Source organism: Trachurus trachurus, assembly GCF_905171665.1.
Source record: "Trachurus trachurus genome assembly, chromosome: 2".
NCBI lineage: Eukaryota > Metazoa > Chordata > Actinopteri > Carangiformes > Carangidae > Trachurus > Trachurus trachurus.
The window spans coordinates 7,859,029-7,969,494 of NC_139914.1; the positions used below are offsets into that span (position 1 = coordinate 7,859,029).

At 44.1% G+C, this 110,466-nt stretch overlaps 7 protein-coding genes across 7 annotated transcripts; 4 read left to right on the plus strand and 3 right to left on the minus strand.

Annotated features, from left to right (window-relative positions):
• The first annotated feature begins 1,970 nt into the window (after positions 1-1,970).
• Positions 1,971-8,905, plus strand: arpc2 (actin related protein 2/3 complex, subunit 2). The gene is made up of 10 exons (XM_083991249.1): positions 1,971-2,175; positions 3,334-3,368; positions 4,030-4,142; positions 5,545-5,590; positions 5,838-6,024; positions 6,728-6,821; positions 6,923-7,049; positions 7,156-7,256; positions 7,778-7,878; positions 8,338-8,905. The coding sequence occupies exons 1-10, from the start codon at positions 2,102-2,104 to the stop codon at positions 8,357-8,359; spliced, it is 900 nt and encodes a 299-aa protein (XP_083847375.1). The 5' UTR covers positions 1,971-2,101; the 3' UTR covers positions 8,360-8,905.
• Positions 8,906-10,169: 1,264 nt separating this feature from the next.
• On the minus strand, positions 10,170-13,781 carry LOC310997982 (keratin, type I cytoskeletal 18-like; the record flags this gene model as incomplete). Its single annotated transcript, XM_083987863.1, has 8 exons — positions 10,170-10,528; positions 11,274-11,308; positions 11,540-11,769; positions 12,325-12,450; positions 12,534-12,695; positions 12,785-12,941; positions 13,096-13,178; positions 13,404-13,781. The coding sequence occupies 8 exons, from the start codon at positions 13,779-13,781 to the stop codon at positions 10,170-10,172; spliced, it is 1,530 nt and encodes a 509-aa protein (XP_083843989.1).
• A 372-nt stretch (positions 13,782-14,153) lies between these two features.
• LOC310997991 (keratin, type II cytoskeletal 8-like) lies at positions 14,154-18,310 on the plus strand (the record flags this gene model as incomplete). Its single annotated transcript, XM_083987875.1, has 9 exons — positions 14,154-14,315; positions 15,324-15,532; positions 15,621-15,681; positions 16,289-16,384; positions 16,486-16,650; positions 16,740-16,865; positions 17,598-17,818; positions 17,908-17,933; positions 18,108-18,310. 9 exons carry the CDS (start codon positions 14,154-14,156, stop codon positions 18,308-18,310), a joined length of 1,269 nt encoding a protein of 422 aa, XP_083844001.1.
• Positions 18,311-20,437: 2,127 nt separating this feature from the next.
• gpbar1 (G protein-coupled bile acid receptor 1) lies at positions 20,438-21,466 on the minus strand (the record flags this gene model as incomplete). The annotated part of the gene is made up of 1 exon (XM_083984770.1): positions 20,438-21,466. One exon carries the CDS (start codon positions 21,464-21,466, stop codon positions 20,438-20,440), a length of 1,029 nt encoding a protein of 342 aa, XP_083840896.1.
• Positions 21,467-28,418: 6,952 nt separating this feature from the next.
• aamp (angio-associated, migratory cell protein) lies at positions 28,419-32,691 on the minus strand. Its single transcript, XM_083989552.1, has 11 exons — positions 32,371-32,691; positions 31,857-31,997; positions 31,633-31,752; positions 31,359-31,498; positions 30,936-31,080; positions 30,764-30,847; positions 30,546-30,661; positions 30,347-30,441; positions 29,760-29,850; positions 29,226-29,380; positions 28,419-29,095 (listed from the first exon to the last, which is right to left on the minus strand). The coding sequence occupies exons 1-11, from the start codon at positions 32,459-32,461 to the stop codon at positions 29,020-29,022; spliced, it is 1,254 nt and encodes a 417-aa protein (XP_083845678.1). The 5' UTR covers positions 32,462-32,691; the 3' UTR covers positions 28,419-29,019.
• Positions 32,692-42,132: 9,441 nt separating this feature from the next.
• On the plus strand, positions 42,133-88,850 carry LOC310996529 (histone deacetylase 4-like). Its single transcript, XM_083985951.1, has 26 exons — positions 42,133-42,257; positions 54,419-54,487; positions 62,609-62,958; positions 67,015-67,165; positions 68,826-68,949; positions 70,238-70,356; positions 75,975-76,103; positions 76,219-76,328; positions 77,110-77,244; positions 77,338-77,530; positions 79,380-79,603; positions 82,044-82,268; positions 83,405-83,600; positions 83,708-83,841; positions 83,948-84,050; positions 84,161-84,207; positions 84,323-84,430; positions 84,775-84,830; positions 85,128-85,215; positions 85,324-85,443; positions 85,546-85,643; positions 86,107-86,225; positions 86,369-86,502; positions 87,041-87,125; positions 87,618-87,762; positions 88,267-88,850. Exons 1-26 carry the CDS (start codon positions 42,236-42,238, stop codon positions 88,304-88,306), a joined length of 3,324 nt encoding a protein of 1,107 aa, XP_083842077.1. The 5' UTR covers positions 42,133-42,235; the 3' UTR covers positions 88,307-88,850.
• A 4,237-nt stretch (positions 88,851-93,087) lies between these two features.
• LOC310999196 (ribose-phosphate pyrophosphokinase 2) lies at positions 93,088-99,834 on the plus strand. The gene is made up of 7 exons (XM_083989520.1): positions 93,088-93,378; positions 96,065-96,248; positions 97,421-97,519; positions 97,850-97,974; positions 98,079-98,252; positions 98,341-98,500; positions 98,860-99,834. Exons 1-7 carry the CDS (start codon positions 93,257-93,259, stop codon positions 98,950-98,952), a joined length of 957 nt encoding a protein of 318 aa, XP_083845646.1. The 5' UTR covers positions 93,088-93,256; the 3' UTR covers positions 98,953-99,834.
• The last annotated feature ends 10,632 nt before the right edge of the window (positions 99,835-110,466 follow it).

Genomic DNA, 110,466 nt, shown 5'->3' on the forward strand with positions numbered 1-110,466 from the left:
CTTTTTACAAGTTTCACTGTTTCACAAGATATTGACATTGTGACATTGTTTGCCGTCACCGCCTGGAACCTCCTCCCAGCTGTGTTTTCTGTAGGATAAAATCCCTAATCTGTAAAATGTGAGTGCTTTTTCCACTACAGCTCAGGATGATGTTAATATACGATGCAGGTGTATTGGCTGCGGTCAGTTTTACCTTGGGCTCTGAAATGAAAACAAAATTCCGATCATCTCAAGTGGTGACAGCTAATCTCACATAGATTTATATCTTACGTTCATTGTACGGTGCTTGAAATGTATTGAGTGTATTTCTTTTTGTCTGTCGACTGAAATTTGTTTGAAGTGCCCTTGCTGTAAATGCACTGGCTTTGAAGGCACTTTATCACTCTGTAATGGTGCAGAGATGCAGCCATGTGATCTGAGGCCAGCTATTATTGTGAAAGAAAACACAAGGTAAAGGTATGCTGTGAAAACATGAGATCTGGTCTTCCCCAGGGCAGTTATTTTTCTTACGTACTCTGTTAATTTAGATTCACAGGAATGTAGTCCAGCATGGTGAATGATCCCTTATCAAAATAAACCTCACTGCACAAGAAAGAGCACCTGTTCAGGTTTAGTTTTACCTGAGCGTGTCTGTATAGCACAAGTTTGTTTTGCTTCTTCAAAATGCAATATTGTTCTATGTCACATAAAAAGACTTTAATAAAACAAATAACGTTTCGGTCCACAGTACCTTTTTCAAGCAGAGATGTTTTCAGACATCTCTGCTTGAAAAAGGTCCTGTGGACCGAAACGTTGTTTGTTTTATTAAAGTCTTTTGCAAGTGACTTGACAGTTCGCGGGAGACCCTTTTTTCCTTTGTTCATGGTTAATGAGCTGAGACGTGTCATTGAAGGCATCCTGTGGTGTGTGAGTGCTGACAGCATCTACCGCTCACAGATCTTATTCTGACAGACCATGTAATTACACTGACGCCTGCGTGTTGCTTTGACACACTGATACCCAACATGTGAAAGGACAATGTATGCCTTTGTCACTGCATGTCAGGTATCAGCATCTTGACATGTATAGGCCTACTTTATATGGTTTGTTTGGTTTATTAAGTACACCTTGAGATGATCAAAAGTAGCATATTTTACAGAAAAGTGTATAAAAAGCCAGGATGGACAAAATAATACAAAGGCATGTTACACAGCATTGGAGTACTACATAATCATCCTTTAATATGCATAGAAGCATGTAAATAAAGATTTGCCATGAGTTGTAGCTATGATAAATAAAATGTATAAGAACCTACTGTAAAATACCATTTTAAAATCCAAGATAATTTTTCAAATGTCTTTTTGATCAACCAATATTAGCAAATCTATATATATATATAATTTACCATTTGAGGTGCCAAAAAAATTACAATACTGACAAAAAAAAAGACACAATATATTTTATGTATAATATAATGGTAATTAATATATTCAGTGCTTATCCTACCAAGCACCTGTCATGTTGTTCTTTTCACAAATAGCTATGGAAATTATGGTAAAAATAATAATAATAATAATAATAATAATAATAATAATAATAATAATAATAATAATAATAATAATAATAATTAAAAAGCACTGTTTTATGTAAAACAGCTATAATTTGGAAAGGATTCCTTTTCATGGGGCCCAAAATCTCCAGCAGCACCTCTGAGGAGGCTAAGAAAACCAGAAATATTTATAATTTGGGAGCTGCTCTTTGTGAATTTGGGTTTTTATATATATCTATATATATATATATAAAAAACTTTTATTTGTCTATTATTGGATATTTGTTGAATTAGAATGGTAGTACATGTGTAAATAAAAATTAAAACTCAAAAAAGTACTCACAATACACATGATTGATTGTGTTTGCGACTTTATCACAGGCATCACCGCGGACGCCCTCGTCTGATCTGGGGGTCCTGAGTCTAAAATACGCGGAAGCGACAGGCGGAAGGAGCCTCGGCGGAAACGGTCCAGTCTGTCAAGGGAGGAAAAATTTGCAGAAATTTGACACAAAGAGGTTAATCCCACCTCATAGCTCCATCCGATCATTCCCCCCTCTCTTCCTCGCTGCCATGATCCTGTTAGAAATCAATAACCGCATCATAGAGGAGACGCTGACGTTGAAGTTCGACGGCGCATCCAACGGGTGAGAAATCATTGTTACACCTGGATTAGCATTGCTAACGCCAGCTAGCTTCCCCTTTAGCATTTCAACGAAGCAGCTGAGAAACAGCTACAGGTTTGCACACGTCAGATAGGCGATCGTTTATTTTGGGTTTAAAGAGGAAAAAATGTGTTAAAAATGAATTAATAAATACATAAAATACAGGCTGTGTTAGCTTACCGAGCCGCTGTGGCTAGTTTGCCTGAAGCTGGGGTGTGTCTGTCTGCACGGCCGGTGTTATGCCAAAAATGTCATCCTCAAAAGACAGTTATCTCCCCCCTGGTAGAAGCAAAATGACAAAAAATATTTCAGGCTATCTAGCAAAGAGTGACTTCACCGGTACATAATATAACACATTTAAATAACTTTACGAGATTGCAGATCGTAAATAACCCACCCGATTTAGGGCAGTGAAGCTAATGTTTGTTGCTAATTTATTAAATATGAGATGAATCCATAACAAAGCACAGACAACGTTGTATTAATAGGCTTTTTTATTATTATTATCTGCATCTGAATTCAGATTAATGCATTTTTTTTACTCATGGCGGACACATTTATGAGACTTATTGATACAACGATTTAACAGTAATTCCTCGTGTTTATCATTAATCACACTCTAATAACATTAGGATGCTCATATCACATTAAACTCGGTGTTTTCCCCTCAATAAATCCCATTTATTTTACTTGCACAGAAGCACTCAGCGGCTACTTGAGGGCTAACTATTGCCCCCTCTCTCTATCTCTCGCCAGCTTCCGCATTCCGGTATTCAAGCTGAGTCAAGTCTGTGCTGCACAGCTGAGCTGCAGCTGCTTGGAGCAGGCTCTCTGTGCAGCCTGGACAAGTTGCTGCAGCATCTTTAAAAGTCCTCAATTACGACCGTGCATCCCTCAAATAGTTTTATGTTGGCCAAGAGAAAGTAGAAAATACAAGTGTTTAAGGATTAATAATATTAACAAATAATACATACTAGTAAATGTAGCATCTGCTGTAGAGCTGCAGTTGTTTCTAAGTTGATTTGCAGGTTACTAAAAATGTAAAGTTAATGTTTTAAAATGATTTGAAAATTGATGGGAAAGCGAGTTATGACTCTGAAGCTGATGCCTCATGAATTTCCTAATTTTGTCTTCTTGCAGAACCAAACCAGAGGCCGTCGATGTGACATTTGCAGGTGAGGTTATGAGGCATCTTATGTAACAGACAGACCGCTATACACTATGTGGAGCTGCTTTGGACGTCATTGTTTAGATTTGACCACACAGTGTGGCTGAAATTGTTAGGGTTGTATCATTATTAGTAGTTTACATAATTTCCTTAAAGTCAACAGTTAACATGTCCTAACAGCTGAATAGATGTGCAGTAACAGGCGTAACATGCATTACAACTGTCCTGTGGTGGTTTTCTGTCATTTTGTGCAGCGTATTTGTTTTGCGTAACGTCCCACTAGTGCTTTGTGTAATATTTGTGGATAGGGCTGGACCAAGTCTTGTGGTCAGTAGTTTTTGATGGGCTGAAAACTGACAGTGACATGTGCTTTAATCTCTCCTGTTTTTAAGCCACTGTGTGCGTGTGATGCTATTTCAAGCAGTTAATGGGTAGTGATGCTGCTGCTTTCATCCTAACTATTATCTTCCTATGTTGCAATTAATCTATTACATATCCTCAGCCCTGCTGGGAATCGCTGCAGATGACACAAAGTGTTAGTTACGTGTGTAATTGACTGAAATAACGAATGTATTAATGGAGATGACACAAGAGGCTGCAGGTACAGATCCAGGATCAGGAGGTTTTGTCTCTTATTATCAGTGACCAGATGTTCCTCTGTGCTGCAGATTTCGATGGCGTCTTGTACCACATCTCCAACCCAAACGGGGACAAGACCAAAGTGATGGTCAGCATCTCCCTGAAGTTCTACAAGGAGCTGCAGGAGCATGGAGCTGACGAGGTAACACACGCACACACACATGAAGAGAAAGAGAAAAGGGGAGGAACATAAACTCTCTGTGCCTGTCGGGACAGAAATGAGGCCTCAGCAGCCGTCAGTTCTGTCACGTCCTTAAGCAGATGTGCACATACAGTACCCAAAATCCACAGCTAAAACAACCCAGAGTGTCTGCAAGTCCTGGAAAAACATTCACATGTCTGAAATAATGCTGAGAGCTGAGATGTTGAGTGTAGAACAGTTTTAAATTCAGATGTGGCTTTCTGACGCACTGTTCCTCCAGTGCAAAAATAAACCAGCGATCTTCCGTGGGGTCAGCAGTTTCTCTCATGCCTTAGTTCTGATCTCAGCAATGATATTCTGTAGAACCACAGGTGACCCGAAAAAAACTAAAGAAAACATTCACAGGTCAAGAATACACATATGTCTGCAGCTTTCTGGTCTTTTGGTTTTTTTAATCTGATTTAACAAAGCAGAATGGGGTCATGATTTATATTTGCATACACAATCATACATAAAACACACCTCGACCATAAGAGCTCTGTTGCCATGTAAGGAAGAAAGCAGCTGCCGAGGCCTCTGGTAGAAACAGGAAGTGAGTTTGTGTGACTCACCCCGGGTTGAGGAAGTGCTGACTGCGAGCAGCAACCACTGTGTGTGTGTGTGAGTGTGAATGTATCTTGGCTGCAGTCCAGCGACTTCCCTCATTGTTCCCTAAAACTAAGAGCAGAGAGATGAGAGAGCGGCTCAACACTGTCGCATTCAGCTGCTCAGCCAATGAAAACTCTAGTTGGAAAGCAGTAGGCTGTTAAAATGTGTGAGATGTTTGTTTATTGTCGTATCTTCCTGCTAAGAGGAACCAAGCGGCGCACTACGCTTCTCTTTGTGGACTTTTGCTTGAACATTATCGTCATTCCTGAGCTGTATTTGCATAATCCTGCTAAGTCGACCTCAGTTCATTCCACAATGACAGGTATCCATTATAGAGGGGGCCCAGCACTGCGACTGTAGCCCCTTTAAGACCTCCAGACCACACTCCTCCTCCTGGCTGAATCTCTCATCTCTCTCTCTCTCTCCTTATCTCCCCGCTTTTGTTTGTCTTGACGTTTGTGTGCCTTTCTTCTCTGCTCTTAAAACATCCGCTGAGATTCCCACAGGCAGAAAATGACACCAGTCTTCTCAGAATCAAAGGATGGCTTTGATCGTACCTGTTCTTGTTTTTTATTTTGTCTTTTTTTTAAATCAAATCAAAGCATGCAAATAATCTCCTTCACCCTTTCCGTTCCAGCTGCCAAGTAGCTGCATTAAACCTATTTATAAGCTGATTTAACCTTTTATTTGCTTCCTCTATTAACTGTTTCATTTTGTTGTGAGATGTGAATAGAGTTCTTCTTTTTAATTCCAGCTGCTCAAGAGGGTCTATGAGAATTTCCTGGTCTCAACAGAGGCGGGTAAGTTCTCAGAAAGTTACCCATCTGCTTTAAGAAATCAGTGACAGCCTCATCATTATGTTTTGAGATAATTAGACGCCTCCGCTTGGGTTTTCAGATTTTAACACTTCAACGCAGTTTGCATAGCCTTCGACAAAAGGGTGTTTGTTTGTTCCTCATTTCTAGACAACGTATCTTTTAGTTATTTTTAGCTTGTGGTAGCTCACATGGTTCAAGTGTGATATTAAGTGCGGCATCTTCCTCCCAGGCTACAACGTGTCCCTCCTCTACGACCTGGACGCACTACCAGCCAACAAAGATGAGGTTGTCCACCAGGCCGGGATGCTGAAGAGGAACTGCTTCGCCTCGGTGTTTGAAAAGTACTTCAAGTTCCAGGAAGAGGGCAAAGAGGGCGAGAAGAGGGCCGTGGTCCACTACAGAGATGACGAGTCCATGTAGGTGTCTTTAAAGGGATAGTTTAACATTTTTGCAAATTGGCCCATTGCCATAATCCCTATAGTTTCAGCAGTAGGTTCATTACCTTTAATTGTCGGTGCAAGCTGTTTTTAGAACGGTGGAGCAGAGCCATGAGCTGCTCAGAGCTACGCTACGGAGGCTCATGGGTTGGTTGGTTGGTTTCCCTCATCAAACTCATCAAATACACAATCCAACAACTTCAAACGCTCTGGTGGACAAGTTGTGACCTGCACATTCACCACGCTATGAGATAATAACAGAACTTTACCAGACAGAGTTGTTTTAGAGGCAAATTCATTCAAAACCGCTGATGCTTGAGTCTGAGTAACAGCACAACGCATCCAGTTTCCTGTCTGTAGCGACCTGATCCGTTGTTTTAGAGGTAAACACAGAGACTGCTTGCCAAAAAACTGTCCCGGATGGGAACACGATCAGCGGTTTTCTCATGAATTTACCACGAAAACAACTCTCTCTGGTATTGTTCTGTTATAATCTCATAGCGTGGTGAATGTGCAGGTCACAACTTGTTCACCAGAGTGTTTTGGAGATGTTGGATTGTGTATTTGATGAGGGAAACCAGGAAATGACATGAGCATAAAACATACTTCGGGTCATGTTACCATGATTTCTCCCACAGTGATGGATATCTGCTGACACATTTGTCATGTTCTGTCTGCTCAGGTATTTGGAGGCCAAGAAGGACAGGGTGACGGTCGTGTTCAGCACAGTGTTCAAGGACGACGACGACGTCATCATCGGCAAAGTCTTCATGCAGGTCCGTGAGGCCAGATACGTAGATGAACGCAAACGTAGCAACATTATAATAATAAAATGAATGGATTGAATGCATTGAGCTGAAACTGTTTCTGTGTGTAGGAGTTCAAAGAGGGCCGGCGAGCCAGCCACACGGCCCCACAGGTGCTGTTCAGCCACAGGGAGCCGCCGCTGGAGCTGAAGGACACGGACGCCGCCGTCGGGGACAACATCGGATACATCACCTTCGGTCAGCGTCCAGTCCACTAAGACAAAACAAAACACGTCCTTATGTCCCATCTCCTCCTCCTGTTCCTGTTGTGACTTTGTATTTTATTGTGTTTTTCATCTTCTAGTCCTGTTCCCACGTCACACCAACGCCAATGCCAGAGACAACACCATCAACCTCATCCACACCTTCAGGGACTACCTGCACTACCACATAAAGTGCTCCAAGGTCAGTCAACAGGGGATATGTATATGTACAGCTTTGTGTATTGTGTTTTCGACAGCAGTTGTTACACAATTCCAGTGAAAGACCAACAGAAAGTCCAGACAGGTGAGATCAAAGCCACTTTTTTTCCCACTTTTCTTGCTCTACCACCCTCAGTGATCATACAGGTTTCTGGAGCTGTGCGTGGGCGTTAATGGACGCATGACAGACCAAATGTTTGGATGATTGGCATGCTGTTGTTGTTTTGTAATTACTGGTGCTCCGACGACTACTGAAAGTGGTAGCGGATGCTTTCGCCTCAGACTAGAAGGAGTCAGGGGTTGGCCCATCTATGGGCAGGTGGGCGGTTGAGTTGAAACTCAGGAATGGCGGGAATTCGGTAAATGGATGTGTCTGCCCTAACACTGCATACCGCGTTTAAGACTCTGCATCTTGATTTCTGTGGAAACAAAGGTCTTGTTGGGCCGCTAACGCACACAGATGCGGATATTTTCCTGATGAGAATCTCGTTGTGTGTTTCGCAGGCCTACATTCACACACGCATGAGGGCCAAGACGTCGGACTTCCTCAAGGTGCTGAACCGCGCTCGGCCCGACGCCGAGAAGAAGGAGATGAAGACCATGTCGTGAGTAGAGTTTTATATTTATTTGTTTTACAGCTCATGGGTGGGTTCTGCTTATTTTAGATAGAAGTGTTTTTATGAGTCTCTGTGTGTTTTTGAGGTGTGCGTGACAGTGAGTCAGGCTCAAACACAACTAAAACCTCCCAGCAGCTACGGATACGCTGTCAGCCTTTTAGCCCCTTTTTGAGATAATTGGGAGATTTATACAATGTTGGCACAAAAGGTCCCTGTTCTCTGGTTAATGTGTCATGGGAAGAACCAGATAAACGCCATGTTTGTGAGTTTTGGAGACGAGGCAAACGTGTCCAGAGCCACAGGTTTGGCAAAAAGGAAATGGTATCACATTGGCAGAGAAAAACATAACACAGATTCCTCGCGCTTATCAGAATCAGCTTTATTTTTCCAGACACACTGGCATGTTGTTGCCTTTTTGTTCACCTCTGCTTTCTTGTCCTCCTCCAGTGGAAAGACCTTCTCCCGCTGAGGCCGACACCCACCCAACCAACCCACCCACCCACCCACCAACCCCATCAGAGAAATCAAAAACCCCCACGGTGGACACGCCCAGCCGCGCCACACTGAGACTCAATGCCACATCAGGCAGGACTCCAGGATGCCTCGAAATGCCCCCCCCCCCCCCGCCCTGCCCCACCCAGCCCCCCCCCCCCCCAAAAAAAAAGTGTCCAGTCTGTTTTATTTTTTTTTTCATCATTTGTTTGTGTTTAATGAATAATAATGTTGGCTCTACCTAGGGACAGCCAAGGCTCAAGATAAATGGAAAAAAGGGCATTCCTTGCTTTGCATAGTTAAAGAGAATTATTAGTCCTATATAAATATATATATGAAAAATTTTTGATACGATATCTTTTACTCCATTTGGTACTCTTGCTTGCCCCCCCCCCCCGACCCCCTCCTGAATCCTCACCATGCAATATACATGTACTGGATGATTTCAATCCCCTCCTCTCCCCCTCTCTGTGCTTCATGTCGTCTGTACCATTTGTCATTTGAAAAAAGAAAAATAAATCACTCTTCCAAAAAAAAAAAAAAGTTTTTGATTCTGTTCATACGACTGCACTTGGATTAACAGAGGATGATTGTGTCAAGAATGGACAGGCCAATGGTAATGGGAAGAAACAGTGCGGAGGTTCTGTTATTTTTGTCAGTGGTAAGTTAATGTTGCTGTGGTTCAAAGTGAAGATTGTCCTTTCTACATAACTTGAAAATAGGTGACTATAGTTAGACAAAAGTTTTTACCTGCCTGAATTTGTGTGCTTTCTTTCCTTGCCAGGTGGGTAAATGCTTTCCAACAGATGTTTTGCAGGATGCATGATGATTAATTGCAGTATTACTAGTGGGAAAGTCATGTCAAATGAGCCCTATTTAAATAAGCCAACTCTTGATTTAAAATATTATGCATATTATTTACAACAGATTTGTCACAATTTTTTAAGTTACTGCTCTACAAAATGCTTATCTACACAACTTCCCTCCTCTCTAAGTGAATGCATGAACGACACTATAACACAGCAATCTCATGATGTTAAGTACCCCTAACCTGAGACAAACTGTCTGATAGATTTTTTTAATAGCTGTTTTAGTACATAAAGATTATTGAACATTAACCAAAGTTTCATATGGATTGGAAATACATGTAGCTAGTATATTAATTATTAGTATTATTAGCAGCCCACTGTGTGAACCACAGCTCTACACAACACATACTATGATACCGACAATGCCATAACATAACATGGTGATACAAAAACTGCTCTTTAGTATTAAGCAGTTTGTCATTAAATCTGTTTGTTTGTATTCTTTCTTCTTTTGTCCTCTAGCTACTCGTTATTAGATCTTCCATTATTCTTTTCCATTTTCCCTTATTGTGTTCATATATAGGTGCAACGCTTGAGAGGTGGCCTGGGACCCAGCCCTCCAGCATTGGCAGCATAAGATAATAGTCAGTTGAACAAAAATTATAATTTGAAGTCATTTTTAAGCAAGAATACCAAACACAAGATGGTTTGTTGTTGCTTTTCTTGTGTTATATGAAATGATTTTTACAGTTTTTCTGTATTTTAAGGGCTGTCTATAGGAAATAAGTGTAAAAAAGCAAAGGACAAACGCTGTATTATGGTTTTCTGTTGAAAGCAAATGTATTTATTTAAGTCACATCTCGTAAAATACACTTGTACAACCTCATAGTAGCAGCAACAGCAGGACAGAGTTTGATATGCTAGATATGCTAGATAAGATGAAAGGACAGAGCAGGAAAAACAAAAAGCTTTTTAAGATCAAGCTTTGGCAACTTCATCCTCATTCTTTGGCTTTTCAGCTTCTTTCTCAGAATCAGAGGAGGAAGACGAAGAAGAAGAAGAGGAGGAGGAGGAAGAAGAAGAGGATGAGGATGAACCCTCAGTTTTAGTTTTAGCTTTGGATTTCTTTTTCTTCTCAGTGGGGGCGTTTTTTGGAGCTGCTGCTGCGTCGGCCCTGGCGACGTCTCCCACCGCCGCTTCGATGGGTTTCTCTGCTCCAGCGCCGATGTCCTCGGGGGGGACAGATTTATCAGAGGGGGCGCTTTCTTGCTTCACGGGGGCTTCTTCCTCCACTTCCTGCTGCTGCTCCGGCGCCTTCTCCTCAGGCTTTAACAGCTCTGAAACAAGAAGTGGAATCAGATTCAGCGTGTTTCCTCCTCCTGCAGCTTTCCTTTAATCTCCACGAGCTCCTTCTGGACAGTCAGATTTGTTTTGAGGATTCTTATTTTGTGTAGTGTTTAAATCAGACGTGATGTGATAGCATGCATTTACAGGGTGCAGAGTGACAAACAACACTTGAGTGCACTTTAGTGATTGAATTTACTGTGAAGGAATAGTATAATATGCCTATAGCTTTCTTGCCAAGAGCTAAATGAGGTGTCTCTAGAGCAGATAACCTCATTTGATTCCTGGCAAAAAAAAAAAAAAAAGGAAGTAAGAATAGGCATATTCAGCTTAACTATTCCTTTGATCATAAGTGACGTGAGGGTTAAAGTTGAAGTTGAACTCTGCATGTGACTATGAGGTCTGCTGTTGATTCTGAAAGGAAGAAAGGTGCAATCCAGGTGGTTACTGCATTTAATGCTCAGCTGTTATTTGGCAACAAAGGCCGTCGGTCACTGGCTTGTACCTTTCTTTCTCTTTCCAATCTACAGATGACCGAATGGGAAGAGAAGGGTCAAATACTGACAATTTGCTTTTTTTCCCTTTTCTTTCCTATTGGAGAAGTGTCCAAATACACTACAAGAGCAAACTTAAGCATCTCAGTCAGTGTTGATCCCAGTCTTCTCAAACATGCTAGAGTCATAAGTTTAAAGCGTTTTCTTTTTTTCCCCCTTTTCTTTAAATTCCAGCTAGACTTACCGTTCTGAAGTGCATCCTCTAAAGAAAACCCCGCGCTGTCAGGGAAGAAAAGGATAAGTATGCTAACGTACCACATGCAAAACAGGTTCACTGTGCTTTCCTTCCTTTTGAATCCTTTAAAGAACGACATTTTCCAAAACGTCAAACTATAAAGTGACATTTAGTATGATTTATGGACATTCTTTCTAAATAAGAGAAATGCTAGAGGGATAATAAGACACATTCTCCAGGAACAAGAAAGGAAATATGACAAAATCATTCCTCACCTTTCAGGATCAGACGTCATTCCGTTGATCAGTTGCTGGTAGCCATTGATTTCCGACTCCAGCTTCATCTTCACACACAGCAGGTTCTTGTTGGTCTCCACCTGGTTCTCCACCTGCGCCCTCACCTTCTCCAGCTCGGACGACAGGTCCCTTATTATCTGGTTGAGAGGGGCCAGTTGTTGGCCGTATTCAATTTCGGTGTTCTTCAGGGTCTCCTCCAGATTTCGGACCTGATTAAAAAAAAAGAAGACGAGGGCGAAGAAGACTTTAGAAGAACTCGTACTGTAACAAATCACCAAAGCTTCTTAGGGGCCTTCTCCATAATATACAGTACATTGTCTTGTTATGCAAGAGCAAGTCCAGTAGTAGCAGGTCTCCAGTGTAATAACAGGGTATGGTCATGGAATGCTTGTGAAAAGATAAATAAGAGGTCGTCGACCCTCCCTGTGGGAGCTTTGAGCATTCCTGACGTGAAGAAAGAAGTACATTTTGGCTGAAAATATGATCCTGTAAGCCTCAAGTGCAACCTCAGGGGTTCGAGGACCTTGCTGCAGGTCTGAACGGGGTCTGAATGGGGTCTGCTGTAAGTCAGGTGTCACTGAATTATGCGAACTTGAAGGGTTCATGTGTCAAAACAAGGTATTTATTTCAAACCTCGTCTTGAGATGAGATCTCTATTGAAATCCATTATAATAACCCTCTATGTGTTTGTGTGGTTTGCAGCTGCAGATGAGTTCACTTTGTTGCATTGCGTCATCATGTGCTGTGTGGGTGAGAGTGGTTACCATGCTCTGCATACTCTGGATCTTGATTTCCAGCATTTGTTTCTGTTTGAGCAGATCCTTATACTCCGTCTTTCCAGTCTGCAAGACCTCCACGTTCTGGGCCTCCACCACCTTGATGTTCTCGAACTGGAAAACAAGAAGAGCCGATGTGTTGAGATGAACAGAGGAGAGGAAGGAGATGAGGAAAGAGAGAAAGAGACAAAATGTACCTTGTTTTGATACCACTCGTCGGTCTCCTTCATGTTCTTCTTGGCCAGTTGGTCGTACTGGCGGCGGATCTTGTCAAGCATCTCGTCCAGGTTGGAGTTCTTGGAGTCGATCTCCACGATCACCTCGGACTCCCTGATCTTCTCACGCAGGACGTCCACCTCCTGCAAGAGCCACAGTTACAACGTTGCCTCCTCCAAACCTCACACAACAAACACAACAACCTGTCACATTTAAGCATTTGAGGCCTCACGTCTTTGTGTTCCTTCTTGAGGCGGGCCAGCTCGTCCTTCACCAGGTCGGTCTCTTTCTTGGTCTGCTCGCAGTTCTGCTTGGTGTCCTCGATGGTCTTCTTCAGGTCGTCCACGTCTTTTTCCAGTTCCTTGCGGGCTTTGGTCTCGTCATCCAGCCTGCAAACAGGAAGGAGGAACCCATCAATCATCCACACAACCTCCACTTAAACTGTCATCCTAATTACTCTGAAGACCATATGCTTTTATTGTGAAATTCTTATGTATTTTTTCCTGAGCCCAATTCCCCCCTTTTGTTTTTTTTTAAACCCACTTGGTTTTGAAGTCCTCATTGGCCAGTTTAGTGTTGTCAATCTGGAGCAGCAGCTTGGCATTGTCCACTGTGATGTCTTTGATCTAAAGGAGAAAAAAAACACATGATGTATATCAGTCATAGACTGCATATGTATATTATTAGGAATATTCTAAGGTTAATTAAAGGACAAAATTTATATTAAGCTTTATTTTCTAAATGCATTTCTTATATTTCTTGGGCAAATGCATGAATTATCAAAGTCTCAAAGTTTTTATCATCAATATTTACATTACTAGACATATAAAGAGAGGAATCTGGGGTCTCACCTTGTTCTTCAGGTCGTCCAGGGGTTTCTGAGTCTCATCCCAGTCCCGTCCCTCGGGCGCTTTCCTCTTCGCCAGAATCGCATCGATCTGCTTCTCCATATCGTCGTTCTCCTGCTTCAGCTGCTTCACCCTGTCCAGGTAGCCGGACAGCCGGTCGTTCAGACCCCGCAGGGTGTGCTTGTCATCAGCCGGGAGCGGAGCAGGAGCCGGTGTGGCCGGAGCCGGGGCAGCGGCCGGGGTCGCAGGAGCAGCGGGAGAGGAGTCTTTGTCCGGCTCGTTGCGCAGCACGTTACGCAGCCCCTCCAGGCTGGCCACGGACGCCCTGGAGCCCCTTCCCCCGGCTCCACCGAACATACTGGCAGCGGTGTTTGAAGGCATGGTAGCAGCTGGATGAGAGAGAGAGCTGAGTTTGGACACTGGAGTCACCTGATGGATGGATCAAGCCCAGGTGGGTTTTATACCAGGTTTTTACGCACGAATCCACCCCCCAGATGCCATTGGCTCCCGGTGCCAGGCACCACTCCTGGAAAAACTAGTCTAAAGTCGAAATTCAGGTATTTCATGTTGACTCTTTTGTTTTTCTCCCTGTAATTTTGCACTTGCCCTGTCTTGATTGGTCGCCTGCAGAGCAGCAGAGAGGTGATGGGTGGTACTTGCCTACCTTAAAAGCGCTGATCCGGAGCGCTCAGGGTGTCATCCAGCTCAACTGTCCAGCTTCTACACCTTTGTCGCTGTTTGGGAAGCTTCACCATGTCCAAACCAAGAGACTACAGCAGCCAGTCATACTCTCCCAGCACCAATGGACCCACCAAGAGCCAGCCGACCAACACCAAGATCGACTCTTCGGGCAAATCCAGGGAGAAGGACGACATGGTGGGACTCAACGACAAGTTCGTCAGGTTGATTGACAAGGTTTGTAAATGACTTCACTCTTTCCTTTACTTCTACTATAAGCTACTACTAGTAATAATAATGACAATAGCAACTCTTTTTTTTTTTTTTTTTTTAGAACAAAAAACAGCAAATTATTCAGTTAAAATAATTCCAAAATAAAAACTAAAACTCTAATCTCAATGTAAGATAAACAAACAACCATATAAGATTATGAAAAGTGAGTTTAAAGATTAAGCGTTTTCTTAAATAGGTTTAGGATTTAATTAAATCCTATTAATTCGACTGTTATTTATATAAAACGTTTTAAAAGCTGTAAAGACATAGCCTAATAAATAATAGTTTTACTTCTATAGCTCCATGAATCTAGATGGGCTATAATAATAAGAAGTTATTATTTGATAAAAACTAATTCAATATGTCTGTGGATTTTATTTTATTTTTTAAGTTGTAGTGCTGGGTCATTGTTTATTAATTTCTTTCTTCACTTAATGAACCACTGCAAAACCCATGGCCAGTCATATAAGCTATATTTATATAGGCTATTATAAAGATTATTTATTTTATTTGTCAATATTCAAGTTAAAAGAAAAAAAAAAAAAAAAAAGTAAGGTGTGTCAAACCCATTCCTGTTTGTTGTGAATAATTCTGTAACCTGAGGCTATGAAGTTTTTCAGTCAACTTCACTTTGAAGATGCTGGAGAGCAGGTGGGGCGCCCTCTAGTGGGAAATAAGAGAAGTGAGGGGTCATTGCTCACCTCGAGGACATGACTGCTTTTTCACATAACAAACATAACTGTACACTATATATTTAATGTACAGACTGGAAACATGAGCAAACATGTAGAGCGAGTGTACAAAAACATCCTCACCTGTCATTATCTAGATGAATCACGTAATAACACACTGTGTAACTTGGCATCAGTGGCATTCCTAACATCTACTGCTGTTTTATTTTCCTTTCCCCCCCTCCTATACATTCTTCTTCATGTCTGCTCTCTCCTCCGCCTCCGTCTGTCTCCGTCTCAGGTGAAACACCTGGAGGACGAGAACAAAAAGCTGGACACCAAGCTGAAGATCCTGAAGGAGCAGGAGGACTACGAGGGCAACATCGACAACATCGTGAAGCAGCTGAAGAACGAGCTGGAGGAGCAGATCGAGAACCTGCTCCGCGACCAGGACAAGCTGCAGGCCGAGCTGGACAAGAACCTGGTGGAGGTGGACGACACCAAGAAGAAGTCAGCAGCAGCTTCACTCTGAAGACACTACACATTGACTTGAATTGGCAAAATTAATCTTTGACACTTTATCTTCAACTGGTCTCAGGTACGAGGACGAGTTCCAGAAGAAATCCGACCTGGAGAATGACTTTGTTGTCACCAAGAAGGTACAGAGAGCTTCTATTTCTGCTTATCCATCCAACCTATTCAGGACATTAAAGGGATAGTAGCATTTTTTTTAAAGTGGGGTTGTATGATCTACAAATAGCCCCTAAGTACTTTAATTGCAGTAGAAGACTCTCTGCACTCCTCCCGTTAGCAACGCCAGCCCATAGCCCTGCCCAGAGATTTACAACATACAGTGTTGTGAATGGACCCAAAGAAACAGCCTATTTTCGCGGCCTATAGGTTTTACCTGAAAAAAAATACACAGTTGGTTAGGTCCAAATAAAAACTGCGTTTTTCCTGCACTTTGAAGGGCTGGAAAAAATTATATTATAGTGAACAATGGAACTGTGTATTTTTTTTCCAGGTAAAACCTCTTTTAGGCCGCGAAAATAGGCCGTTTCTTTGGGTCTGTTCACAACACTGTATGTTGTAAATCTCTGGGCAGAGCTATGGGCTGGCGTTGCTAATGGGAGGAGTGCAGAGAGTCTTCTAATGCAATTAAAGTACTTAGGGGGTTTTTGTAGATCATACAAACCCCACTTTAAAAAAATGCTACTATCCCTTTAAAGGTTCCTTATGTTTATCTGATGTATTTGTGCTTAACAGGATGTGGATGAAGGTCACTTGGAGGCCGTGAACTTGGCTCTTGAGCTGGAGGACGAGATGGGAAAGCTTGACTTCCTCAGGGTTGGCTTTGATGAGGTAACGGCGCTTCCTCTTTACCTTCTTCTCATCATTGCTTCCGCTTTTGTTTGAAACCAAACACATCGGCTTCTTCTTCTGCTCGTGTCTGCCCCCTGCAGGAGATCAAGGAGCTGGAGTCCCAGGTCCAGAACAAGACGGTGATCATACCTGACCACGGCAAACGCACCCTGGACATGGACGGGATCATCCAGGGTGTGAAGAACCAGTACGCCAACATGGCCGCCCGCAGCAGGGAGGAGGCTGAGCAGTGGAACCAGAAGAAGGTGAGAAGGATTACACCACATCTTCACAAAGCGGAATAGATCTTTTCTTTTTTGTTTTTAACCCTTTTAACACGTCTTCTCCCACTTAGATGGACGCCATGGTCTTAAACGCAGGACAGCGTGAGCAGGAAGTGCGCGACTTGAAGAGGGACATGTCAGACCTGCTGCGCCTCATCCAGAGGCTGACCGGAGACCTGGATGCTCTCCACAGGAAGGTGGGGATCACACAAGCACATTCTGCAAACCTGGAAAGCCAAGGTTGCTTAAAGGGATAGTAGCATTTTTTTAAAGTGGGGTTGTATTATCTACAAATAGCCCCTAAGTACTTTAATTGCAGTAGAAGACTCTCTGCACTCCTCCCGTTAGCAACACCAGCCCATAGCTCTGCCCAGAGATTTACAACATACAGTGTTGTGAAAAGACCCAAAGAAACGGCCTATTTCTGCGGCCTAAAAGAGGTTTTACCTGGGAAAAAAATACACAGTTCCATTGTTCGCTATAATATACTTTTTTCCAGCCCTTTAAAGTGCAGGAAAAACACAGTTTTTATTTGGACCTAACCAACTCACGTATCCCTCCGCCCAGGGTTAGCGCCCGCCGATCAGCAGTTGGTTAGCTCCAAATAAAAACGGCGTTTTTCCTGCCCCCTGAGGGGCTGGAAGAAATTATATTATAGCGAACAATGGAACTGTGTATTTTTTTTCAGGTAAAACCTCTTTAGGCTGTGAAAATAGGCCGTTTGTTTGGGTCCATTCACAACACTGTATGTTGTAAATCTCTGGGCAGGGCTATCGGCTGGCGTTGCTAATGGGAGGAGTGCAGAAAGTCTTCTACTGCAATTAAAGTACTTAGGGGCTATTTGTAAATCATACAACCCCACTTAAAGAAAATGCTACTATCCCTTTAACTCCTCCTTTTTTTCTTCTTCTTCCTCTTCTCTTGTGCAGGAAGAGTCCCTGAAGAAGGAGATCAGCGACGTCAGGACGGACGGCGACGAGAAGCTGGTGAAGGCCCGGGAGAACATCGGCAAGCTGGAGGAGGCCTTGAAGCGGGCCAAGCAGGACTTGGCCGGGCAGATCCGCGAGCACCAAGAGCTGATGAACCTGAAGCTGGCCCTGGACATCGAGATCGCCACCTACCGCAAGCTGCTGGAGGGCGAGGAGGAGAGGTACCTGAACACATCACCATCCATAAGCGTGTATTTGTAGGCATTGATTGCATGCACTAACATCTGTCTCTGCTCCCGTCTCTGTGAAGGATGTACGACCTCATGCGCCAAGGAGGTGAGAACGACCTCTGTTATTATTCTTCTGAAATCAGCAGACATGAACTCAATCAGAACCTGCATCCACTTCATTCTCATGACTGATTCGTGTTTTCTTTCCCACTAAACTCTTTTCTGCTCAGATTTCTAAAAAAAAACAAACCAACCAATCCAAGTCCTTACTTGCACGCAGACGTTCACCTGCAGCCTAAGCAGCAGCAGCAGCAGCAGCAGCGGCTGGAGAAGTCACCGGACCCGGAAACCAGAGTCATCACAGCACCCAGCATTGACCCAGAAGACAGCGTTACCCAGCAGGCCTCCAAGAAACGCCTGCTGATCCGGGTGGAAGTGGAGGCGGGCAAAGTGGTGTCCGAAAACTCCTTTTACACTGACTGAGCTGCTTCACCGCTCTGTCTGCAGCAAAGACACAACATCCACAAAATGTGAATTCAAACACTTTTCAAATAAGACGCATTAAATGCAGCAATGAATTTTTTTTTTTTTATGTGCTTCCTGGCAGTGCGTGCTGGAACAGTAGCTTCTTGGCAGGTTGAACGCTTTTCGGAGAATTTGTGCTTGGAAGTTGGAGAGGATTTGTTTATGCGGAGCAGTGTTTTCAAAGGGGGGGTTTCTTATCTTGTGGTGTTCTCGGTTGTTTCCCAGCTTTCTTTGCAGCTGCTTCTCTCCGATCTTTGAGAAAATGTTTCTTAATGAATGATCTGTTGTTCCACATCTTGTTCCTATCAGGAAGGAAATACATAAAAGATAATGTTTCGATGGGATGCATGGGTTTGAGTTGAAGACACACATCAATAAAAACCATCTCTGTGGGTTCATATGGACCTGAAATGTGTAAAAGAAGGTGTTACAAAGCAGCTCACTTGTGTTTGCAATGGAAAACAGTCAATAAATAACAGAATGTGACACGGTGTGGTTCTTTTTCTTTCAAACAACACATACACAGATGATTAATTTTGGCATTTTAGAGAAAATGCAAAAGCGATTGATGCCAATTATGTCTGAAAGGTTAATAAATGGAAACAGTTTGTTACATGATACAGGAACTGGGGCCTGACAGTCTCACTCCCATGATACTCTGATGTGGAAAACACTGTTATACAGCTTAACATGGCCACACACACAAAAGACGTATAGATAACGTTCCCTGACCCCGTGGTGATATCCCATATCTCCTAATGTCCCGCAACAGTTCAGACCTTGTTTGCCTTCCAATTTGATTAAAGTCTGCTTTTCCTCCTCAGCTCAATTACTGCCTGTCTCCCGCCCACCCACGTACTGTATGCACACATTTAAAACCACATTTTGTTTAACGAGACAAATAGCATGAGATATATTCCATGTTTATTCTAGTCTCTAATAAAAATCTAATTTTCCAGTAACTAGGTCTTTACAGCGAAAAACACACCAGTTCCTATTGTCGTCGTAGTTTTAAACACTGTTGTGACATTTTATCTCTAATATACAATAAAAACTGGAAACTCAGAACTCAACTTTCGATTCTTGCTGAAAGCCTAATCTCCTCATGTAGGGGCTGTGGATGCATCCCTCTCCCCTCCTCAGCGTGCATACCAGTATATAGATAAACACTGGCAAGGGAAGTAGGAGTAAACACTGCAGGCAGGAGGGTGACAGATGGGTGAAAAACATTCTGCTGATGTGCAGTGCCGTGTAGCACAGGACAAAGAGAAATTAGCTATATTAAGCGGACGTGCAGCACTCATGCGAGACGGGCTATATTTAACCTTCTGTCTTGAGGTTGTTTGCACTTCAGCTTGTTGTGTTGCTCTACCTCTTTCAGACTAGACTTCTGTGTCACAAGTCTTTTAGATGGAAGCATGTCGGTGTATTTGGAAACCAATATGGCGACAGAAACAGTCATTTCACTTTACATTTATTTTGTCCTTGAGAAAACAAAGAGACAAAAAAAAAAAAATCAAAACCCAGTGTAGTGGTGGTCAGTTTTTAAAGGGATAGTTCAACATTTTGGTAAATCGGCCCATTGCCATAGTCCCTAAAGTTTTAGGAGTAAGTTCAATGTCGGTGCAAGATATTTTTAGAACGGCGGAACAGAATGTGCAGGTCACAACTTGTCCGCCAGAGCGTTTTGGAGTTGTTGGATTGTGTATTTGATGAGTTTGATGAGGGAAACCAAGAAATCCCATGAGCCTCCGTAGCTCTGAGTAGCTCACAGCTCTGCTCCACCGTTCTAAAAATAGCTTGCACCGACAATTAAAGGTACAGAACCTACTTCTAAAACTACTGTATATGAATTATGGCAATGGGCCAATTTGCCAAAATGTTGAACTATCCCTTTAAAGGTCATGGCTATATAAATTATTACAGAATCATTGCAAATGCATTTAACTGTTCTAAAGCAGTATGTCCACCCTTGCATCATCAATGCTCGTGGATCCACCCTCATGACCTGAAGGTCTGCGGCCCGTCCCTCCATCAAAGTTCTCCTCGCTGGAGATAAATATTCAGATTCATCAGCGTCCTCTCTCAGACCGCAACCTCCTCTGATTCCCGAGTCCTCCGCCTCCACCTGTCTCGGAGTTTCTGCAGAAGTTTGTACGCCGGCTCCGTGTACTGCTTGTTGGCCAGGCCCAGCACCAGCGGCACCACGGCCATGCTGCCGATGCCCGTGCAGGAGAGCACGATGTGCGTGGTGGAGTTCCACTTGGTGTCGCTGATCAGGAACGCGATGCAGACGTGCATGTAGATGAGGTAGGGAACCCAGCAGGCCAGAAAGGTCAGCGACACGGCCACCACGCAGCGGGTGTACCTCAGGTTCAGCCTCTGCTCCCGGTCCGAGGCCTGGCTGCCGCGCTCCACCGACCGATGGAGGCGACAGATGTCCTTCAGCTGGCCTCGGGTGATCCACAGGACGCGGCCGGTCATGCCAGCGATGGTAAGGATGGCAGGTAGGACGAGCCCGTAGACCTCCAGGTAGATAAAAGCATTGGGGAACACTCTCCTGTAGGAGCAGCAGGCGGTCCCATTGGTCGAACAGTTTGAAAGTAAACCTACATTTTGTCCATTTGCGTAACAACAGTCGTTCCAATCTGGTCCTGTCCAGTTATTCCACCCGAACGCTGGCAGGCATGCGTACAGAAGCGGCGGCACCCACACCGTGAGCAGCGCCAGAGGAAAACTGCGATGCATCCACAGGTTGTTGTAATGCAAGGGGTCCACGATGCAGATGAAGCGCTCGTAGTGGACCATCACCAGGTTGAAAAGGAACGCCAGGAAGAGGAAATTCGGGAAGATGTGAGCCACCAAACAGGAGCCGAAACTCAACTCGCGGTTCAGGCCCATCAGCGGTATGAACGGCAGCGCCACGCCCGTGCACAGGTCGGCCACCAGCAGGCTGAGGAAGAAGTAGTTGGGCGTGTTGTGGAGCGCGCGGTTGCAGGCGATGCCCAGGATGATGAAGAGGTTGGCCAGGATGATGGAGGTGGACAGCGGGATGGTGATGGCGTAGATGAGCTGCTGCCCGGAGAGGAAAGCGCGGGAGTCGTTGTAGCCCATCGTGGGTGAGATCTGGACACTTGCTCCCATTTGCAGACCGGATCCACGACGCCCATCAATGTACAGCTACCCTGCGGAGGAGGAGACACGTTAGGGTTTCTTGAAGGATGTTGCAAAGGAAATCCAATATGCAATGCCAAATACCTTTGAGTTAAAGTAACTATACTAAAGCTATGCGATGATTTCAGAGCTCAAGCTTCTATTACAGCAGCTGAAGAGCGCTGGTAATAAATGAAGTGAGACCCTGATCGCTGCAAGAAAAGGAGTGCGTTCCCAACAAGGGAGTCCTGCTCAGTCTTAGCAGGAGTGGGTTTTGACTAGTGTGTGGAAAGATTGAGATTTTAGATGATTTATTTTCACTTCATGTAAAGCCTTGAGGAGGAAGTCAGTGTCAAGGACCAGGAATTATTACCCAACAATGACCCAAGTTCATCCAGGAGGTTATACAGAAGAGGGGGATGAAAATAACCACACTGAACTTTACTTAGAAGTAGGAGAAGACGTTGGTAGAGTGGAAGAAACTGAAGAAAACAACATAAATTTCAGTTAGAGTTTGAGTTTCAGGTGTGTGTTCGTGCACGTTTTCACTGTCAATATGAGAGAGAAACTGCCACCGCATCAACAGCCACAGTTTGCTGTGCAACGCGCCTTTCCGTTCTCTCCTTGACCACAGAGACAAATATAACCTCTTTGTTGGCTAACGGCAGTGAGCACACGTTACTAATGGACGTGAGGCTGCTGTCATTTAATAATTCATCAGCTGGGACTCTGGAGTTACACCTCCCTTTGTGTCTGCTGCCTTTTAGAAAGTTTCCCATAATTTAACACTGTTTATAGCCGTTTACAGTCCAGGGCAACTGTTCAGATTCTCACAGTTAGTAAGACCACACCTGTGTATTACACATGGATTTATGTCTATATGTTTGAGTTTTATCATGTCTGCGGAGGTTCTACATAACAAATGTCCAGCAGTGCAACAGTCAGTTAAAACCAAAGATGCACATATTAACATTAAGAATAAATATTGCCACATGTCCACGTAACCTACATCGCACAAAGAACGCTCCAATTTGTGAGCAAACAAACTCAATGGAGGGGATTTTATGGTATCAAAGTCCTGTTACAGTTTCAGTAAAAGGTGAATACACAGCAACGTTTGTGCTTTTTGTCTCGTTGTAATGGATTCATCTTCAAAAAGCCATGAAAACGGATGTCTCCAGATATAGAAATACATAATATGGTGAATATGCTCTGGTTATATTGATATCTACAGCAATACATGATCATCTTTTGTTTTATTGTGAAAAAAGATGTGATAGTTTTACCTTTTGGGGATGAACGGTCTACACATGTGTCCTCGGCTGAAAGGAGTTTAAGTAAAGTAGAGTTTCTCCTCACTCCGCTGCTGCTGCTGATCTCACCGCTGCTCCTCTGCATGTCACAACCACAGCCAGAAGCACGAACAAGGTGCTGCCTCCGAGATTAGACACGGGAGCGTCTTTTATCCTTTCAGATCCTTTCAGCCCAGCAGCTGCTTCACAACCTCACCGCAAACTATGAGAGAGAGAGACGCCAAAGTGAGCTGCTGATGTTTTAAAGGGGAAGTGCATAGTGAAGGAGGAGGAGGAGGAGGAAGAGGAGGGAGGTCAGAACAGTTGGACTGTCTGACCGTCTTTTCCTGAAGCAGCTTTGTGGTCATGCTGAGGCTGTGACCCTTGACCTACTCTTTTTTTTTTTTTTTTGCACTCTTTCATCCACTGGCTCCCCTTTTTTTCTCTCTCTCACCACTGAAGTTCACGTCCATGAATGGAAGAGGATGGAGAGCCGTTATCGCCGCAGCCTGAGAATGATAAGAGCATTCCAGGTTAACATTAGCAGGCATGTGGTTTGTCTTCACACCCTCCATCATGGCCCCCAGAAGCTCCAAGAAACTCCCCACAACAGGCACCATGGATATTTATGATCTTCAACTTAAAGTTCAGGCAGATAATCAAGGAATGGTGGAGAAAAAATGATTTCAAACATGCAGATGTTCTCTCTTTTTTTTTTTACTTTCTCAGGTGAAATATGTTTAATTTCTAAGAATATACAGCTGAGGACAGGAAATAGAGTTTTGAGAAAACTTTAAGAAGTCTTTAAGAAATACAGTGACTGTAAATTCATCCCTTTTGAATTTACATGTTTATACATAATATTGAGTCCCAAGTTTGAGCTATTCACTTTTCGAATTATACCATAACAGGGTCTCTGCAGGTTTCACCAGCTCAAATTTAAGACTTTTTAAGACCTTTTTAAGACCATTAAGGATGAAATTTAAGACCTATCATGACAAATAATAAAAAACGTACAAAAGAAATGCGGAGTCATAAAATTAGAAATTGATTGCAATATATAAGTTGTGTGTTAGGCTTGTTTGTAGTTGAAAATACATTCAATAAACGTCTAAAATTATTTAAGACTTGAACACAATACTTTTATTCGACAAATTTAAGACATTTAAGGCCTAAAATTTAGATTTTCTTTTTTTCTTTTTTAGACTTTTTAAGACCCCCAAGGATAGGATGCATAAACATAGGCCTACTAATTAGTATTATTTAACTATAATAATTGAAAGACTTTGAGAAAACACCTTTCATGTAGTGTGTTTTAATCATGATGTTGTCAACACACCTGACACTCTCTGTAAAGTCTAGTCTCATCCAGACTGTGCCATGCGTAGGTTAATATAAATGCTCACATATATTTGCTCCTTGTCTCTGGCCCCGGGCCGCCCTAAACATATACAAACAACATGTGCGTACGTCTGAACTCATAACAGCTGTCACGGACGTCTCATATTTAAACACAGCGTTGGATGGAGGGCCGGCGGTGACCTGTTTTGTTAGCCAAACACGGAAGACTCCTTCGCTGATAGTTTGGAGCAGACCTGGTGCTGGCAGAGATGGACGAGCGCCGGTCAGATAATGGTTTTAAACAGAGACGTTCCTGAGCTCGAGAGCGTCTGGGAAAGACACTGCACAGGGAGGACAAGCTGGACGTGAAACCACAACATCTTCACATTGCAAAGGAGGAGACGGAGCAGCTGAGCCTCCCTGGAACACCCGGTCTTGCACAACAGTAAATCAGTGATCTAATCTGGTGTATTTTTAAACACAATGGAAAAATTAAATGTGATATGATTGATCAGGTGAGGTGTCTGGAGTCATCTACAGCTAATGTAATATAGTTTCCATACATGAAAATGAGTACATATGAATAAAAACGTATGTCAAAGGTCCAAATGGAACCATTTTAAATATTTAACTCATATAAATGTGTTTTTTATATTCTAATTATATATTTATATTTGTATATTGTAATCTTATATCATCCACTGAACAGATATCCATCCCAAAGCCTAAAACAATAAGCACCCAAAAGTCTGGGACCACTTTTTCCAGTAATGTGAAGATGGATGTGTCAAATATGCATAATTAATAAGAAAAACATTTTATTTTATTTGATCTTTCATTCATTTTATGATTTTTTATGTTATTTACAGGATGGCCTGCCCTTCTTAATGATCATTCTGAACTCTGCAAATGCTGCGCAAGATGTTTTTCCCCACTTCCACATCTTATGAAACAGATGCTTTGTTAATGTGTTTGTCACTTTCCTCCTCTTCCTCCACTCGTTTACCTTGGCAGCTGCACCTGCCTCTCTCTCTCTGCTCCACAAATTTAATAGATGGGGCTTTAGCACCGTCAAGGTCTAAAGGTGACCGGCCCCTCCTAGCCTTTGTCTCCACACGGGCTGACCTTTGAGGCCAAACACACAGTTGTGATGGATGAGAAAAATATCCTGCTGTCTGCTGCACGCCTGACAGGTGTTACTTTCCCCTGATTGCTAGTTGAGTTGAGCTCCCATCCAGCTTGGATGATAAACCAGATTTTACTGTGTGTCAGTTTTATACTGCATATTTGCTCTCAAGCTGGTTATTTCAGTAAAATAAGGGCTGGGAACAAGAGACAGTGAGGAAGAAAAGCAGAATAAGCCAACAGTAGAGTCAGCTTGTTAACATAGCACAGTGTTCAGGAGGTTGATCCTCCATGAAATGGCTCACGGCCTCTGATCCCATACTATAAGAAAACAAAAACACAAAGTCTTTAAGAAAAAATGCACAGCCGTGCTTGTGCGTGCAAGTGTTTTACTGCCTGCATGTGCACTTTTCACACATGTACAATGACTGCATGGGCTGAGAATCCAGGTACAAGGAAGAAGCACTTGTACACAGGATAGCAATCCATCGACAGTTGTTTTTCCTCAGTGTGGAGAGGAACCAGAAGGCAGGAAAAAAATAACGCAACAACAATGGAGTTTAAGGAATAGAAGAGGCCCCGACCTAGAAACGTGTAAAAATCTGTAAGCACTGGAAGCCATACGTTAGACAAGTTTCCTTTTTGTAAAGTTAGTTAGGCCGAGTCTGCTTTTTATCAGGGGCTGAGTAACCAATCAAAGCTGCGCCTGCTCGCCTCTGAATCTCATATCCGTTAATATGACTAATTATACACTGGACTGTCAGGTATGTATTACACCGAGGTGTTTCTTTTCTTTTTTCTGCCCAACTTTCCACCAGAGGCAAACGAATTAAGCACAATAACGTTGTGACCTTTACATTTAGCAGCTTCTCATTGTCGCACACACACACACACATACACAACGCATGCACATGTATATGTAGCAAATAATACACTAATATGAACATATGAGGTCACATTCTGCTTTTGGCAGCTTGGCCTGAGGAGGCAACAAGCAACAAGGTGGCTCAAGTGTTTCCAGATGGATCCCACGCAGAAGTGATGAGGGGAAAATCCATGAACGCATCACTGGCCGCTTTTCAAAAATAAAGGTCAGTGTAGAGTTTTGATGAATTGATTCACGTGAGCAGGTTAGAGGTGAACTTTTAAAGTGCTTTATCAATTTATTTATTTTTTACTCCACTGTATCCGTTTTGGGCTCCATACATGTCTCACTCCTTTTTTTGCATGTTTTCTTTGACTGTGAAACTCAACTAGAAAGAGTGTTTCCTAACGGAAAATGCGTGTGAATGCTGAAAGCCATTGCTGAACCATGTCTAAGGCAGGAATTGAACCCACAACTTCATGACTGGTAACCTGACACACTAACCTTTTGGCCACAGAGCACCTGAGTCACAATGAGCTTTATACTATCAGGAATCAAAGACTGTCCAATGACCGCTTGGAAGTAAAAGTCAAGCAATGATGTGACATGACTGAGGCAGGAATTGAACCCATGACCTCATAATCAGTAAACCTTTACTCTGCCACTCAGAGGCTGTTGTCATCCATTGTAATGTGATGATAAGCTTCAAATTGTGGTACGAGGAATCAATGAGTCTCTTAACGAAAGGCAAGCAAAGATGTGAAATGACTGAGGCAGGAATCGAACCCATGACCTTATGATCTGTAAACCTTTTCTCTGCCACTAGGCCACAGAGAGAATAGCTTTATGCATTCTATACTGCCATAAATCAAGCTGTTTGAATGCTAGCTGAAAGTCTTGTGAAAATTTTACAAGTTGAATGGAGTGCGTAGCTTAAAATAAGCTAAAGTAGGAAAATTTGAAAGTTTTAAAGACTATTATCATTCATTGCAATGTGATAATGTGCTGCAAACTGTGGTAGGAGCGCTCAATTAGTCTCCTAATGAGTTGTGACCTCAAGCTGTGGCTAATTGAAGGTGGGGGAGGGGAGGTGAATTCTGCCTGTCACATCCATTAGGGGCAGCGCAGGACAAGAAATGACACAATGTCTGAATGCAAATCATTCAAGAGCTGTGCTTTGTCTCTGCCCCTGTCTTGAAGTTTAAAGTTTCAGTGCATTTCAATCTGAGAGCAGCAATATAAACAAAGAAACATGTTAACACAAACCAAGAGAGAAAGACAAAGTGGTAAAGAGACAGATCAGGTGGAAAATGCACCAAAAAAGGTTGATGAGACAAGATACGAACCCACAACCTTGGTGTCTTCCCAAGCAGACACCTAACGCACTGAGCTACAGTGAGACTAATCTAACAGAGGTTTTGCACTGTGATCAATCTGATGTTATTCAATGATGGCTGAAAGCCAAGCAAAATGCTGGAAATTAAGACAGAAAATAAGACATCCCACGCTCAGGTGGAATTTGAACCAATGACCTTGTGGTTGGCAAGCAGCCACATTACCACTGGACTATAGCAATTCTTGAGGAAATTTAGAGACTGAGACTGAGACTTTGATGAATGTGAGATTATTCAATGATAGCTGAAAGTTTAGCAGAATAGTAGAAAAAAGCAAGAAGACTTCTGTGCAAGGAGCGACTATTGCTTTCAGCATTCACACTAATTATAGCATGAGAAAAGAATAGTCGTAGCTCTAAATATTGCCATGGAATAAACAGACAGGTCTTTGTCACTGTAGAAAGCACAGACAAATATACATAAAGGCCTAATAAGGAAGGATACCAAGTATTTGAGAATGTGTAAGTGACTAATACTGTATTCAACACTCCCACGATCACAATTTTCTACCTTTAATCATATCTCCGCTGCGGTTTGGGAACATCTCCTCCCTTAAGGGTCCTGTCGTCTCCAAACTGACTCATCTCCTCTCTTTACTCATTTCTGATGAAACAGATAAAAACAGATCTGAGTTCAAACTGAATCAAATCATAGTCTAAACAAAGCAAGACAGCACTTGAATTCAGAAAGCTTTTCCTAGCAGATGCATCTTTTTCCCACAGGTCACCGTTACACACAAAACGATCGGTTCTGTCTCTTAAGTACTCACACACACACAGGCAAAAATAGCTTGTATGGATTATTTCCTCCGATGCAATATTAGATCAGTGACATCAGTGACAAAGAACACAGGCCTTGGTTGAAAATGAATTTTAATTGTCAGGCAGAAGGAGGTATATTATTTATCATTTTGTATTTACACTAACGTTTACATGAATATTTTTTTTAATCATTTGACTGAGTAATTTGGAAGACCACACACAGCCTCAGGAGGGAAATAAACTCAGGCTGTGCAAGATATCGTTGTGACATTTAGCAAAGTAAAAAAAAATCCAATTATGGAAAAAAAAAAACATAATCATCAAAACCAAAGGAGATTTTTTTTTTAATCTCTAAAACATTTTGGAGAGAGGGCAGATCATTAACCAGGATATCAAAGGCAGGACACTGTAACGGATCACTTACTGGATTCCAGGCTACTTAAAAAGAAAACGAGAACCATTCGTTTCAAAGAATCACACTTGAAACTGTGTTGACAAGAAGTTCTGGTCTCTGTCTTTCAAACCAGACCGTAGACCTCTGTTTTTCCTCAGTTACATTAGGCACACTTGAATTAGCCGAGTCATCTGCCAATTACGGCTCCACTGAAAACAATCCTACTGATGCGGTTCAGATAAGATGTGGGGACAACGTGTTCCCCAGTGACAGAGAAGAAAACAGTCTGATCAGTCCGAGTCTCTTGTGTATGTTGTAAAATATCTCCTCCTCCTGTTGCGTTTACCGGTCGGGCCTTTGGAGGCAGAACACTTTCACCTGGTTGTCCCCTGAGGCAGTGATGGCGAAGGTTGCTTCCCTGTGACAGAAGAGAGGAATCAATCAATCAATCAATCAATCAATCAATCAATCAATCAATCACACCTCATTAATGAAAAGCATGGGTTCGATTTCGCTGAAACGTGGCAGGTAATCACGATCTGTCGTACTTGTTTATCTTGAAGTCGAGGATCTCCGCCGTGTGGCCGTGGTACTCGGACACCATGTTGCCGGAACGAGCGTCCCAGAGGCGCAGCGCTCCGTCCAAACAGCAGGTGGACACCACAGAGGAAGACTCCTCCCACTGCAGGTGCACGATGCCAGCCTGGAGGAACAATGGACGCCATTATCTCGGGTTGAGGATGTATGAATGGGTGAGAGGTGCACTTTCTGAGTTGTAGTGTGAGGTGAAACGATAAAAAAAGCTGAAGATTGACAAAAACTGTGTCCACTAATGTGCGACTACACTCCTTAATTGGATGTTCTCTCTCAGACTTCTCAGTTTGTATATATATGTTAGAAGCAACTCAGCTCGACCTCCCTGGCTGCACCAGAAGCAGTTGCTAGGAGATTTGTGACATAACTGCAAAGCCTCCGTAAAGTATATATAGTTAGGACAAGTGAGATGCATGGCAGCATGTACAGGGGAGTAAACTAAACATTTAACTGCCACACACACACACACACTCTCTCTTTCTGGTTACCTCATGTTGGCACCTGTGCCTCAGCCCCTGTGTGGAGATGTCGTATATAGCCAAGGTCCCGTCCAGGTACGCCACTGCCACGAGAGGAAGGCTGGAAAAGAAAAGAGGCACAGCTGAAAAACAGATTTCTACAGCAGCATCTATTTAATAATTAGATGACTAGTCTAACAGGTCAATTTTCTACTACTTTCTCCTCTTGCTCTGATTTACAGCTAATGACACTTGAGCTACACATCCACATGCAGCTTTTGTTTGCACTAAACTGCCTTTTTTATACCCTTTAAATTGTGATGAAAAGGCATTACACAAGCTCAACTTCAATACAGACTTCTTTATCACACACCCACGCTTCAGCAGCTTAGGGAATAAAAGAGGTGAAAGAAGAGTTTCTAATTCAGGTTCTTGATGTAGATCGGTGATAATATAACCATCGGTTGTAATAACTCGGAGCAGCAGCTACGAGCCTGGACAGAAGCTTGTGCTTATTTTATCTGACCCCAAAATTGAAAGGTGTTCAATACGTAATCATACGAGGCAGAAAAGATTTAATATGAGCTGGGGAATTACACAAAAGCTCGACAACTCACATGTTACAGAATCCCACAGTTTCCACAGAGTTAGTGTCTTCCTCAGGCTTCGACCCTTTGGCTTTGCCCCCCTCCACGGAGAACGATCCAACCACCTTCACACACACGCACACCAGACATTTGTATTTATCCAATATCTATCAGTGTGAATGCAAGTGGAACTGCAATAATAAATAAATAAAATCTTATTTTCTCTCACCTTGCCTGTGGCAGTATTGATGAGCTTTGCAAAGCCGTCCACTGAGCCCGTCAGCACCAGAGACCCGTCCTTGTTGCAGGCCAGGCAGGTCAGCGCTCCCTTGTGTCCGTCCTGACCTGTCAAAGATCAAACAATTCAATTTTTTAAAAAATATACCATAGCTTAAAGACAAGTGTTGCACGTGAAGGTTAACAGCAGGACGAAGCTGCCAGACTCACCTTTAACGACATGGATGGCGTTGCCCTGCTTCAAATCCCACACACGAACTGTCCCGTCCTCATAACCCACCACGGCCCGCTTACCTGGAAAAAATAAATACACATTTGATGGTGCTAAGTGGCTTTAAATTACACTTGTTATAAAAAGTCGCAGCGCCTCTGTGTCTCTCACCGTCGGGTAGGACTTTGCCGCTGGTGGCCTGGCACGCAGAACTCTGGAAGGTTTTACATTCTCCTCCAGGGATCTTCCACATCCACACGTTGCCGTCGTCTGTTCCCGCCAGCAGCACCGGCGCGCAGGGATGCCACTCCAACCACTGAAGAGGAAGCAGAGCAGACGACCGCAAATTAAAAGCTACTTCATCCGATCGCTTGTACGTATCCCCTTAAATTCCACCGCAGTTTTCAACCAGTGGCAAATGAGCAGATCTTGTGATTATGATGGGTGGTGTGCCTTGCTAAGGAGCAATTCAGCACTCGTCCTCTCATTTCCTCATAAATTCCTGCACTCCAAATAAAATACTCTACACAAGTGCTTACAGATGCATCAACATGCATCCGTAAACACACATTCTCTGCACCGACGCCCCCTTACCTCCAGATCTCCAACTTCGAAGGACCAGATCTCCTCTTTGGTTTCCACTTTCCAAACTTTAATCAGGCCACTCATGTCACCGGAAGCCACCAGCGAGGAATCATGGCTGAACACGGCACACGTCACCGAGTCTTTGTGACCTGTGGAAAACAAATTTGCTGTTTATTTTGCAAGGTTATGTCTCTTAAAGGAATTCACTTTTTATTGCATAAATGCCTGCTAAAACTAGTTCACACAAAACTGCAATCCCTTCTTCAATGCCATTGACACTCACCTGTGCACTCCAGCAGAACCTCTCCATCGCTCACTCTCCAAACATAGGCCTTATCGTCCTCTCCTCCCGTCACAGCCAAGGTGTTTGTTGCGGGATCCAAACTCACACAGAACACCGAATCTGGTGAGAGGAAGGGACGATCAGTTCACATCTTTGCCGTGCTTAAGTCGTCTGACTGTAACTGACTGAACCTGAATCTGACACAAGGTTTTTTTTTTTTTTACCAGTGTGTTTGGAGAATGTGAGCTCGCTGTCATCCTGCTCTGCCTCAGCCTCCATCTCGTCCTCCGTCTCCCAGCCTTCATCATCCTCTGCGTTTCCAGCATCCTCAAATTCAACATCCTCCAAGTTATCTGCCAAGTCATCTAAGGGAAACAAGAAAGAAATCAGGAGTGAACGGAAACGGCTGCTTTTAGGATTGAAAACAAACTAAACAAACAAACACATTATTATTTATTTAAAAAACAAATACTGAACTTTTCCAAGAAGATAAATTTAATTTATTCATCAGTTTACTTCATCTCAGTCTAATCCAATTTACCAAAATAAATATGTAAGATAAGACAAGAAAATAAAAGACTTCACTTCAGCTTAATAATAATGAAAAAAGACATAACAATTTAAAGTACTTGAAAAATGAACAAGGATATTCAATCTGGCAACACTGGCACCGGTTATAACTGATTATATAAGCAGCTATAACTGATTGGAAGACGTGTAGACAGTTTTTCTACCCACCTGGACCAGGCTCTGCCTCGTCTAAATCGATAGTTTCAATAATTTCCTCATCTCCGTGGAGCTGAAGCATATTTTCCTCCGTGTTATCCATGCTGTTAGCGAGCTACTAACTACAAGCTGGTAATAAAACAACCCAACAGTCCAGCTAGCTAACCCGCGTTTAGTCGAAGACACGTTCAGCTACTTACAGAGTCGAAAATGTGGGAACGAAAGTTACACAAACGTATATAGGGTATTGTGAATTAACAATAGCAGTGGTTAAATGTCAGAATAACTGCTTCTCCATGTTTTCTTCACATGTTGCGGCAGATGGAGAGACAGGCGCTTCATGATGACGTCAGAAACTTCGTCGTTGTTTATATCTGTGTCCGCAAGATGGCGACGTTATACAGATTGAACACAGCAAGAGCTGCTTAAAAATACAATAAGACCATTTTAAAGTGTGTTTTAACCATTTAATTTGATGTATACAGATGCCTAAACCCGTAAATGTTTTTATTTTTGCATTGGTACTAAGCTAATGTAATTTGGGGTTTAGTAAACCTTTTATTTCTGACCAAAAACTGCTGCTATTGCTTCACTGGTGGAAGAAAAACATACAAAACCGACACCACAAGTAAGTCCTACATTCAGAACATTACTTTAGGAAAGTATAAAACTATTAACATCACTTAAAAAAATGATAATCAAAACATATGCCTTTGTATTTACATTTAAAGGGAAAGAAGAATCATTTACCACTTCCTTTATTTTGTTTTCTCTACATGTGCTGGGTAAATGAGCTCTTCAAGGAGTCCTTGTGGAGTAAAGAAAAGTCACAAGCATCAATGGCGTCCAGGTAATGTTTTGGTTTGTTTCATTAATTCTTATAGTGCAACAATGTGTTGGTCAGCTTCACTCTCCCTAGAATATAATGATGAAAAGCTGTTTGTTGTGTTATCGTAGCATGCAGGCTTCTGTCATTGTGATCATCCGTTCTGCTCTGTCTTGTTACAACAGATGTGGGATTCATTCCCTCTCACTCATTCATCCACCACATGATCAACACTCATGCTCATTCATTTCTCTGCAGTGAGCAGCTGACTGATTCAGTTCAGACACTCATGAATCATCATTATTCTGCTTCACCACTGATCGGTTTCGTGTCACAAAACTGTAATTTTATACGTGTGGTGTGAGCAAAGATGGAGCAATTCAGTATGGTGTTTCAAACTAGTGTAGATGCAATTGACACTTTGCATTTTACATTTTGGGATTATTGAGGTCACTGTAGTGCATCAATCACAGTCTTGATTGACTTAACTTCTAGTGACTATGCTGAGTTTGAGTTTTACATACATCTACATAAATCAAAGAAATAATATGACAATGAAATAAGCTGTCAACCTTTAATAACAACGGTAGCGTTTTGTGCTTCTCCAGGGTTGCCAAGTTTGACCTTTGATCTCTGTATGCAGAGGAATGAAAGGAAAAGGCTAGTCTAAGCACTACACCATTTTAAAAGCAGCTCTCCCTTCTTTCTTTGCCCCTCCATCAAACGATCCCTGGTCAGAGATATTTTATGAACACTTAACACAGTTTGTCTACATCAGGTTCTTTGGTTGGGGTTTTATGTCTCTCGCTATATGCTGCTGGCATGGCTCATGGACTGCATGCCCAAATAAGTTTTACTGCCTGCCCGGGGCCCTCCATTTCATACCTTCTCTGGAAAAATACAACCGTCTCATGATGTGGTGAGATGTGGAAACATCAGGGTGTACGTTATTTAGGCGTTTTAAATCTGCTGTGAGTGAGAGATTTATAAACTCTCCGTTTGGTTATGAGAAAGGCTGGAAGAGGCTGTCGAACTTTCACTCTGGAAAGTTAGATGACATTAGTTACGATTCTGGTTGCAGCCGCTTTTATTTCATCAGTCTATTTCTGCAGTTCGTTTTTTCTGGCTAGCAAAAGACTTCATTCAGCTCCTATACACGTAAGTCAAGCTTGAGCATGTGAATCATATTTTGAGACACTTTTACTAGAGTGGATAGCAGCTGATTTTGAAGGATGATACAAATACCAACCCAAGGGCTGATATTTTCTCTCATAATTCAATTAATTCATTTCTGTACCAAAACATGGAAAGCCCAGAGAAAGCCTTTCATACAGAAGTTCGACCATCATCAGACACTCAAAGTCATTAAAACCCAGACTTTGGAAATTCTTTTAGGCTTAGCAGCTCCTTCAGGCGATGTGGTCCCCGAATAATTTTAATCAAATGTCTCCAAAAATAAAAATAATAATCGACCTGTCACATCAAAGAACAACAATTTGACGGATAACGAGAGAGAAGACAAGGCGGTTTGATCCTGATCATAGAGCATGGACTTTAAATATGGTCTCTGGTCAGGAGAAACAGGAAAAAACATACGTAACAGTGACCGTGAGCTGGTCTGACCTTGTGATTCAGACCACCGAGCAACCACCAAATGTAACGAAACATCAATTATGAAAGAAAGTAAATTGTTTCGTTTGTCTTCTCTTTCTTCTCTCTGGAAATCTTTAAACTCATTTTCCATTAAAATTTTATTCACAGCAGATTTTTGGTTGTGAACCTTCCAGACTTGAACGTTAACTGTGGTGCACTTCAATTCAATTTTGAAGCACTTAGATTTTGTTGTTCATCAAAATCATCATTTTTTACTCCCCCACAATCAAGGTAATTATGAAATACAACACATTGTCAAAGTTTAAACAAGTGCTATACAATCTTTTTAGCTTCCTTGTAGATGCTGCTTCTTCAAACCTTCATTTTAACCCACTTTTTTTGCGAGGCGTCTGGGTGTAGCAGCTCAGCACTCGAGGAGGTTTTCTTTCTCAGAATGCTTTCCTGTCTGGTTTTGTCTCAGTCTTCTGAATCTGCCTATTTTTACCCAGGCGGCGCTCTGGAAAAGCACATTGGGTGGGCTTCTCTCTGCCGTCATCAGGACAGCGGAGACCAGGGGCTACCCGTCATAACAACATTTCTGGGTTTATCACTCCTGCAAGCTGGTTTATGTCTGAAAAGCGGCGCGCTCCGGGGTGCTGTTACTTTATAGGGACACGCAGACGCATACAAACACATGGAAACACACAACTGCGCCGGACCAGGACATGGAGGCATATTCATCTGCTTTGTGTGTATGTGTGTGCAGCGCAGGCACCTTTACACGCTCTCTCTCTCACTCACACACACACACACACAAACAGTATCAGTAATAAGGCCTGGGAGCTGTTGCTGTGTGAGAGGTAATTACTCCATGCAGCTCAGCGAGGCTTTGATGGAAAGTTTTAGACTAACTGGCTCGACTGTAAGAAGCCTCCACTCTGCTGCTTTTTAACAAGAACTCTTTATGGCTCCTTTTTGCTCTCTTCTCTCTTAAACACTACACTTTCATGGCACCCTGGAAAGATTTTACATCTCATTTTTAAATAAGAGCAAACTAACATTGTAGAGAAGGCCCTAATTCACATTATCCAGTTAATTCACATTGGAGCACTTTCATTGCTCGGGCTGTCAAATGCACCGTGAGATGTTTAGAGATGTTTTCTTTCTTGCTGGCAAAGCAGAGGCTCTTTATGACGCTGAGGTCTGCCTCCTTTGTCTGCATGCTGCATCTGACTCATGTGGGAGCGCGCTGGGTGAGACGACGGCTTCCCTTCTCAAACCACTAACAGCCAGTTCTGTGTGTGTACTGCAAGTGGTCTGGTCCACAGCCTGTGTGTGATGTGTCTGCTGTGGTAGCAGAACGGTAGTTTGCGCGGGCCCGACGGTACGCGCTCCTCGCCTGTTGACTTTCCAGCCTGATTGCTGCTCCTCTTCCAGCCGCCGGCCAAAAACATTGGTGTATTTTTGGAACATCATTACTCAGGATCTGCGTTTTTTTAGCCCGAGCCATGTAAGGTACTTGGCACAGATGCTTTTAAAGGCCTCATGCGCCAAAATAAGAGAACATATAGAAACCCACAATGGATATAAACCTGAAGTGGAAGGAGGTGGCCGGTGCGCCGCTGGATGCAGAATAGTTAAACTAACATAATCAGCGATTTGGCAAACCCCGGTGTGATGGTCACTGAATTGCAAATGTGCTGCTCTGGGCAATATAAGCCAATCTAATCCCTGCTTTGACATCACTGCTCTGGACACACTCACTCACACATATACACACATTTGAGTGTTTTATGCATGTCTGCGTCAGCAAAAGCCCATAGACAAACAATATGCAGATGTCCAAGAGCAATCTGTGCTCCCTGACAGCACACACGCATTTGTGCAGAGTCTCTGAGACAACGATGGGGATGATAAACGTGATCTTTTTCACTTTAACGTGAGTCTTCACATTCATACGTCTTTCTTTTGGGAACATTTGGCTCAATTTACAAACAAAGTGTTTGGTTTTTATTCATCAGCATGCTACTAGTGCTGTATTTTCACGACTGATTGACGTTTAATTTAGTGCAGGCTCTAATTATTCCCACTAGATTCACTCACCTTTGCTCCTGCACAAAAATGAGAAAGATATTAGTCTAAAATGATCAGTTACAATAAAAAAAATAAAAAACTAACACTCTCATTAGCTGTGACTCCCATGTTGCTTTGTTATATTAGCCTTTGGCCTTTTTTTTGGACAAATATTTAGTCATAGTTTTGGTATTCTGGGCAAATTTGAGAAATTATATGTAGGGTCAATCCAAAATGAACACTGTAAACATCATAATGAATTCTGTTCTGTTTTGCAGTGGTATTCCCTCATTGAATTATTTAAAATTAAAGGCCAGCATGTAAACAAAAGGAGTTTAAAGGCCCCGTGCTGTCTCAGATATTTATTTTATGTTTTTATTTAAACGGAGCATCTACAGATGAAGAAGGTCTGCAGCCGCACAGCGCTGAGGTTTTAGCCCTAAAGAGCTTACTCAAGCACAACATCAGAGATGCCTTCAAGACAGACCGCCCTTACGTAACCGACGCTCCGTAGCTCATCCACAGAAATTATAATCCTCTGTTGCTATGGATACGGCTGTCCCAACCGGCTTCCCCCTGCGCTCTAAATGAGGAACAACCTCGATTAATAAATGCAAATTGTCACAGAGCAGCACAAAGATGAGGCCGAGTTAAAAATAATTTTAAAAAGAGAGGTGCTGAGGAGCCCATGAGCAAGACGAGGAACTCCTGCTGTCATCCCGGCCTCTGATGGCATTTGCAGGATCTGACAGCAATGAATAAAACAAGTTGAGTTGCTGAACGTTGAGTATAAACATTAGAGTGAGAGGTGGAGAAAGGGGAAAGTAACATTTTCCCTTCAGCTTCAACAAAAATATCCCGAGTGATGTCGGAGAGGAACTTGCGTTCGCCGTCTGAGGAAAATTAGATGCAACACTTGGTGTGATTGTCAGAGCTTTCTTTCCGTCGCTGTTGAACGGCACCCTGGCATAAATCTGGGCAGTGATGAGGCTCAGTCATGTTTCAACAACTTCTCCTCTTTGGTTTGTTGGTTCATTCGGGGCCAGAATCTAATCCGTTTTCCAAATTTCCCTGTGAACTTCACTGAGCCGTCAAAGCGGCCTGGAGGTACGAGACAGAGGAACAACAGAGAGCAGCTTTAACTCAGAGCAGAGCTGCGTCGTCTACCTCACACTTGGTGAAAAACAACTGTGTCTTCCTGCAGACGTAGACTATATAGAAACTGGTTAGCATATTCCAGTAATCAAGTCGGCTAAACCAGGCAGTGTAGTTGCACTTTTGCCTGTGGGTGGCTGCTGAGATGCAAAATCAAATATAACGTAATGGAAATAAAAGCATATTGGATTAGAGAAGGCAGTGGGGAAGGCGTTTCATGTTGCAATGAGCGAGAATTGGATAAAAACGTTTGTTTCATTTTGCCATTACTGGTTATGGAAACTGTTGAATAGTGGAAGAAAGATTAGTGGAGTAGTAGATCTCAGGCAGCAAACTAGTGACATAATAACTCTGTTGCTAGGCTGATCACTGACTTTAATAAATACACATTGATAGAGTTATTGCTTTTCTGTTCTTCAAAGACAATTACAGCAACCAACCACTGCCAGTCATTGATTTTGCACTGAAATCACATAGTATTTGTTATTATATCATAGTTTATCATATCATGTGGGTGTGTTCTTGGGGAAACTGAAACTGAAATTAATATTTAGTCGCCCACACCAGCTATATAATCTATGTAGGAACATTCTGGCAATGTAACGACACGCAGCAGATAAACCTATCATAAATAGGATAAGGTTATTAGAGACACACAACTGACATACAGAGGCCAACTGTAAATGACAGGCTATTAATAGATTACAGTGCTATGGTCTTAGTAATGTTGACGCATTAATTACATTTGCTTTCATATATCTTATGATGATAAAAACAGTAAAGAATGTAATGCAGTTATAATGCACTCACTAATACATCATAATATCAATAATGTGGGGGATAAAAATCCATATGTAGTGGCAAATAAACCCTATAATGATCCAGTGGATAATAAAAAAACTAGGAAAAAAAACAAAGAAAAACTCATTACATGCTGTTCTATGGATATTAAGTTTAATAATTATTATCATTAAGTAGGATAAAGTTATTAAATGAATAAAGTATTGACAACATTAGACGCACGTGAACAGCACGCTGGAATATTAAAGTAATAGATATATTTTTCTTTTACACCACAGGCCACGCCCAGAGACTTTTTCCTTATTAATGACAGCCACAATCACAACCTCATACAGTATATACTGCAGCATGCTAGTAGATCATCACATTTTCATCAGGATAACCCCGCCTCTGGTAGATGCAGGGGCGCTCCATGTGACGCTGCTGGGGCTGTAACAAAAATCCAGTATGGCGGAATCTGTCAGGAGATGAATTTTTTTTTTTTTTTTTTTTTTGCTCCCCCCTCAACCCCCTCCCCACCCCACTACCACCACCACCTCCTCCTCCTCCTCCTGGCGCTGAGAAAAACCCCAGAGTCTAACATGGGAGAGGAATAAAAGCCCTGTGGTGGGACACATAATGCTGGGACGGCTGGCCTCCTCCTGTCCTGGCGCGTGTTGTAGGTGAGCTGTTTGGTGCGTTTAAGTGCCGTCGGGATGAATGTGTGTAGCCGAGCTCTCGCATCGCTTTGATGTTGATAATATTCAGGGGCGAAAGGGGATGCGATGCACAGACAGGATTCATCAAAACAATGTCCGGCTGAAGTTTCCACTCTGCTCCGCTTCGGCTTCGGCTTCCCTGTTCGTTTTCAGCGGCTGCACACACGCCTGAACCGTGTTCAAACCCGGTAGGAGCGATTTTACATCCTAAAACCATTCAGCTAAAATAAAATTCCGGACGGTTTTTTTGCACTGTAGCGGGCGGGAAGTGTGTAAAAAGCGAGGAGGAGGGGGGGAATGGACGGGCGATGTTTATTATGCCGATTGTTGCTGTGCTATTTTTAGTGCACGGCCGAGCCTTGGGCTTTAATTCAACAAACCCTGTGTCAACACGTCTCTGTCGCCTTATAGACGTGTTATAGGCGAGGTAAATGCCTAAAAACGAAGGCACGGGCCTGGTAAAAGTGTGTGTTTGAGTGTGTGTGTGAATGGTTCGGGATGGGCGGTGGTAATTCTCTGCATGCGTCAATCCCTTTTTTTTTGTGAATGGGGGCGTACGGGCTGCTGGAGCTGTTCAAGCTACATCAAAACAGCATATTAGAGCTGCTTTAAAGTGCAGCTAAACTGGCTAACAGCAGCATAATGTATACTTTGGTGCATTAAGGGAGTTTTTTTGGGCTGGAAGTGCAGGATTAGGCTAACTGAGTGTATACCAAGCAGTTATTATTAAACAGAAGCAAATGTTACAGTTAATGCAGGTTTTTTTTTTTTTTAAAGGTGCAGAAATGCAGCTACATCTTGTGCTACTCTGCAACTCAGTCTGTGTTTTTATTATTTCTTCACTTTGGGCTCCAGGGCTTGTCTCCCCAGATCTGTCACCCTGCATCAAGCAAGCCTCTTTTTAGGGACAATGGCCTAGGACCCCCCCTCACACACACACACATACACGATTACCCCTCCTGAGACAGATGAGATGCCCTGGGAGAATGGTGTTGCATGAAGCCCCCCTGGAGTGTGGAGCTACACACGCGTTCATAAACCCCCCGCCTCCCCATCCCTCCGCCCCACCCGCCCCTCCTTGTCTCGCTTTTCCATCACAAAGCGCAGGAGTGCGTGCACTGTGCAGTGACCGACTTTTTTGGGGGGCAGTCTATCCTGCGGCTGTACTGTCTGTCTCTCTTGTCTTGAGACCCACCTCCCCACCCCCCAAATGCGCACACACACACACACACATACACATATGCATGCATGCATCCTGCTTTTGAGGACCTCTGAGACCTCTGCCAACACACACACACACACACACACACACAAGGGCATGAATATGCACAGCACCCCCCCCATGCCTACGCCGCGCCCCCTCCCCACCCTTCGACCTACCTAGCCCTCGGCGGTTTTACCCCTTTCTATTTGTGGCGGTGAAGTCGACTTGATGCTCTGGGCCCAAGCTGTGATTACATCTGACACTCCTGCTCCAGGCTTCGAGGAATTCAAGCCACCGTCCCAAAACAAAGAAAAGAACAATCGTTTATTTTCCGACACAACAAAATGACCAGTCAGTCACCTCCAGAAACAAAGAAAAGAGCATTTATTCCTAAAGCAAACTCAACATCTACTGTGACAAATTCACTTGTCTGCAGAGAAAGTGACACACTCTACTTTTTCCGTATTATTTCTAAATCTCCGAGCCACCTAGTCGAAAAGGAACCGTGTCTGGAACAAGCAATTTATTGCCTGATTGGTTTATGGCTTCATGCAGTTTGAGCACAAGGTCGAACCCGAGGTTGTGTTGAGTTTTTGAATGTGGCCTTGAATCTGCCTGGTGACTGTATTTTGCTGTTTTCAAGAGGCGACATCACATAATTTGCCCGTTGAACTGATGAAAGTACACACTGGCTTTTATGTGACACTTTTTATTTTACTCTCACCAGAGTTTAAACTCTATTGAGAAAGTAGAAAAGGCTAATAGTCCAGGTGCATTGTTCCAAACCAAAATGTAATTGCTCTGATGGACTTAAAACTGTCACATTTCTTCCAGGAGCTGAAGATGGCCAAGGCATGTTGGCTTTATACCGTTAGGTTTAATCCAAGACTTCAGTCAACAGTTGGCGTCTCCAAATTAATGTCACTGAAAAATCAATACTATAAATAACTTGAATCGTATCGTGCTGTGTGTTAGAGACATTAATATCGAGCTTTTTCTCTCCGGATACAGACTCACTTCCCTTCGCTCATACGGTGAAATCTTCCTCACAGATCCTCATTTCCTGAAATGGAACCAGTATAAATAAAAGCCTCCAAATTTCAGATGAAAACTGAAACTGGTGTTACTATGTAAGAAACTAGATATTATTTTTTGAAGAAAAGTAGTAATATGGTGCTTTTTTCTGTCCTTCTGTTAGGTTGGTACCGGTGTGAGACATCGAGCTGCTGCTGTGATTGGAGTAACCACATTAAAAGCCTCATGGGGATTGGCTGCTGCTGGACGTCTGCTTCCTGCTTCCAGCCTTGAGGGATCCTTGAGGGATCCTTGAGGGACTCTCCTGAGTGTTGGATCAGCCAGCACGCTCACACACACACACACACACACACACACTCCACATCCACAGTTTTGGCGGGACAGCGGCCTCCCTGTGAATCAGTCGCACACATCTCTTCTGTACTACACATCCCGAGCCCGGTGCTCGCTTCGCCGTGTCGCGTGGACGTCCACCTTACCAACCTGTCGGCCATGACGTCACACAGCCACCAAGGTAAGAACACTCTCACTCTTGTTGCTTTTTTCAAGTTGCTGAACATTTTTCCGACAAGAATGAAGGGGCAAACCCACAGTATGACTGAAAATCCATAATTCACCAATCTTGTGTACATGGATAAAGTTATTATTATAAATAGCAAAGGTTAGATCAGTGCATCCAGCTGCTGTTCCTGCAGCTGTTCTCTAATATTTTTGGAAGTTGATTCTGCATTTAAAAGTCTAAAGTGTCGGTCACATTGGTGGTGAAAGCTGTTCACCATGGGCTTAAAATTAAAGTTATTTGTCAGTGAAGGATAAAACATAAAATCAATTTTCTTGCAAGGAGGGTTTTAAAAAGCGGCAGGGAGGCAGAGAGTAGATGTAGTTTTGTGGCATCTTCTCAGCAAAAAAAAAAAAAAAAAACGGCGATCCATCACTGCTGCATGCTGGGAATCTCCGATAGAGAGCGGCTGTAACTGCGTGGAGTAATGAGAACGTGGCTCCTCGCTACAGTCGCGTGAAGAGGAATCTCTGGGCTGCTACATCTGCCGTGCTGATATATGTGCACATTTTGATTAGGAACACAGACAGATTGCCGCTCGCTAAAACGCAATAAAACATTTTAATCTGGTCTTATGGCTGTTAATTTGCCTCATTCAATATGAATGTGCTCAAGAGGGCGAGGAGGGAAAAAAAAAGGGGTCCCTCTTTAAGAGAGCCTGCTTTCCTTTTTAACACCTAATCAAGCTCAGTTTAGACGCTTTACCCAGCTGATAAAATAATCTGGCGTTCAGCTGGCGGATAAAAAGGTGCGCTTCCTGCCCGGCTCGGTGTGGTACTGTACCTGACAGTGTCGCCCATGTTTGCTGTGTACACCTGGGAGTGTGTGCACTATAAATACCGCAGCTGAGGTAACCGCCGGGCCCCATGGGATGTGAACAGGCTGCAGCCCTCAGCCCTCCCAACATCTCCATCACTGACACTCCATGACTTACGCCGCTGCGTGCGCTGAGATGACATACTGCTGTGGTGTGGTGTCGGCTCACTCTCCCTGTCTCCAAGCAGGGCCAAGCGCTTTATATTGTTAGATCCACCTTGGATTAGCACGGCTCAGCACTGGTCATTAGATAGCTTTTTCTAATTCCTCCACACGTCCACTCATCTCCATCGCAGCCAACACTGGCAAAAATTAATGCCCTGCTAATCCCAAGAAATGATTTCTGACAGTGATATCTGTGCAGCGACACGTTGAACACTGTCAGGCTTCTAAATAAGTGTGAATGAACAGCGAACTATGAGCGTTAATGCTCTTAATTTTCCTCGGTCTTGAGCCTGGAAGTCTGGAAGTTTTTATATAAAAGAAAATTGAATCAGTCGTGCCCACGCGCTTTGTTCACGTTTTTGCATATTTTGTGAGAAATATTTTGCTTGAATACAATTAAATATCCACAAGGCTTGAAGAAAAAGATAAAAAAAACTCTTATGACATCTAAATTTAAGGCTGCTAATTTGCCTGCAGGCGCTTTTTTGATTCCAGAAGTGATTATAATATTAAACCAGACACCCAGATTCACAGTCCTCTCCTAGTTTGTTTTTCAACTCATTTTATGATAAAGATTTTATTTATATACAGTTCTGTTGGGGTTTTGAAAAGGCTTTAAAATATATTATTATTATGATATTTAAATTAAGTGCTGCAGATTTGAGTCCGTGCGGTTTTTTTTTTCGAGTTAGAAGTTGTCGGTCTTTGGAAATCTTGTAGAAATGAAATCAAACGGGTTGTGCAGACTCTCACACTCTTCCCCTAATTCCTGTCTGAGCTCATTAGGAGGAAGTTTTATGATTTAAGAGGGTCTCCAAAGCTTCGAGGATAGAGTTTATGATAAGTAAAATTACAGCTGTGAATGGATTGCAAGGCAGATAGTTGGAGTAGTTTACATCATTAAGTTTTAATTTGTTAGCTTCCATCGAGGGCGCTTTGAAGAACAAGAAAAAGGAGATTTAAGCTGCAGAAATTGAGATATCTTTTCCCAGAATGCAGCTCATTTTGGATCCTTATTTTCGGCATCAGTGCCTCCAAGAATGAACTGAACTTCATGTGTAAAAAACGACAAAAGGTCATCACGCAGTAACTTTTGTTTTGAATAATTTCAGGAAATAATACAGAGTTCCTCTATCATTATCTGATCACAATACGATTCTGCTGGAAGAAGACAAACAGTGATATTGACTCGATGCCCAGAGCTGGACGCAGCCAAGGCAGGAAACTTCAGCCTCCTCTGCCCGTCGGTTGCGTCGGCCAACCAGCTCCTGTCAAAATATAACAAGATTTAGCAGTTTTTAAACTCCCACCCTGCCCTCTCTCATCCCCACAGCTGGCTTCCCAGCGGAGGGGGCTGCCCGCCCGCCCGGGATCTCCCTGGCGTTAACTCACCTCGCACCAAAACAAGACGAGCCGCGATCTTTTCGTGTCTGTGTGAGTCCAGGAGAGACGAGTCATACCCGCAGCCGCTCTCTCTCCCTCTCTCCCTCTCTCCCTCACTGTCTTGTTTGCCTCTGAAAAGCCCTCAGAGGAGACAGACTCGGCCCTCAGAGCGCTGCCAAGTGTGGGCGTCAATTTGAGGTGTTGCTTCTCTCATTTGAATGACAGCTCTGAGACAGTCCTGTTGGATCTCGGCGCACAGAGAGAGAGGGAGGGAGTGAGGGAGGCAGAAACAGGCAGCCAAGATGCTTTAAAAGACATGTAATGTGAAGAATGTGCAGCACTCTGGCCTTGTACTGCTTGTCAGGCTCGTCCTGTGGTTTCTTTTTTTCCCTGACATGTTTATGGCGGCGAGCTGAGGGTGGGATCTGTTCTGTCGGGTTGATTTCTCTGTTATAATAATAATCTGTCGTTTTGCGAGAGGGATGCAAGGACATCGATCCTGTGGCTTCATGTTGCATAAGGGTCGTCTGCTTCTGCCCCTGTTAAATTGAATGTGTTTTACATTGAGCGCAATTAGACACTGAACATTGTCTTTGTACCCGGGGGGGAACAATGAGACTTTCACATGCACGGCTTTGTTGCACACTATTTGCTGCGTAATTCAAAGCTGCCAACTTTTTTCTTTTTTCTGAGCTTGCTTTGCACTTATTTCCAATCATCTACCAGACCTAAATATACTGTATGTGTGTGAGTGTGTTGAACCTCATGCAGCTCCGGCGGGTGTTTTAGAGCGTGCCCGGCTGCTTATGTGCCATTTTTTGTAATCTGTAAATGAGCTTACCAGCACGCGTGTTTTTGATCCAGGACTTACTCATTTTCTTTATTACAGCAGCAGTGGGATTTTTAGATTAAATATCATTTACCATAAATCTCTTCCTAGAAAAGAGAAATGTAAAACGCTTTGTTGGGTTTATATTTCTCAGAACAAAAGGGGGTCAGGCTGATAAGGCCTTCACATCGGCCCTTTTGCAGGCAGCTGTGTCACAGTGTTTGCACAGGAGTGATTACTCTGTGTACCCATCGCTTTAGCATGTTAGCCCAACACATTTGTTTTACACTTGTGTTTAGCAATGAGCTAACACCTTGAACGTGTTGGTTTCCATCACACATTGCACTTGTTGGTAGCAATAAAGCTAAATATGGAATAAATACAGACAGTATATTCAACCACAGCCATGACAGTAAGCTAACACTACCTGCTTACATGTCAGTATCTTTATTATCTGCTTCAAGGTTTATTTTGCTGTATCCTTGACTCAGACATGCCTCCACTCAGGGTTCATCCGGAGATATTAGCTTCTGCTTTTCAGCGCCACCTCTGTGGTTGTGGTCGTTTTATCAGTTCTTGGTGATAATCTTGGTTTCTCCTCGTGCAGATATGGAGGGAGGCTGCAGAAAACCACATCCCTGTGGGTTTAGACCACATCCTCGAGGAGACCAAAAAGCTATCTCCATGTAGAACATAGCTGAGGAAGTACATAAAGAAACAGAAGGGGGGCCACAAGTCACTTATGGTTTAATAAAGGTGGAAATCCTTTGCAGGAATGGCGTCCACCTCCTTGTAGAGTCCAGAGACTTGAGCTGTTAGGCTATAGCATTATTGAGTCGCTGAATGGCCGAAAGATTTATCTTTTGTTGCTCTCTGTAAGCTCAGGATACACATTAAGCAGCATCAGTGATTGTTAACTCAACCAACAATCTCTGCAGATCGATCGTATTGATGACTTTCCCTGATTGTTTCTCCTTTCCACACACACACGCTGCAATTGACACCCGGTGACATGGCAAATCTTCTCTTCCACTTTTCTGTTCTACTTTTCTCTCATTGTAAAAAAAAAAAAAAAAAAAAAAGTCATGCAAAACTGGGAGGAAATGAACTTAATGTGGACTTCAAAGTTTCTTGTCCAATTACACGAAATCAGGATAAGAAATTATGTAATTAATTTGCTAGATTAGATTGTCTGTTTCCTGCCTCACATTATGCACTGGCCAGTTTAAATGAATACAGAAGAAAGTAAGAATTATTTGCTCACATTCATTGGGAAAGAAAATGATGAAATCCAGAAGGCAGCGTGTAAATCATTTTATTTTAAAGGGATAGTTCAAGGAGTTGTTTTCGAGGTAAATTCATGCAAAACCGCTGATGCGTCACTGCCTTTGCCTCGAAAACAACTCTGTCTCGTAACGTTCCGCTTATATTTATTATTATCTCATAGCGTGGTGAATGTACAGGTCACAACTTGTCCACCAGAGCGTTTTGGAGTTGTTGGATTGTGTATTTGATGAGTTTGATGAGGGAAACCAAGAAATCCCATTAGCCTCCGTAGCGTAGCTCTGAGCAGCTCGCGGCTCTGCTCCGCCGTTCTAAAAATAGCTTGCACCGGCAATTAAAGGTAACAAACCTACTGCTATGACTATAGGGATTATAGCAATGGGCCAATTTGCCAAAATGTTGAACTATCCCTTTAATTATTTCCACGTACCGGTATTGCTCTTAAAAATGAGCCATATCCATCACTCGTGTCCATTCTTTACTGTGTGGACCACGCAGAGACCTGCAGATTGATGCGGACAGGAAGAGCAGTGGGTGAAAATGAAGCGATGAGTTTTCTAAAAAAGAGAGCACACAGTGGTACAGCGTCTTATTAAAGCGGGAAGGTGATGCCGCTCGCTGGCAATGATTTGTTTTCATCTGTCTTAGTCAGAAGCGAACCGGCTTTCCAGGAAAGTCTGCAGTGTTTACCGCTGGAGCAAGAACAAGGTCTGCACATGACTCACACACACAAACACACACAGACTCTGCCCAGTAAGCAGTTGGTAAGAAAGTTCCAGGTATAGTAAGTGACTATTTATGAATGAGCAGTTATGTTATATGCAGAAAAAGTTAAAAAGTGAGCATATTCCATGAACACTATCAAGAAGCAAGTCCACGGCTGTAAATACACTGCATTCAGATGAGACTTTTACTGCTTTATTTTGCAGCATCTGTGTGGGTGTGAGCACCTTTTTATGGCTTTGAACTGGTGAACTTGACACAGTGCTCCTTTCCTCGAAGGCTCAGTGGTATCTAGGTTACAAGCACAACAGCTTCCATACGGCTTTGAAGCACAACAAAAACAGTGAAGGGAAATAAAGTCATCAGATAAGATAAGACGATATATTCCTTTTATTTGCCCCACAATGGGGAAGTTTACGGTGCGCAGCGTTGCAGCAGCGGGCAAAAGTGAAAGAATTTAGAGCACAAGATGATAAATATGAAGAAATAGCAAGAGATAAGTTGTTAGAAAATATGTAAGAAAAAAATCTAGCAGTTTGTATGATAATATATACAAGAAATTAGATATAATATGGCCAAACAGTTAACAGATGATCAACCAGGATCTACAGTATGAGCTTGTGTGGCCAGATGTTTTTTCCACAACTTTATTTCCTCTTCAGCGAGCCAGTCAGTCAGGTGATCGGCGGTAGGCAGGACATGCTGCGACACAAGGCACTGATATGAGAATGTAAACGTGCAGCAAGTAACGAGTGCACCTCTCTTCAGAAGGCAGAGAGCAGTAACTGCAGGAACAGTGGAGTGATGATGAAATCTTTTCAGGATCGGTGGCCATCTGTGCAATGCAGAGCTGTAAATGATGCATGCTTTAAGTGTGTATAACAATGACTATGTGTGTCACTATAGGGAAGTGGCCAAATATATATTTGATTTATTGGCCCCCAAATAAATGTGTCATGGACTTTGCATAAGTCTGAAGTGCACATGGCCTCTGCTCAGTGTTCAGCTGCAGGGAAACAAACTGTATGTTTCCCACTTTAGTAATTCGAGAGGCTTTTTCAAGGACCCACCAGAATTTAAATAATATGATAACCAAATGAGAAGCAGTAGGCCACAAAAATTCCACTCCAGTGTGTGTGTGTGGTAAATATAAAGCTGCTGATTATTGTCTTTGTGTGTGTGTCTGTGAGTGAGTGAACTTTTATTATCTGATCATAGGGAGATCTGGCAGGGATAGCAAGTGACAGCCGCTGACGTAAACAGTATTCCAGACAAGGTAGTAGTGACACACACACATGCATGTACTCAGTCTGGTGTGAGGTTGCTTCCCCTCGCTGCTGTGGGGAAACCAACCCAGGGGACACAGAGCGGCGCGCTGCACGATGACTGGAGCCGGAGCTGTCAAACACTCGTGGCCTTTCGTCGGTTTTATTGTGTCTACTTTTGTTTGTCGTCTATCTGAGGTGTTGATTTAACAAAAAAAAAAACCCTCAGGCAGTGTCTAGCTCATATTTCATAGGTGATTGTTGTCATGATGAAAATCCAGTCGTGTGGGTTTCTTAGTGCAAGTTCTGTTAAAACTTTACTTTTATAATGAGTGGTACAGACTGAGGAATATTTCCTCTCTGGGATTCATTTTTGTCAGGGATTTCGCTTCATTAAATTACCATTCATGCCTTTTTCCTCTTGATTTTGAATTGTCATTTTTTGCCGATCCCTCCAGAATAATTAGAATTTGCCCTTTTCGACTCATCCAGACCATCGTACCATCTCAACCCCCCGTCTTTGATAAACACTGCGGCCGGCGCAGATCTCTGGATGGCTATAAGTCTATATTATGGATCTGCTTTTTATTACACCTGCCAGATACTATTAACGGGGCGGTGGTGGTGGTGTGGAGATTTAAGGAACGGGGCGGGAGGATCACTTGCCCTGCATCAGGCTGGTGAAGGAGAAGCAGGTTCTCTCCCCCCTCCCCTAGTAAGTAAAAGTGAGGAAACTGAGGTGCCCTTGAGCAAGATGCATAACTCATAACTGGCCCAGCAGAGCTGCCACAGTATGGCTATGGTTTCCCTGGCACAGGCCAGACATGAGGAGAGCTGCGAAAAAGCTCCATAATGAGTCATCTTCTGAAAAGTTAAGAATCAAGTGGAATAAAAGAGAAAATATGAGCAAGACCAAAATATTTAAATGGTTCTTGCATTAAATGTGCATTCGCTGGCCCCTTTTCATCCCCTCCTCCAAACGCATGCGATCACACATCAGACTGCTTAAATCCAGGGGTGAAGGGGTTAAAAGCTTTCACTGCAATAAAGAGGGCCCGGCTTATCCCTGAGTCTATTTTTAGCAGCACACACACCAGATATGTGCACGGGCATTCATGGCGAACAAACAATCATTATTTTTGGTCTCCCGTGTTGATTCCCCCTCTTTACGGCCGAGCAGCTCGTTGCGGTGTGTGTCGTGCGTGCAGCTGAACACGGAGCACGCATGACACTAATAGCGCCTTTTCTGCGGGGTGGTCATCATTAAGCATGATGAGCCCTCATCAAGGGTAATTTTCAAGGCGTCCACTTGTGCTGACATGTTGTTTTCTAATGCTACACAGCCACATTTTGGAGCAGATTGCAAAATGCACCTCGGCGGCGTGATGCACCCTCCCTCTCCTTTGCCGAACCCCCGTGAGCAGAGAGACGAGGTTCCTGGCCACCCATGTGCCGCCGACTTGGCTGAACACGGCCGCCATCGCTGAGCTAAATCTTGTGCAACGACTGACCCCCCCAACATGTGCGAGCTCTGCTTTGTCCTTTGTGCAGCACCCACCACCACCTCGTCTCGCTGCACCCACCCTCCTCCAAAAACAAACACCTAATCACGGCCATTATCCTGCGCCGATGTCCTGGTACATTAGAAAAATTGTTTTTAATTGATAGTAGGACAGAGACTGCAGAGGGGGAGCATGAGCTAATGAAAGGAACGGGACGCAATCCTTTGTCCCCGTGTCTTTTGTCTCGCCCCAGCCGAGAAACTGGATATACTGTGTCCTGCCAACGAGCTGTCAGCGGCAATTACGGTTTACACCGCCGCCTCGGAGCCCGATCCATGTGCCTTTTGACGAGGCGCTCCGCAGGGCTTGACGCGAAGCACGGTAGTCTGGCCTGGGCCCGCCGGAGACCCTGTGGCTTTATGCAGCTGGATCAAAATGTGATCTTTGCCGAGACACTTGAAAAAGTCAAGAAAACATAAAAGTATTAAACGGTGCACCTGTTACTCTGTATGCATAGTAGCTGCAGAGCAACTGTCATCTCATATACTGTGGGTGTTTGTTGTGGTAAGGCTACCAAGTCTTTACAGTTGCATCACAAATCTCCTAGCAACCAAGTGCAGCACGATCATGGACGCCCCTTAAGGATCGACTGTGGCGAAATGATCAGTAATTTATGACAACCTGCAGCATGCAGCTCAGGGCTGTAAATCACAACATCTTCTAGTCTAAATGTAGTTTTACTCCTAATACGTTGGATTGATGTGTCAGGTTTTATCTTCTCAACAAAGCTGCAGCGCACGGCCATAACTTTGCTGCTTTTTAAAACTTCTAAACTCCTTAAATTTTGAATGAGCCAACAAATCACACAGAGCTGTTCTCCAACACTCACAGTCATATTAAATTCATAAATCTGAGCTGCAGCTTTAACACAGTCATTTACCATCAATGCTGACACTGAAAAACCAACAGTTTGGTTCTGAAGCTCACTCAACATGCATCTTTGTGACTTTTCCAGCTTCAACCTCCAGCCTCTTGGCCTCTTGCTCATCTGCTGAACTCGTGACTTAAACGAGTTTTGGACGCGCAACAGACACCAGCGGCCTAATTACCAATTTCCAACTAATTTGTGATTTTAAATCAAATGACGGCATTCACCGAGAAGCACAAAGAAGCGCTAAATGACATTACCGCTGTGTTTTCTACGGCTCTGCCGGTATGAAATGAGGGTCAGATGGTTGTTTCCTGGCTGTTTTTGCGGGATGCAAACCGGTGGCGGCCCGCACAGGGGTCACCCATTCTCTTTTATCAGTCGCCATGACGTCAGCGCGGTGCCCTCGGGAAGCAAATTTGCGACCCAGAGGAAAAGGCTCTTCAAGGAGAGGCGTGTTTGATTAATCGTATTGTTCCTGTCTGGATCACCTTGCTAACTGGAGTCACCCTGGACGAAGCAGCCAGAACGGAAGTGCACTGAATGTAATGAGGCCGGAGCATCCTTCCTCTCTTTCTCTAGCCCCGCCGTCTGTCTTTGTCAACGCCGCGGCAGCACGGACAGACATCTCATTCTCGAGCTCCTGCATAACAAAGGCCTCTGTCAACATACAGCGTGCACTCCAGGGTCAAGCCCGCTTGTCTCTGCGTGTTTTTCACAAAACTACATTTAGCGAACGCAGCTGAGAGAAAGATAGAGAGCTCTGTCTCTTGCCTCATCTCTGCTGCTGCGTCCTACAGCGGCCGATCATAACATGCATGTTTTTTTTGACGAGCGGTAGCTGCATTAGCGTTGAGTTGACTGACTCTCTGCCTGAGGCGAGCTGCGGCTATTTATAGCTCGCCGTCTCTTGATGCGTGCCCAGTGGGACCAGAGAAGAGAGGAGGATGGAGAGGAAGAGAGAGAGAAAGAAAGGGAGGGAGGAAAGAGGGAGCCGGAGGGAGGAGGAGGGGGGGCTTCTGGGTAACTAGGCTACATTCAAGATTGATGGACCCTGTTGCCAAGGTATGGGGGGGAGGGGAGGGGAGGGGGGGGGCACTTCTCTGCAAGTGTGTGGTGGTTTGCTGCTTCATTACGACGCTGTCTGTCTCAGTCACACACACCTGCGCTCCCTCCACGGGCGTCTCAGGTGTCAGCCGTGCGGTCTGGACTGAGCCGTGTACACTTTGTCTAATTCACCACAGACAAAGATGCCCCTCCCTCCCCCCTACCCCCCACCACCACCACCACTCCCTCCAATGCTAATAACCCACACTTTAAAGTTGGAGATGTAAAGCTGCCACCAGCAATTTGTGCAAAAAACAGGCGTAGGATTACTCCCCAAGCCACAGGTGTCATCACACACACACAGATGCAGCTCATTTCCATTGCAAAAACCCCCCACGGCAGCGTGTGTGCCATTTGAATAGGCTCATCAAGAGATATCAACTATCATTGATGGGAATCTGTTTGTTTTTGGAGAGGCAGGGACGTGACCTCCCGCCTGCTCCTGCAGCGTTTTCCCCGACGCCACCGCGGATCCAAAAACCAGCGCGCTCTCTCTCTCGCAAAAAAGTTTGAATCACAATTTGAATGTGCACCTGTTCTGAGGTTGTTTAAGAAAAAAAAAAAAAAAAAAAAAAAAATCATAAAAGCACCAGACAGGCTGCGATACATCTGGATTTAGGCAAATAAAACCCGTGTTTGCGTGCATGTGCATGTGTGTGTGTTGAGATTCGTTTGAACAGGACCGAACGTGATGAGTCCACACCCAAGGTCCTCGCGGAGACTGGCGCATCGGGGGCGTAGCCATTCATGCAATGTAGTGCGAGACGAATACACACACATAATCAGTGTGTGATGCATCCTCCAGCTTCATGGCTAATTAAGTGTGTGTGTGTGTGTGTGTTTGTGTGTGTGTGTGTGTGTGTGTCTTTGCCAGTCTGGTCCAGGGAGAATTCCAGAAATAGATCACGCACAGTGAGACGCTCTACTGTTTTCGTCTCTTTTATTCCTCCAAAGGGATTTTACATGGGTTTTCATCTCCCATCCAAAGGAATAATTGCATGTTTGTGCAGCCTCAGATGTCTTTAAGCCGTGCGCTCAGAATATATATGGCTCAGGTGCTTATGGGTACTAAAAATACATCTTTATATAGAGAACATGTGTGTTGGTTGTAGCCGTAGATTTGTGTGCAGACGCGATGCATGTCAATTCCATCCGCTTCCCTCTCCTCCCTCTTTTCACCGTTTCGTTGTTTTTCCTCCGTCTTTCCACAGCCTCCTCTTTCCCCTCCTTACCTCTGTCTTCCCCCCCTCCCCTCCCCCCGATACGTCCTCCTCCTCCTCCTCCTCCTCCTCCTCTTCCTCCTCCTCCTCCTCCTCCACCAACCCTCTCTGTCGCTCTGCTTTTTATAGCCATGTCTTCCCAGGGCTCGGCAGCTACAAAAGCCTTTTCATGTTGCCACTATAATTACAGCCTACACACTTGCACAAGCACACCCACGGACACGCATGCACACACACACACACACACACATACATGCACGCACGCACACGGACACGGGAGAGGAGTGCAGCAGCACCACGGTGTCTTTGTGTCTGCATGCGTGCGCGTTGTGTGTGTGTGTCTGTGCGTGCTCCGCATGTGCAGCTATACACAAAAGGGTGAGCTATTTTTACCTCTCTCCCTCCCTCTCCTCCTCCTCCCCCTCCTCTCCGCTGCCCCCCCCCCCCCCCCCACCCCCTACCTCCCCACCCCACCATCCCTCTCTGCCGCTGCTGCCAGCCACATTTGCTATGCTGAGCACAGGCAGTATCAGTCGAGCCCCAACATCCCTCCGCTCGCACAGCGAACTCACACACAAGCAGCACACAGCGAGCCGATGGAAGGCTGCTGCTCCCTCGGCGTTCCCTTTTCCGACTCCGAGCGCATGTGAACGCACCACCGCAGCCAAGCATCTCTGCAAAAAAAAAAAAAAAAAAAAACCCACAGTCATGGACCAGGCGGTTTCTCAGGTGGCGGTAGAGGCGCCGCGGCATGCGCTGGCCGCCGTGCAGATGACCTGAAGCCCCTTCTCCTCTCTCTCGGACTGTGGTCTTCTTAACCGCCCCGGTTTTGCAGGAAGCCCGTCTCAATGTTGCGGACCATATTTGAAGCGGAGTGTTCTCTCTCTCCCACAGAGGGGATCCTGGGAAAGGAGCAGCCGCTGGAGGTTCTGAAGACATCGGCGCTCAACCACATCCCAACAGGTTGGTCTCTCTCTCTGTGTGTGTGTGTGTGTGTCTGTGCATTAGCCCCTATAAACCAAAGCCTGTTTGTGCACCTACGTGATTTCACTATTAACCACCACATCCTGTGTGACTTTGCATGCTCAGATGTGTCCGGTTGGTGTGTGATTAAATTGTGTTTTTTTTTTCACTGTGAAGACCAGTCTTGTGTTCTTCTGCAGCAGCAGCAGCATTGTGATAGTTGCACCTCTGACACGGTTTATGCAACTGATAGTTAATAAGTCTTTTGCAGAGTCCACGCTTGCTCCCTGTGCACTTATCTCACAGTGCCATTTTGTTGAATGGGAACCCAGCGCCCCTGAATGCAGACGCTCTGTTTGTGGGCTTGCGTGAAAGTGTTGTCGGATGTCTCAGGAGGAACGCCTTCCAAAAATATCCAACAGTGATGTGTTGCGCTGCAAGTTTCTGACACAGTTTAACGGCCCCAAAACAAATCCGAGCTACCTTTTATATATTTTCGTCTCTGTATCCCCACCTGCTGCAAGTATTGTCTCTGTTGTTCTGCACTGTATGTACAACAGCTTCCTCTGCCTCCAGTGAAAACGAGGATACAGATCATAGGGAAAGAGGAAGAGGAAGGAGCAGAGATGAAGCAGCACAGAGGGAGGTGAGAGTATAGAAATGAAAGGGGCAGATGGAGATGAGATAACGTGAAGGAGAAATGAGTCTGAAGTTATACATGCATAATGCATGATCTGATTCCATAATGAGTGCGCTTAAACTGTTCATTTTATACCACAGAGAACAATTTGGGTTTTCTCCTTAAAAAATAATGAAAATAGTAAAAGTCTGCTTCATAATTTAGCGCCTGTGCTGCTCTGTAGATATGTATGAATTCACAGAGCAGCAGAAAGCAGGCAGGTGCTGTTAAACACAGCAGTGATCTCAGTCAGCCTGTTGCTGGAGGAAGCTATAAAAAAAAACACACACACAACAAAGTTTCATCTTCACTTTGACCCAGCTCGTCTTCTCTTTCGTGTCCTAAACCTTCGCAGGCCTCGCACATCCTCTCATGTTGTTGGGGTTATTTTCCGCGCGCCTCCGGCAAGGCTGATAAAATATTGAAATTCACTAGAGTGACTTCATCACATATTCTCGAAATCTGTTGTCTTGGATACGGAGCTGCCGCGGGGGGGTGGGGGGGAGTTAGTAGCGTGCGTGTGTGTGTGTGTGTGACCCGCGCCGTTTGGATCCGCCGCTCGCCAGGAAGAGGAGAGTGCACCTGTCTCAGAGCGTCGGTAGTTGTTGCATCCCTCCACTCCAGCCCCGAGTGTTTTCCCTCACAGAAAATGCGAATGTGTTTTCCAACACCGTGGTGGCCTGACCTCGCTGTAATCAGATGCTGGTGCACGCGCTGGATGGATGCAAAGCAGTGGTTGCTGCACCTGCAGGTCAAGTTACGTGACTCAAAGAAAACACCTGAGTTCGGTTTCACTCAAAGCAGCACTGCCGGATTTCAGTGACTCTCCTTTTTTTTTTTCTTTTTTTGACTGATTGAACTTTTGTTATGATTAGTTTCACCAATAATTTCACCTTGCAAAAGTGAAATTAGAGCCGAAGCAATAAATCCATCAGTACAGAAAAGGAATCAAGAGATATTCTGTTGAAGTCTTTCTCTCTGTGAGACTTCACTGCTTTCTCTCCTTTGTAATGTTGTTTTTGTGTCATTACAAAGAAATGGGAAAAATAAATCAACCACTATTTTGTTTTTTTTTTAAAAAGAAGAACCAAATCAGTTCTGTAATTTTCAGTGTTGATTTGCTGCATTTATGTCATTGCACAATTAATAATTTTTGGATTGTGGACTGTTATCAGACAAAATGAGTTACTTACTGTTTTCTTTCTTTGAAAAATGAATACAGTTATAATTCTCTTCATAGAAATGTCCAGGTTATCCACATGACAGCACAAAAATACAGGCGGAAGATTTAGATTTTAAAGTAAAAGTATAACCAACTCTCCAACAATAAATATGTTGCATAAACGTAAAGAAATAATATGTTGATCCAGTTTATTTAATCTTAACTATTCCACATATTAAACTATAATTATGACAATTTGACTATAATTTGAAGTCATGCATTTGGATCACTGCTTTGGTAAAAAAAAGTGTTCTTTCTCCTTGATACCAGTGCTGCCCCAGGCAATGACATGTTACACAACAGATGGTGGACCAGAGGCCGAGATGCACGTACTACACCTCAACCTTCACACGTCGTCCCTTTCTGTGTCTCGTGTGTTATGTCTCTGCCTCACAGTCACCCATCTCCTTCCTCTTGAGCCGCGACGCTGCAGACTGTTGTATGATGTCACTGAGACCGCGACAAGCCAGAGCTTGCTTTCGGCAGAACAGGACTCGCTGCACCTCGACACGTCCCGCTGTCACACCCTCCCTGTTCCTTTACTTCTGCTGTCAGAGCTCCGTCTTGTTTCCTTCTTTTTTTTCTTCTCCTTAAGGAGGTCACGGTGCCATTTCGGGGCGAGATCGCAATCAGCCTTTTTGCTTAGCCCGTAACCGAGAAAGCTCTTATCGTCTCCAAGAGTTTGAGCTTTCACAGAGGCGAAACTCTAATTCAGAGCAGCTGTGAGAGTCAGCGGGAGAACGTAAGGTACGGCAATGTTCATCCAACCCACCCTGAGAGACCAATCAGTAAGCCAACTACAGCTTTTTTCCACCATCAGCAGATGTGCTACTTGTTGCCTCTCCTCTCGCCCTGCTGCGAAATTCACTGTGAAACCCTTTACAGAATATCTCCCCTTCATTGTGCGTATTTTATATTTTTTAAAAAGACCTCCGCCACATTTTACTGAAGCCGCTCTTCCAGGCTCAGTATGACATCTATTAAGCCTAACGAGTGTGGAGCTCCGGCAGTCCGACCGTGGGATATACACTCGGTGAACCGAGTCTCAAATCAGAGACGCCAGCCCTCTGCATTGTCTGGTATAAATAGATCTGCAATTGGAGCCAGAAGAGTTGTTGAGGGTGCCCGAGGGGATGTAAACAGATTGTGATTTGTTGCGGGGAGATGGAGGGAAGAAAGGTGGGAGGGAGCTGCCGAGCGGGGAAGGACGGCGGAGAACGGCCGGAGGATAGGACGAGGAGAGGGTAGAGAGAGAGAGGAACCTGCTGAAAGAGGGGGGTGGGGGGTGAATCGGTTCAGAGAGAGAAAATAGCTCCAAAGAGTCGAATAACCTGTAATAATGCCATGAACGGACAGTCTGTTGCATATCAAACGGATGGGTTCCCTTTTATACGGTATTTTACATGAAGATACACTGTGTCAAAAATCTGCAATATCCACAAGTTTCCAAACGTCAAAAACGTAAGCCGGTTTTGCTCTTCCGGTGGAGTTGTATGTTTACGTTTCCAAGGTTTCAGTAGTTGTCATAGTTGCGGTAAACGCATGATCTATAACGCTGACTTTTAACAATGGATGTCCATTTGTGTGATATCCATTGTTAAAAGCTGGCATGATGATCCATGCGTTTTCCAGATTTTCAATGGAAAAAAAGAGAGAAAAGATCCATGCATTTACCACAACTACTGAAACCATGGAAACGTAAACATACAATTCCACCGGAAGAGCAAAGCCGGCTTACGTTTTTGACATTCCGAAAAACGTGGATTGCATTGTGGATCCAAGGGGGGCAGAGCTTCGAGTGTGGCTGAGAGTGGTGACTGTTTTGTTGTGACATCACAAAGTGCAGGAAGTCCTGATGGCTTGTTTCTAAATACAGGCTCTGTGCATTACTCCGTGTAGTGAGGCTTTGATGCGTTCACAGCACTAATACAGAAGCTAGACTATATTTATAATAAGAAAAGACGTGGAAATCTCACTGCGTGGGACCTTTAAGGAGACTGTCAGTGTGTCAAAGGAAAGAAGAGAACAGGGACACAAACGCTGGGTCTCCTCTCTGTGAAGTCTGTGCTGAATCAGCCTTTAGATGCTGCAGGAAACTTTGTTTAGAGGAAACACCGTCAGAATGGGAATGAACTCCTCGCATCAAACCCGCGCCGATCCAGGTGAAGTTGTCAGTTGTGTAAGATCCCTGGAAGCCGCTCCGCTGTCGCCCGAGACGGCACGTTTGTCTTTGTTTTGCTTTCCTCCGCGTGCCCCCATATTGTCTCCAATCGGTCACACATCAGTAAACTGAGGTACGTGTTTGACGTCACTTGCTTGTATACAGAGATGTGCCGATAATCAGAGTTTATCTTAGTCCAGTGGCAGCCAGGACCTCTCCTTGGCCATCAGTGCTGTTTTAAACCTGCATAGTGTACGCACCACCATGCATGTCAATGAAGTGTTTGTACTGAGCCGTACTTACACGTATGTGTCTGTCAAACAGCCCAAAACAAGAATAGATGCTTCTGTGACCCCAAACACGTCCATCTGTTTCTGCACTTCTGTACTTGGATGTGTATTACATTGAATAAATAATTATTGTTCGTACTAACACCTTATTTACATTATGATCCTGCAGAATTTAAATATGCTGGGGGAGCCTCCCTGTGGGGAAAGTCCTTACTCGGCTTCACCTGAAACCATTTTGTGGTTTTATTTGTTTGGGAGATGCTGGCAAATTCCAGGCCAGGAATTTGAGCACAGAGTATTAAACTGCACGAGAGAGAGAGAGCGAGGAGGGGGGGGGGGAGAGAGAGGTGGTTATTATGCTGTAAGTAGGGGAGGGAGGGAGGGGTGGAGGGGGTATTGCATGCAGCCGAATGGGACGTCTGCAAGTGAGTTGGAGAGGGAGGCAGAGACATTTGAAGCACTACAAACTGGCGTGGAGGGTTTTCCTTGGCCTGAGAAGCAAGGAAAGCAGGTCGAGCGGGGAAAAGAGCAGAGAGGGTGAGGAGAAAGAGAGAAAGAGAGAGAGAGAGGCAGACAGAGCGAGCGAGAGAGTGTGCTCCGTGTGTGTGCGTGTGCTCTGTGTGTGTGTGACGTTGGTTCCTGGAAAAGCAGAGGGCTGCAGAATAAACAGGCTGCATGCCTGAGACTGCCCTGTGATGTCACCACTGGGCAAACGACTGACGAGGGGAGGAGAGAGAAAGGAGTAGAGAGAGAGAGAGAGAGAGAGAGAGAGAGAGAGAGACGCCCATCAGGTTAAAACAGGCAACGGGATGAACGAAGAGCCAAAGTGACGGAGGGAGAGAGCAAAGAAGAGAAGTCCGATGAGCAGGAAAGGGAGCGTACTGTCATTCCCTGGAACAGACTGAAGGAAGAAGAAGGGAGGAGGAGGAGGAGGAGGTGCAGTGATAAGGAGGAGAGGAGGCTGCTAAAAAGAGGAAAAGGAAGAGGAGGAGGAGGAGGAGGAGAGCACTGATGGGTAACGACAGCACAGATTCCCACCTCTCTCTCTCTCTGTCTCTGTGTCTCTCTTTCTCTCTCTCTGTATCTCCCGCTTTTGTGCGGGGAGCAATTAGCGCTGCCGCTGTGACAGAGATGCCATGCGAGGTGTGTTTTGTGCATTTGCGTGCGTCACTATCAATAAGTGTTTGGAGGCTGTTTGTGTTTGTGTCAGGGACTCAATAGCTGTGGAGGAACATTTTGTACAAGGAGAGTGTGTGTGTGTGTGTGTGTGTGTGTGTGGATGAGTTATGGATTTGCATTAGCCAAGACCGGAGCTGCAATGCTTTGACAAGTGCAGTTTTTCAGTCTTGATCACATCTCTCCTGCTCTGTGCTTCTAATTTTTCCTCTCGATACTCCTCTAATGCATCAGCTTTTTCCTGTGCAAGGAAGATGAGACGAGGGGAAAAATGTTTGAATGTTAAAAATGAGTCTTTTTCTATCGCCCCAGACGTCACCGGTCTCAGCGCGTGTTTACCTTTGACGTCAGCTTGCAGCCCAACCTGAAGACTTAATATGGAGTCCCTGCTGCTTTCAGCCGTCAGCCAAAGCTCCTGAACAGTCAGGGAGACGTCGTCGACTCGGGATCTCAGACTGTGAAGTGATGAATTGAACCGCACGCATCCAGATAAAAATCAAGACACACAACCACAAGAAAGAACTTCCCTTCTAGTCAAGAAATAGACAAGGCAACTTCCAACAACCTCATGCAAATGCAAACCTTCTCTACAGACTCATGATTGGAGGATTTAGTCATTTACTAACAAGCTTGACTCTTTTCCTCAGGTCTTAAGTGGCATAAAAACATAAGACAAAAGCTGCCGTCGCTTTAATTACTGTGAACTTTGGTAGCCTGAGTCGAAAATCTCGTAGCTTCTTTCCTCTGTGGGAAATTGAGACTGAGGTGATGACACATTCATTCATTTCCTCCATGGATGGCTTCAAAGCAGATTTCTAAATCAGAGCACAGAAGTCTGAAACTGAGATTCTCTTCTTATGAAAAGTGTTTGTCACGCGTCGCTAACCCTCTTCCGTCGACTACTGACTCATATGTTGTTGTCATCCCACACATGACGGCGGTCCTCGAGGACTTGTTGCATGTTATTGCTCTGTTCTCCCGTGGCATGCATGACTATGACCGCGAGGGTGCAATTCACCTGCTGCACAGAGACGAAAAAGAAAAAAGATGGCCAACGATAAGAGATAACATCCACACAAAGAACAACATGCAGAAGAAAAAAGAAAAAAGGTCTTATGTCTGCAGTTTAAAGAATCCCCTATGAATGCTTTACGGCTTTACTTGTCAGACGTGGCACGACTGAGATGGTGATGTATCGTGGATCAAATCTGAAGAGAGTGCGTCTGTTTTGGGGCCTGACAAATGCAGGAAACGTGGTCCCCCGGCTCAGAAGTTGAAGTGGAAATGAAAATAAATCAGTGATATGCCTATAATGGTGCTTCTAGAGAAAGAGAAGTGTCTGTTTCCTGTCTGACACTCCTCAAATCAGTTGAGTAATATAAGCAGCATTTACGATCATCAGAGCCCTCCTGAAGGTTTTTCCACACTTTTATTGTGTTTTATGGGATTTTCTTCAAGACTTGAGTGCAACCGACAAAAATATATAAGTGTGCATTTGCAACAGGATAACACTTGCAATGTGTTTCCTCGCGCAAGTGTACCTGTGCGTTTGTTTGTGGCTCGGTCACCCTGCTATTAAGTGTGCAGAGCGGTGGCGTGTTTGCCTCTTTAATAACACAGCTAAGTTCCAGGCAAGTATCTGGCTCTTGCCGCGCTCTCGGTAAACATGTAGGTAAATAATCAGCCAATCGACTCCTATTTATTCAGATTTAATGGGGAGGAAGCCGCGTGATTGGAAGGTTTCCTGTGCAGTGATTTGTGGGTGGCTGGGCCCGGCACGAGGCCTGCACCTCGACGGGGTCAATGCAATCTTTGTCAGCTGTTGCCGGGCTCCATGTGTAACTGCAGCGTAGGATGTATGCAGCAGATTTCTTTTATTTTTTTGCATAAATGGGGATGGACGAAGTGGTCAGAGGTCAGGGAAGGCGACTGACCTGCTGCATTTGTAGTGTGAGATAATATAATACAGAGTAGAGATGGATGTCATGTTTACATATTTAAGATGCTAAGATGAAGCCACTGCTCAAATGACAATCAATAATTCTCATTGACAGAGACTTATCATCTTGCATATGACTATAAATGTGTTTTTATCTACAGGCCAAACCCTTCTAATTTGATTTATCACTCTGATATCAGATAACAGGCGTAGGTTTTCGATAAGTCATTTCAGCTATACAGTATATACATGCTGCAAATGTACTGTCTTGTTGTTCCTTATTTAAATGCAGAACAACTGTAGAAATATTACTCTCAAAACCATTTGATTTTGATGCTTCAGGATGGATTTTTTCATCTTTTTGCTCCTGCTTAATTTTCTGTCACTGTGCAGGTAGAGACATTAAATAACACTTTGAAGGGCTTTGATTTTAAGTCCTCTCCGCTGCACAGCGTCTCCCCGTGCACTTGTACTAACTGTGCAAACACCACTGTGCGTCGGAGGATCAATGTGTTGCACATGAACGTGTCACAGTGATTTACAAAGTGTTTCGATCTGTTTCCTGTTTAAACGTAGCCATTATAAACTCACCAGATGAAAAGGATACATGTCCTTTCTGCATTCAAACCTCTTGTCTGTTTTTCTCTCCGTCAGTGGACATCAACTCGGCGCTGCCCCTGCGTCTCCCTCCGGCCGCCATCCCCATGGACCTGCGCGTGGACCATCACCACCACCAGCAACAGCAGCATCAGCAGCAGCAGCAGCAGCATCAGGTGTCCTCGCTGTCGCCGCCCGGTCAGCAGTCGCCCAGCCCCCTCGGTGGGACGGGCCAGGCCGGCGGGGGCGTGGTGGGGGCGTCGGTGCGCGAGCAGCAGCTTCAGCAGGAGCTTCTGGCCCTCAAGCAGAAGCAGCAGATTCAGCGGCAGATCCTCATCGCAGAGTTCCAGCGGCAGCACGAGCAGCTGTCCCGTCAGCACGAGGCCCAGCTCCAGGAACACATTAAGGTACGTCACGTTTCACCATGCAGAGCTGCTCAGAGCTAGGCTACGGAGGCTAATGGGATTTCTTGGTTTCCCTCATCAAACTCATCAAATACACAATCCAACAACTCCAAAACGCTCTGGTGGACAAGTTGTGACCTGCACATTCACCACGCTATGAGATAATAACAGAACGTTACGAGACAGAGTTGTTTTTGAGGTAAATGCAGAGACTGCTTGATGAAAAACTGCCCCCGATGGGAACGCGCATCAGCGGTTTTGCATGAATTTATCTCGAAAACAACTCTGTCTCATAACGTTCTGTTATTATCTCACAGCGTGGTGAATGTGCATGTTCAATGAGTTTGATGAGGGAAACCAAGAAATCCCATGAGCCTCTGTAGCGTAGCTCTGAGCAGCTCACGACTCTGCTCCGCCGTTCTAAAAACAGCTTGCACCGAGAATTAAAGGTAACAAACCTACTGCTATGACTATAGGGATTATGGCAATGGGCCAATTTGCCAAAATGTTGAACTATCCCTTTAAAGCTGCAGTCGGAACATGTAGATAAACACAGTAAAAGCTGTGGAACAGAGCAGGAGCACCTTTTTATTCCCCCATAATCATCCCAGCAATGAACTTGTCTCCCAAATTTATTTAAAATTTGACTAAACAAAGCGGAGGCAGCTCTTAATTTCTCCTGCCACTGGATTCTTCATTAAGAGGGTGAATTCACCGACAGAGCAGCTCCATCAGCTTCACTTTACTTTGTTTGCTGCAGAGAACAAGGAGCCACTTTGGCTTCATTCATTCAGGGATGGATAAAAGCAAAGTACAAAGATGTGTTTGGGTGCAGAAAATACAGTGCGAAAAGACGGACTTTTGTAACACTGCTGCTGTGTTGCATAACTGAACCCGCATGCACCTGTCTCACTTGATATATGAGCATCCAGTAACACGTAGTGTGTGTGTTTAGAAAGAGCAGGAGGAGGCACGGAGAGAGAAGAAACGAAATAGACGTTACAAGTCGAACAGTACGTGACACACAACAGAACAAGTTCGGATCATGTGACCAGATCGTAGTGACCTGGAAATACAAAGTGAATCTAGATCAGCACGCCCACACTCCGAAGCTTTAATACATCAGGGCCCGTGAGAGCAGCGACGTGCTCCTGTGGGGCCGGAGTCGTATAAAAATATTCCACTGTTTTAGTTACAAGTGTTTCTGCTGGAAGACGGATCTTACACACGGCTGAACTACTTGCTAGTGCCCAAGTTAAAAGTGATAAAAGTGAGAGGCAAGTTTGAGTTGAATCATTTTTACTGTTCATGTGGAAGTTGGTTCAGACTGGACGTCTGGATGTCGCTTTTTCTTTTCATCATTTTTTACCTCTTTCTTTCCTTCCTCTGTCTGCCATCTTTCCTCTTCCTTCTTTTCCATTTTCTTTCCTCTTTTCCGTTTTTCCTTTTGCTTTCTGCCTTCTCAGTCCTCTTGACGTCCTTCTTTCCTCATCTTCTCTTTCTTCTCTCTCTTTTCTTTTCATATTTTCACCTTATTCTTTCCTTGCTTCCCTCTCCTTCCATGTCCATGTTTCTTTTTTTCTTTCTTTCTTTTTTCTTTCTATCTTCTCTCGTTCTTCCTATATTTTCTCACTTTCCCTCTTTTCTTCACTCCTCCGTCTTCCTTTCACTCTGTGTTTTTCAGTCCTCTTTGACGTCCTTCTTTCCTCATCTTCATATTTTCACCTTATTCTTTCCTTGCTTCCCTCTCCTTCCATGTCCATCTTTCTTTCTTTCTTTCTTTCTTTCTTTCTTTCTTTCTTTCTTTCTTTCTGTCTTCTCTTGTTCTTCCTCTATTTTCTCACTTTCCCTCTTTTCTTCACTCCTCCGTCTCCCCTTCTCTCTTCCTTTCGCTCTGTGTTTTTCAGTCCTCTTTGACGTCCTTCTTTCCCCATCTTCTCTTTGTTCTTTCTTTTCATATTTTCACCTTATTCTTTCCTTGCTTCCCTCTCCTTCCATGTTCCTTTCTTTCTTTCTTTCTTTCTTTCTTTCTTTCTTTCTTTCTTTCTTTCTTTCTTTCTTTCTCTATTTTCTCACTTTCCCTCTTTTCTTCACTCCTCCCCGTCTCCCGTCCTCTCTTCCTTTCGCTCTGTGTTTTTTTCGCTCCGCCTCTGGCTGCTTCTTTGACACGTCTTGTTAGCACCTCTCGAGAGCATCTGTCGTGAATCAGAATCTATACGGGAAGTAATTGTGGATGTTTTCGGGTCTCATCTCACCACGCTTTGGTGCAGGTGAACGGTGTTAATGGGTCTGTGTGTGTTTGCAGTGAGATGTTGCTGCTGCTGCTGAGCGGTGTTGTGATGCTGAGGGATGAGGGATGCTGTCTGCGGGGCCGTCTGGCCTGTGGTGGGGCTGCAGGACCACTCAGGTGGAGGCCAGTGACGCACAGCCTGAGCAGGGAGGCCCGGCCTCAATCAGCCCCATTCACAGCCCCTGTGTACACACACACACACACACACGCGCGCACACACACAGAGTAGTTGTACAGGCATTAAAACATACACACCCTCTCAAATGTCAGCAAACACACTGTCACACTCTTGCCCAGTTTGATTCCACATTAGGGGCAGCAGCGCACTAAACTCATGCACATTCTGCACACACACACACATACACACACACCCACACACATTTCTTGCATGTTAACAACAGGAAACTCACAGAGTGGGAGATATTCCCGATGCTCTTGAGAGCATTAGTCGAAAGGCAAAAAAAAGAAAAGAAAAAAGGGAAAGTTTGTGTGTGGATCTTTGGTCTGTCGAACCACAGGGGTTTTGGGTGTGTGTGTCTGTGTGTGTATGTGGGTGAGGAGGTTACTTTGAGCCTTCCCACCCACTCAATCCCAGATCCCCAACCTAGATTGAAAGGCAAAAAAAAAAAAAAAAAAAAGCATTGAGGCTTCGTGCTGGAAGTGGGCCAGCTGCAGAGCTGATGGAGCCTTTCTCACGCCTCACCTTCCTCTCACCTTCATCCGCTCATTTACACACACTCTCTCTCTCTCTCAAACATTCGATTCACCCGCACGGTAAACACAAGTGCATGTCCCAGCTACTGAACGTCTATTTGCAGCGTTTAAATGTTGATTACGTGCAGTTACAGTACCTGATCAAATATTGCCATTGGGGTTGCGATGATGAGGGGGAGATGGGGGGAGGAGGAGGAGGGGGCGAGTGTCGATTCCTTGGCACGTCAGAGAGAGGAGGTCATTATGTGGCTGGCTGAGTGCAAGCACAGACAGCTTGCCTATTTATTGTATATTACAGAGACATTAAAGAGTAATTGGGACTCTTGATTTGGTGCCTTAGGTCGTCAAAACGCATTAAAGCTCAGAAGAAGGTGAGAGCGTGTTTTCACTGTGTGTTTGTTGCGTATAATTGATGCTCTCTCGCCCACAGTGACTCACACTGAGTTCTGGGTCTCGTTCAAGGACACTTTCAGAAAGCGTCGGTGAGAACATAACAGGCTTTTATCTGAATTTTATTTTCGACCTTTCGTCTACGGGACAGACAATCAAGTCTGTTTCTTCTGCGTTTTATATTCGGCTTCTGGAAGAAAGGTTTTTGTATTTAAGGAAAAGAGTGACAAGCATCTATAAAAGCTTTAGTGATGAGGAAGTTAGCAGATTGGATTGTGTGTCTTGATCCCCCACTTAAAGTGTTTATATTTAGTTAAAAGCTTAAGCTTTTGCCCTGAGGTTTTTTAAGAATCGCGAATTATTTTGTTCCTGGAAACACCTGTTGGACTGATGTTGTAGTGAGGTAAACCCAGAAGTGGGATGCAAATAGCTGCTCAAGGATGAGAATTGAATGAATTGATTGAAGTGTCCTCCATGTAATGATGGTACAGTATCTTATGTTCCACCTTAAAAAGCCTAAAAAGCAGTTTGCAAAAAGTGCCCTTGAATCTGCAGGAACATGCAGTTTGAAGTAGTTACCGAGCAGCAATCATCCTCCACTCTTCTCTTCTCTTTTTACTTTGATGTGACCCCGGTGTTTTTCCTCCTCCAACCCCCCCCTGCAGCAACAACAGGAGCTGCTGGCGTTGAAGCACCAGCAGGAGCTGCTGGAGCACCAGAGGAAGATGGAGAACCACCGTCTGGAGCAGGAGCTGGAGAAACAGCAGAGGGAGCAGAAGCTGCTGCTGCTGAAGAACAAGGAGAGGGGACAAGAGAGTAAGACATCTGTCGTTCAGTCTTCTCACCTCTCTGGAGCTGTTACATGTTCTCTTTCATTAAAACACATCTTCACACGTGGTAAATTGAATTCTTTCTATACCACATACAGAGCACTGTGATAGAAAATGATAATTCTTGAATAACATCCAGTTTTACTCCTCCTCTCATTCATGCTTCTCATTATAATATTTTAACAAGTGCTATAATGAGAGCAGATTATATAAATTATACTTTTCACCTTATTCGTGTGAATATCACTGAATTTTCTGTCTTGACAATCAGCCTGTTTGGTCTCATGTGTCGGGGGTCTGAACCGCTCCATTCACAGAGTGTGTTTGTCTGCATTCAAATGTGTATGTCTCTGTGTGTGTGTGTGTGTGTGTTTCCATTTTCCTTGGAGAAGCTGTGTGTGTACTGTGGTGAGTTGTATTAGCTGGTGGGCTTGGCGGCGGCGGTGAAGCCGAGTTATTACCGCTGCCTGCTGGATTTCTCTCAACAGTTCATTGACAGAGAGTGGACAGGAGTCCTTGGGAGCAGTTTACACACTATATGGAAAGTGGTCACACACACACACCGAGGCTGCATCCGTGTGTGTGTGAGAGGGATCACTCAGTGTGTCTATGTGCCTTCAGTTTTGTATTTTCTATTTCTCTGTCCTGCAATTAATTATTTTTAATTTAAAATAATTAAAAATAGCAATTGCAACAGAACTCATAATTTCCTGAAGGACAAGGTGACATCTTTGTTTGAAGCCCAATAGATTTGATTTTACAGTTATATAAAACCGAGGGGGAATTTGTCAAAGTGGTTTCAGATTCTGCCAGTCGACATATTGATCGGTCAACTAATCGTTCATGCTCCATCATGAACTGTACTTATCAAGCTGGAAAGACACAAGAAGAGTCATCTCTGTTCCATTTTCTATAATTAGTCGTATATATAACTGCTAGATTACGGTAAAATGAGAGCACACTGGGTCAAGCTGGTTGCCCAGGGGTTTAAGACACTTAACATGTTGAATCCAGACAGGATCTTATCATCCTGCAGCTCTCCTTTCATGTCCCGTAAGCTATCTGCTCTCTACGATGTATTAAAGGGAGAAAAAGAAGAAAAAAAAGTTGTGTTTTTCCTCCCAAACCACTTAAACCTGACTAAACTCATTATAAATCTATGCAGTGAGCCAAACTGACTGGAAATGTTCACAAACATGTCAAGTGAGTGTTTTGGTGTCTAAAAATACATATAAACTGATAACGTGGAAGATTTCCATTTGAACATCACATAACCTGAATGAATAGTCAGAACACGGCGAATGTAAACAGGACGTGATAAAGGCTGAGACACCGGGGAGTAGGAGGATTTGTTTCAAACGGGGGAAACTAAATATTGATATAAAGATGAATCTTCTTCGGTATAATTGTGGCAAGACATTTTAATCCTTGCAGCAGACTGGAGGATAACATGTGAAAACTGTCCATGATAACTTGGCCTATTTTTCACACTCCGGCACAGACTTTCTACAAGGTCCTAATTATCAGCTGATGTGGCCAATTTCTGTTTATTTTTTATTTTTTTCACAGCTAATAATATAAAACATGTTGTAAAAAGATGATTATTCTCAATATAATAACGTTTCCTCCGTTCCTTTCTACATCAGGCGCCGTCGCCAGCACAGAGGTGAAGATGCGCCTGCAGGAGTTTGTCCTGAACAAGAAGAAGGCCCTGGCCCAGCGCAGCCTCAACCAGGGGGGGCTCCCCAACGACGCTCCCTACTGGTACCGGTGAGGAAGGAAGGAGTTGTGTATAAGTAGAACAGATGCATATAGATCTACGGTACCTGCTGCTCACAGTGGTGCAGCAAACCCAGCCAGTGGTGTGTGTTACATAGTGGCATGTTTTGACATCATGGAAAAAATCAATGTCAACCCCAGCAGTTAAATATAATATAAATATAAATTTGGAAGGTAAATCTCTCTCTGACAGCAGATGAATAATGTATTGGACTGTGTCTTAATCCATCAGCAAGCTTCCCCTCTTCTTTACCTGCCACACTATATGAGCCCGACTGAGAGGGTTATAGAACAAAGACAGGACCACACATGCACACACACATACACACACACGTGGGGGCAGGATATTGGAACCTGATGATAGGGGCTCTAACACTGAAGACCTGGCCTTGACTGTTTATTGTAGCATCTCTGGAGCCCGTTGCAGGTGTGTACACTCGCCGTTTCCTCTTCGCCGTCCGTCACATGCGTTGGAAACGCCGACTGGAAACGGTGGCCTTGGAGATTCATTATGCAAATTTAAACACAGATAATCCATTTAGGGAAAACTCCTGCATTCAAAATATTATATTAAATATCGGTGAGGAAGAAATGAAGATGTGCCTGTGCAGAACACTCGGGTTGGGTTGCACTGACTGCACTACTTGGTTTGTAACATCATCTCGCTCAGGCCTAAACTATTTGAACAGTGTCGCCGAGTGCTGGGCATTATTTCTTAATTATGTTCTGCGTGGTTATATGTTTCATTTTGACACCATAAGTGCTCTGAAACCATAAAATGCAAACACAGCCAAATAAATAACGTTACATAATCTCGATGTGTGACCCAGTGAAACACCCACAAGTGTTGACTCTCAGCAGCGTCTCTCTCTCTCTGTCCTGTCTCACTCCTTCACTACTTTTTTTTTTTTTTACTTTTTTTTTTTTTTTTTAGCCACTCTCTGGACTCTCTGCCCCCTCGGTTTTTGAAAAGAGATGAGCGCGTGTGTACATCCGCTCGTCAGGAACATGCATTTGGGTGGAAGCCAGCTCGGCTTAACACCACCTTATTCTGTAGGCAGTGAACAGATGGCAGCACATGTCTGCAGCCTTGCCAGGGCATTTGCACGATGCTTTAATCATACAGATCTATGACAGCCATGAAGTTAGTTACTTTGTTGGGATTACTCATTCAGTCACATGTCCACAGTGTTTGGCCTTGTTTCATATGATTCTGTGATAACCGGCTGCATCTTTAACACTGTGTATGTGTATGTGTATGTGTGTGTGTGTTCTGTAGCAAAACCCAGCACAGCTCTCTGGACCAGAGCTCGCCTCCACAGACTGGCATGTCCACCTACAACCACCCTGTGCTGGGCGTCTACAACCCCCGTGATGACTTCCCACTGAGAAAAACTGGTACGTCTCACACACACACACACACACACACTTTCACACACGCTCAGTTTTGGCAGTTGCAGACTATTTGCTCCTGTGCAGGCTCACGTTTTGGAGAGGATTAAACAGACGCACACACACATTTTGGAATTGTAATGTCCAGTCGCGGCTATGCAGACTCACGTCGAGCATAATTTAGATGGCATCAGAGCTCCGCACCATTAATCACATCCACATTAGGCTGTCAAGGTCTCCCAGCATCCCCCACATGAGAGTGTTAGAGTGCATGTAAGCGTAGGTGGTTCAAAGGTTCAACAGAATGAGAGTTCAATAGAGTGAGAGAGCGGTTTTACCATTTTTAGCACCTGACGCTTTATTAGATTTTAATAGTTCCTTCACCTCAGGAGTTGTTTTGAATCAACTGTCGTTCAGCAGAATCTGAAGAGACCCGGGCTCGGCGCTGACAGTCTTAATAATTGCAAAATTAGCTTTTTAAACAAGATTTAGAGCAGGCAGCTCAGAGTCCTGAAGGTCTCTTCTCTTCTCTGAAGGTTGTTTAAGATTGTGTTTAAGACTGATATTTGGACCTTTCTGCTGTGTTTAATTTGTTTGATGATTGCATATTAAAACTAAGTGGCTCTGACAGATTTTACCTGAGGGCTGTGTCAGTTGGGAACACCTCCTCTTGCAGCGTAGCAATTAGTTTCGGGGTTCCCCAGGGCTCGATTTTTGGCCCTTTATTGTTTTCAATTTATGTGCTACCTCTGGGTCAAGAAACTCACAACAGCAATATTTCTTTTCGCCGTAATGATGATGAGACTCCATCAGATCTCTCCTCTGTGTACTCACTCATAACTTTGCACTCATCAAGACACAAGTGATCTCTTAGCAACATGTTCTGAAAGGCTCTGGTCCAACTGGACAAAAAGGAGGCCAAAAATCTTAGCGGTGGTTTTTGTCTTGAATTTAAATGTCACTAAACGTCTTAGTGACGTAGCTGGCACATAAAACCGATTCCTGGTCCAGCTGGGTGTACACTGCAACAGCAAGCCATAGATTTTTTGGGTCAATTTTGACCAATCCTTCACATTTTCAGGCATCTGTACTCAATATTCGTATCCAAAAAGTCAGTTGACCCCTTTTAGCTCAGTTAAGGCGAAATTTAAGCACATCTTGTCCAATTATTGCCACATTTGCAGCGATTACCTCGATTTTAAATGAGTTTAACTCTGTTAAAATAAGCTGACTGTCTTTTGTTCTTCTTGCTAGAAAGCACTTAGTGAACTTGTTTCGGGAAATGTGCCATTCAAATAAAGGTTTTTAACCGGCTGCACTTCAACCCAGACACAGTTGTGCTTGAAGTAGTAGCTGCACTACAGGCTGTACTATAGGCTTTTTCAGAAGCAGGGAGTGTTTTCTTTTAATGGGTGACAAACCTTGTCAAAAATCATAACAAGTGTTGAGGCTCTGCAGAATGCACCACTGGAAAAATAGTTTCCTCGTGGTCGACAATCTTCACATTTTCAGGCTTCAGCGCTCAAAGTACAGAAGCTTTCACAGAGTAAAACCAGCTGTTTGCTGCGTCTTTTCGTCAGGTGTGTGTATGTGTACGGCTCTGTGTGTGTGTGTGTGTGTGTATAAAGTGCGAGTGGTGTGTGCGGTGGTGTAGCTGTGAAGCAGCGGTCGTCTTACAGTCCAATTATTCACTTAGTGCGGCGGCAGGCGGCTACAGCCAGCGCTCCAGCCCTGTTGACTCTGAGCCTCCAGGCTGTTGGATACGACAGCAGATAGACCACAGTTGACACTGGCCCACACAGCCACATTCCACCCTGGGAGAGCAGAAGAAGAAGAAGAAGAAGAAGAAGAAGAAGCAAAAGGGTGGGAGGAAGCTAGAGATGTTGAGAAAGAGAAGCGGTGAAAGGGGAGGTAGCAAGAGAAGGAGGAAGATGAGGGAAAGGAAGATTTGGGTGGCACCGATCGCTGACCATTAAAAGGATGGAGGGTGAACGTGAAGCAGAGAAATGGAAGATGACAAAACGAGAGGTTGGGTTTCATCTTAATCCAGCAAACTGATGTGACAAAGAAAAAAAAGAAAAACCTGCTTCATGTTGGCGGGGAGTGAAAAGATCGTCCCTGGAGTGTCAGTCCGTCTCTTGATTTCTATAAGGCCGAGGATTGTGCTCGACTGCAGAGAGAGGAGGGGACCTGTGCCACCCTGATATTTGCCCACAGCGATGACGTGCTTTGCGGGGTTTACTTATGGTAATGCCAGCTCCGGAGAGGTTAGAGGCCCTTTTATATCACCGCCTGGCCATAAAGTAGACAGGACTGGCACCCAGGGCTCCCAGCAACGGTCAAAGGTAGCAACAGCACTCTTTTGTGCACATCCCATGTTAGTAACATAGCACAGCTGATACAGCAGAAAGCTAAATGTTTATGACGGATTGTATATAGGTGTTAAAGTGGTCATCCTCGAGATGTCAGTCTTCGTTACTGTGGTAACTGTGGCAACAGAGCAGCTACTATAACTCAAATTACCTTATAATACGTTTTGCTGTGAATCGCGTGACAAAAGACGCTTCCTGAAAGCCCGAGTATCAACCTCACTGGAGCCGCCTTCAGTCACTAATTCTTCTACAGTGCAAATTAAGGGGTGAGAGAGGATCACATGAACATACAGTATGCCTTGTGTTGGCATGTTCTCACTGGGGTGGGAAAGTTTGAGACCCTTTGACCGGCTATGCTCTTTGACAAGGGCAGAGCTGGGTGTACCATTCCTGTCCTTTCAACTGATGAGCCTAACTGGGGCAGTCGGGGCTTCACATGGACACAATGGCACATAGGCAGACTGGTACTGTACAGAGCAGTTGAAAACCAGACTGTGCTGCTCGCTCCATGAATAGAAAGCACCGTGTCGCTGTCTGAATACACAACCTTTCACCTCTGCTCTGAGGCCCAGTTATAACAAAACAACAATGCACCATTTGTGCATTGATACCATGTGTGATTACATGTGCTCATTCTTCCCGAAGTGTAAAACAAAACCTGTAATTTTTCAATGAAATGAGACACTGACTGGCCCATGTTAAAGGGATAGTTCAACATTTTGGCAAATTGGCCCCCGTTGCCATAATCCCTATAGTTTTAGGAGTAGGTTTGTTACCTTTATTTGTCGGTGCATGCTGTTTTTAGAACGGTGGAGCAGAGCGGTGAGCTGCTCAGAGCTACGCTACGGAGGCTCATGGGATTTCTTGGTTTCCCTCATCAAACTCATCAAATACACAATCCAACAACTCCAAAACGCTCTCGTGGACAAGTTGTGACCTGCACATTCACCACGCTATGAGATAATAACGGAACCTACTCCTAAAACTATAGGGATTATGGCAATGGGCCAATTTGCCAAAATGTTGAACTATCCCTTTAAAGCTTTGTAAATACACATCACATCACTTCAGTGTTCGATTTTCTTCCTCAAACATGGGTATTTTCGCAGCAGCATTTCTATTAACACCACCAGCACCATTATGTTTTTTTTCTCAAAGAGCAGAGAAAATCTCTTTTGACATTTCCTCCATTGATCCCATCTGCCTCTGACTATACCTTCTGCTGTCATTACTCTGGATCCCGTCATACTGGATCATTCACCTTTTAAAAAATGTGCTTTCACACCATAGCAACCAAAAACCTAATTGCTCCTTCAACAGGCTAATTACTCTCCCTTTTTTCCTCATTATTCCCTCACGTAGTCACTGTCCTCAGATCAGATTCTGAGAAAACAAGAAACGTTTTGATGGAACGTTTCAAATCCCCATGGACTGGAAATGCAAAAATAATTTTTCTGCCTTGAAGTATTAAATCAAAATCACTTAAGAAAACCAGACTTAAGGAAGCTCTTGTCATCCATGAAAAGAAGGTTAACCACAGAGGAAATTTGGCGCCTGGCTCACCTTTATGGACGTAGCCTCAGCTTTTGGAAAGAGTGAATAAGGGATGATCTCTCCTCTTTTTTTTCTAGCAGCAATGAGTGTTTAATTTTAATAATAGAACCCAAAAAACATCCTTTCACAAAAGTGGACTGCAGTAACTACATTTGCAGAGAAGAATCTGAGGAGAAAAAAAAAGCAGCTTCTTACAGAGAAAGGATGGATAAAGTATGTGTCAGGTAACAGCAGATACTGTACTCACCCTTAAGGATCTTATGGTTTTCTCTGTTAAGATTGGATTTAACTCCTGACTTATTAATGTGCTATTGTAAAACACAATTAAATGTTCAAGCATCAAAATTGATTTTTCAGTAAGAGCAAACGGGTTGGGAAAAGTCAGTGAATTAGCTTTCGTTGAGGCTAGCTCTGGACTGCTGTGGCTTTTACCCATGGTTTTTAATAGAACAGTGCACATTTTAATGGTATGGTTATTTCCATATGGTTAAAGAGATGTCTTAACTTAATTAACACAATATGCAATTTACGGTTTTTCATTTTTTGTGAGATTCTGTCCATTATACCCATTTCCAAAGATCTAAAAAATCTAATTCTGGGATGATGGACTTCAGAAATCCTGATAAGAAATAAATTTGTCACCATTTTTAACTCATTTTCCTGGACTGAGCTTCTCCTGTCACTCTGTATTTTCACACTTTAGAGTTCACACTTCACCGTTCCTACGCGTTTATTTATACCTGACACTTATTGGGAATGAGTTCATTTTTGATCGCTCCCTAAAAGAATTCCTGTGGGAAGTTTGCTCCAGGGGAACATGGCTTTTCACAGTGTGTCCCCGTAGCTTCAGCTTTCAAATAAAAGAGCTGGAGTAGCAGATTAATCTGGTTGTGTCATAACCATGGTTAGTTGCGTTCCACATTTGGATTTAGCTCTCCTTTGATGATTAAAAATTGTATAATGAATAGTGAAATTATCTAAGGCAGCTGATTGGCAGGGCAAAGTGCACAGAGCATTAGTCTCTTTGGCCAGTGCCAAGGTGACATGCTGTTCCCCTTGCCCTGTTTCCATTCACAAGTCTGTGACAGCAAACACAAAAGACCAAAAGGCCTTTAGGTAATCAGACATGGCTCCTAAATGAGAGCTAATTGCTTTTTGGTCCCAGTGTCTTTGGGAAAATGGATCAGAATTTGGCTCGTTCAGAAATCATCTGAATAGGAGGCAGGGATGGCAGGGACGACAGATCAATGCGAGCAGCTCCCCCGTTTGTGGCGAAAGCCTGTGAGACTGGAGCTCAGGTAACTCTCCCACCCTTTGGATTGATTTGTCCAAAGCTGCACAGCCGCCTGTTATCTGTTTAGCATCACAGACGCTGACAGGGGTGCTGGCGGCTGAACTGGAGCTGGCACCAAGAACAAAAGTCGCCTAGTTTGAAGTTGTAGTAACAGATGAAGACGTTGAAGTTCGATACTTCAAGCACAAATTGACTAAAAACCCATCATTTATTCCAGCAGAGCCGTTTTTGAATGAAAACAACAAATTAATGATGTCAATTAGTTCCCAGTGACTTCAATGTTTTAGAAAAGGAAACACCAGGTAAATAGATCAAATGATGCATGAACAGTGTTGCAGATGCCAGTCTTGTATTCTTGATGAATGAATGGGTTATTTTATGGTCCGTCACTCTCCTCCTTTCAGCCTCGGAGCCCAACCTGAAGCTGCGCTCTCGGCTGAAGCAGAAGGTGAGCGAGCGGAGGAGCAGTCCGCTGCTGCGGCGCAGAGACAGCCCCATCACCACCGCCAAGAAACGCTCGCTCGACATGGCAGGTGAGAGACATGGTGCTAAAAGCTTTTTATTTATTTTTTTATTTTAGTCTGCTGTGTTTTCTAATAACAACTGTGTGTATTTGATTTTTTTTGTCTGCATATGTGTGTGTTTCAGACTCTGCGTGTAGCAGTGCCCCCGGCTCCGGCCCAAGCTCCCCTAATAACAGCTCCAACAACATCCCTAATGAGAATGGCATCACTGTGTCAGTCTCCAATAACACAGAGGTAACACACACACACACACACATCCTAATGTTTACTTTCATTCTTTTATTAAAGGCAGTTCTACAGTTTTTCTGCTGATTTATTTCTTCCTCACAAAAAAATGAAATTATTTGGGAACACAAAGTAGTTCTCATTTTATATCAGCCTGCCTCAGCTCAAAAGGCTTTGGAGGAGAGGAACCTTTATAATTTAGGAAGTAACTGTACATTTCAACACTTCAAAACTATAAATAAATTATGCAGCATTTTGCAGCCAGAGTAGCTGCGCTCCTTTGAACAATGGCTCTGAGTATCTAATGACAATACTTTCCTTGCTTTTACCCATTTAGTAAAATCATTTAAAAGGGACATATTATGGAAATATCACTTTTTGAAGGCTCTTTAACATATATTTAGGTGTTTGTCTTGCCTCCTGGCCCCCAGAATGTGAGAATTGATAAAAAATATCTGTAATTTTCAGGCTCCCTAGGTTGAAATCCATGTAGTTTTATGATCTGTTCCCTCAGTTGTCTTCCAGTGATGTAACTAGGATTTGAATCTGCATAATCCCACCCCTACCTGGTACCAGTAGAAGGGGCGGGGCAAGCAGTGGTTCATTTGCATTTAAAGGGACAGGCACTGAAACGAGCCGTTCTGAACAAGGCTGTTTTGAGAGGATGAAAAGAGCTGTGATGTTTGATCCTTGGGGTATTTTGACTGAAGCGTGTTTCAGACACCTGGGAACTTTTTAATTTGTGGAAAGGGGGCATACATAATATGTCTCCTTTAAATGTGCTTCCTAGGTGTCGTTGGCTCAGAGGCTGTGCAGCGCTGCAGATCGGGGCTCCCTTAACCAACTGTCCCTCTACACTTCGCCCTCCTTACCCAACATCACCCTGGGGCTGCCCGCCACTGCCACGGCCACTGCTGCTTCCAACGTAAGGAGGAAACCGGCTGTCGAGCTGCGTGCACTGTCTGTGACAAATCCATTCAGAGTTGGCCTCAGGTTCATTCTCTCTTTTCCTTCCCAGGTGACCTCAGCCCAGCAGGATGGAGGCCTGCAGCCGGCCCTCTCCCTCAGCCCTCCCTTCCTCTCCGGTGGCCACCTGTCGCCTTACCTGACTGAAGCGGGGGCCGGAACAGGCGGACACGGCGCGCACAGTCCGCTGCTCCAGCACATGGTGCTGATGGAGCAGAGCCCGGCACAGAGCCCCCTGGTGACAGGTGAGAGTAGTCACGTTTCAGTCACTGAAAGCTAGCAGCGTGGTTAATGACGACAAATGCGTCTCTCAAATCGAATGAGCCTATGACTGAGAGTAAAATTATCTTCATTCAGCGGCGATGCACGCAGAAAGACAACCATCAGCACACTCACAGAGATGTGTGTCCGTGGTACACTGTGTGCCCGCCACGCTGACAGACGTCCATTCATTAGCCCAAACTAATGAGCTCCTTTCATATGACGGCGTATGAGTGTGACACGACTGCCTTGTGCGCCCTTTCCCATCAGCTCATTCACTCGCTGCTATTTTCAGCAGGACATTAGCAGTGAATGGACAGTGACGCAAATACAGATGCATGTACAGACGTGGACAAAATTGTTGGTACGATTCTGTTAAAGAAAGAAAAACCCACAATTGTCACTGAAATAACTTGACACAAGGACCAAAGATTTTGTCCACATCTGTATGTGTATGTGTGTCTGCACAGAAACGTATAGACAAGGACGTGTGCACGCCCACGCACAAGCAGGGAGCGGAGAGTGACTTTTTACAACCCAGATGCATTAAATTAATTCTCAGTCCAGTCATGTCTGTAGCCGTGAAAGAAACTTCTGCATATCCAATTACCTCGAACTTTCAGCTCCTACTTTCTTCGAACTCCACTCCGCTGCACCATGTGGTCGCTGTGTATCAGCAAGCTTTTTCGGAAGCAGTTTGAAAACACTCTGCTAATCATTTTCTCTGATGTTTGCGCAGTAATCAAGCTCCTCAGATCATTTCCCAGGCTCAACTCGGGTCTGTTTTCCTACTTTCCTCATCCGGATGGCGCTCTGTAAACGCACCGTGCACTTCTCCTGGCTCCTATCATCACAATAGGAGAATCACAGTATGGCAGCACAGATGGTAGTTTTTATTTGGTTCACAAATACATCTGCTAACTAATCTCAGGTCCAACACCCATAAGAGTGAATTAGGAATCCATGTGTTGATGTGTGCATTACGTATTTATCTTAGATTTTTGGAATAGTAAGGTTCGAAGGGTTTGAACTGTTCATTCAGACATGAACACCACGAACCTTTGCTCTCTGCCTCTGACTTTAAATCTGGTAAAAACCATGGCGACTGCTCTGGAAAAGATGTCATATTTCCCCTGAAAACAGAGCGTACAGTCACACAACCATGAATCATTATGACACTCAGTCTAAATAGTCGTTCTGAAGGTTCTGGTGTTTGGACACATCATCATCTAAACTCTTGCCAAAGCTTTCACCATAGCTTTTCCTTAAAAAGCTCAAAGAGATATAATAAAGCAACACTGTTGTCGTACCTCATGCAAATATACTCTGCTAGATGGGACAAAACTTTGAAAGATGGTTTTTCAGTTGGAGGAAGAAAATGCAGACCGGAACATGAATCCTTAAAGGGATAGTTCAACAATTTGGCAAATCAGACCATTGTCATAATCCCTATAGTTTTAGGAGTAGGTTCGTTACCTTTAATTGTCGGTGGGATTTCTTGGTTTCCCTCATCAAACTCATCAAATACACAATCCAACAACTCCAAAACGCACTCATGGACCTGCACATTTACCACGCCATTCTAAAAACAGTTTGCACCGACAATTAATTACGGTACTGACAATTTGCCAAAATGTTGAACTATCCCTTTAAATGAATGAAAACATTTTTCAAATCCCACGATTCAACCGGAGAAAAACACACACTTCAAGAAATATGAATGTCTTTGTCTCTTAACTGAACAACCGCACTGTGTCAGACTACTAAATGCTCTGTTCTCCTCTGTGGTTTTGGGTTTCACCGTCTCTCTTGTGTTCCCCCCCCCGTCCCAAGGCGTCAGTGGCATTTCCATGTCGTCGGCCGCCTCCATGGCCAAGCTGCAGCGGCAGCACCGGCCCCTGGGGAGGACTCAGTCGGCCCCGCTGCCCCAGGGGAGCGCGGCCCAGGCCCACGCCCAGGCGCTGGCCCTGCAGCAGCTGGTGGTCCAGCAGCAGCACCAGCAGTTCCTGGAGAAGCACAAGCAGCAGTTCCAGCAGCAGCAGCTCCACCTCAACAAGGTGAGGGGCCGGAGACACCGAGCTGAGTTGCACAAGTTGCACATTGTTGCTGTCGTTTTTTGTTACATAACATTCGATTAGCGGCTAGATAGAAGAAGCCAAAGATCTGAACTTCACATAAACCGATCATTAATTAGCTCTATAGGCCACAGCGGCCTTGCACAGGCGCTGTACTGTAGTTGTTTGTGTAGGCGGCAGCCAGTAACACAGCTAATAATGTGTTGTAGCTGTGTTTATGTGTGAAGTCCTTGCTTTTATTCAGCCCTCGTCTCTCTTTCTCTCTCTCTCTCGCTGCTCCTCTTGTAGTATTTTTGTTTTGCGAGTAGGAGGAGGCAGGTATGGGTTAACATGTATAGCAGTGTGTGTGTGTGTGTGTGTGTGTGTGTGTGTATGTGTGTGTGAATGTTTGCATCCACATCTCTGTGTGACTGTGGCTGAGACAGTTGCCACGGGCTGCGAGGTAACTGCGCGCTGCCATAGCAACAGAGCGGAAGCCTCTGCCTAATATGGTCAGGGAGGAAGTGAGCAGCCGCTGCTCTGGATGGCTTTACCTATTCCAGCAGAGTACTCGCTGGAGGAGAGGTGGGTGGATGAAACAAGGGATTTCCTCTCCTCCTCCTCCTCCTCCTCCTCCTCCTCCTCCTCCTCCTCCTCCTCCTCCTCCCCCGTCTCCCCCGCTCTCTCTCTCTTTCGCTCACTCCCTCCATATGTTTCAGAGCTCTCAAGCGGCAGCTTTTTCACACAAACATCTCTTCAGCAGCCTCTGGCTCCACAAGGACGGGTTCTGCGGGAGTTTTGACTAAAATGAAACATATCCTCATCAAGCTTTGTTTTAGTCTACAGAGTTTATCAGAACACAACACAATGCAGTTATTCAACAGTAGTACATTATCACTCTGAGGTTGGTGCCATCATCTGTCTATCTCCGGAGCACCAAATGATAGCGATATAACTCTTTTTTTATTGAAAGCGGGACACTTCAGCCTTTACAAAGAGTCCACTGGTGTATCTGTAGCTAATAAATATATTTATTTTCCTTTCTCTCTGATCATATAGTTTTTTCTACTTCTTCATATGACACCACTACAGAATGAATTTTCTGAAAATGTCCTGAAAAAAGGATGTCAATTACTTGATTGTGCATTTTAGGCCTTCAGATTAACACAGTGAGACCAGCGAGAGTTCTCGTCGCTCACTTTAGCTTCTCTTAGCATTGTGTAAAAACAGAAAACAGGCTCTGCTCAGAGGTTCCATAACGTCTCATGTTTGCTTCCCCATACAAAAAAACCAATGTTGTAGTTTTACAAGAGGTTTATACGGCAGATTGTGTTCAAAGATCAGCCGCTACGTTTGATTATAGATAAATCGTCTCATTTATCCTCCACAAATGCCAAACCTTTACTCCTTGCAACTTCTCAAATGTGAGGCTTTATCATTTATCTTTGTCATATACTTTTGGAAACAAACTTTATAGCTTTAAAATGTTCACTTTTTTTTAATTTTTTTTTTAATCATTTTTGGTTAATTGAACAATTAATTAATCAAAAAATCAAGAATCAATTACATAAAACTTGACACATATTTTATTTTGGATCAACAAGAACCCACTGCTTGTGATAGGCTTAGGAAATGAATGTGGAGCAGAGGGAGGTTGGAGGGGTGGAAGGGGGGGTTGTTTCAAAGGAGGAGGGGAAAAAATGAGAGGGGAGTTTGTTTGGTCTCAAAGACGAGAGTAGAACAGTGGAGCAGAGGAGGAGGAGGGGGGCCGGGGGGGTGAGGGGGGGCGCTGAATGAGAGCTCGTAAATGCTCTGACGTCAATGCCGTCCCGTGGCTCTGAGCCAGGGGACCCACAGGCTTGCAGCTCTGGGAAACACACACAACACACACAACTGCACCCCCATCATACACACACCTGTAGATATACCCCCCCTGCTCCCGCTTGTTCTCTTCGTCCCTGCGTCACAAACACTCGCGAGCGCGCCGCGGCCTCGGATGTCACTTAGGATTGTTCATGTCAGTGACAGTGAATGAATAGACAATTGAGTCAGTGCTCGGTGAACAGCAGGCTCCAGAATGAGTCGGTGAAAAGTGGCACAACGGGGAGCGTGGAATGTCTCTGTTCAGCGAGACACATTTTGCCCTGGAGTACAGTCGGCAGAGCGGCCACTCACATTCAATTAAAACTGATAGGTTTGAAATGAGCAAGACACCAATCTGACTGAGTAATCCAAATTAAGCTTGTTAAAAGAAGAATGGTCCAGAGAAAGGAGTGATTTGCCAGGAATTTGATTCAGAGAAGAGCGTCGTTCTTGTTTGTCTGAATGTAGCCTCACACATCGGAGGAGGATTTGTCACATCCTGTTTTTTCCGATTGTGTAATAAATTTCACATGGGAGACTCACCGCCCCTATCTTGCCCCGTGTCGTCTTGTACGTGTAGATGATGGCCAAGCCCTGCGAGTCACCCGTGGGCCGTCAGCACCAGAGCCACCCCGAGGAGACGGAGGAGGAGCTGAGGGAGCACCAGGACGGAGGAGGAGGAGGAGCGCTGCCGGCCGGGGTCACCATCAAGCAGGAGCCGCTCGACCCGCAGGAGCTGCAGGAGGAGGCCATGCAGCAGCAGCACAGGGAGAGGCAGGCGGAGCAGGAGCTGCTCTTCAGACAGGTAGAGGAAGACATCAGCCGCAAAATCAATACCATGTATCACAACATTGATTCCATCTCTGCTCGGCACTGACAGTTTGTATTACATGTGTTCCTGGGGAGAGGTGAAAAAAAATCAGATATAGAAATAGGACAGGCATTAATATAAGCATTATGCTTCTGCCTGTGCCTTTTCAGTCACTATTTTGTCGATAATGTTTTGTGTCGATAATGTTATTGTGTGATGTGACTGAATAAAGAATTTCATTCATTCATTCAAATGTAATTTGGGCATGGCCCCCCCCCAATAAAAATACCCTAACTCATTCAAAATTGAACAAATGTATTTCCAGATTTCACATTCTTCACATTTTAGATTCATATCTAAAAAGGAATGATTGAAATGGTGAACAAATTATGTTTGATGAATATATATATATATACAGTATATAATATCTGGTCTCCTGCACTACAATGTTTCTTACACAGCAGGCTTAAAAAAAACGACCCCCTCAATCTTAGGGCTTCATATTTTGATGTTCATCCATATCAATTAATCATTCATAAAGTCGTCCCATACACTGGGAGAAAAGGAAGATGGTGAGAAGAATTGGGGATCTGGGAGGGTCGGAGGGAGGCACAACCAAGACCCTTAAAATGATGATTTACTAATATAACAGTTCAGTCAGCAGTGATACGCGCCGTTGGCTGTTTAGGACAAATAAACAAGAAAGGGAAGCACAATACATGATTCCCTGTGCAGCACTTTTTGAATGATATGTCGAGCCTCTACCAAGTTGTGATTTATGGTGGCATGGTATGAGTTGCATACGGGTAACAAAAAAAAAAACACTTTTGTGTCCCCCTCACCCCCCTTCAATCCTGACATCGGAGCTGCACCCCTGAATATGGGCTGTGAAAACCTTGCTCTGTGTCACACGGCATCCATATGATTAAATACAGAGGGAAAATCGCATCATTTGTTTTGGCTGCCATCTTTTGGCCGCAAGTTGCACTTGCATTGTAAAATATGTCAAAGTAATCCTTCCTTCTACATTTTATGTGTTTAACTGAACAACAGCAGGATCACAACTGGAGACTTACCGGTAATCTAATTTGTTTGTTTTATTTTGTGTGTGTGTGTATGTGTGTGAGCAGCAGGCGTTGTTGTTGGAACAGCAGCGGATTCACCAGCTGAGAAACTATCAGGCCTCCATGGAGGCTGCCGGCTTGTCCATCTCCTTCCCAGGACACCGGCCCCTGTCCAGGGCCCAGTCGTCCCCGGCGTCAGCTTCCTCTTTTCCAATCAGCGTCCCGGCCCCTGACCCTCCAGTCAAACCTCGCTTCACCACAGGTCAGCATCGCCACGGTTTTCCTCATGCCTGCTTCTCTGTGTGGTTTTTTTATACTCACTTCTTTATTTATCTACATCCTGCATGTCCCCCCCCCCCCCTCCTCCAGGTCTGGTGTACGACTCTTTAATGCAGAAGCACCAGTGCATGTGTGGAAACACCAACAGCCACCCGGAGCACGCAGGACGGATCCAGAGCATTTGGTCTCGGCTGCAGGAGACCGGTCTCAGAGGGCAGTGTGAGGTACGACCAGAGACCAGAGCAGAAAAATATCTCTGAGCCCAACATCACGCAACGTAGTAAACTGCTTATGAGAGTTGTATTCCTCTGTGTGTGTGTGTGTGTGTAGTGTATCCGTGGGAGGAAGGCCACTCTGGAAGAGCTGCAGACGGTTCACTCTGAAGCCCACGTCCTGCTGTACGGAACCAACCCTCTCCGACAGAAACTTGATTGTAAGCTCACGCACACACACACAACACACACACACACACACACACACACACACACACACGATCTCCTTTGTATTCACTGATTTAATTAATGTTCATCTCCTGTTCCGCAGGTTCAATCACTCCTATGTTTGTACGGCTACCGTGCGGAGGGGTGGGGGTAAGTAGAGCTGGAGATTTTTGACACAAATGATAACATGCCACATTTAAATGAAGTAAAATGTAAAAATAAGAATGAAATATGAGTGAGAAACTTGAGTGTTTGTCTTTGGCAGGTGGACAGCGACACCATCTGGAACGAGGTCCACTCCTCCAGCGCGGCCCGTCTCGCCGTCGGCTCCGTGGTGGAGCTTGTTTTCAAAGTGGCGACCGGAGAGCTGAAGGTTGGTACCGCAGCCTACATGAACCCGAAGCCCCTTTTTCTTCGAATGCTGAGCAAAACACAGCAGATAATGAAGAGTCCCCCTTTGAACATTATGGATTTATTTCAATTATCTCGACCTAGAAAATGTTCAAGGGCTTTTAAAACTTCATACGACTTTGTGTTGCTGTGTGAGGTTCGATGCTGCGCTCCCATTCAGAAGCAGTATTTCTAAACATTGCAGCCCCCCCCTCCTCCCCTCTTTGTGTTTGGCTAAATGACAGTGTTTTTAGCTGTGGTTCGCCACTACTTAGTAAACGCTGAGGAAACACTGAGCGGTGATCAGTGCCTGTCTGTCTTTTCCAGAACGGTTTCGCTGTGGTCCGCCCTCCTGGACACCACGCAGAGGAGAGCACTCCCATGTAAGGCCACAGCCGTCACCACACTCAGTTGGACACACTTAATCTATGCATATACAAATACCGGCGTCTGGAATAGAAATTACATAAACCATTGAGTTTATTTGCACATAAAGCACTGAGTGCCTTTATTCTGCCAGCTGTTTCAAGGACTGCTCTATTTATTTTTCATATCCCTCTCACAACGTGTTTCAAGTGCACTATAAAAACATGAAAATGGAGCAGGAAAGTGCTTTGGCACGGCCGCGTTTCATAACAAACAGGACGACTCAGCCCTCCGTCTGTGTGCTGCCGTTTCAGGGGTTTCTGCTACTTCAACTCGGTGGCCATCGCGGCCAAACTGCTGCAGCAGAGACTCAGCGTCAACAAGATCCTCATCGTGGACTGGGTCAGTCTCCTCGGGCGCCGCTTGTGTCGTGTGTGAGATTTTATTTCAATGGCGTATGTTCTTAAAAAGGTGTATTTTGAATATATATCATGTACTATGCTCCCTTAGGACGTTCATCATGGCAACGGTACCCAGCAGGCCTTCTACGATGACCCCAACGTCCTTTACCTGTCTATGCATCGCTACGACGATGGCAACTTCTTCCCTGGGAGCGGGGCACCTGATGAGGTGTGTGTGTGTGTGTGTGTGTGTTGACAAATACACAACCAATAGACAGTGTGTGTGTGTGTGTGTGCAAATGAATAATAACAACGCTGGTTCTCTCTGCAGGTGGGCAGCGGTCCTGGAGTCGGGTTCAATGTCAACGTCGCCTTCACCGGAGGTCTGGACCCTCCCATGGGAGATGCAGAGTACCTGGCTGCCTTCAGGTACCACATACACACTGGACAAATCACACACACACACACACACACACACACACACACACACACACACACACACACACACACACACACACACACACACAAACTAGTTGGTCTTCCCAGAGTTATGAGTAGGGATACAACTAACCAGTGTGTTTTTAACTAAATTATTAAACTGTAAAACATATTTATCAGAATTTCCTAAAGGCCTGTTTTGTTTGACTTACCTTTCAACACTCAGATATTTAATTTATTAGCTCATAAGACAAATAAAATAAAGAAAATGGCTGATGTTTGCATGAATAATGATAAGAACCGCAAAGACGAATCCTCCTCCAGGAAAAAAAAAGTTTTCTAGGTCATAAAATAAATAATAATCTCATCTTTATTCTTGAATATCTTCTCCATTCACATTGAAATATTGGCTCCAACCCTGTGTAATCTTTGTCCTCCGCCCTCCTGATCTCAGGTCAGTGGTGATGCCAATAGCCAATGAGTTTGCTCCGGACATCGTGCTGGTCTCCTCGGGCTTCGACGCCGTGGAGGGACACCCTCCACCTCTGGGCGGCTACACGCTGACGTCCAAATGTGAGTGTGAGATTGTCAGGAGTGTGTTTGTTATCTCCCAGCTCCAGCACAAAGAAAACACAGACTGCTCAAATGCAGATTAAGTTGAACTGCTGTCAGGCTCATTTCCATAAGTTCACCACCTTCCTGTAACCTTTCTCCAGGTTTTGGATATCTGACCAGGCAGCTGATGACCCTCGCTGGAGGCCGGGTGGTCCTGGCTCTGGAAGGGGGTCACGACCTCACTGCCATCTGTGACGCCTCCGAGGCCTGTGTGGCCGCCCTGCTTGGCCAGGAGGTACGGAGGTCACTTCTGCCAGCGCACAAGATCTGAATCCTAATTAATGTTCATTATGCTAAAATCAAAGGGTCGAAGCTGGAAATGAAACGGGACAAAGCAGAGCGTCGGGTTGTGGGTGTTAGCCAGGCATCTCTTGTGTTAAAATCTGCCTCACAAACCCATGTGAAGTCATTTTCAACAAGTAGATATTTAATCTATTTTTAATCTCATGTTTATCTGCTGTTTTGGCTACGCAGTGAAAATAAAATACAGAGTAGATGTTATACAGTGGTGAGGACAGAGCTGCTGAGTCAGGTGTTATAACAGAAGACTCACATGGTAATATTTTACTGTATTAAATCAGGAAATGACCAATTCTGCTGTAAACATGTTGAAGTCTTGATTTATTCTGCAAACAAAGCAGGAATTAAGAGGAATTAACTCATGGTTCGATATTTCAAGGTCGACTCCTTGTGGAAAGAATTAAAAGTGCAGCCTGGTAACATGCTTGTGTTGTTTACATATTTCTTTGTGTGTGTGTGTGTTCCTTGTGCAGCTGGACCCACTGCCAAAGGCCGTCCTCGAGCAGAGGCCCAACCCCAACGCTGTGCGCTCTCTGGAGAAAGTCTTAGAGACTCACAGTGAGTTCAGCCTCAGTAACATGGCACCGACACACACACAGGGCACACAGGTTTTTGAATACAGTGGAAACCATAGATTTATCATCTAAATGTCATTTGTATAGTTTTCAATGAGAAAAATGAAACAAAACGGACAGCTACTGAGTTTATTGAATTTTATTTAATGTTTCAAACATGGTACAGTTGTTTCAAATGCTTTTCAAGGGGCACCATTATTTAATTACTGCACAGACATAGCTCAAATACTGTACACATACAGCACAGTAATGTATAGATTACTGTATCCGTGACCACTATAAGCGGTTTCCACTGTACTTCTTTGTCTATTTTCAAATAAATTAAATTAAATACACAAAAGTCTCATCATTTTTTTTTATCTTTTATTTTAATTTAAATCATACAAAAACATATTTTAAGCAGCAGAATACATGAGCCCTTCCTTTTATCTTCTCTGTCTTTCCTCTAACCACTCCTCCTCCTCCTCCCTCTCAGGTAAATACTGGCGCTCGGTGCACCGCTACTCGCCATGCCTCGGCTTCTCCCTGCTGGAGGCCAAACGAGGTGACTCGGAGGAGGCGGAAGCCGTCAGCGCCATGGCCTCTCTGTCCGTGGCCAACACCAACGCCATGGATCAGAGGTAAAGCATCACCAATGCCCAACTCCACGTGAATGCAGCATAAAGAATTGAAACCTCACTGATGGATGGGATAAAATTTCACACAATGTGTCTTTAAATGAATAAAACAGTAAAAAGGACAGAATGACACTGCATCTCCAGCTACTAATTAAAATACGCAACAGATTCACATAATACAAGACCAATCAACTGACGAAATGGGTAATGATTCATTGATTAAAAGCATAAATGGATTCAGGGTGACTCATTTCACAAACACTGCTTCTGTAATTTAGAGTTTTGCGCCTGCAGCTGCGTTTATAATCCCAAACCAAAGTGTGTTAAAGGTGAAAATATTTTGGAGTTTGTGTACAGGCTCAACAAACACACAGCGGGTTGTGAGTCCCAAGTCCATGAAGTTCAGGAGGTTATCTGCATGTAAAAGCAGAGCTGCAGGGCAAGACATCAGATCACAGATTGTGTCGTCCGGCATTGGGTTTAATATCTGTTTTATTTTCCCGCCAGGCCGGAGGAGGAGCCAATGGAGGAGGAGGAACCACTGTAACGGCGGGAAACGAGGGTGTCACACTGTTGCTATCGACCTCTCCGGAGAACGCCTCTTTGAGCTGCGAAGAGTCTCGACTGATCCCTTCATTTAGTCCCCCTAACCCCACTCACCACGTCAGTCACCTTGATTGGCGGCCCCTCAGCCAAAATGAGGGAGAGGGGGTGGGCTCAGCCTCAGAGTAGGGAGCCAATCAGGAGACAGAGGACTGGATTGGGAAAAAAAACAAACATATTAAACATAACAGCGTTGCTTTGGCGGCACTCGCTAAGAGAGACACTCATTTTTTTTCTGTCAGTCTTCGCACCCCCACGTTAGCGCTAACAGCTAAGCGGCTAACCGAGTGACCGAGGCAGCGGGCGGGTGTGTTTGCAGCGGGGGGGGCGAGATCAGGTCTCGCCACAGAAAGGTGTGATAACACCTCCGTGCAGAAACATACGGTGCTTTACACAGCTGACCACGTTCGGTATGGACACCAGGGACAGCAGACGTCCCCGGCTGTTGAACGCAGCTCGGGGATTTTCTTTTCTCTTTACTATTTTTCCCTACGAAATAAGGGCATCGCGGCAACTGAGATAATATTTTACATGATGCATTCACTGTGGACTTTGGTCGGCCGAAGTTTGAGTAGGCTTTTACACAGACTTGACGGTGAGACTGTCACCGTGCTGGACCAGCCTGTCGTTGAGGGTTGACGAGTGAGAGGAGTGCCTTGGGGAGGGTCCGCTGGATTTCAGGATTGTTCAGGAAAAGATTGCCTTAAGTTAAAAAGATTTTTCTCGCGCTGAGGGAACGGTGCGAGGGCGGGAGACGGAGAGTTTCAAGTCCCCCCCCGGGGACGAGAATGACAAAAATAAAGAAAACAATCTTTCAGCATGTTTACTTGGATCGTGATGAAGACAAGATTTATGTCTCTCACAGCCTCTCTTGAAGAGTTACTTTACTTTTGGATGGATCTATTTTTCTGTAAAAAAAAAACAAAAAAACAGTAAACGCTTTGTAAAGGTAGTTGCCAGCTTCAGTAGAAAAAGGTGCAGACGTGGAGACCTGCAAACAAGGAAATTAGATTGAACACTGTCAAAAAGGTTTAGCCTTTAATGTAGCTTCCCTTTAACTGAAGTCATCGCTTTGTAAAACACATAAAGCATGCGTTTGAGCAGAGAGACCGGACATTTCTGCAAGATTTTTGAATGTTATCCAAAAGAGAAAGCCAAGCAAGAAAAGCCAAAGCATGAGTTTGCATATACAGTAGTACTTTCACTCCACTAAGCTGGCAAGGTGACAAACATTTCTCGTACTGGCCCTTGCAGATAAAGGCTCCCAGTACCCAGTTCAATGTTTACTAATTTAATCCTTCACAGATCAAGTGAGCATTTCTTTCCATGTGCTGATCGACCTCCCATGTTTCGCCGGTTGGCAACTACCTTGGTTACTGGTGTGAGCTAAACATTAGTCATGTACATTGAATTGAATATATTTTGAGAGGCAGTAACGGAGTATTGCCTGTTTGTATCTACATGTATGATTTCCACATCAAGTTGTCGATTTACAATATCAGAAATGTGTTTGGTAAGCGTGTCCACTTTTTATTTTTTATTGTACAAGATTATTTTTCTAACTTTTTTCATCCATAGATTTTGTTCTGTGTTTTTATCCGTTTTCTGGATAGTTATAGGGCTGCCATTCACATATTTAGTACTATTGTCACCTCTTGTTCAAAAACTTTCTTTCTTTCTTTCTTGTATTTATCAAAACTAAGGAGCGACACTTCCTTTCTTTCTTTCTTTCTTTCTTTCTTTCTTTCTTTCTTTCTTTCTGCGGCTCTCTAAGCCTTTCTGCATTTTCATCTCTTGTGTATTTATAACATGTACTGTTTATAGGAGATTTGTATATGGAAAATTTATAAATGTACTCTAACTAATGACAGCTATGATATTGTGAGCGAAAAACAGTATGGTGTATGATATTACTCCATGAACTTTAAGAAAAAAGAAAAAAAAAACGCAGCATATTTAACTCGTCATCAACTGCACTGTTGCCCTTAACTGAACCGTGGTCATTATATGGCACTGCAATTGACTTTTTAACAACCTTCAGAATAAGACAATTGATCACTTTGTTGCCTAATCGATACATTTTCCTCTTGTGCATGGGTGATATGCACTTAACCTTTAGACTGTGACGACATCACACATCCCAAAAGAGAAAAAAAAAACAAGAGGTTTAGCGGCCGTTTTATGTAGCTACCTAAGTTTTCCTCCGCGGGAAAAGAAAAGACGGAGACACGGATGAAAAGAAAAGTGGAATTTTTACCAGGAAAAACATCAGCTGATAATTTAAAAAGTCTCTCCGAGCACTGCAGCTTTGCACTGTCACCTTTGACTGTCCATAACATCAGTGCTAGCCTCTTCACTTTTCCTGCTTGAATCCAGCTAACCTGACATTACTAGTAAATCGAATCATATTCGAATTAACCCCCATCTCTCAACTGCTTTGTTCAACACCTGGTTAAAGATGACTATCATGATTATTTTAAGTTGATAACATTTTATAAACTTGTAAATTTTGACATTAAGTTGATATTTTTCCATGTTCTAACAAAACATTCCACTTGTTACTTGTTTAATTTGGCCTAACATTTTTTTTATTATTATTTAAATATGAATTTGAGGTTTTTTGTAGAAACTTTAATACTACTTTTTCTTTTTTGCTGTCTGCTCGCGCCAACTTTAACTCTTTGCATGGTTTGTGAGTCAGCATGCCTGCTTGTCTATGTAATAAAAATGTATTTGCACAATAGAAGATGAACACTGGAGGACTTAAAAAGCAAAAACCTCCCACGGCAACTCCCCCCAGAGCACCAGGCGGGACGGTTTTCTTCCTCTCTGGTGTTCAAACGATTCAAAAGACTTTTGTCCAAATGACTCCACTGAGAAACATTTGATATCGTTCTTATTGAATATCGTTTCCAATAAGTGATTTTAACAAGATTCAGCACTTAACAACTTGTTTAGACTGTGTTTAAGAGAAATGTGCTCTGCCAAACCTCTGCTACGTTCACATCTTAAAAGACTCCCAAAGAATGTTCCTCTTTCAAAGGGTTTTTAAACGGGCACAATTAAAGGTAGAGAAGTGATGGATATCAGTTGGTTGAAAAAAAAAAGGGCATTGTCGTTTGATTGTCACACCCACCTCGGCCAGTTCTCTCTATATATAACCACTGTGGCTCAAGAGCAATTCTTGGTTTACATGTAAATGGATTAAAAAGTTATTTTTTGTTTGTTGTTTGTCTCTATTGATGAAAAATGTTATCTTTCTTTGGGACCTACGCTTTGGACATTTCATCTCTGACATCATCTATAAAATATATTTCTGAAAAATACAAACATCTGTGGTTGTATTGCCTTTTTTATACTTTTAATACATAAAAATCTGTTCAGGGGTTAAATACCATCAAGACTGGAGACGGTTTGGTGCCATTTCAGGATTTTCTTTTTTTTTTTTTTTATCAATGATGAGTCTGGATTAAGTCAATTCACTCAATCCTCTTATCAGTTTTAAGGACATTTTAAGTATATCTGCTCTTGATGAGAGATTATCTGACTGATGACAGAAAACCTGCGGTTATCAACTCGAAGCGATGACTCAAAGTCCATGTTGGCACAATCCAGTGTAAATAATCAATAGTTCTGGTCGTAGTGGAATTCCTGCAACGTATTGTAAAAGAATGGACAACTTGGAAACCATGATCATCCTTTTATGGGCTATTTCCAGTGTGTCTGCCAGAGATTTCTCTTAGGTTTGAGTAAATTAGCCGCCCAGCACATGACAGTAATGATGGTCAGAAGTATGTCAGCAGAGTGAAGAAGGCAGGTCTTTGGTTTGAGGAGACACATGAGGAGCACAAAGTCTCAGCTGACTTCTCTCTGAGTGGGAAATCTAATTATGCAATATCACAAGTGTGCACGCTGGGTTGGAGGCAAGGTCCAGAGCAGCTGCTATCAGGCCATTTGCTCCTTTGTTGTTGTTTTGGGGGGGGGGGTTCTGTTTGTTTTTTTTAATGTGTCAAATATATCTGATTCCTCAGGTAGCAGGAATGTGGTGGAAATTCCTGTGATGAGTTTCAAAACCAAGGTGCCACACCAACACAAGTATTTTCATTGTTGGTCTGCTTTCTAAAATATTACTAAATGGTGTAAAATTCCCTTTTCTTATTTCCAAGAGCCCAGATTGAAACCACCAAATCTTAAATATATTACATTTATTACATAAGAGAGAAAGAGAACCATCAGATAAATATGTTAAAGAAGACTAAACCAGAAACCAAAAAAATAGATAGCCTACATTTAGTACATGCAAATGACAGAATACACAGCAGGCACAGGGTTACATATGAATAAAAGACTGGAAAATGAATTGTTGAATATTTAATTAATATGCCTTAACGTAAAGCTCATATATGTATGTTTTATGCTGTGATTAATAATAGAAAGGAATAGGAATATTTAGCTTGCATCCTACATCCTGACATCTGAACAAATAGGACATTTTATTTTGAAAGGATGATGATGATGAAATAATATAAGTGCTTTACATAACTACAGCCAGGTGAATCGTAATGCTAAATACGGAGCATCATCACATATTTCAAATAGCCTTTAATATTAGAAATAGGCATTTGTGTAGTTAAGTGTGCATGTGTCAGTGGGACTACTACACCGTCCAATGAGGGGAGGGCACTTCCCTTCTACCATGCAAATACAGGTCTCATATTTCCTCTCTGCCGACGGTCCCCAACTGCTGCACCAGTGCAATGCTCAAGCTGCAACATTAGCAACCTTATTTACAATTTTTGTAACCCTTTAGAGGGGGATACACGCCCTATTCTTTCTTTTCTACCCTTCTTTTCTTTTCTTTTCTCGAGGAAAGCTGCTTCACGTTTTTTCGGACATGCCTAACATCGTGCTTTTTAGCGGGAGCTCTCACCACGACCTGTCCCAGAAAGTGGCCGACCGGCTGGGGCTGGAGCTGGGCAAAGTGATCACGAAGAAATTCAGCAACCAGGAGACATGGTGAGTAGACGCTGGCATTTAGATACAACAGGTGATGTGCATGTTTTTAGCTGGTAAAAGCTTGTGTTTCTTCATCCGCGGCGGTGGCAGCCCCCCCTCCCATGTGCGTATGCTAGCTCGAAGCTAACAATAGTTAACTACACGTGACTCGCTAGCCACATGTAAACACAGCAGGCTAGCACACTTGTAGCAGGCTAATGTCACTGTGTCCAACACTGGACTGCAACTTCTTCTTCTCGTTGAGTTTCCCATCAGATAACCCGCTTCTGTTTTGTTTTTTTTGTAGCCGACAACATAAATCAAAGCTATCTAGGTTGTTGTGTTTCGTGCTAATGACGCTAACGTGTATTTCCGGTGTCAAGAAGTGAACAAGTGCAAATTTATAGGCTACCTGTTGTGAAAAGTGTTCCCAAAACCCAATATAATGACCTAAACTATTTGGAGGAACTACGTTTATTTAAAAAAAAAAAAAAAAAAAGGGACTGTCGTTTGTTTATACCCCCTTATAGTGTTTACTATGAGGGAAAACATTATTAATATTGAAGTAGGAACCGATTGTGAGGGGTGTACAAAATTTGACGTAACACCTCAAGCTAGGTGGCTAACTTACTCGCTAGCCCGCGAGTTCCCTGAAACCAGTAAATATAGTGGGTTTTATACATATATCTATAATGCAACAGAGTAAAAACCGACGTTTGGCTTCATATGTTGTTTAATTTTTTACCCAAATGAAATATTTAATCAATTATCGTGCTTGTCCGATAATGGGTGCAGGCTGATGTAAGTGTCATTCTACTTTGGACTTACCGGTGCGTTATCTGGCTAACGACAGACGACAACATGGCTCACAGCAATTAGCCTACAAGTGTCAAACTGGGTTACATTGCATAATATAAACAAACCCAGCTCTTGTAGACTTCGCTCAGAGACATTGAGTTGGAAATACTGCCATTTAAATTATTATGATGAATTTGCACGGGCTAGAATAACATTTGGTTGTCATTGCTGGCTGTTTTGCAAGGGAAGCCACTGAACAGTTCTACATCACATGCACTTAATTTGTGTACATTTACAAATCAGCCATGTTCAATAAATCAGTGTGCATGGGAACAGTTAGGCTAGCCTCTTTTAACCATAGCATTGCAAAGGACCTTTATTAGTTAAGCTGCCTTTTGTTGTTGCCTGGCCTTGAATAGCTAAGGTCAGGGGTCATGTGTGAGGCCTCCTGCGGGGTGACCTTTGGGTCTCATCCTGGCCACAAGTTTGCTGAACTGTGTTTGTCTGTATTCACGGCTTAGGAACCGATTCCCTCAGCTTTCCAGCCGTCTCATCTCATCTCATGGAGTGCGTGTTACTCTGTGATTCAGTAATGGGAAAAGCATGCACTGCGTTAATGTGCTTTGTGATGCGGCGTCTCAGCGAGCCCAGCTTTAACTTTGTCAGGCTTGTATTTCATTCCCTCTGGATTCAGTCACTGATGCTTTCTGTAATGCACTAAAAGCATCCTGCATCCGCCAAACTACGTAGGTTGTTTTTGTAATCCTCCCGTTTGCATTCCAACACTGTTTTCCCTGGATTTACCAGGTGCCGCGGCCTCTTTATCTCTTCATAAGACCCTCTCTGCTGGTCATGTTTCCACCCACAACATCCAAAATCCAGGACAAACTCGTGATTATCCATGCCAAGGTTTCTCTCTAGGGAACTGCAGCTGTTTGGGCGACACAACGTGCAAAACAATTATTTTCTCATCCTCACACACTCGCAGGGAGGTGAGAAGAGTACACTGATAGCATAGCTCCAATACAGGCTTTAGTCAGGTGACCTGCAGAGGTTACATACCAAGACAGTGAATTCCTGGGAATGAAATTGCAGGAAGGGTTTTTGTTTGATTTGCACGAGGATGATTATCCAAATAAAGAATTTACTTGCTGCTTAGGCTTAGAGGTTAACTGCTCTAATGTATGTTATACAGCTTTTTACAGATCCCAAAGGTATATTCAATTTACAATTTACAATGAAATGAAAAAATACTGTGACATACTGTATTTGATTGATAAAATATCCAAATAAGTGTCAGAATTATTTTCTAATGGCTACAACATGTCAGCATAGAAAGTTGCTGTCCTCCATCTGAGTTATCTTAGTTACTTTTCTTTTTCTGTCATGAGCTAGTTCCTGAATTCAATCTGTGTTTAGCCACTTTTAGACACATTTTCACTCAGCAGAGTTTTCGTCATCTGGCGGCTTTGGCTTCTTTTAGTGGCTCCAGCTCGGGATGAGTCCATTCTCACTGGACTCTCACCCTGAACAGTTGTACTGTACATTGTTTGATCACATGACGGAGGTTGGGATTGACCCGGTGTCTCCCACCGAGGAATGTCCCCTCCTCTGGGTTCAGTGTCCGGCAGGTTCACACTACCAGTGTATGTGCCAACTATCTTCAGATTAGTGAAAAGACTCAGCATATATCACTTAAACATTCAAGGCTGTTGTGTTATACTTGACCTTTATTATACAGGGCTTGAGTGAGATGCTGCAGTGCTTACGGACATGTCTCTGATGCGTCATAAAAAACAGAATATGACATTTAATTTGAGAAAAACGTTCACATCATCCCAAGTTAGAAGCCTAAATCCTTCAGCTGACACGTCCCCGTGTAGTAAACGGCGCCCCTGTCCTTCTACAGTGTGGAGATCGGGGAGAGCGTGCGAGGCGAGGACGTCTACATCGTGCAGAGCGGCTGTGGCGAAATTAACGACAATCTGATGGAGCTGCTGATCATGATCAACGCCTGCAAGATCGCCTCCTCGTCCCGTGTCACCGCCGTCATCCCCTGCTTCCCCTACGCCCGGCAGGACAAGAAGGACAAGGTAGACACACACACACACACATGCATACACACACCATCCTAAATCTATTTGTCATATTTATTGGACATTTGCAAGTCTGCTTCCTTCTCTGCTTTGTTTGTTGACTTGTACCTCCAAGAAGTCATGAATCTGACAAATAAGGTCAACGCAGCTTCACTTATTAATCAGCACTCAGTGTTATTATTTCCCTCCAGCGCTGCAGGTTGACCTGTTAACTCACTTTATTAATGAGAAACTCCACATTAAAGTCTTCTCTGCTCTCAGAAAATCCGCATTTGACACACAAATCATTGCAGCAGGCTGAGAAACTGGTTCACGGAGGCTGTTATCGTGTAAATCATTATCCTATGTTGCCTCAGTTGTTAATGTAACTGCAGCTGCATAATCAGGTCCACGTGAAGCAGGAAGGAAAGTTGTGGTTTATAGGTTGAGGTTTCCAATGACCCAATGCTCTGTACATACATAAGTGCCTCCTTGGCCTCACATGAGGGTGTTAGGAGGCTCAAAGCCCTGCAAACATCTGGACTTACCTCATCCACATGTTGACTAAAGGAGCAGACTTCAGCTTTTGTGAAACGTGCCGGTTACAGGCGTCACAATGCAGCTCTACAAGTGTTTTTAAGCGTTGTAGAAAACCATGAATGGGCTTTTTAAATAACCCTGGATTATCTCAGGTTTCTCTCCGACACTCGGCTCCTCTGAATGCAGCTCACATATCTGTTCCGGGGAGATGAGTGTTTTGTCAACAGGGCCCCCGAGGCGCCTGATGTGACGCGCACATCGACACCACTGTGGGCTTTTGTTTTCTTCAGAGAACACGTCAGCGAAACAGAGCGAGCTGGAGGCGGCAGCAGGGCCAAGGTTTTTTGAAATGACTCACAATGGCTCAGTTACAGGTGAAGTTGTGAAACCCTGACAGCGAACGCCTCCATCGAGGTGTTGATACAGCAACCAGGCATTTGTTTAAATCTAAATATTCAGCGACATGAAGACAAACGGATTTGTTTGTCGTGAGGTCAAGAGCGAATGTTTCAAAGAACCGTGAGTGGGAATGGATCCATGAAAGCATTGTCTAAAAATAAAAAATAAATCCCTCCGACTGAGCAGTGCTTAAAGTTCTGAATTCTCCTCTTACTCACTCACCTCAAGCTGTGTCTTGATGCTTGTCCCAGAGTCGAGCGCCCATATCGGCCAAGCTGGTGGCAAACATGTTGTCTGTGGCCGGAGCCGACCACATCATCACCATGGACCTCCACGCCTCACAGATCCAGGTCAGTGCACAAAGCGTTACACAACTGTGGCGAAGAAGATCCCGGCGTCCGGTTACAGCCTCTAGTAGCGCTAATGTGAATAGTTTCCATGCGTTTTGTTTGTTGTCGTACCTGTGCATAAGATGTAAAGATAAGAAAATACAGTTACTGATACTGATGAGAAGCAACGGATGTAAACAGAAGCTTTGTTTCAGTGTCGGTGTTGATTTTTCTATGAATAATTTAGCAGATTGTTTTGTTGAAGTTAAATAAACAACTTGATTGATGTGTGTAATGTGCATTTCAGAGTTAAAAGTGCAAGAAAGTGACTGTGGTGTTTTGTTTTTTAAGGGATTCTTCGACATCGCTGTAGACAACCTGTATGCAGAACCTGCTGTTCTTCAGTGGATCAGAGAAAACATTCCTGAGTGGAAAAACTGTATCATCGTGTCCCCGGACGCCGGTGGAGCGAAACGGTAAGATACAGTGATAAGAAACGGCATTTCTCTCTCACACACACACAGACACACACACATGGGTTGTTTTAGATCCTCACTGTCCTGCCTTCATCTCTGTCCAGCGTCACGTCCATCGCAGACCGTCTGAACGTGGAGTTTGCGCTCATCCACAAAGAGAGGAAGAAGGCCAACGAGGTGGACCGCATGGTGCTGGTCGGCGACGTCAAGGACCGCGTGGCCATCCTGGTGGACGACATGGCCGACACCTGCGGCACCATCTGCCACGCCGCCGACAAGTCAGTGTCATTTTATAGACGAAAACTGCGTCAAATAATAGTAGAAAAGTGCTTCATCTCTAAAATCTCTTTTCTTTTCAACCTCCAGGCTCATAGATGCAGGAGCAATAAAAGTCTATGCCATCCTCACACATGGCATTTTCTCCGGTCCGGCCATTTCTCGCATCAACAACGCCCCGTTCGAGGCCGTGGTGGTGACCAACACCATCCCACAGGAGGAGAAGATGAAGGCGTGCCCGAAAATTCAGGTATTCCTTCTGATGAATACATGCAACAGTTTGCTTTTCCTTTACAAGGTCGCACCAACACTGGAGCTGCTACCTTTTTCTTTTCTTTTTGACCTTTTGGTCTGATGTTGATATCTGACACATTTTATCTACTGTGTGTTCAGCTGGTGCAGCGAGAAAATCAAACTGATGTCAAGTTGATCTGGTACAAAAAGCAGCAGCAGTGAATTAGTTTATTTATACAGTTTTATTTTTAAATGCATGACACATCCTTCCTTCTTCCTCAATTCAAAAACTTTCTTAAACTTGAATGAGCGGTTCATTCAGAAGAGAAACAAAGTTTTATTCTCCTCACGTGACGCGTTTATCGTCTCCTCCAGGTCATCGACATCTCCATGATCCTTGCGGAGGCGATCAGGAGAACCCACAACGGCGAGTCAGTGTCCTACCTCTTCAGCCATGTACCTTTGTAAAGACCCAAAGGGGGCGACGGCCCTCTCCACACCCCACCCCACCCCTCCCACCCTCCCTCAGGTCACTCAGGCTGCACCGTTGGCCACATATCCTCCAGAACGGCTGGAAGAAGCCTGGTTGTCTCTGGCTCCACCACACGCGGCTGTCTAACGGTCGTCCCACACACGTTTTCTTTGACATTTTCACCCGGGAGACAGCGAAATATCACTTCCTTCTCTGAAGAAGACCAACTTTGTATTTATGACTGTCTTTCTCTTTTTCCTCTTGTTCATTTTTTTCCTCTTCTCCCAGCCTCGATTAGCAGAGGCCTGGCCTTCACTTCAACCAAAGGGTCCATTATGTAACATAGTGTATTATTTGAACCTCACTTTAACAGAGGCATTTCCACCATGTCATGTGATTCCTTATATTTTGGCCCTTTTCTGCTTTGCAAAGTAAAAAAAAAAAAAAAATTAGTAAACAAAATGTGAAAATGTGCACCTTTCCCCTCCAGTGTTTGCTTTAACAGCTGCTAAAAGTATTGAATATAGCTATAGCCTAACTCTTAGCCTAACTCGCTAAAGCTCTATGGACTTTGATTGTAATAACAATTTATGCTTAGCGCTATCATGGGGTCTGTAACAGGACTCGGACCACAAGTTGAATTGTGTTGAGGTGACCACAGATGAAAAGTAAATTTAGAAGATGAATTCAATTGATTCACAATTTATATTTTTTGGTTTTTCATGAGCTGCACCAAACGTGCTGCTGTTGCACCCTCTGCAGTGTCATTTCTCCTAATAGGCTGCTGTCACCCAGTGGTGGCACATCTGTATAACATCCTCCTCCTTTAACATCCCTTTAATTCTGCTAAAATGAATAAAATCTTGATATCAACTGTCCGAACTCTCTGACAGATCTGTTGTTGACGCGAGGTGTTTGTGGGTGGTTTTGCCCATTTTTTCCAAAAGGTCATAAGTAATTGAGCCTGATGCTTGGTTCTAGTATTATTAAGAGTTCAACCTTGATTTGTCATAAAGATAGTTTAATTGTCACAGATGTAGTGGGTGATGAGGCAGGTTTCACTAAGTGGAGAACAAGTTGGTGAAAAAAGTGATTTAATTTTTTTTTTTTTATATGTAACACAAGATGTTTCCTTGACAATAAAGCTTTGACAATGGCTTACAGACACACTGTCCTGCATCGCCTTTGTTTAGTATTAGATGTCCACATTAGTGGCTTCAAAAAGGCACATTCCTACACCTCCCATGATGCAACCTGGGCGGCACACGTGCAAGATGAGATAGCTGCGGTGGCATCATCATGACATCATCGGCCACTGATTTAAACAAGTGATCTCACCAGATGTAGTGGAGGGAAAATTCCAGTAAGTTGACCTTGATGTGTTATTATTTTAATTGATTAATTATTTTTGTCAAACCAGTGATTAAAGGGACAACGAGGAGTTTTGGAAAAGCGAAGCGTTTTCACTCTACATTTATGAGCCTCCGCGCGCACCGTACATTTCTTTGACCGGGCGCAAGACGGACTCATGCTTTCATTCATCAATAATTAAAGTCAGAGGTTCAAAGAGGTTCACATACCACCGTAGTTCCGACCATAAACGGCGATGCGGCTGCGTTATTCTCATGATTCGCAACGAAGGAAACGCTGGTCGGCTCGACCAGCACTTCCGCCACCACTAATAATAACAAAATAACGATAGAGACAGAACGATATATTTATCGAAAATGGGCCCATTAACAAGTGTGGGTAGCGGAGATTCATCCACATTAACGTGAGACTTTTTTATAACCGAATAGAAACTCCTCGTTGTCCCTTTAAGTTTGTTGATATAAGATCACGCTGAAATCCAGTTTTCACGTATTTGCACTTGAATATTTCTATTTTTTTGAAGAATTGTGTATTTTTCTCCACTACAATCATTCAAAACTAGGAAGTGATGCTGGTAGAAGACAGAAAAAGATGTTTTTTTCATGTGTCTGAGTCATTTACAGCTTTCCCAATATTTATTTCCCTCTGATTTAAAAATAAAATGAACCATTATGTCATGAAGAAATAGTCTAATTTCAGCCCTCAGATTTATCCTGGATGAGGCCCAACCCACCCAGCTGCCTCCTTCTCCACCTCAAGATCAAATCTAAATCTATCAGTAGATAAACAATAGAAGCACAGACTGGCCTTTCGTCTGCTGAATAATAAACCAAACAAATGATTCATCCACTGGGGGTGGGAGGGGAGGGAGGAGGGTGATACAGTGCCACCAGGCGGCGCCCTTCCCACACGAATGCGCAGCCTCTGATGAAAGCAGCGAGGAAGGAAACACTTTCTGCTTGTTTAGAGTCATTTTCAGAGCAAATGCTGAAACATTAGTAGATTATTTAAAGTGAAACAGCTACGATAATGCCAAATATAAACGTAGTGGCTGCTCATGTGCATTAGGGATTAAATAAGAGATGAGTTGTAGCCTAGAGCACCTCGTGGCTTTTACTAAAAACGCACAATAAATACATCAAACTCCCTTTTCCCCTCTGGATGATAACAGCATGAAGCTTTGAGTCCTGTGCATTCAATGTGAGGATGCAGGGCCCGTGTCTGTCCAGCAGGGGGACACAGGAGGATGGATGAGAGCCGGTGATGTCAGCGTCATTAGCATATTTCTGACTATATCTGAAGCTTGCGCAAAGACGCACCACTACTGCTGCACCGCACTGACCAGAGACCTTCCAGAAATCCTCTCAGCCAACGCTTCGGTAAGAACCCACTTCTTAGCGATTTACCTGCTGCAGCTTTAACACACAGTGGAGCTGACAGATGAGTGTGGGAAATGTGATGAATGTGCGTATGAGGGGAGGTGGGGGCAGAGTTTTGGGGGAGAGAAGAGGTGCCAAATAGAAAACCAGGCGCACAACAAACGAGATTATGTGAATTTGTTTTCGGTTTTTCAGTGAACGCAGCTTGGTTTTGTGTCGTTGAAGCTCAGAGTGAGATGTGACAGCAGGGGCAGACATGTGTTGCCCTCTCTTTGTCTCACATGCACGCACATCATGCCTGTTCCCTTTGTTGGCGTTTGCGCTCGAGCTGCATGCGTCTGGTGGTCCCCAAACGATGCCATGATGCGTTCACGGCACTTTTCTTTTTTTTTTCTTTTTTTTAAATGTTTTTTTTTTCTCCTCTCTTTTTGGTGGGTGTATTGAAATTTGCGGAGATGAACTTGGGATTTTTTTTTTCACGACCAGGATGAGTGAGCAAAATGCCAAATCTGGGCGGTGGTTCCTACAGATTGCGCCCCAAGGGGGAGAAGTACGTGACAAGTGAATGCGGATGTTGCACACAGCGTCCATGTGGAAAGCCCCAGAGTGGACACTAATAATCAAACATATGTGATCAGCTTTACCTTATAGTTTTAGTTTCATTTTTTAAAAGAAAATATGCACATACGCAGCATTTCTTTATCTTTTTTCTTTTTTTAAAGAAATATTTTTCCCCTCTCTGCCCAGCATGGGAACTCCTATTGTTATGTAAATGTCGGATTTGAACGCCTTGAACCCGGCTGCATTGTCTGGAGCAGTCTCCCTCCCTGTGTGCAGCATCCCGGGCTGTGTGCGTCTGGATAACGGGGCTGGATCGTTCAGGCAAATCATGCTGGGTTAGAACCGCAGGCGAACAAAAGAAGGCGCACATTTAGACGGAGAAGTCGTCTGCGGTTGCGCATTTAGTTTGGACAAATGTTTTTTTTTGTTTTTTTGTTTTTTTTTACCACTGAGATTTTTAGGCAACGCCCTTCGACTGATCTGGAGTCAGTATAGACCACATGCATGGTGTTTTTTTAATCTCCTTAAAGCATCTTGACATTTAACAACCAATTTATTTGACATTAGGTGAATATCTCTCTCTCTATCTATATATATTTATGGATTTGTTGTGATGAGACAGGATTACAGGTGATCAGTACTTGTACTTTGCACATGAATGCCTGTGAGGGGGAGGACTGCAGGTCTGACCGTCTCCTTCCTCCTCTCCTTCCAGACTCTCTGCAACCATGAGCGACAAGCCCGACATCTCAGAGGTGACCAGCTTCGACAAGACCAAGCTGAAGAAGACAGAGACGCAGGAGAAGAACCCCCTGCCTTCAAAAGAAAGTAAGTGTGGCTCTATGTGTGTGTGTGTTGAGGCATTACATCATATTTTTAACTGTTTCAGTGCTGTTGCATTGTGATCTCATATGTTGCCTCTCTTCTCTCCAGCCATTGAACAGGAGAAGGCGGCGACATCGTGAAGCCCCTCCCTCCCGTCATGCACTGTACACCCCCCTCCTCCCGCATTGCCTTGTTTTCAGTCACTTCTTTTAGCTGTATAACTTTGTAACCGAAATTATGAAACGACAAACATAACCAAGCTGCACAGCCTGTGGACGGATGATGTCTTTCGTCAGGGCAGCCGGGCGGCCCCCCAGTCCCTCCCACTCCCACCGCGGCTCCATCAGCGAACGCCACCTTCACCACCACCCTTCACGCTTGTCTTTCTGTCGGGGAGATGAGGAAGATTCGTCCGAGGCAGAGCAGGAGAGGAGGAAAGGAAAGGGGGGGGTGGTGGACTGCAGAAGACAGTCCTTAAAGGTGCATGTCCCTTCTTCAACACCTTAACCACCAACACTGACGTGCAGAGGAGAAGCCCGAGGGACGGGGTGTGGCCTGCGTCCCAGGAAGCTCATCATCGTCTCCCCCAAAAAAACCACCATCACCCAACTTCCTGTGTGGCTGCTTTTGCGCCAAAGCTGAGGCGACAAGCTTTGTTTTTTTTGTTTTTTTTTATTGTTTTCGTCTTCTAATTTTCGGAAAATGCACAACTTTGTTTGTACGCTGGCCAAATTGTAAATGCCCCAAAAATTGATACTGTTATCTGTCACAATGTTTTTTCTTTTGTATGTACACAAGGATTGGAAAACAGTGTAACGGATTCCATCTAGATCTGGGAGATGCTCAAATGGACCTTTTTTATTTACGGTTAAATTGTACCATACTTTGGCCCCTTTTTGTCATGACTTATTCGGGATAACTGTCGTGTTGCAATCTGTCTCTGAATTGTCTCAAAATGATGAAAAGGAAAAAAAAAATTACTGGCAATTGATTCCATGTGTTTGCTTTCAACCGTAGATCAAAATTCTTTGGAGTTTTGTAAAAGTCCCAGCAGTCATGTTACTCTGCCACAAACCATTACCAGAAATGGAAAACCGTGAAATGTTGTAATAAAAAAGAATTTGTTACTAAAGAAGTGTGCTGCTGCCTCAAGATGTTTATCCCACGCTCTTATCACAACCCGCACTCTAAAGGTGGACTCAGCCTCATTTTACACTTTTTCCAAACATCTATGTAATATTGCTGCAGCTTACACTCGGCGCTGCTCTTCTTAGTCTAACCCACTTTTCACACTATCTGACACTCGGATGCCAAACAATCCCTCAGCATTACTTAAGGGATGAGGCTGTGCTTGACTGGAAGGCTTAAACGTGACCACGGTGAGCCTCGCAGGGGGATTTACCGGCACAGGAGATAAAGTGCGTGGATGGGAATTGAAATGAAAGTTGCTGAACCACCTGTCATGGAGGTCTGTTCTCGAAGAAGTTCACTTTTAAAGCCAATTATTATTGCAGAGAGCCTAAAAACATGGAGGGTAATTACACTGCAATCCAGGAAGCAGACAGTCCGGATTTAGCAGCTTTGATCATTTCAGGCTCCTCTAAGCTAAATTAAAGGCAGAAGGTCTTATTTAATACAAGCGCATGACAGTGGATGCACTGCAGCATTTCTTTGCTGTGCTGTTTACGTTAGAGTAAAAAGGTCAATCAGTAACTTTCCACATGTACGTATCTATGAGCTGGCTTAATGCATAGGTGAGCAGTGGCTTATGGGAGCGCGTGCCATGACCCAGAACCGGGTGCAGCCTCAGCGGGAGATTTACTCGGGCCTTCGTCCTGAACTGCCACCGTCCTAAATTAGCCACCGCCTCCAAAGCCTTAATGTCATTAGCATGATGAGGCTGACATTTCCTGTAGATGGCTACCGACATGGAACTGCACTGTCATTTAACTCAAACATGACCGGGCATTTTAAGGAGGACATCCCCTCATCGGTTTAGTCAGCATGGACGTGGAGATCAATCCATTCTGGGTGGAGAGGAAGAGAGCTGGAGGTGGAGCATCTTTGTTACAGATGTTTCCGGTGATGCTGCACTCATGCATAACGTGGTGTAGCTACCGTCAGAGGGGCAGAACACATGGCTGTTTCTACCTGGGCCGGTGGTGTGATTGATCTGAGGCTACGTAATAGTCTGCACATCTGAACATGTTAGTGTAAGTGGATTGGTGTTAAGTCAGTTGCTCTTAATAAGGCATTAATCTGCATTGAGGAGGAGGAGGAGGGGTAGATGTTCAATGGGGAGGTTAGTAGGGTAGCGCAGGGCCAGAACCTTGCAGGTCCTCCCTCAGATGGGATTAACACCTCCCGTTTCCCATCTCTCCCCCCCCAATTCTGCCCCTCCCACCTCTCCTCTGCCATGCTGCATGGCTGCAGCAGAGCCCTTCAAGAGTGTGTGGCAAGGATTTAAGGTGGAGCAGCAGATGGGGTGGAGCTGCCATCCAGGGGGAGGATTTGGGAGAGGAGGAGGGGGGGGTTGGCTGTCAGATGTGTCAGCACCAAGCTCGTTGAGATCCTACGGGTGTCCTGCCTGCCTGCCTGCCTGCCTGCCTGGTAACCCATGGCAACAGCTGCTGCTGCTGAGTCACTTCCTGAGGTTGGGCAGTCGTCGGATGCTTGTTATCCCGGTGGAGTTGTCTCTCTCCCCGTCCTGTTGGCGTGTTCGGAGCGCTCTGGAGATTATGATGTTATATAGATGTATTTCACCATCTGTCTCCTGCTGCCTTGTGTCTCCACTGCAGGCACGTCGTCTCCGAACTGAACGCAGCTTGATTTACAGTCAATTGTCCTTTCCCTCGCTCGCTGACACAGACAAACCCTGTGTCCTGTCCGCCGTGGATTTCCATGGCAACTACCCACCCAGGAGCTGCATCTCCATCGACTGCGCATTAAACACCTGATGATTTTCTTTCATTTCGCTTTAGAGAGAGATTCACCACCTCTGCGTCAGAGAGAAGGGGCTGAACAGGAAAAACATGTTTGTGTGCAGCGTGTTTGTGTCATTATTATGGTTTCCTGTCCAAACCATATCTCTGTAGATTGTCTGTGGTTGTATTGTTGGGTGCTGGCTGTCTCAGCTGTCAAGAGACCAGTCATAGAAGGGAAAAAAAGAGAGAACATGAGTTTGCTGCACGCTGAAAATACGCAACATTTGTCTCCTCCTCTGCTGCCGTGTTAAAGGCCATCAGGAACAAATGCTCGCCACTGGTGTTGTTCTATCGACATATGGCGATGACAAACATGTGAGCAGCCATGCTTTAAGGATCAAGGCCTGTGTGTACTCATGGGGATGTGACCTCAGAGTGTAATTTAATACAGCACAGCGTCATATGGATGAAGCTGCCTGCAGTCCTTAAACTAAATAAGGTTTGAATTTAAGGGAGATTATCCAACAGCCATAATGCACTGCTGTTACATAATGGTATCCATTACAGACAGACTCTTACTCAGTTGGGCTGTAGAGTGAATCTTTACAAAAACATGTATCTCTAATATACACAATTTTTGTAAAGTGACTAAAACATCCTGTTCAAATCCTCCAGTGTATCAGTACAGTTCAGAATCACCTAATTTGGAGATGCATGGTATCTGTGCAGCAGCTGCAATGCGCTCCATTAGCTTAATATTGCATTGAGTTCTGGGAGATGGTTTCTATTTCTGTTATCCTTCCTGATGGGGATCTCCCTGAGTTTTGTCTGAAAGAGGATCTGTGAGGTTGGCAGAACAAGAATTCACTTTACTGGAAATTAGAGGGAACTACAAATTACGTTTTAAATCAAATCACTAATGGGGTTTTAAAACAGGCCTGGGAAATACAACAACTATAAATCCAGTCACTTTACTACTACGGCCGATCTGTGTATGAAATGTTTTTATGCAACAGTGCGGGCCTCAAAGTGTCTCATCAGTCACGTCCTCTTTGTGCAGCGTGTTTACAGATAAGTGCTGTTCTGCGTCCGGAGTTGGCAGGAAAAGCAGGAACTAACATTTTTATGGCACTTTTCTACACAAAGGCTGAGAAATAAAAGGGAGCCAACACTTCGATGTTAGAAAGAGCAAGCGTGGTGTTGGCTACACACACAGTAACAGCTTCAAACCCTGTCCTCCACCTATAATGTCAGTGCTGGCGCTCGTGTTGCATAAATGATAATTACATCAGATCCGGTGGATTGGTAAAAGTCCGTTAAACAGTTGTATGACCACTAATTACACCATCAACTGATGCATGAAAGCAGAGCGGGCTTATTAAGAATCAGAGAGCGGGCGTGGTCCTGCATTACAGGCAGCATCAGGCTGAGCGGCCTGTCTATAGCTTTGGTTGATCATCCCAGACATGCTCTATTAGTCTGGCCCCAGGTGGGGCCCCGATCAATGCTGTCTAAATGGTGTTCACGTTCCCCATTGTTTGTAAATGCATTAGCCGAAGCACTGCAGAGAATCGATGCAGCTGCACAGAGTAGACAGTGCAGTGCGGCGCGTCACAGTGTGTCAGGTCCACTGGCTGTGACCGGACGAGGCGTTCGGGGGAAACATGCACTCCGAGGTGATGAGTGCAAACAAAAGAGTGAGTGTGGCTCCTGCAGCTGTGCATGCGTGTGTGCATGTGAGCAGAGAAGAGCAAAATCACAGGAACTGATGCTCCCGCCCCCCCATGCGTCACCTTGGTGGTCGGTCAAGTGTAAACACAGAGGAGCTCTCGGTGGCTGCTCTCCTGAGGGCTCATGCACAGTGACAGCTTTGACATTTCCTCCGCTGCGGCTGCCTCGCTGCAGAGGAGACACTTCCTCCCTGGCTGCAGGCGCAGATCTGGGCCACTCTCTGCATCGCCTCTTCCTCCTTGCAGAAGATGATGTTGCTCCTGCAGACACCTGACACTTTTGCTTTCTCTTTAACCAAACCCCACATGATAAAAAACTGTGGTACTTTCTGCACCAAATCCCCCAGACAACCACATTTGGGGCTTTTTATGATCTCATTTAGAAAACCAAAAGTTTCTATACTGAGCATGCACAGATATAGATATAGATATCTCTGCTTTATGAAATGAAACCTGAGAGAACTGTGGCGTACTTAAACTCCCTGTGCCATGGTGATAATGAGCAGTAATTAGCCCCGGCATCTCAGGAGAGAGCTGCTTAATTACTGCCCCCTTGTTAATAACAAGCTTAATCATGTCAAGTTCCTATTTGAGTTGTGTTAATCAGCATGACGGCAACATGTAACAGCACAGAGCAGGTCAGAAAACCACCGGAGACGCTCTCAGCTCCTCAGGCCTGACCTCTGACCTCTGACAGCTGATCAACAACACATCATATTAGCATTATGGTGCATTGGATGTTCAGCCAATCAGAGCATGCTGCTAGCTTGTTAGCATCTGATTAATGACACCATGTGTGACACCTGAAAAGGAACTTGCATTAGCATCTGCCCTGACGTGTATTAGGCAACTTTGTTTTCCTTTGCTGCCACTGTGCCCACACTGTGTAACTGATGGATGTGTGGATAGATAAAATTCCAGGTACGTTTCAGCCTGAATGTGCCTCAGCTTGCAGCGACTACGGCTCAAGCTGATTTACTATCACACCTGAAATGCCCAAGGACGTCTTTTCAACCACGCGCAAATTATTAACTATTGATTGAAGATGGCGTTTTGGAAAAGCGCCTGAACCTTTCATATAAAGTCCTCACTTGATCTTGGAGCAGCTGAAGTTGCTGCGCTTTTGCTGTAATGGAGAGGAACGGTGTCGACCTCGTGCTGCTACAGATTAAATCAGGACTGAGCAGCGCCTCTCAGTAGAGGTGCAAACATTAGTCAGTTTGAGTCTGTATCATTAGGGTGGAGTTGCACCTATAATTGAATCTTAGCCTGTGTGTGTGTCTGTGTTAATTTCCCAACACTACTTCTTTGTCAGCCTTGTTGCATGGCCTACAGGAAGAGTTGTTACAGTAAACATGAAAAAGACAGAAAAGGGGCTTTCTTTCCTTCTATCAACTCTTTATCTTTGTTTTGAGGCCCAGAGGTTAATGACATGCTCACACTGTGCTGCTACAGCTAGCATTCAAGACCTCTTTGCCTCATTTTTATCCTGAGGCCATCTATAAAACCTCCTCATGATGTTACATCATATGGAGTGTGACATGAGACTTGCTCAAACACTGTTGCTTAAAGGCGTGGTTGTGCAACACCTCTCAGGACTCAGGATGCTGTCACCACAGCCTTTAATGAATCATGTGTTTAATGGTGTGAGCTAAGCATGCACACACTGGGAGAGCTCAGGGGGAATTTTATATTATATCAAGCCAAGCGCGTTCAGACACAATCACAGATCTGATTGAATCTCGCACCACCCATAATCCACTTAACCTCATATCTTGTAACTGTTTGCCTGACGCTAGTGTTTATTATTTTATTTCCCGTTGGCAAGGTCAGCGCACAGGGGCGATAACGCCTGCCAGCGTGGCCGCGAGTCGGACCAGGCCAAGGTCAGCACGAAGCCGTGGTAACAACGTCAACAAAGCAGCACACTCGTGGTGTTGATCTTCTCCTTCGGTGTGTTTTAAAAAGAGAAAATGGACCTGCTCCTTTAAAAAAGAATGTGGCGATTTGATAACTTAAGTGGTTGTTTTCTCCAGGCGCCTAAAAATATCTTTATATTTAGCAGCAGTAGTCACAGAGATGGATTGAGATGAGGCCTTGGGGAAAAATGGTTGCCAAGCTGGTTGGCTGAACACACACACACACACACACGTTCACACACTTTGATGAACGTCAGGAGACTCGAAAAGCGAGAACTGTCCTCATTAACGCTGAGTTTTCCCTCATCCTGAGATTCACTGGAGCTTTTGCATCAGAGAATAAGAAGCCGGGGGCGTGTGTGGAGAAGTATGATGATGTCATTGACACACTGTTCACTTTTCTCTCAGCAGCGCCTGGAATTTCATTGTTTGTGAAGGCTTTCGCTTAATTTTAAAGGTTTAAATTTGATTTACAATGGAATTTGAGTCTTATATGCTCAGGTGCAGCTGGTGGTGACGTAGCCTACACACGTTTGTTGTTTTTCCTCAGCAGCTTTGAGGAGTGAAACTGGAAAAAAAGTGAATGTCACCTTTAAATCCTGTTTTTATCCAGTCAAACAATAACTTGTAATTCCTGTCAAGCCATTAGTTGTCGATAGATTGTTGTGTTGCGTTCAAGGTCGGCTGCAGCCTTTGCTGTCAACCATCCGGCGCTGTCAAGGATGTCAGCACAACACAAAACCTTATTTTACCAGGTATGTGAGGAATTCTGCACCGCATGTTTTGTCTAAAAAGGGAGTG

Bases quoted from the DNA above. Each gene is read 5' to 3' on its own strand.
- aamp (XM_083989552.1), bottom strand. From the start codon at position 32,461: ATGGATAACACGGAGGAAAATATGCTTCAGCTCCACGGAGATGAGGAA. The intron at 30,848-30,935 runs GTGAGAGACACA...TATTTTTTCCAG, and splicing joins CGGCAAAGTCCTACCCGACG to GTAAGCGGGCCGTGGTGGGT. The intron at 29,851-30,346 runs GTGAGTTGTCGA...TTTCTTTTCCAG, and splicing joins ACTGTGGGATTCTGTAACAT to CCTTCCTCTCGTGGCAGTGG.
- arpc2 (XM_083991249.1), top strand. From the start codon at position 2,102: ATGATCCTGTTAGAAATCAATAACCGCATCATAGAGGAGACGCTGACG. The intron at 3,369-4,029 runs GTGAGGTTATGA...TCTGTGCTGCAG, and splicing joins CGTCGATGTGACATTTGCAG to ATTTCGATGGCGTCTTGTAC. The intron at 7,879-8,337 runs GTGAGTAGAGTT...GTCCTCCTCCAG, and splicing joins AAGGAGATGAAGACCATGTC to TGGAAAGACCTTCTCCCGCT.
- LOC310999196 (XM_083989520.1), top strand. From the start codon at position 93,257: ATGCCTAACATCGTGCTTTTTAGCGGGAGCTCTCACCACGACCTGTCC. The intron at 98,253-98,340 runs GTCAGTGTCATT...TTCAACCTCCAG, and splicing joins ATCTGCCACGCCGCCGACAA to GCTCATAGATGCAGGAGCAA. The intron at 98,501-98,859 runs GTATTCCTTCTG...CGTCTCCTCCAG, and splicing joins AGGCGTGCCCGAAAATTCAG to GTCATCGACATCTCCATGAT.
- LOC310996529 (XM_083985951.1), top strand. From the start codon at position 42,236: ATGACGTCACACAGCCACCAAG. The intron at 42,258-54,418 runs GTAAGAACACTC...TCTCTCCCACAG, and splicing joins GACGTCACACAGCCACCAAG to AGGGGATCCTGGGAAAGGAG. The intron at 68,950-70,237 runs GTGAGGAAGGAA...TGTGTTCTGTAG, and splicing joins GACGCTCCCTACTGGTACCG to CAAAACCCAGCACAGCTCTC.